General features: G+C 50.9%; 3 protein-coding genes and 1 pseudogene across 3 annotated transcripts; 2 read left to right on the top strand and 2 right to left on the bottom strand.

Annotated features, from left to right (window-relative positions):
* The first annotated feature begins 5,172 nt into the window (after positions 1–5,172).
* On the top strand, positions 5,173–17,388 carry UTP11 (UTP11, small subunit processome component). The gene is given in 9 exon segments (XM_027537768.1): positions 5,173–5,332; positions 9,480–9,541; positions 10,730–10,832; positions 12,087–12,200; positions 12,680–12,743; positions 12,746–12,772; positions 12,869–12,999; positions 15,285–15,395; positions 16,116–17,388. Coding segments are annotated over 9 exon segments (759 nt in total). The 5' UTR covers positions 5,173–5,269; the 3' UTR covers positions 16,200–17,388.
* On the bottom strand, positions 11,424–12,080 carry LOC113890109 (annotated as a pseudogene).
* Positions 17,389–34,846: 17,458 nt separating the features above from the next.
* On the bottom strand, positions 34,847–37,783 carry POU3F1 (POU class 3 homeobox 1). Its single transcript, XM_027537767.1, has one exon. The coding sequence runs from the start codon at positions 37,740–37,742 to the stop codon at positions 36,387–36,389; it is 1,356 nt and encodes a 451-aa protein (XP_027393568.1). The 5' UTR covers positions 37,743–37,783; the 3' UTR covers positions 34,847–36,386.
* A 216-nt stretch (positions 37,784–37,999) lies between these two features.
* LOC113890363 lies at positions 38,000–88,068 on the top strand. The gene is made up of 2 exons (XM_027538258.1): positions 38,000–38,612; positions 86,614–88,068. Exons 1-2 carry the CDS (start codon positions 38,000–38,002, stop codon positions 86,643–86,645), a joined length of 645 nt encoding a protein of 214 aa, XP_027394059.1. The 3' UTR covers positions 86,646–88,068.
* Positions 88,069–125,881: the final 37,813 nt, after the last annotated feature.

The raw sequence follows: 125,881 nt of genomic DNA, 5'->3' as shown, positions 1-125,881 counted from the left end.
AGGCTTGTCACTAGGAATAAATAGCCTCGATCTGAAGGGGAGGGGAGGGAGGAGGAGGCTGTGCCCCGCTGTTTGCAAAACAGGAGACAACAAACCAACCCTGGAAATAACCTCAGGGTCTAGAGTAGAAATTCAGGGCCCACAGAGGTGCTCCCATCCCCAGCCTGGGTCTGGCCAAACTCTCAGAGACTCATTCCCTCCCAAACTGGGGCTCCTGCATACTCTGCTTTGCCACTTCTGAATCACATACATATCTGCCTTCCTGGTCCCAAGTCACCCTTGAGGCCAGGTTTCCTTTCAAGACTAATTGCTTATTAATTATTGTTGTTCCTGACACCTACTCTGTGCACAGGGACTGAGTTATTCTGGTTCACCACAGCATTCCCAGTATCTACTCCAATGTCTGGCACTCAACAAATATCTGATGAATGAATGAATCACAGACACTGCTTCCATTTGGACTCCCAAGCTGAGATTGGTTCCACAGGCACGTACTACCTGGAGTCCAGGAGGGAGTAGCCAGTCCAGACTTTGGAATTTGCCTTGCAGGTATAGGAGACTCCCAGCCCTGGGGAGCAGAGGGAAGACTGCCTGGTTGGAGGAGATGGTAAGAAAGGGTTTGCTCTGGGTTGAGGGGACGGTAAAGGTGAGCAGCCTTCAGAAATGGAGTGGTTATGAGTGAGTAAGGAAGGTGCTGGATCAAAGGTACCATTGTGGGTCTTTTTTCTTTTTAGTTGAAGTTGGACCATAAAGAAGGCTGAGCGCCAAAGAATTGATGCTTTTGAACTGTGGTGTTGGAGAAGACTCTTGAGATTCACTTGGACTGCAGGGGGATCAAACCAGTCAATCCTAAAGGAAATCAGTCCTGAATATTCATTGGAAGGACTGATGCCGAAGCTCCAATACTTTGGCCACCTAATGCGAAGAACTGACTCATTAGAAAAGACCCTGATGCTGGGAAAGATTGAAGGCAGGAGGGGAAGGGGACGACAGAGGATGAGGTGGTTGGATGGCACCACTGACTCGATGGACATGAGTTTGAGCAAACTTCGGGGGATGGTGAAGGACAGGGAGGCCTGGCATGCTTCAGTCCATGGAATCGCAAAGAGTCGGACTTGACTGAGCTACTGAACAACAACAATAATTGATTTACAATGTTGCATTAATTTTTGCTGTACAGCAAAGTGATTTGGGGTCTCTGGTTTTACTCAGTTTGAATCTCTGATGAGCAGCCTGAATAAGAGTCAGTGTTTCCTGAGTTCTTACTTTGCACCAGTCCCCGCCTAAGCATTTTACATATATTAATGCACTTGATTATCCAACAGCTTTGTGAAATATGTAATTTTATCCTTAAGGATGAGAACATGGAGGCAGCAGAGAGAGTAAGTACCCTGCCAAGGGTTACACAGCTAGTAACAACAAAACCTGGATTCAAATCCAGACAATCAAATGTTAAAGCTCTTTAGGGCCCACCCCCTGCAAAAACAAACAAACAAACAAACAAACACAGCTAAACAAAGGGAGCTAGCTTAATCATTAGGCTCCATAGCCTCTGTAGTCATTTAACCTCTTGAACTCTCCAACTCTCGTCTGTTCAGAGTGGTGGACTCCCAGTCTCATTGCATAATTGTGAGGAATGGGTGAGAATACACAGTAGGTATTCAAAATGGGGGACACTCCCCCAACCCCCTGCCACCCCCAGCTACCGCCCAACTCCCCCAACACTCTCTTTCCTCGTCAAGTGGTAAGATTCTGCTTCTTGGAATCTGGAAGCCCTGGAAAGTTAGGAAATTTTTGACTTGGCCCAGCCTAAGGGAGGGAGACTGGTGTAGGGCAGGGCTGTATCCTTTCCTCTGTCCATTGCCAGCAGGCTCACATTTCCCTGCTTGCTCTAATTTCCCTTGACACAGGTGGACATGCCCCAGGGAGGTCTAGGGATCAGCCTCATGGACTCCCTGTTCCTGTTCCCCATCAGTCTTCTCCACCCCCCACCCCTCCTCTCGGGAACAGGTGTGTCTGAGCTGGGGCTGGAAGCACAGCCTGAATGCTGGCCAGGCCGACTGGCCTTGGGTGAGTAGGATCTGGTTGTCTCTCCCCTCAACCCTAGAGGTCCCCACCTTCCTTATCTTGGGGTGGAGAGAGGCTTATTCAGGGTCTCCCAGCTGTTCTCTCACCTTGAAAGTTTACAAAAGGAGGCCCTGGGTGCCTGGTGACTGGCAGGCCTCTCATGGTTTCCTCTGGCTGCTGAATCACTCTCTGATGCTTGTAACCACAAGCCCTCCTTCCCCCTAGTGAGAAAACTCCCTTCCTTCTCTGCTTTATTGCTCATTCTTGCCCGCTGGACTGCCTGCAGCCCCTGCAGGCCTCTTATCTGAGCAGACACCCTCTTTCAGATTGCCCAGAAACACCTTCCTCATGACTCCAAGCCTTGCAATGGGTCTGTGGGTGCAGAGGGTGAAATGACTGACTTCTACAGAGCACAGGGAGAACTAAACAATGCTTAAATGCCAATTATACGCAGGGTATCATGCTAAGTGCCAGTTGTTACTTCCTTTGGTTCTCACAAAAGCCATGCCAGCGTGCATGCCAAGTTGCTTAGATTGTGTCTGACTCTTCGCAGCCCTATGAACGGTAGCCCACCAGGCTCATCTGTCCATGGGATTCTCCAGGCAAGAATATTGGAGTGGATGGTCAAGCCCTCCAGGGGGTCTTCCCAACCCAGGGCTAGAACCCGTGACTCATGTCTCCTGCGTTGGCAGGCAGGTTCTTTACCACTAGCGCCACCTGGGAAGCCCCACCAAAGCCATATGAGGTGGTTATTACTGTTATCACTATTTTACTGAGTAGTACAGAGGGCTCAGAGAGTTTGACAAGGTGGCCCCAGATCACAAGCTGATAGGTTGTGGACGTGCAATTCAAATCGAGTGTGCAGAGCTGCCTTCTCCTGAACGTCTCTGCCACTAAATGCCTTCTTCAGGGAAAGTGGCAGGAGCTACTGGGGCTGCTACCTGGTCACTCTGCCTGATAGCTGGGCTTCTTAATTGAGGTGAAGCTTGATAGGGCCAGATCATGAAGGTCCTTGTCTTTTGATCGTCACCGATTAATAACAAGTGAGATTGAATTTTGTTAATGTGGGTGGTCTTAGTTGGGCAAGGCTCAGACTCAGAGGCAGGAAAAACTTTTCACACAGCAGATCTCAGCTACTTTCAGCTTTTACATGCCCACTGGCTTACTGGGTTCACACTTCTGGGGACTGAGTAGAGGTTTTCTGCAGAGCTCCACAGCTGGAGGGGTGAGCCTTGTGATGAAAATGGGTGCAATTACAGAACTCACTGAAGGTTAGCTCTATGTGGGGGAAAAGAAGCCAAATGCCTCTGGAATGTCCTGCTGTATTCAACATTTTCTCTATTCTTACAGGTAGGTTTAGTTATAATAACAATAATAGATCCAACTGTGAATTTGCCAATGAGTGAACACAATATTAAGGACTTTAAACATATTATTTCATTTAAACCTCATAACAATCCTGTAGGTATAATATTATTACCTCCATTTTACCGATGGAGGACCAAGGTTCAATGAAGCTAACTGTGTCTTGACTGGTAACACACCTCCGTGGTTTATGGTCCCAATCATTACATTGTACTGCCCCTGAGATTCTTTCAGCCACACCTTGAGGGTGTGACTTAGAGCTTTGTAACTAGTGCCATAATATGACTTCTCTGTTCAACTATGAGCCCTTTGACAGCCCTATGAGGCAAGCAGTGTATGCTATTATTATCCTTGGCTTATGCATGAGAAAAATGATGCCATTAAAGTCAAGTAACTGTGTGTGTGTGTGTGTGTGCGTGTGTGTAGTTAGGGCAAATTCTGGACCAAAAGATATAAAAAGACCAAAATATCCAACTATCCCTTCCTGGGTTGCAGCAGCAAAAATCAGGTGTTGAGAGCTAAGAAGGCAGGGTAGCCCCCTGCACTCAACACCATAAAGGGGTGGGCAGAACACACCTAAGCAACTCCTCTGGCCTGAACCCTGGACACACCCTTGCCCTCACCCCTAATAAGGCACCAGCCTCCCCTCCCAGCTCTTCCCTAGAAAAGGAAGCTGCTACTTTTTTTTTGCTCCCGCTTGGAGCTACAGGGGCCGCAGTCAAGTCCTGTCTGAATTTCTTGTCTAGCCTCTTGTTCAGTCGTTCTGACTCTTTGTGACCCCATGCACTGCAGCACACCAGGCTTCCCTGTCCTTCAACATCTCCCCGAGCTCGCTCAAACTCATGTTGAGTTGGTGATGCCATCCAACCATCTCGACTTCTGTCATTCTCTTCTCCTCCCGCCTTCAATCTTTCCCAGTATCAGGGTCTTTTCTAATGAGTCAGCTCTTCACATTAGGTGGCTAAAGTACTGGAGCTTCAGCTTCAGCATCAGTTCAACTCAGTTGCTCTGTAGTGTCTGACTTTGCAGCCCCATGGATTGCAGCACTCCAGGCTTCCCTGTTCATCACCAACTCCCCGGCATCAAGCCTTCCAATGAATATTAAGGATTGATTTCCTTTAGAATTGACTGGTTTGATCTCCTTGCAGTCCAAGGGACTCTCAAGAGTCTTCTCCAACACTACAGTTTAAAAGCATCAATTCTTCAGCGCTCAGCCTTCTTTATGATCCAACTTTCACATCCATATCTCTAGTCAGTTTCTGTTGATTGGGGAAGGCCAGGAACCCTTGTCAGTATCAGAGTAACCTGTCCAACGTTATGTAGACAAGTGGCAGAGCAACAGGTGGTTTTAAGGACTCTTGTCTCTCTTTAGAGCGGTCTTCCAGATACACCGGGAAATTCACAAGGCTCCTAGCTTTAAACGTACCGCTTAAATACAGCAAGTGGAACGGCGCTGTAGGAGACCGCGCATGCGCACACTCCAGGCCCAATTCGGTCCGAGGGCTGTGCCAGCCACGTGTTCCCAGGTGCCAACGCGGAGCCGAGCGCGAAGGCGAGGTTTCGGTACACGTGGACAAGCTCTGGCGAATAAGAACAGGAGGTTGTAGAGTCACGAGACTAGACCTAGAGAACTACACTTCCCAGAAGTAGCCTGTGGTGGACGCCTTCACTAGATGACGTATTTCCGGAAAGACAGCCGCTGGATAGGCTGCGGGGAGGAAGTGGGCGGTTCTAAGCCACTGGTGGCTTGGCTTATTTCCGGTAGGGTCCGTGGTCCGGCGGCTGAAGCGGTACGAAACCGGCATTGTGTACAGAGGTTTTCCAGAAGTGAGCAGACATGGCGGCGGCATTTCGGAAGGCGGCTAAGTCCCGGCAGCGGGAACACCGAGAGCGAAGCCAGGTAAGGTACCACAGGCCCCACTGAGCGCTTGCCGGTGGCCCCATGTGCTATTCCCGCCCCACAGCCCTCCCTACCCCACCACCTGCGGATCTTGGTCTTCTCCTTGCGGGCATGGTACAAGTAAATATATGTAAATATATGCTAGCGACGCCGGCGTGGCTGGGGCGGAGCCTCGCCGTTGGGGAGGAGAGCATGTTCGTTCTCGCTAGGAAAAGAACGGCTGTCCTTAATCCTGGGAGATAGGGCTATCTTGCAAGGTTTCGGTGAGGTGGTTAAATAAGATATTGTGTGAAAAGTGTTTGATTTTCTTACGGGAAGTTGAGGTCAAAGTTCACACAGCCATTAAGTGTCCCGACTGGAACCGGAGTCCGTATTTAAAGATGCTCAGCTCTGTCCACTGTGTCTGTGGGCTGAGCCCAAAGAGATCGGTGTTACTAATGCAGTATCATCATCATGCCTGGGTTTTGAGGTTCCCTGAAGATCTGCTGCATATGCTTTTTGTTATGTCTCCCCCCGTAATGTTCATGTTTTCCAAGCCCATTATATAGATGGGGAAAATGAGGTTCACAGAACAGAATTGGCTTGCTCGGTCATAAACACCAAATTCAGGTAAACAGTCGTAGGACTTTTGTGCGGGGTGTCCCTGTGTGGGGAACTTGAGTGGGAATTCGTTTAATGTAGGCAGAATCCATTATTCCACTACTCTCAGGAATCACACAATATCCTATCCAGAAAGGCCCGTAGGGATGTCTGGTCCAACTTCGTATTACAGATGGGAAAGGGAGAAGGATGTGTCTAAAGTTGTGTCACTGATGGGATGGGATGGAACTAAGGCCTCCAACCACAGTTTAGTCTTCTGGCTTAATGGCATTTATCAGACATTTATTGTGAACTTGCTGTGTGCTCAGTGGTGTGTTTGGAGTAGTGTAATTTGCCACCTTGTTTGGACCTATATATCAGATCAGATCAGTTGCTCAGTCGTGTCCGACTCTTTGCGACCCCATGAATCGCAGCACGCCAGGCCTCCCTGTCCATCACCAGCTCCTGGAGTTCACTCAGACTCATGTCCATCGAGTCAGTGATGCCATCCAGCCATCTCATCCTCTGTCGTCCCCTTCTCCTCCTGCCCCCAATCCCTCCCAGCATCAGAGTCTTTTCCAATGAGTCAACTCTTTGCATGAGGTGGCCAAAGTATTGGAGTTTCAGCTTTAGCATCATTCCTTCCAAAGAAATCCTAGGGCTGATCTCCTTCAGAATGGACTGGTTGGATCTCCTTGCACTCCAAGGGACTCTCAAGAGTCTTCTCCAACACCACAGTTCAAAAGCATCAATCCTTCGGTGCTCAGCCTTCTTCACAGTCCAACTCTCAAATCCATACATGACCACAGGAAAAACCATAGCCTTGACTAGACAGACCTTTGTTGGCAAAGTAATGTCTCTGCTTTTGAATATGCTATCTAGGTTGGTCATAACTTTCCTTCCAAGGAGTAAGCGTCTTTTAATTTCATGGCTGCAGTCACCTTCTGCAGTGATTTTGGAGCCCAGAAAAATAAAGTCTGACACTGTTTCCACTGTTTCCCCATCTATATATAGATACGTCTAAAAGTAATAACAGCTAGCAGTGCTTACTATGTGCCAGAGCCAGACAGTGCAGAATGCTTTACTCTATTATCTCATTTAGCTCTCAATAGTGTGTGAAAGTAGGCACCACTATTATGTTACATTTGCAGATGGAGAAGCTAAGGCTTAGGTAGGTTGAATAATTTGCCCAAAGACATACACCTATAGCTGGCAGTTGACAAAGTCAGGGATCAGATCTCTGAATCCAAAAGCCACCAAAGGTTGAACAAAGAAGCAGCTTTGTAAGAGATGTGTTAAAAATGCCCAATGAGAGGGGGAGAAAAAAAAGGAAAAAAAAAATTCTTAAAAAAAGGAAAAACAAGGAGAGATGATGAGAGAAAGCATCACTATGAGATCTGTTGGACTTGGAAGGCAACGATAATAGCTGTCCCTTTGAGCACTGACCACATGCTAGGTCCAGCCTAACGTGCTGTATAAGGATTATCTCGTAATCCTACAACATCCCTGTGAGGAGGATGTTATCCTCATTTTACAAATGAGGAATCTGATGCTTAAAGAGCCTGCCTAGTGTGACCAAAGGCACAATTTTGAGTAGTTGATTTAGATTCATAGAGAAGACAGAGGCCATGTGTGAGTGGGAGTAGAGGGTCTTTGTGGGAGAGGTGAGAAGGCCATACTGGAAAGGGTGGTAAACACATTGAAGAGAGCAGTCCCTATTTGGGTAAAGTTTGGACTCTTTCCTGTAGGTCCTCACTGCAGCAGTAGGGGAGCACTGGAAGATAGTTGGTATGGAAGGGGTAATTATGTGAACTATTTCAGATTCAGTGCCAGGCTTCCTTCTGTAATGCAGGTGTACATTCAAGTGGACATGACAGATTTCAAGATTTCTGCCTCACTTTGTTGCTCTTTTGACCCTTGGGTTTTCTCTCTCTACTGTCAGCCTCCCTTTGCTGTAATTAAAATAATGATCAGGAGAGGGCTTGGGTATTCTTTTAAATACTGAGTTATTTCTTGCATCACTTCAGGGGTGAGGATGAGAAAATAGACTTAAAAATCCCGTCCAAGTTATTATAGAAGTTTAAACAGTGAGTTTACGTACTTCATCAAAGATCAAGATCATTCAGAGTGGAAGAGGATGCAGTGTAGGAGAGTGGGGAAGAGCAGACTGTGGCCCCAGATAGAATGGGTCTAGTTCTAGCTTTGCCACTTACTAGTTCTGTCTGTGTTCTTGGGCAAGCTGTTCGTTAAACTGCCTTCCCTTTTTGGAAAAATGGGATAACAGTTGTGCCTGCTTTATCTGCTTTCCATGATTGTTTGGGGATAAATGAGATTGTGTTTAATGAGCCTAGCAGATTGCTTTGTAGTACTGATTTTTTTTTCCCACATTGATAAAAATTTTATTTACTCATGTTATATACTTATCCTTATAGGAGAATAGGCTTTTTTTTTTTAAAACCTTCTGGGAATGTCAAAGCTCCTAGATGTTACAAACTAAAGTAAAAGTACATGCAAATTCTTTATAATGATTTTTTCTTTCCTTTAATTTTATGTTTTCAAAATTGCCTAAGATGTAGTAGTAATTTTTAGCAAACGTGGCCTGTTATGTTGATGTAGGCAAAAGTTGGTAGCACTGACCTTGCCATAGGTTAAGTACTGAACAAGTGATAGCTTGTAGAAAGATAATACCAAGATTTAATCCTCGTACCTCCCATGCTATCCAAGTTCTCTATTAGAGAAAGTATTTTCTGTCATTCTTGGTTTTCTCTCATGCTTTGTACCAAAATTAGAATTCTGACAGGACACATATGCTGGGCAGCTGCTGTGTCCCGGAGGCTACCACTCGAAAGTCTCCTTTGATTCTCAGGCTGATCATGAGAAGGAGGTCCTGTTATTCTCACTTGATGGTTGCTGTTGTTCAGTTGCTTAATCATGTCCGACTCTTGGTGACTCCACGGACTGCAGCACGCCAGGCTTCCCTGTCCTCTACTATCTCCCAGAGTTTGCTCCAGTTCATGTCCATTGAGTCGGTGATATTATCTAACCATCTCATTCTCTGCCACCCTCTTTTCCTTTGTCTTCAATCTTTTGAAGCACTTTATAGTTACGAAACAGGAACTCGGAGAAGTGAAGTGACTTGTGCAAGGTCATAGATTGTTAAGAGGTACGGCTTGGATTTGAACCCAGTTCTTCAGACTCTAAATTTAGCTCTCTTAACCACAGTTGCTTCCCTGTTACTATGTTTTCCCTTCATAGTATTTTATAAACCCCTGGATTAAGTCCGTAGTAATTTTAGTACAGCTGGCAACTGCTCGTTTAGTGCCGAGTCATTGTTGCCTTTCTCTGTCCTTAATAGGCCAGGAAGCCTACTATGGCAGTGCTTGTGGCCTCTCAGCCCTGGGCAGAGCCCAGTCGGGGGAGGGAGGGAGCGGGGTAGCACATTGGCCGCCAGGACATGGATCTCCTGAGCGCTCCAGAGACTCTCCTTCCTGTCAGGTGTCATGTTGATTCGGATATGTGTTTGCTGAGGAAACTAAGCACTTTTTTTTTTTTTCCTTTTGTTTTCTAGCCCGGCTTTCGAAAACATCTGGGCCTGCTGGAGAAAAAGAAAGATTACAAGCTTCGTGCAGAGTGAGTGCAGTCCTTCTAGTAGAGGTGCTGCCAAAAAAGCTTACAACCTCCCTGTATTGCAGCTGAATTGCCTGAGTCCAACAAGGGACAGTTTCCTGCCATTGATAAAATGGCCAGAAGCTCTGGCGGCCCGTCAGATACTTTTCTGGGACCCTAACTTCTCTCTTTGTTTAGGTGGCGCGTTATTTATTTAACTGTCATTGCATTGTGAATTTTTTTATTATGTTGTTCCAGATCGTTTTCTCATGGTGGCTTTGATTTGCTTCTGCCTTGGTGTTTGAGCCAAAAGCTGAATCTTTTTTTCTCTCTCTTTTCTTGACGTTCAAGATAAAATCTAACATTCCAGTTGTTGAGTCTCTTACATCACCATGTGTGGTGTGGAATGAAGAGATGTGAAAGATGGATTCATGGGACTGAGCGTGGGTGATAATGAACTCTGAAAACATCTTATAAAACAATTATCCCCATTCTTCTTCTTCTTTAGCACTTTATTTGCAAAGTATTTTATAATTATTTGTTAGCCATGCATGTCAGCTGAGGTCCTTTTTTATGCTCCCAGAGCAGATGGTGATGAATTCAGTGGGTTGCTCTGGGTCCTAGAGTTTTTCAGGCAGATAATAATAATAACTGAGACAGTGCTCTATGAGAGTTACCATTTTTATACTTAGTTATTCCACCTAGCAACCTTGAGGGGATACTATTATCACGCCCATTCCCCAAATTAAATTGGGATGCAGAGTGGTTAACTAACGTATCCAAGATTACTCAGCCAGAAGTGGTGGAGTCAAGGTTTGAACACAGACTGTCTGGCTCCAGAGTCCACGATTTTAGTTGCAGTGCTGTACTACAACGTGTAGTTTAATTTGGTTACTTGGTGCTCAGACTTGCCTCAAAGCCTTGTCTGAGTAGTTCTAATTTGTGCTTTGTTGGGTCTCTCCCTGTAATGATGTAAATGGCACTAAAACTTACATGAAAAAATGACTGTTATTAGTTTCAGGTAAAACTGGGATAGGAGTGAAACCACAGAGAGGTGAACAAGGTCTGCAACAGTGGAGTGTGGATCGAATCTAGTTACCACTGCAGCTCTTTTGAGTTTCATTTTGTATATATCACCAGATGCCTGTAAAGTTTGCTTGTTGTGTTTTTTTTCTTCTTTTCTGCTGTGAACTTGTTTAACCTGCTTTTTAGTGACTACCGGAAAAAGCAAGAATACCTCAGAGCTCTCCGGAAAAAGGCTCTGGAAAAAAATCCAGATGAATTCTACTATAAAATGACCCGGGTTAAACTCCAGGTGAGTGCCTAATGGATCAGTTGGTATTTTGAGCTGCAGCTCAAAAAGGAAAATAGGGATGAGGGAGGAAATGGAGAGACAGGATCTTGGGCTTTTATTTAGCCCTTCTCCAGTTGGTCAGGTGCTCCTGGTCAGTATCCAAGGTGAAGCTGCCCTTTCACAAGCACCATGCGTTTCTGCCCGAGTCTCAGTCGTTTGATGCCTGGAACCGTTTCCGTTCTTCCTTTTCTTTTTATGTTAGAAAAGTAAAACCCGAACTTTATTGTTGCTTTTTGCGTTTGGAAGGATTTTACACACAGGCCTTGATCTTCAGAATACCCTGGATTCAGTAGAAAAACCATTTAAATGAAATTTTGTACAGTAGAAACTTTTCGGCAATCAAAATTTAGACTGTAAAAAAATATATGCAGAACATGCTTTTCTGAAAACATTGAACAAAGTGCTGAATGCAGAATGAAAGTAAGATTTTAATTCCACCAAAAGTAGTCATCATAGAAGGTGTAAAAGTCACTGTTCACTTTAAAAAATATATTATCCACAGACAATATCCTAACTCTAGGACGGGCTTTAGAAAGTCTTCAACTTCTTGCTTTAATAGCAGTGAGGTGAATATGATTGAGCTCTAGAGTGTGATCTGTATCCTCCACAACTACAGTAGGGAGAAGGTGACTGTCTTCTGCAGGTCTGATCCCTGTCTTGAGCAGTTCCCCATCCTCCTCCTTCACTTCCTTTGTAAGATCCACTATGACAGTCCTGAACATCATAGCCTCAATCATATCCTCTGTTGTAAAATCTTGACGGCATGAGCTGCTGTAGGTAGATCTCCCCTTGTAGATTCCTGGTGTAGGATTATGTGGTCTTTTTGCTATAGAGTAATCAACTCTGATCCTATGTTCATCAAGCTCCATTCCATTGGCACACTCTTTTGCTTCCTTGGCATCATCTACATTTTCAAAGTATACAAACCTGAACATCTAGACTGCTGGTCATAATGCAATAGACATGTCAGCCATTGGGCCATATTTAGAGAACACTTCCTTTAGACCTCTGTCTGTAGTGTGCAGGTTCAATCCAAATACTGCCGGAGCTGTTCTGAGTTGGTGACAGGAGGTGCTGAGTTGAACATGTGTCTTAGAGGCCTGGTGCATTGAGTGGCTGTTATAGGTAGCCTTTGGTCCAGCCATGAACTGTGCCTACAACTTGTTAATGATTTTACTGTAATAGGAACTGTATGTTCTCAATTTGGATTTTTAGGATGGAGTTCATGTTATTAAGGAGACGAAGGAAGAAGTAACTCCAGAACAGCTGAAGCTAATGAGAACTCAGGATATCAAATATATAGAAATGAAAAGGGTTGCAGAAGCAAAGGTAAACAACTAAAAATGTTTATTCTGATATGTATTTATTGGTTAAGAAGAGAAATAGAAATCCATTGATCTCAAGTTATAAGTTGATTCCTTCTGGCATTTCTAATCTTAAAGTACACTTAATTATGATAATGTTTTAAAGGTATAGTTAGCATGGTAGAGTAGAAAGAGGTCAAGTTTGAGAATGAGACAGATTTAGGTTTAAATTCTGGCCCTGCCTTTTATTAACCCCATGATTATGGACAAATGAACTTCCTGGGGCTGTTTCCTTATTTCTATCTCATAGAATTATTGTAAGGATTAAATGAGTTTTGTGCAATGCCTGGCTTGATACATTTTAGTGATCCTTTCTTTTGAAAGAATGAAGCAAATTCTTTGCTGGCTGGTGATAATGATGTGAAATGGTCTAAACTTTTGCAAATTCATTTCTGATATCCTAGAAGAACCCAACATAAAATGAGACCATATTCTGTGTTGCAGAAAATTGAAAGACTAAAAGCAGAGCTCCATCTGCTGGATTTCCAGGGGAAGCAACAGAATAAACATGTTTTTTTTTTGATACCAAAAAGGAAGGTATGAAATGTTTGAAGGTTTCTGGGACAGTCTAGCATGTTGGTCTGTGTTGTTTGGTGTTAGAGACAGCACCTTAAGGATTGTCTTGACTTTTAGTTGAACAGTTTGATATTGCCACTCACCTGCGAACAGCCCCAGAACTAGTTGACAGAGTCTTTAACAGACCCACGATAGAGACCTTGCAGAAGGAGAAAGTGAAAGGAGTTAACAATCAGACTCGACTTAAGGTAAGTTTCTCCATTTTTCTTCAGGTCTGAGTTTATGGGAATCTAGGTTCCTTTCCTCCTTTTCCCCCCGCTGTCTCCCCCACACTGTCTCACCTCTCCACCCCCCAACCCCCCGCACAGCATTCTATAAGATTATTTGTGGAAAAAGTACTAAGTTCTCTTTGGAGAAACAGAAGGAGAATTTGGTGATGGGAATGGAAGTGGAGGAAGGTTTCTTAGTTTCTAAGATTAGAGGATGTGTGGCATAGTGGTCAGGACCATAGGTTCTGGTCTTTAGGTCTGCCTCTGTTTTCTTCTCTTTTTTTTCTTTTTTGGCCATGCTGTGAAGTTTGTGAGATCTTGGTTCCCTGACCAGAAGTTGAATCTGGGCCCCAGCAAAGCACAGGGTCCTAACCATTGCACCACCAGGGAATTCCCTAGGTCTGCATTTGACTCCACTTCTGACCCTGGGCTTATGCTTTCAATGCTGTAACAGATGGTAACAGTTTTAAAATACACAGAGCGGGGGAGGGGGACACTGAAGATGAAGGGATTTGGTATACTTTGATATTAAACCTTTAACAGTGCCTATGCATATCCCAAGGTCTTTCATGTTCTGCATTTGTAGCCCAGATTTTGGATCGATTTGTCCTTATGGTGTTTTCCATTGCTGTAACTGGGTTCATGCAGAAGACATGCTTTTCCTCCAAGTCTTCTGGAGTTGAACTCTCACTTCTGACTGATTCATTTAAAAAACTGCTGTCAGTGTGTTTCAAGCAGACAGCTGTTCTGTTTTGATTTGAATCATTTACACCGCATCAGCTTTGCTTCCAATGTTTAATTTCACAGCAGCTTCTCTAGCTCAGAGGCAGCTAAACTTGCTTTAGTAATATAAATACCCGTAATTAGTTTGACTATATTGGGTAATCCCATAAATTTGACAGTCTGTGCAATGAAGTGAAAACAAAAGCTGTCTGAAACCACTGCTGTGAGACTATGCTAGAATTGGTGAATCGTTTACGTCTGAGGCCCAGTAATATTTGAAGATAACACTTCCAGCTGAAGAGCTGGCTGACTAGTGTTCTAGTGCTAACCTTGTTTGTCAGGGAGTTGTGTTTTCAATTAGCTGTGTTACTGACGCGTCTCAAGTATGCAGTGGTCCCTAAAGAGATTGGTCCTGTGTAGGACAGTTCACCAACATACCTTTGGAAAAGCTGGGAAAGTTTGAATCTTGCCCTTTTGTCTGGTGGTGGTGGTGGTTTTAAATCTCTTATTGAAAGCAAAATTATTTTGATTAATAAGAGACTGCTAGTGGTGGCTTACAAGGGAATTTTTAGTCTGTAACTTGGAGGGTTTGGGAAATCCATGAATGGCTTTAGGAAGTCTGTGAACACCTTCTTCCCACCTTAAAATTTTATGTGACTAGGTATGTATGTTTGTATGAATTTATACAAACATATATGTACATTTATGTGAAGAAAGACTCTCCAGAAAAAGAAAGAATCCAAAGCTTTCATCAGTTTCTCAGAGGTCATAATTCCCTAGTATTGAAGGGCCATTTCTTTCTTTTTTTTTTATTTTTGGTTGCTCTGGGTCTTTTTGCTGCACAGGGGTTTTCTCTGGTTGTGGCGAGCAGGGCTACTCTCTCGTTGCGGTGCAGCTCATCGTGGTGGTTTTTCTTGTTCCGGAGCATGGGCTCTAGGGCTCGCCGGCTCAACAGTTGTGACACATGGGCTTAGTTGCTCTGTGGCACGTGAGATCTTCCCGGACGAGGGTTCGAACCTGTGTCCCCTGCACTGGCAGGTGAGTTCCTATGCACTGTGTCACCAAGGAAGAGTTCAGGACCACTGGACTTTGAGGGGTCATCAGCAGTGAGAATTTTCAGGTCAGCTTTTACTGACAGAGAGTCCTTCTGCTCTCTTGAGTTCTGCGGTCACTGCCCAGGGACCCTTCTCTGCTTCTCTATATACTGTGTCACGTTAGGTGACTGGGATGCTCACACAAAGGGTGAAGCAGCTCTGAGTAGTAGTGGAAAGATTCCTGGGATCTGTGACTCTCGAGGCGCAGCCCTGCCTCTCTCCAGGTGAACCGTGTGTCCCTGGGTAAGTCACCAAGGTTCCATTGGCCTCTGGAATGCAGTGCTCTTAAAATGGACAACTTCAGAGTGTCTTGTTACATTGATTCTGGAGTAAGGAGGGAATTGACGAAACCATTTATGCATTTGGGCCTAAGTGGACTCAAAAACAGTTTCTTACTCGTTTTTATTGTATTAATTGTTTCACTGAAAAGGTGTGCTTCCTCTGCAGCGGATAGCGAAAGAGAGGCAGAAGCAGTATGACTGCCTGACACAGCGGATTGAGCGTGAGAGGAAATTGTTCGTTATTGCGCAGAAAATTCAGACTCGCAAAGACCTTCTGGTGAGGAGTGAGAGCCTTAGGCATTCATTTTATTTTTTTCCTTGTAAAGGTCTTAACTGAAACTGGATTTCAGCTTTGTGTAAATCAACCCCAGTGAAAATGTCTGCTCCTCAGGGGCAGTGGTTTGAGCCAGTGTCTGTTACTCTGACAGTGTTGAAATGTTCCTTGATTAAGAAGGTAATAAGGGGCTTATTAGTCAGTGCTTTGGAACAGCCAAGGGTAGGATTGGGTGGCATGTGAACTTTATAGCTTATGAACAGCTATCTGTAACATTTAAACAGGTTAACAAAACAGTGCGTGTCGTTCACTGGTATTTAAAAATAGACAACATTGTGTAGTTAAATAGCAGAGCTAAGGAATATAAGATGCCCCTTTCATATTATTATCATTCCTCTAAATGTCAAATTCTTTGGCTTTGCAGATCATTTTGGTCTGCCTTTCTCAACTGGGGTTCCATAAGAGAAGCCCTACCAAAAAAGAATTAATGATTTGAGTACCTTTCTTCTCAGTTTTCACAAGAACTTCTGCACAGCCAACCAGCATCATTATGGAAGCCTGGGGGAGGACTTGAGTCATCCAGTCAGGGATGCCTTAGGACGAAGGGCTTTGTCTCTTTTGAATGTTGAGATGGGCTGAATTAGGGGCTTTAGTTATTAAACTTTCTATTTTACACAGCCCTCTCTTGTTACAGCCTTTACTGGTAACTTTTTTGTTTTGTAGGATAAAACTCAGAAGGTAAAAGTGAAGAAAGAAACGGTGAACTCCCCAGCTATTTACAAATTTGAGAGTCGTCGGAAGCGTTGAAGTTTATAGATAAGCCTTCTCATTCCACATGGAGCAGAGTTTACATTTTCTTCTCCCAGTAACTTCAAATTCCATTGGTCGAAGTGACTTGGTTTTCCTGTTTGTAACCATAATTTTTTTGTAGATTTGACATTCGATACGAACAACATTAAAGCCCCTTCCCCCATCTGAATTGTGGGTTGTTGAATTCAGTCTGTTTTTGGGCTGAGCCGTGCAGCCTCTGAGATCCCAGCTCCCCTACCAGGGATCCAACCCAGGCCCGGGGCAATGAAAGTGCCAAAGTCCAGCCACTGAACCGCGTGGAACTGCCTGACCCCAGTCTTACTTTTCTATACTTTCATTTTTTTCATTTTATAAGGAGTATAATCTTTTATATAGCAAGTTTGGCAAACAGATGAGTTCATTCCTAACCCCAACACTTACTCAAGAACAGCAGGTAACTTTTGCGTATACTTACAGGCTAGGACGTCAGGGGAGCTGGGGCGAGCACTACCAAGAGCACCCTGGTTGGTCTCCGCCATCTGTGGGGGTTGGCACTGTTGGTGTTTGTGTTTTGGAGTTGTAATTAAATTCTTCTATGGCTGACTTTTTTCATTTACTATTAAATCGTTAGCTCTTTTCCATTTGGTTACACCATTAAAATTTTAATATATGCTCACAGTAAAAACTAAATATTTTTAATATTTGCATAATGTTTTATCTAGTGGATAAACTGATTTTACCCTCATTCATTCTTCATTTATTGGATATTCAGGTGGCTGAATAAGTTAGCCAGGAATGATTTTTTTTTTTTTTTCTTTCACACTTTACAGCTGAAGGTAGAAACCCTTGGAATCAGGAACTCACAGGGGCACTTCTTTATTGATGAAACTCAGACCAGGCTCTGTGTTCCTGCCCTCCTGGCCAGTTCTTGATGGCAAGGCTATAAATGGCTTGGTACAGGCCCTCACCCTGGAAATAGAGACCCCAGCCCCAGGGTGTGTGCAGCAGACACAGACTTCCCAGAGTCTCACCCTTCCCTTCCCTGCCCATATAGGGATGGTAGGCCGAGACCAGTCAGGACAGGGCTGAGCATGCTTAGAGCAAATGTGGGAGGAGCAGGATTCTGGGAGGCTTGCTTACACCTCATTCCCTAGAGGGGGAACTGCTCTGTGTGGATTTTAAAGATTAAAAAAAAGTTAAAACTTAATTTCCATGACTGTTATGTTCTGTACAAAGCTTAAAATGAAAGCCTGTTTCGTCAGGATGTACTCGGTGGGATATAGGTCTGGGGGCCCTGGAAAACAGGAAGAAGGGCCAAGGGATTAGAAGCCAGCAGCTTTTGCCTTCAGGAAGGAAGCGCTTCCCAGTCTGGAAAGGTGCTGAGCTAAGTGAATGTCGACAGTCTTATGACAAAGGCATTTAGAGAGGTGAGACCTGAGCCAGGAAAGGACTCATCACATGGGTGTTGGATAGAGGAGCAGGCCAATCCAGCAGCAGTCTGTTCCTGGGACAGCACAGCTTGATCCTGCTGCTCTGACTCCCTTGTCCCTGCTTGGGGGGAAGGTGGGAGGAAGGTGGGGAGTACACCTAAATGCTTTTGGTGGAGCACACTCCCACACAAAGCTGCCCACACTGTAGACTCAGGTTAATAGATGCACATGGTACCAACCACTCAGGCTGAAACACGGGTGTGTGCATATCTGCATACCCTCTGGTTCCCAAACAACACTAGGGTTTCATGGATGCAGGTTGCTGTGCTTAGTCATTCAGTCATGTCTGACTCCATGTATGTAGCCTGCCAGGCTCCTCTGTCCATGGGAATCCTCCAGACAAGAATACTGGAGTGGAATGCCATACCCTACTCCAGGGGATCTTCCCAACCCAGGGATCGAACCCAGGTCTCCCACATTGCAAGCAGATTCTTTACTGTCTGAGCCACCAGGGAAGCCTAGGAATACTGGAGTGGGTAGCCTATCCCTTCTCCAGGGAATCTTCCTGACCCAGGAATTGAACTGGGGTCTCCTGCATTGCAGGCAGAGTCTTTACCAACTGAGCTACCAGGGAAGCCCCTGGACACAGGTTAGCACCCACAAGTCCTCACATAGGTGCACAGGTCAAATGGAGCAGGAAGATCCATCCTCTCTGAGTAAGTTCCAGGGTAGAAGTCATCAGAGCACTAGCTCCGTAAGGGATAAAGCTAGGGATCCTGAAAGCTGCTCAGTTTGTCCGACTCTGTGACCCCATGGACTGTAGCCCACCAGGCTCCTCTGTCCATGGGTTTCCCAGGCAAGAATACTGGAGTGGGTTGCCATGTCCTTCTCCAGGGGATCTTCCCGACCCAAGGATTACACTTGTGTCCCTTACGTCTCCTGCTTCGGCAGGTGGGTTCCTTACCGCTAGCTAGTGCCACCTGGGAAGCCTAGGGGTCCGGAGCTGCTCTTAAACTGAAGGCTGTCTTTGAGGCCCGAGGATTCTAAGGGGTAAGATTGGCTGCCCCTCTGATGAACCCAAGAGGCTTCAGCTTCATGAGTCCCGAAAACAGGCCAAGGGCTTTGACGTTTTCTTGCCTGTTGGAACCTCAGACTCCTGGCTCCTTGCTTGGAAAAGAGAGATTATTGTTTCTTTAGGATCCATCCCATCCAGGTCCAGAGGGTGCTTGGGCTCTTGGTGGCATCTATTCTAGCTGTGCCAAGAAGAATGTGACAGCCTCCAGAGGTGGAGAGCATTTCTCTTGGCAGAACACATGTGAATCAGATCTCTTGTACAAACCCAGGTTTCCAAAGCAGCAGCTGCACGGGTGACATGGAAGCCCCAGGCCTCTCTAGCACAGAGAACCGGCTGACCCAGCTCCGTCTTAGTCCATTGCCACATCTGATTGAAGCATCTGATTGCCCTTCTGATTGAAGCAGGAGAATATCAAGCCCTGGCTATTCTGGTTTTATTTGAAGAAAACCTTGCTGCTGCTAAGTCGCTTCAGTCGTGTCCAACTCTGTGCAACCCCATGGACTGCAGCCTACTAGGCTCCTCCATCCATGGGATATTCCAGGCAACAGTAGAAGAAAACCCTTACACTGGACCAATTCCTGACAACAGAGTGGGGAAGGGCCCAGTAGGTGGAGCTCCTGCCCCTTTGCTGAGGTTAGCTCTCAGGGTGCTGGCGTTGAAAGCACCCAATACTCCATAGGTGCTTAGTAGGCATTTGGTAATTGGATTTAATGCCACGTAAGTGAGCTCCTGTGAAAAAAGATGTTCTGCACCCCAGTCCCCTTCCTATCCCCACCTCCCCACCCAGCTTGAGATTGGTGTGGCCCCCAAGGGACTGGAAAGAGCCCTCCCCTCACATTCTGGTGAGGGTCATGGAGGAAGCCTGTGCTGGTGTCCCAGGTTGTCCGATGATGGGTGGTTCCACTGAGACATGGTGGGTTCTGCCCATGTGCAGTTCTGTTTGCGAGCAGATGCAGACTCGCTCTGCCGACCTGTGGAGGCCAGCGAGGCCGGGCCTGCTGGGACTTGAGACAGAGAGGTGAGTGGGTGTCTGGTGCTGGCCTCCCTTCCTCCTTGAGCTCTCCCAGCGCCAGTTCACAGAGCCTCATGCACAGGGTGTCAGAGAAGGGCGGGGGAAGCCTGGGTGGGAGTCCTGGCTCGGAGGCCCAGGTGAGCGGAGTCAAAGGCGGACGTGAAAGACCGTCTTGGGGCTGAGCTGGCAGGTTTCTTGTGCAGCTGTCTCCTGGGGTCAGGGGGTGCGCTCTCTTGCCAGCCAGGTCACGGGGCCTCCCTGCTGGCAGGGCTCCCGCCGCCCATCTCCCTGGGTCTGTCTCAGCAGAACTGCGGGGAAGAGGCAGAGAGCAGCCTCGGAACTCCAAGAGGCAGTTTCCTTCCCCAAGCCCAGTGCGTAGACTTAGGAGGTTCGAGAGGCTGCCCAGTTCATGCTTCTGCTTGTTCTCCTTCCCTGACTTCTCTGGTCAGATGGAAAAAAACCTCTCCTGCTTCCTCAGACTCCCTATAAGGAATCTCCCTGTTCCTTATTTCCAGATGCATCGTCAGTACTTTTGGGAAAGTGCAGTCTAATCTGTATCTCTCCTAACTGAAGGGGCTACCTCGTTCTCCCTGCCCAGTTTTGTCTGCATCCCTTGATGGCCCTGGTAATGGCCATGGCCCTTTCCTCTCTTGTGCGAGGCGAGCTGACTGGGCGGGGCGGTGGTGCTGAGGGTAATGGTAGAGGCTGGTTCAAAGCAGAGCCAGGGACCTACTGTTTCTCACCAAGAGGAGTTTATCGGGGGGCTGCTCTTTGGGGTAAAGGGTGGAAAGGAAGCCCTTTCCTTTCCTCCTGTCGTCTGTCACCTGATGGCCAAGCCCAGATCATAAGTGTTAATGAATTGTGGTGCCCCGGAGGCAGCTGGGCAGCCCCCGCTGCCCTGAATCAGCCTGACTCATTTACAGCTCTCTCCAAGTTCCCCCAAAGGCTTCTTTCTGAGGTGACAAATGGGGGGGTGGTTTCAGGTTTCATGTGTTCACATTACTGGATGGAAAAAAAACAAAAAACCTTTCCAAACCAAAAAACCAGCTTCTACAGCAGAAACATGTCCCGAGAGCACTGAAAATTTCCCCATCTTCTCTTCTCAGCTGCTCAGTGACACTGAGGCCAGTGACAGAGGGGTTAAGAGGAGGGGGTTGGAGCCAGGCTGTGTAGAACGTTGGGGACAGTCCCTTTAAAGGTGGCAGCACCTGCTTTCCTGCATAAAGACAGGGGAGGACCTTTGCGGGGCCCTCTAGTTCTGGAGTCTGTGGCCAGCTGTGGATTGCCAGGGGACTGGCATGGGCAGGGGCTGGGGAAAGGGTGGACCTCTTGCATTTCGAGCTAATTTGATCCCAGGGGGTTGGAGGGCAAGTGTCCCTCCCTCAGAGAGAGCTCTTGAGGTGGAGTGGTATGTGGGGAGATTTAGGGTCCATCTGGCACGTGGAGATTACGGGGCACCACCCTGTCCTGCTACTGGCCGGTAGCGTTATAAACCACACCCACCTGCCCCCGAATGGGGCAGATGGCCTCCACGGCAGATGGAGACTAGGCCAGCAGTGACTGGACGAGCTTTGTAGTCTCAGTCTGGCCTCCCTAGTAAGACAATCCAGAGGGGCAGTGGCAGCTGTGTGTGTGCGTGTGTGTGTGTGTGTGTGTAGGGGCTGGGCCCTGGCCTTGTTGGGCCATTCTGGAGGAGAGGGAAAGAGGGAATCCCAGATGGAGCCAGTGGATCTTGGGGGCACACCTAAGTTTGCCGTGTAGGGGTGGCAAGTTCTCAGCGTGGCCCTGACCCAGCCCACCTGCCTGGCCTCCTGAAGCTGCTCAGGTTAGTTCTCGAGTGTTAGTTCTCAAGTGAAGGCGATGGTCCTCCGCAGCAGGAGTCTCTGCTGCAGCTGGAGCCTGGTGGGCTGGGGCAGACCCCCTGCCAGGTCCCCAGAGCCCAGGGTCTGGGCAGCAGCAGCTCCTCCCAGAGGACGCACCCGTTTATTATGCGCTTGGGCTCCCTCGCTGCGCAGGCAGGCAGCGGCCTTCATTAGCGCAGGAGCTGGGGTCTGTTTTGGCTGCCTCATCAGCATCAGTGAACTGCGTCCCTGCGAGATTTGATACAATTTAATTAACCTAATTAAAAGCTCTGATTGCAGAGATGATTGGGGTAGCGCCAGCAGCGACTGCATATTTATAATGAGCTGCAAGGTGTGGGACCGCAGCCAAACGCCACGCATCCTAATGAGCGGGAGCCGGGAGCCAGGGAGCGGGAGAGCGAACGTTTATTTTTGGCAACAATGCCCAGTTCCTCCCTGCTAGGGAGTCAGAGACCTAGGGAGCGGAGATGGACCTGCCCGCTGAGCTCTTCGGTGCAAGGTGGGAGCAGAGCCGTGCACCACACGTGTCCCGGATGCCCACAGGAGCACACAGTGCCCATGCTTTCTGCTGCAGACTGGGGGGCGGAGACCCCAGCAATGCACTTTTCCCGCTTCTCTCCATCTCTGGATCATGAGCCGTGGTGTGAAGAAATGGCCCAGCAGAACGACCTCGATGTCAAGTCTTCTGGATCCCTGGGCTGTTCTCTTCCAACTTGTCAAGGAAGATCAGAGGCTGAAAAGCTGGGTGGGGAATCAGAAAAAGGGGTCTGAAACTTCAAGAGACCCAGGTGAGGATCCTGGGCTTGGAACAGACAGGAGAAACAGGAGTGATGACTCTCCAGCTCATCCCGGATCCCTGTCTCCTGACTTTCTTCTGAGAACCCTGTGCCCGAGAGGGCCACCTCCCCTGGACTCTCCTCTCTCACTGCCTCTGCTGGGGAGTCTTGGTTTGTCTGACTCAGCATTTCCGCTGTAAATCACATCTAATAATAACGAGAGTGAGAGCTGTGGCCGAGATGCTGTGGGTGAAGGGGCACCGGTGAGAAGGGGTGCGCTGCCTAGGTACAGAGGGGTGTCGAGAGGGGAGGCAACTCTGGGCTGGTGGGAGTGGGCACTGGGTTCGGAAAGTCACCATCAGAGGCCTGGGGGGTGGGGAAAGGAGGTGTGAGCCTCCCTCACCCCCAGTCCTGGGGAGCTTGGGTATGTCATAAGCTCAGCCAGACTGCCCAGCACCCCCCCCCCCCAACCCCCACCAGAGTGCTCTGAGAGACGCCAGGACAAGATGAGATCTGTCCCCAGCCCACCTTGCAGAGCTGCAGCTGTTTAGCTCTCTTATCAATCTTCTCTGTGGGTTTAATCATCTCCTTGTCATCCTGCTGGGGCAGCCCTCCCCTTGCTGGAGCCTGGCTTTCCTCCCGTCCCCCTCCCCCAGATATAACCATCCTTTTCCACCTGACTTCCCTTGCAGGAGATAGAGCATGGGCCAGGGTGGCTTTGTCCCAGGCTTAGTCTTGGCGGCAGGGGCAGCAGTTCCCGTTTTTGCAAGGAGTCAGGAGGGAAGAGGGGTGGGTAGAGGAGGCCCTGGTGGAGAATCTATCCTAGTTGGGTACTTGAGATCTTTGACTCCACTCCTGGCGGGGTAGGGTGGGGCTCAGGGGTGGGCCACGAGGGCCTTTAGCCCAGATCGGGAAGATCCTGCGAAATGTCCCTCCCTTCCTTCTTCCTCTCTTCTGCTAGCTTCTTAGGAGATGCATCCACCCACGCCGTCCAGCGAGCCAGCTCTGGTCTCTTTTCCTGGGTGGGTCCTGTGGGGCCAGGCCCTGTGGAGCCTTGTGGGACTCCGGGACCCGTGGGCCGGAACCACGAGCCCACAGTTTTGTGTGCATCTTGGGAAAGAGGGTGCCCAGGAGTCAATGGAGCCTGTGTTGTGGTCCAGGCTGGGAGCCAGGGCACAAGGGGCTATGGGGCCCATCCCTGTGCTGACGTGCAAGATGACCTTCAGGGCAACTCTTGGGCCCTTCTCCACTTCACTCTTTCTCCTCTCCAGAATATGTAGGGTATAGGAGGGGATGGGGGTGGCTGGGGTGGTGTATGCACCCCTCAGAGGGCACAAGAGAAAGAGGTCCTTTCCTCCTCCGCCCGCTCACCACTCCCACCCCAGGCACTCTCAGTGCAAGTGGAAAGCTCATTTCTTCCCATGTCTCAGAAGTGGATGGGAGGTCCTGAAGAGGTTAAGATTAGTCTGAGCATCAGGCAGCTTGTCCTCAAGGTGGGGGCTGAGAGGGTCCCCTCAGGAGAGGACCACAGATTCCTGGACCACAGGGCCCTGAATGGGCTTGGGCTGGAGGGGACTTGCTCCCTCCAGCATGAGGCTGGGCTCTGGAGGACAATGGTGTGTTGATGAGGCTTTGGTCCTGGGCTCACATGACCCGACGGGGGTGGTTGGGCCGCACGTGGCTTAGCCGCCTGGGCTGACCTTTGGTCGCTGGCTGGGGAAGAGAGGAAGCCATGAAGCTGCCCTCCCACTCAGTGTGCCCTGGGCCCTCTGCTCCCCCACCGGGGAGCTGCCTTCTGGGCACACGTGATCTCTTCACCTACCTTCTTTTGGCCTCTCCCCTTCCCTCTGCTCTGTGTGTGCATAAATTGTGTGTAAACATGTATGTCCATGTGATTGTGAGGGAGGAGGCTCCCAGAGAATGAAGGACAGTGAGGGAAGAAATGCCCTTCATAGGGAGGAAGTTTCTTCCATCGTGGGGACGCCACCAGGGTAGGGCCAAAGTGTATGTGTGTGTGTATATTTACCCACATGTGTTCCTGGGCACAGGGGGTGCATGTGCATGCATGTAGAGGGCAAGGCCTCTACCCTGCCTTGTCCTGTGACCTCTGCCCTCCTCTAGTGAGAGTGGGGGAAGTCTAGGTCAGCACTTTCCAGCTGGGGCTGGAGCCACACTCCCCCACCCTCTGGCACTGGGCCAGAGTGTTACTTTCACAAGGAAAAATGAAGACTTTTGGGGGATTGTGTAATTATTGTAATCAATTGAATTAACCAAAAATTACCAGTCAGGAGGCAAGGCGTGTGCATGTGCACACACACACACACCCACACAATGAGTTACACACAGACATGTTTACACAGATGGAAAGTCAAGATATATAGAGAGGTAGATAGGGATATACGCACACTTAACAAATTTTTTTTTTTTTTTTTTTTTTGAGAAGCTAGGGAAAGGTCCTAAGCATTTTCTTTTTTATAAAAAAATTTTAAGGGACTTCCCTGGTGGTCCAGGGGTTGAGACTCCACCTTTCAGTGTGTGTGTGGGGGGTTGCTGGTTCTATCCCTGGTCAGGGAATTGGGATCCCACATGCTGTGAGGCAATTAAGCCTGCACACAGCAGCTGGAGAGAAGCCTGTGCGCCACAACCAAGACTTCATGCAGCCAAATAAATAAATGTTACAAAAATGAAAAAAAAATTTTTTATATCGGAATATAGTAGATTTACAATGCTGTGTTAGTTTCATGTGGACAGCAAAGTGATTTAGTTACACATATTGTTACATCTGTTCTTCTTCATATTCTTTTTCCTCGTAGGTTATTATAGAGTATTGAGTATAGTTCCTTGTGCTACACAGTAGGTCCTTGTAGATTATCTATGTTATATAGACAGTCTTTCATATGCTAATTCCAGCCTCCTAATTTATCTGTCTCTCACACCTATGATTCTTGAAGGGGGTTATCCATCCTGCCTCTTCTTCCTCACTAAGGCAGATACAGCCAAGCAGGTTATCTGAAGAGAAACTCGAAGTCCCCAGGGGGTTGAGAACAGGGGGCCTCTGAGACGGGGGAAGCCAGTACAAATGACATGCTGCAGAACTTGGAAAGGGAGTCCATGGTCTGACTTTGTCATGCAATTTATTACAAACATTACATGAAGATGTTTTAACATGTTCTCCTTCGTTGGGAGCCTCATCCAAGTCTGACTCTAGGGCTAGTCTACAGCAATAGCCCCTTGGTGGCCCTGAGGGGTATGTAGAGGGAAGTTAAATTCCAAGATCTGGGATGAGGTGGGGGTAGGGCACCCAGATACTGGCATGGGGAGGCCTGTGGGTGAGGAGGGACCAGGATGGGCACCCTCAACCTCAACCTCTCAAATGAACAGCTTTGAGTGATTTGATTGAGGGGTGTTTCTTACCTCTCCCCACTCTGTTTTCTTCTTTGCCTCCTCCATCCCACTCCCATATAGTTCTGCTGACCCCACTGGATGCTGGGGACACAGTATGGGAATGGTTCTCAGCACTGAAGCAGAAAGGAGAGGGCCTGGAGGGCAGGGTTGGAGGCCGGGACTGAGGCAGAGGCTGGAGCTGGGATCTGGACTGGGAGCCGAGCTCAGCGCAGACCCCAGTGGGGGTTGTTGGAGGCTGGGGTGCAGGGTGTCTGTCTTGGTCTTGACATGATTCTCAGGAGCCTTTTTTTGGAGTCCGAGGCAGGTGTTCTCCTCCAATGCAGAGCACGTTTGGCGTCCGCTCGCCCCTCGGAGGGGCGGGACAGGCCCCCTCCCGCTGCTCCCCTCGGCTGAGCAGAGTCATACATCACCAAGGGGCCGGGCTCCCTGGATGTATTGCCCTAATACGTCGCTATAGCAACCCCTCTCTAATCCTGCATTATTCTAATGTGGTCCCCCTCCCCACTGTGATGTATAGCTTGGGTCTTGGAGCCGTGAGGCACCTTCTCTGAGTCTGCTCCAAGTACCCCAGGGATGAGTGGGTCCGAGGCTGGCTTGGCCTCCCTGGGTCCGGTCTTGCTTCTCCTCACCCTGCGCATGTGACCCTTTGTGAGCTGGGGTGCGGAGGTGGGCTCTGGCCTGGTGGCCCACCCGTCCGCCTGCCCAGAGAGGGGAAGCGGCAGGCTGTGTGTCCTGGCCCTGGCACACGAGCGCTTGACGCACCGACCCACGCCAGCCTGCCCGGCCTGGGGACCTGAGGCCTTGGGGTTGGGGGCCAGGGCAGGACAATGGCCACATTCCGGCTGCCAGCCACAGGCCCCCATTGTTCCTGTGGACACTGCCTGCTTGAGGGCCTTAGTTCTGGCCCTCACCCCGCTTGGGGCGTAGGATGCTCCCTGGACCACTCCCCCGGGGACCATAGAGGGGTGATTCATGGGGTGACCAGGGCATAGCAAGCCCCAGCTGTGCCCGGATTCTGGGGGGTGGGAGGGGGAGGTGACTGAGGGTTGTTTGTGTCAGGAGAGGGCGGGGTTGAATAGCCAGAGGACTCAGGGCTGTGGACACCAACCACGTCATTTCATACTCCTCCTCGTGTGTGGGCTGCTCAGACAGGCTCCATTGTCAGAATGGCAGGCCCACCCAGGCCGGAAGGGAAGAGAGGATGGAGAGGGGTCACCTCAAAGTGGGGAGGACCCAGGACACACCCCCACCCCCACCCCAACTGCACTGAGATCCAGAGAACGGCAGGGGACTTACTCAAGATCACACAGCTTGGTGGGGACAGGCCTGGGTCTAGAACATTCCCCAGACCTTTTTGGTGCTGAGATGCTGCTGCTGTTTCTGGTAGTAAAACAGACCCAGTGGTGATCTTCAGCCTTGGCAGAAGTTATATTCACAAGCTCCTTCCTCTCCCTCACTTGCTTTGAAATTCCTCTAGTTCAGGTCAGTACCTGGCGTCCCTGGAATGAGAATTTGGAGCTAAGGGGAGTCCTAGGGCCATGCAGAGGCCATGCCGACTCCATCTTCTGTAAGGCCCTGAAGAAATGAGTAGGGCAAGGAGGTTGCCAGTGCTCTGACACACAAGATCCATGGATGTAACAATAGACTTCATTGTTTCCTCCCAGTTGGTGATCTCACTTGGGCTCTCACATGCCTACTCTATATGGCTGAGAGGTAGGGGAAGGGAAGAGGCTAGCTAGGAGCATTTTAAGAACAGGGGGACTGGTCTTATTTACCTCCATGTTCCTACTTCTCAACATGCTGCTGCTAAGTCGCTTCAGTCGTGTCCGACTCTGTGCGACCCCATCGACTGCAGCCTACCAGGCTTCTCCGTCCATGGGATTCTCCAGGCAAGAACACTGGAGTGGGTTGCCATTTCCTTCTCCAACTTCTCAACATGGGACCTGTTAAACTGGATGATTGGTTGAGAGGATGGATGGGGAGTGGTTGGGTAAGTGGATAGGTGGGTGGCTGAAGAGGTGATCAAGGGTTGCATGGATGAGTGGAGTATAGGTAGATGAATGGATGGTTGCCTGGGTGCACGGGTGGCTGGCAGGTGGATGAATGGATGGATGCAGGATGGATGGGTGGATAGGCAAGGGAATGATTCATTTTATGTACTGAGGTTCAGAGATGACAAATGACCCAGTTTGGGTCATCCTAAAGATAAACAGTGGAGTGAAGTCTGGAGCCAGCTACCTGGCCCCTGCCTTTGAGGCTGGGATGCGTGGGTCAGTCTCTGGGTAGGGCTGCAGTAGAAGCAGGAGTTGGGACCTAAAGGAATCTGTAGTCGTGTAAGTATCCTGAAAGGTGGCTTCCCAGAGTCTAGCAGCCTTGACCCTTCTGTGTTGGGATCATGTATGCGGAAGTGTTCTGAGCATGGCAGGAAGAGGCTTGAAGTTTCAGGAAGGCAGAACTAGTGGAGTCTGAGGGCACTGGGGCTGAGTCGTTTTACCTCTTAGGGATCAGGCCCTGAGTTAGAAGCCCCAGAGACAACTCCCAACTCATTCTTCATGACCTAGCTTAGTGGTACCAGTGTCTATGGGGCCTTCCCTGACCCTCTGGGTGCTCTCTCCCCGGAACCCAGCACAGTGCTACTAAAGAAGGGGCTCAGAGCACATCACCAGGGCCATGGGGTTGCCACAAAGAATCAGAAGCGGGGGAACAAACTAGGAGACTGCACCTGCCACTGATTTTCTGGGCCATTTTGGACAAGTGCCTCAACCTCTTTGGGCCTGCGTTTCCTCTTCTATGGTTGGGAAGTGGAAAGGTTGAACTTTTCTTCCCAGGATGGTTTTGAGAATGAAGAAAAATAATTCCGGGAAAGGGGGAGAAGGAGCACTAGGCATTATTTTTCTGCACTGCTTCAGCCCCAGCAATAACACGATAATATACATTGTACATATGAAATTGATTTTATAGCTAACATTTAATGAGCACTTACACTGTGCCGGGCTCTCATTCTAAGCGTTGATGTGTATCATCTCTCCTCTAGGTCTCACAACAGTCCTACCGGGCAGGTCCTGTCATCATCATCTTTTGACACGTGAGGAAACTAGCTTGCCCAAGGTCCCATGGGTAGCAGTTGGTGAGGCCAGGATGGAAGTCTGGACAGATGCCACGGCCCACATTCTTAGCCACCATATGTAGGTCACTTCTCAGTGCACAGTCCTCTGAATGGACACACAAGAAGGTTTCCTGACTTTCTTGCGGATTCTAGGTGACTCATCCAACTTTCCTGAGCCTTATGAGATTTGCCTGGTTGCACAGTGGTGAAGAAGGTGACAGATCCTAGCCAATTAACTCCAAAAACCCACGGTCCCCACTTCTCTCCCTGGTTCAGTCCTGAGTTCTGGAACTCCCTCTGCTTTGGGCACACCCCCCAAGCACTGGACAGTGCTGTTCACCTCAGCAGGGTGTCTAAAAATGACATACACCTATCATTGTTGTTCATGTTATCTGACCATCAGATTACATGGGTTTTCTTCTAGGCTTTACAACCAACTAGTCTTGCTGCCTTGGATAGGTCATTCAAACTCTCTGGGCAACACTTTTCTCATCTGCAAAATAGGAATAGTTAATGTGAGATAATGAAAACAAAGCACAAAGTCAGTGCTTGGGTAAGTATTATGTCAGGGTGCCTTAGACCGAGTGGGATGGTGGTAAAAGTTTATTTACATTTTGGTTGTCCTCCTCGCTCACTTGTTTTTGTATGATGTGCTGCCCAGGCTCCACATTACAACAGCTTTCACTCATCCATCACCTACTTAGGCTAAGCACTCTGTGTACATCATGCTCCTTAATCCTCGAAATAACTCTGTGAGGTAGGGACTGTCATTACCACCATATCAGGAAACTGAGGCACAGAAAGGATAAGGAGCTGGCCTAAAGTCACACAGCTGATAAGAAGGGGAGCCAGGATCTGTACCCAGATCCGTCTGGTCCCACAGCCCCCTACGCTTCACCATTCCACTCTCAGCCTCTCCTGAGACCTGGAGAGCATCCCCGGGGACTTGGATGACACTGGGGAAAGGCAGGTGACCTACAGTGGCAGGAGGGGGCTTTGCCAGAAGGCCAGGTCTGTCCATGAGCTGCAGGGGTCAACTCTAGCAGCTTCTGCGTGGAGGGGGCACTCCCTCCTCCCCGGGCTGCCCAGCCCCTGGGAGAGGCGGAGAATAGTGACAACTTCCCACCCTAAGCAGGGAGGGCAGCTGCAGCACAGGGTCCAGGTCTGCTCCTGCTCAGAGCTGAATAATCTGGAGCCTTTGAAGAAGGATTTCTGAAAAGCCATCAGGAGTGAATCATTGACTTAGGGAGGCGATGAATCAAAGGGGAGTTCATAAAACGGCAAATGAATCGGGTGTGTGAACGACGAGGCACTGCTAGTCCCCAGAACCCTCCGGGGACAAGAGAGCCGAGAGAAAAGAAATAAAAATAACACGGGGCTTTACGCCTGCTCCAAACCCGAGTCAGCCCCTCCTTTCATGTGGAAAGACAGAGGGGGACAGAGGGATGAGACCCACTGGTGGGTGAAGTGGGGCCAGAGGGAGGCTCTCCGGGCACGTTCGGCTCCCTGGTCCAGGCTGCGGGTGCAATCAGCAAACGCCTTTTCCCCTTCTTTCCAGGAGCCCTCACAAGAAAGAACACTGATTTTGACGAACACCCAAAATAATGTGAGATCAGGCACCATGCATTATGCATGAGGTCTGATTTAACATGAACATTATTTCTTGTGTACGAGACCATATGCCTCCGTGCTGTCTCTGCAGCCTAATAATACCCAGACCCACCCTGGTCAGGCTCAGCCAGAGACATGTCCACTGGGGGTGTGTGCGTGGGGGCGGGTAGCGCTGAAGCAGAGTCCTCCTGGTACTTGGCTCTTCTGAGCGGAGTCCATTCAGATGTCCTGGAGGTGGGTGGGAGGTAGGTCGTGCCCCTGGAGAAACACCAAGGAGCTGGGGGTGGGTGTGTGAAAGTGCCAGTGTGTATCTGTGTGTGTGTGTGAAAGAGAGAGAGAAAGAGAAAGATCAAGAGCCCATGACTACGAGATGCTGGGTTCATGGCGTGGCGATGGGGGACATGTGTTTAGCACAAGAGGGACGACGGCAGGAACGGATAGATCTAATTGCTGTGTGTGTTTGTATATATACACGCATATGTATGTGTGGGGGTGTGTGTTTAAAAAATAAGATCACACATACATACAAACACACAGCCTAACTTTAATTATCTGAAGGGAGCAGGCGAGATCTGGGAGGAGTTGGGAACAATGATGGGCAGGGATGTGTCTGGAAAGCAGCTTGTAGGGTGAGTGTTTGAAAATCCTGAGAGGAGGGGACCCTGCCAAGGGATGGAAAGGAGGCTGCGTGTGTTAAATCAAATAAGCACAGGCGCAGGTACCCAGCGACTCTGGAGAGCTCGATGCTAAAGGCCTTGAAGCTGGCATCGGACAGCCAGACGGTGGTACGGGTGTGCCTGCGAGTATCAGCATGTGCGTGAGTGAGCGAGCTAGCAGAATGTGCATTGGGGTTTTAGCTGGTTGAGAGGAGGAGTGGTGGTGATGGGTGTGAGTGGGGCAGAAGCAGAGGAGGCAGCCGTGATGGAGAATTTCTGAGGATGGCTGGGGCACAGGCTGGGTGGTAGATGGAGAAGGAAGGGTCACGGGCAAGTCTGTGTGTGTGTAAAGCCAGATCACTTCCTTTGAAGGCTAAGGTTGCCTCTGCTCTACCTGGCACCCCTCAGCGTGTAGCCAACTTAATGCTGATTTTGGGGTATGCTCAGCCGTGAGGTGGCCCTGGTGATGCCGCCACGTCCCAGCTCAGGGGCCAATAGAGGGCAGTCCTCCCACACGGAGGCCTCCCAAGTGGCAAGGGGAGCCTTGAAGGAGGGCAAATACTAACTCCAGGGCCTTCCCATATGCTCTGCAGGGACACGATCCATGGCTCCTCTGGTCACTATGCTCACTAAGCCAGAAAACCCGGATGAATCCCCTTTGCTAAGCCTAGGGGGAGCCTCCAGGCCAGGTAACTAACTTCCTCTTTCTCCTCTCCCTGCTCAGGTGGGTCTCCTTTCTGGAGCTCAAGCCCTGCTGGCAAAAGCCTGGGCCTGGAGATGTCACGGGAGGCTTGACCCTCCCCCATGTTGGCCCAGAGCCTCTTTGGAGGAGAATTGATTCTAAAGAGCCCTCAGCGGGCAGTTGCAGCTGGGGGTCAGCTAGTCCTGTGGACCCCTAGTGGAGTCCTGGGGTCAAAAGATGATGGCACAGGTTCTAAGCTATGCGACATAGAAGCCAGTGCAAACTCCTGGGGCAAGTGGTAGTGGGGAATACAGGCATCCTTGAAATTCAGGGGCGGGCACCTTCCAAATCTGCCTTGATGATCCCAGGCAACCACAATAGCCACCTTTCTTCTTTGCACGTTAGCCAACCCCCACCCTGCAAATATTCTCCCAGCTCAAAGCAGCAGCAGTGTAGCATGGACTTCCTTTCCCCGCTCCTATCTCTGGGAGCAGCTATGGATTTACAGGCACAGGAGCACACGTACACCTTCACACACCAACACCCATAGGTTCCTGCGGGGAGAGGGAGGCACTCTTTTAACTACCAGAATCAGTGGTTGTCTGATCTATGAAAAGAATTTTGTTCCAGTGAGAAGAGGAGGGAGATGGGATGAGAAAATCCCAAATCCACTGGGGAAAGCTTGGGAGGTCAATGCTAGGGACATCTGGCTCTCTTGAACAAAAGGAAGTTTGGAGCTCTCAGGAGTGAGCAGGTAGACCCCCATATATATGGGCTGGAAAAACCAAGGTCAAGCTCACAGCTGCCTGCCATTTCTAAACTCTATTCTACCTGGGGAGTAAGACTCCAGGGAAAAATATTGCCCCGTAGGTCCTATGGTTTCCTTCTTATAATGTCAGATATGTTGTGTTTCCTACCATCAACCCAGGCTGGAGACCAGGGGAAGGAGCCCCCTAGGGCCTTCTGCGACCAAGGGGTGGGTCAGCGGGTAGCTGTCCCAAGCTGGTGTCTCATTAAGCAAAACTGCAGCCAAATGGAAGATTTTCTTCCGTCCCCTTTCCCACTTTTTCCCCTCTTTTTGTTCTGCTCCTCAGCTGCTGTTGGATCTTGGGGGACTGCATTGTTTGGATGTTTTGGAGTTGACTTGCTTAAATAATAAATCCACCCCTTGGACCGGATTAAGCAGACAATTAGGAAATCAATCACTCAATTGGTGTCAGCTGCAGGCAGAGGCCAGGGAAGGGCCCCCCTCTTCCCGGACGCCCTTTCCAACCTCCAAACCTGCTGCACTCAGGCGGCAGGGAGCTCTGAGCTACGTTGGCTTCCATTTCAGGGCCTTGAGGCTGGGCCGAATCCAGGAAGGAAGGAACAGGGAGGGAGCGTGCGATTCCTTCAAAGTTGGAGATGAGAGGCTGAGCTGGGGTGGCCAGGGGCTCCTGGTTGTGCTGCCACCCAACCGGCAGGTAAAGTTTCTAACCTCCCTTGTAAAAAGCCTGGGGAGGCTCCCTGGCCTGCCGATTTGGGAAATGGGATGGCTAGGACACGGGTGCCAACTGCAGGGCTAATTGCTTACTAGGCTGGACCGAAGGTGTAAGGGGAAAAATAAACAAGCTGTGAGAGGCTAAGCCTGTGAAAACCATGATGGCCTCTGTACTTGGAGGGACAACTCTCTCCCGAGACTGAGTGGGGCAGAGCTCTGGGTGTCTCCAGGAACCTGCAGCATCGAAAAAGTCATCCCGAGGCCCAAACCTGCCAGAGACAGCCAACTTGGGGGCCTGGGAACCCCTCTCTGGGCACCCAAGATTCTGTCGGCTGGAGCCAAGGCCTCTCACAGACCTGGGCTTCGACAGCTTCCCCGGCAGGAGGGAGTCATACACATACCCTCGCTAGGGACACAACTTTCTCGCCGGGCAAGCAATTGTGCCTTCAAGCTTTGTCTCCACGAAGAGTAAGATAAACCTCATGTGGTTTCTCCTAAGATGGGAAAAGAACCGCATCTACGGAGGAAACAGGAAGAGCTGTTTTTATTAGTATTTTTAAGAGGAGTTGTTTTAAAGGACAAAGGATCTTCGCTGGGACACAGATAGTCAGGGGCTTTGGCTCTGGAACCCAGAGCTGCCTTCACCATCCTGACTCTGGGGAAGCGGGGGACGCTGTGCTGAAGGCTCGACAGGGGGATGTCTGAGCATGGCTGCTTCTCTTCCCCAGGTCATGAGTGCACGGCCCTGGAGTCTTCCATAGGCAGAGGCAACCACTCCCTGAGGAGTGTGGGGTTCCCTTGGTGACCCAGCCCTGGAGAGGAGATGCCAGGGCTTTCTGGTGGCACAGATGTTCTTGCCCTTGCTCCTCCCTGAGAGAAGTTGGGGCAGGTCGTTTGCCTGTAGAGAAGGAGTACTGGCTTTGCTCAAACACGTGGGAGTCCCTCCCCAGGCCATTTAACTCCTGCAGGACCCCGTCTGAGCTGCTAGGGCTCTTAGTGGATCCAGGCAGGTTCAGGTACCATTTGTTTGCAGGTGGAACGCCAGCTGGGGTGATCTGGTGGGACCTGACTCGCTTCCACCTGCCCCAAGACCTGGAATGATGAAGTTGGCCTGGGCTCCACCCAGGAAGTGCAAAGTGAAGCCAAAGTCAGGGGTGGGTGTGTGTGTTGGGGGGAATGTAAATACAGAGATACCTGGCTGGTGGGCCAGGTAGAGAGAGGCAGGCTTCTTCCTTGGCTCAGAAGAGCAGTTGAGTTGTGCCTGAGGAATGTTGATCCGAATTCGGTGCGGTGTCTGCAGTGTCTTATGCCCTGGTCAGATCCCAGGACAGTCTGTTTATGGGAGGGGGATATGAGGCGGCTTTATCTTCCCTAACTTCACTCATCTGAGGCAAGGGCCCAACTGGTACCCAAGTAACAAGCTGCCCCAATACTGGCCTAGAAGAAGGTCTGTGTGGTCACCTTCCTCCAAGATAGTGATGTCAGACTTTGGGGGAGGCAAGCCAGGGTATCCCATCACATCACCCATGAACCAACCCAGCCCTAGTAGTAAGGAGGACAGGACACAGCCCTGGGGTACATGTTTATGTGAGTAATAAAATATTTACTATAACATAAATATAAAGGGAACTTCCCAGTCTACATTATTATTACTTTTTTTTTTTTTTTTTGCAATAAGGATACAAAGAGAATGCACCAAAACATTGTTCCAAAAAATAATAAAAATAAAATAACAAAATTTAAATTCAAACGGTAACAGAACAAGAAATGGAGAAGGGGGAAGCTCCAAACACATCCAGAAAATAAATAGAGATGGATCAGAAATCTGGAAATCATATTAAAATATCTTTTTCGGATTAGTGAGTGTACAAAATCCTTCAGGATAGGGAGGGAGGGCAACCCGGAAAACCAAAAATAAAAACCAAGCACAAAATGTTTCTTTCTCCCCGCCAGTGTGTACATATCCTACATATTTACATGGTTCCCACCTCACCCCAAACTTGGGGAATTTCTCTCCAGGCCTCCCCCAGCATCCCGCGTCCTAGGGGGCTGGAAAGGGAGCGGATTCAGGCAGAAGGTTCTCAGGGAACGGCTTATTTCTACAGCTGGTTAAAAAATATCTCCAACTTTTCCAAGTTTCGTTTGTTTGTGGCCAGGAGGGCAGGGCCCCGCGGGGAGCCAGGGCCCTGCTTCTTGCTGGTCGGTCAACGGCGGGGCAGAAGCCCCTTCCCATCCGCGTGTGCGTGGGAGCGCAGATTCCTCCAGCGTGGCCGGGAACCGAGCAGAAGCTCGGGTAAAACGAAACGAAAAATGAACACTCGAATTTTTTTTTTGTTAGTTTTTTTTTTTGTTTGTTTTGCCTTTTTTTTTTTTTTTTTTTGAGGGGTAAGATAGGGAAGGTAAGGGGAAAAATAAATTAGGCTAGATTAAAGCTTTGGCTATTTCCTGCTTTTATACACAGACGCGGCTCTCGCGGCCTCCCCTCCGGGGCCCCGATAAATACAGTATACAGCGATTTAAATTAAGGGCGCGGGCGGAGTTAGAAGGACCCCAGGAGCCGAGAGGCTCCATGAATAAATAAAAACTGTAAAAAACCAAGCCCGGAAGAAGGGTAAGGGGGATGGGGCGCATCCTTATGGGAGAGAAGAGGCGTGGAGCGAATAAGGTGACAGTTCCCCACCCGCGACCCGCAGGCTCGGGGATCCGCGCGGGGAAGAGGGATGGGGAGTGCCTCTCTTCGTCCTCTCTCCCGGGGAATCCCTAACCCCGTACCGCGTTACCTGTCGCTGTGGGGAGGCCGCTGCCGGGATCCGGCCCCGAACAGCCCGAGGGGGCAGGGGCGGGGGTCGTCGAGGGGTTGGGGGCAGGGAGCAGGCGGCGGGCAGGATGCCCAGGGTGAGTTGGCGCGTTCCGGATCTTCGCTCCTCTCTCTCGGGGCTCGGGCGACGCAGCCTGTCGGCCGTCTTCGCCGCTCGCAGGAGAGGGTGGTCCGGGTGTTTGGTTTTATTCGAAAGTTTGGGCTTTTTGTAAAATCCAAAGCAACCGAACAAAAAAGAGTTCAGGCCGCGCGGCGCCTCGCCGCGCACCGGCGGGGGGCCCGGCCCGCGGGGTCACTGCACGGAGCCCGGCAGTGTGTGGTGGTGGTGGTGGTGCAGAGCGGCCGGCGGGGGCGGCGGGGGCGCCGAGGGCGGCGACGCGCTGCCCCCGCCGGGCCCCAGCTCGCCGGGGGCGTAAACGTCGTCCATGGGCGGGTGGCCGGCGCCGGCAGCCGGGGTCATGCGCTTCTCCTTCTGCCGCCGGTTGCAGAACCAGACCCGCACCACCTCCTTCTCCAGCTGCAGGCTGTCGGCCAAGCCTGTGATCTCGTGCGCCGAGGGCTTGGGGCACTTGAGAAAGTGGCTCTCGAGCGCGCCTTTGACCCCCACCTCGATGGACGTGCGCTTCTTGCGCTTGCGGCCCTGCGCCGCGATCTTGTCCAGGTTGGTGGGGCTGCCGCTGGACGAGTCGGTCTCCTCCAGCCACTTGTTGAGCAGCGGCTTGAGCTTGCACATGTTCTTGAAGCTCAGCTGCAGGGCCTCGAAGCGGCAGATGGTGGTCTGCGAGAACACGTTACCGTACAGCGTGCCCAGCGCCAGCCCCACGTCGGCCTGCGTGAAGCCCAGCTTGATGCGCCGCTGCTTGAACTGCTTGGCGAACTGCTCCAGGTCGTCCGAGCTGGGCGCGTCCTCGTCCGAGTGCTCGCCCACCGACGAGCCACCGCCGCCCGCCCCCGGGTGCAGGTGCGCCGCCGCCGCGTGCAGGCCGCCAGCGTGTGCATGTCCGTGTGCGTGTCCGTGGGCGCCCAGGTGCGGCGGAGGCGACGGCTCCAGCTGCGCCTCGTGGCCGTCCTCGTGCAGCGCGTGGTGCAGGCCCGGCCCCGCACCGCCACCGCCCGCCGCCAGCATCCCGGCCAGGCCGCCGCCGCCGCCCCCGGGGTAGGCCGCCTGCGCGTACAACCCCAGCGGTTGGGGCTGGTGGCCCCCGCCGGCCCCTGGCGACGGAGACATGGCGGGGCCCAAGTGATGTGCCGTGCCGCCCTGCGCCCATGCCGCGCCCGCGTGGGCCGCCCCCTGGTGCACCAGGCGCGCGTGGAAACCGCCGCCTCCGCCACCGTCGTCGGCTCGGCCGGTGCCGCCGCCTCCCGCCTTGCCGTGTTCCAGGTGCGGGCCGCCGGTCCAGTCGCCGCCGCCGCCTCCTCCCGTGGGTAACCACTGGGGGTGCGCTAGGCCCACTGGGTGGCCCGCGCCCGCGCCCAGCCACTCGTGGTGCATCAGCTTCTGCACTTCGCGGTACGCGGCCCCCGCGTGCAACCGCTCGGCGGCCGCAGCCGCTGCCGCTGCTGCCGCGGCATCCGGGTGCATAAGCGGTCCTGTGCCCCCGGCTCCGCCGCCGGGGCCCCGCGGCAAGTACTGCGCGGTGGTGGCCATGCCGCCCCGCGCCCCGCGCCGCGCCGCGCCGCCGCTCCTCTCCGTCTGCGGGCCCCGCCGCCGCGCTCCGCCGGCTTAAAGCCGGGACCCGCTCGGCGCTCCGGAGCCCCACCCCACCCGCCGCCCATTGGCTGCCCGCGGAGCCGCCTCCCGCCCCCCCGCGGCCCCGGCCCCCGCCCCCCGCGCCCGCCTGCCTCCCGGCCGGGCCGCCCAGAGCTCGCCATTGGGCCTCACTCCCGGGGTCCCGAGCGCCGGCCATGCTGATTGGCCGCTGGGGCTTCATTCACAGCCCCCCTACAGTCCGCATACACACTCACGCCCCGGGGGCGCGGCCGCCACGTGGGGAGTGGCGCGGGGGTGGTACTGGGACCGCACCCCCTCTCGTCCTGGCTGCGTGGGCCCGCTTTCCCCGGTCTCTGGAGACTCCGAGCCCGGCGGGTCCCACGCTCCACGCGAGCAGAATTCCCGCAGGTCTCCCGCCCGGGTGGCCAGAGGCGGTGGCGGGGATGGCGGGCTCCGGGAGGCGCTCCGGCTCCGAGAAGCCGCTTAGCCCCGCGCTCCTCCCTCCGCAGTGCCGCCGCCGGCGGGCCGGGATTCCCGCGGGTCTCGGCGGCCGCGAGCTGCAGGCGGCGCGGGTCCCCGGCTCGGTTGGTCACCTTGCCCGCCTCGCCTCCCACGGCTTCCAGCGGGCGCGGAGCTCTCCTCTGCGCGCCTCCCCGGCCCGTCTCGGTTTCCCTTCTTCGTCCTCTAGACCATCCAGCGCAACTCCGTCGACCTCCGCGGCCCTGAGAGAGCATCCGGCGCGGGCAGAGGCGTACCGGCCCGACCTCACGCCTCTCATGGACTCTTCTCCAGGGTACCATGGCCCAGGTGAGTACCGCGCGGGTGGCTCCGCGCCGAAACGGTCGGCGGCAGCGATGCTGTGGGGGAGACCGGAGTTCCAGTAACCAGGCCGATTCCGAGGTTCCTGAGTGAGAGGACCTCGAGGTGGAGACTGGCTCCGGGGAAATGCCGCTGACAGGGCTGGTGGACAAACAGGGCCCACGGATATCTGACCCACGCCACTGCCGCCTTCTCACTCCTTCTCCTTCCTGCCTGCATGGCTCATTGGCCTGGGTCATGGCAGGGTCACGCCTGGGGGGAAACTTGCTCTAGGTGAGGAGCCGCGTGGACTTGGGGAAGGGCACTGGCACCTCAGAAATCTGGAGTGCAGGCCGGGAGCTGTCCAGCTTTGCAGGGAACCCTGGGCTGGAGTTTAACCCACTTGCTTGGGGCTGCTGAAAAGGGCACTGGGATTGAAGAGGCCTTCCTTGTTGGCAAGGCTGGGGTATCTCCTCATCCCCCAGGTCTTTGAGGGCTCCCTGAAGGATCTTTAGTGGACTTAGGCCTCAGCATCAGCTCTTCCGTGACACGTTGGCTGGGGGTTGTGTGGAATGAGCTGAGCCTCCACTCTTCCCATGCTGAGGCTTGTCTCGGAGTCTTCCAGCTGCCAGTTCACCTCTATTCTGTCACTGACCTTGCCTCCAGTGGATTCATAGATTCCAGGGCCCCAGGGCCCCAGACTGCAGGACCAGGCTGGGGGCCCAGCTAGGGCCCTACTGGCGGGTCAGGACAGTGGAATAAAAGCTTCAGTGTGTGAAGGATGATGGGGGCTCAGGTGGCAGCTGCAGAGGGGGTGACTGGGACAGAGTCAACAGTGACAGGGGCACAGATGTGCTTATCCAGGCCTGGAATGCCCCAGGACTAGCCTCTGGCTAGCCTGCAAGGGAGAGTGGCCTTTGGCCACTGTCCTGAGCAAGCTGCTTAGGTCCCATCTCTATTGCAAGAGCTGTGATGGAGCTGTGTGTCTGAACCTGGCTAAAAATGCTGGGCTTTCCTGGACTCTGGCCCAGGAAGTTGTCGCCTTGCAGCATCCCAGGACTTCCTGACCTCTCTCCCAGGCCCAGGAGTTAGGACGACACCTGGGAATTCGTAGTGAAGTCCCCTTTCACTCCGGTGCTAACCAGGACGCTGTGACATTGAGGCTTAGGCTTCCAACCTGGACCTGCCACTATCTTCCTGGGCAAGAATAACTTCCTGGTTTGTTCTTTTACCTGTAGATTGGGACTATCAGTACCATAGGCAGCCCACCTGTCTCACTAAGGTAAGTCATAGAGTGGTACAAGACAGTGGGAGGGAGTAGGACTCAGAAAGGGCTTTTACTCTTGTTGTTTCTATTGTTAGCACCCAGTGAAGGAAGAGGTTACTCCCACTATCTAACTAAATCGCCATTCCCTCATCTGCAGAGTGGGGATGTGGAGGTTCGGATACTATGACCTCTTTGGTAACCTCCCTTCCAGCTCTGATGGTCTGAGTCTATGAACCTGTCTCAGTTTCTGTTGGAGGAAGGGAAATGTCTGGACAGTGGACAGATGTTGTTTGGAATGGTCACCATGAGCAATGGATGTTTTAACGAATAAATGCTTTTCATTCATGATGTTACCTGCTACTCTCAGCCCCAGGAGAGAGCACTAGAATTGTTCTCCCATTGCACAGATGAAGGAACTGAGGCCTGTTCAAGGGCTCAGAACAAGCCTCACCCTGTGGAGAATGATGGGGAAGTCCCACTCCCCATGGCTCCCCATCGTTCTCCCCAGGCTGCGGAAGGGGAAGTTTCCTGTGGAGGCAGTGACTTTGGCCTTCACAGCAGAGAAAGCTTACTGCCCTACCTCTGGCCAGCTGGTGCTCCTGAAGGCAAATTCCCAAGTCTGTGCTGAATTGAGGGGTGGCTGCAGCAAAACCAGACTCCTAAGCAAGTTACCAGCTTGTCGGCTAGCAAATCTAGTCGCAATCGCATTAATCCTTTTAACAGCCCTGCTCTTTGCTTTGCCTTTGGAGCCTCAGTTTCTTCGTATAAAAACAAGGACAGAAATGCCTACTTCTCAGGTTTGTTTTGGAGCTACAAGGATGAAACAAAGCATGTAATTTAGATGCCCTCTTAGTATGAGATGTTGTCCTGGGTTAACAGCAGTGTGAAGTAGGAAAGGATAACATTTCTTTCTCTGCTTTCAAAGTTTTAGATCCTCTACAATGATATGCGTTTGGTCTTGAGTCACAATTTTCTTGTATTTGAGAGTTAAGTTTTTCCTAGGAAGTCTCAGTATTCTGTTTGCTCTTTTTTTCTTTTTAAAGATATTTTTTGATGTGGACCACTTTTAACATCTGTATTGAATTTGTTACAATGTTGTTTCTGTTTTTTTTTGTTTTTGTTTTGGCCTCGAGGCATGTGTGATCTTAGCTCCCTAACCAGGGATCAAACCTGTACCCCCTGTATTGGAAGGTGAAGTCTTAACCACTGGATTGATAGGGAAGTCCCATGCCCTTTGCTCTTGCTCTTCGAGATTCTATGCAGGACACTGAGGGCGATGACATGGCTAGTGGCAGAGATACCCACTACAGAGCATCCCCTCTATCTAGGAGTCCTGCCCTCGTAGACCACAGAGAAAACCTGGAAGATGGAAGTCAGATACCCACCTGACCCGTGCAGACACAGAGTGGTTTAGGCATGTGAACAGATGTGCATTCACACACACAAAAATACACATAACATGCAGATACACACATGAAATTTAGCCTGAGGACAGACATACAGATTCATAATAGGAACACATGGACTCACATCATTAGGTCAGATATTCAAAGTCACACAAATCAACTGCTGCTGCTGCTAAGTCACTTTAGTCGTGTCCGACTCTGTGCGACCCCATAGACGGCAGCCCACCAGGCTCCCCCGTCCCTGGGATTCTCCAGGCAAGAACACTGGAGTGGGTTGCCATTTCCTTCTCCAATGCAGGAAAGTGAAAAGTGAAAGTGAAGTCACTCAGTCGTGTCCGACTCTTAGCGACCCCATGGACTGCAGCCTACTAGGCTCCTCCATCCATGGGATTTTCCAGGCAAGAGTACTGGAGTGGGGTGCCATTGCTTTCTCCAACACAAACCAACACACGATGATAAATACAGACATGTGTCTCAACATTTGCAGAGTCCACACCGAGGCTGAAGTCAGCTCAAGCAGGCATTCTCCTTCAGCCTACTAGACCCAGACCTATAGGAGACCTACAGGCCCCTGGGGTGACAAGCACGGAGGCTGTCAGCTGGCATGCCAGTTCACACAAATGGGCACACCCTCTTGTATTCACAAATGTGAGCATGCACTCTCCCACCCCATGCACAGATACAGAGAAGGCCCACCCCATGCATCACATAGACACCTACACCCTGTAGGAACTAACCCATCTACACAAGGGATCAGAAAGCCCAGGATGGGGCTGTGCCTAGCCCAGAGCTTAGCCCATGCAATTCAGCGGCCCCATTCATTTGAAGGAAGCAGGAAAGCCCTTTCTTTTCATATGTTTTTTTTTTCCCCCCACTCTCCTTGTCTGTGGAGGGCAGCTCCCAGCCAGGCCGCCGCCAGCCTCAGAGGCTCCCTGGCCTCCCTCCCCAGCGGGGGCCCCTGCCCAGCCTGCCCCCAGGCCAGGAGCTGCCTGGGCTTTCCCAGAATGGCGAGGCCTCCTCCAGGCCCTGGAGTGTGACCGAGCGCCTGCTCATTTGACACAGGTCAGCGAGCCTCCAGCAGATGGGGCCCTCGCTGTGGGGGGTCTCTGAGCCGGAGGGGCTGCAGTGGGGAGGCTCTGTGGGGATGAACTGCAGCTACACAAGCCCCCATATCCTCTCTCCGAAAAGTCTCAAGTCAGAGACACAAACCCCACAATCTACATTCACACTCCCGCCTGAGAGATTCAGAGGCGGCCTGTAGAATATGACCATACTCGCCATCAGCAAGCAGCAGGGCAGCCGCACACGCACTATAATATTCTAGATGCACATCCCAGACAGGCGAGCATGCACAATGGTGCACTGAATGAGGTTTGGGAGGGAGGAAGAGGGGGCAGCTGGGTCCAGCTGCTTTCCCGCTTTGGTCTCTGGGCTCCTGCCATTATGTCTTGTTGCAATGGGTCAGTGGGTCCTCGGAGTCCAGGGGAGCCCTGAGAGCAGATGCAGCCACAGACCTAAGGCCTTTTCTTCTTCTTCTTTTTAAAATATTTATTTATATTTATTTATTTGACCGTATTGGGTTTTGGCTGGGGCATGCAAACTCTTAGTTGTGGCATGTGGGATCTAGTTCCCCATCCAGGGATCAAAGCTGAGCCCCTTGTATTGGGAGTGTGGAGTCCTAGCCACTGGACCACCAGGGGAGTCCCCAAGGCCTTTTCAATATTGGAGGAAAAGGGGCTCCGGACACTCTACCTGGATCCCTCGCAAGTCAGGAATGCTGAGTGGAGGTAAAGAGAGGAGAGATTAGGCTTGTAGGGAGGGCTTCTGGGAGGAGCTCATGTCCTAGGATGCCCTCCTGTGTGCATGGGCTTGAAGTCTTTGTCCAAGGCAGGCTGAGTGGGAAGGGGGGCAAAACGGGGGAAGGCTGCTTCCGTTCCCTTCTCAGCCCACCAATCTTTCCCTTATGCTCCAGATCCTATGTTTTCAGTGTCAAGGAGCCCTAGGTTCCATCTTAACTCAGACCTGCCTGATGACACCAATCTCAGCTCTCCTGATCTCTGTGAACCTCAGTGTCCTCATCTGTAAGATGGGCAGGACAGTCTCCACTGGGTTCTTGTGGAGGCGGGATGAGATCACTGCCTGGATGGAAACTTGGAAAGGGAGAGCGTGGCTTGGTTTTCCTGCCTGGCTGCCAGGGGTGAGTAAGAGGCTGTGAGAGCAGGAGCAGAACCTGCCTGTTCCCTCAACCAGTTCTTGCTAAGGGGTGTCAGGAGCGACCACGCCCACACCCTGCTTGTTCTGGGCTGGAACGTGTTTCTGACTGGAAGCGTCTGGCAGGGTCCCGGCTGTCTCAGATTCCCGCCTGCCTGCGTGCTCAGTCGCTTCAGTCGTGTCTGACTCTTTGTGACCCCATGGACTGTAGCATACCAGGCTCCTCTGTCCATGGGATGTTCCAGGCAAGAATGATGGGAGTGTGTTGCCATACCCTCCTCCTGGGGAATCTTCCCGACCCAGGGATTGAACCTGAGTCTCTTATGTCTCCTGCGTTGGCAGGGGGGTTCTTTACCACTAGTGCCACCTAGGAAGCCCAGCCTGGGTAGGTACATCCACTTCCTCCCTGCAGGTTGGTGCCAGCTAGACGGATTCATAGCACTCCCCACTATCAAGAGATCCTTCCCACATGGGATGGGATCACTCTATTCTGAGCTCTCAAACCCCCTCCTCTCTCCCTCTGAACTCAGCCCCTCCAGGTGTCTTCTTCTTTTGTCCTTCCTGTGCTCCTGAGAGTCGCGTATAGGGGACCAGAATATAGGAGAGGCGCGGCTGCCTTTGGCAGAGGAGAATGAGGCATCCTTCATCTCACCTATTAAGTTTCCCTATTTCTCAGTCTTGGGGACGAGAAAGAAGGATGAAAGGTGAGATATCTTTTAGGAATGAACCTTTCCTTGTGTTTTTTCCCTTGCCTCAGCCTTCTAGGTCGATGGGTGGGGGTGAGGGTCCTCCCAGTGCATCAGTAGGATATTCAAATTAGGGGTGGTCAATTGCTCTTGAAATTTACTTTCGTTTTTAGCAGAATGGCAGCCTCTGAGCTGGTGTTAATGCCCACAATCCGGTTATGCAGAACACGCTCTCTGCAAATCGGTAAATCATTAGCAGGGATTAATCACTCTGAAAGGCTGGGGCTGGGTTTGAGTTTCTCTCTCTCTCACTTTTTTTTTTTTAACACACTTTTTATCTGGATGGCTGCAAAATTCACCACCACAGGGTGGGGTGGGAGCAACGAGTGATAATTTAAGTTCTTGTCATCATTGTTAGACAAGGGATGTGCCTTCCTGGGCTTGGTGTTGCCTCTGGCCGGCTGAGGGTGGGGGTGGGCAGCTCGAGTAGTCTGGAAGGGAGGGAGCTGGAAGGGAGTTCCTTGTGTCTGTGTGCCTTAGGGTGTTTACAGCAGTGAGCTGGGGGCTTGGTGTGCTTGTATAGGTTGGCAGCTGCAGGTTAGCATGCCTGCACGAATTCCTGTTTGTATTTTACAGATGTGCGTAAGTATTTCTGTGCTTGTGTTAGGGTGTTTGTGCTTGGTTTGTGTTAATATGTGTGCATTAGTGTTTGCGGTTGTTTCAGACAGTGCTTGCCATTGACAGTGCTTGCAAAGACCACACCTCACCTTCCTTAGTCTCCAGGAGGCTCTTGAGGGGGAGGAGGTAGAGCTGGAGGGAGGTCCTGACTTCACGGGGGGGCGTGGCTTATGCTTTATTTACATATGCATGAGCTGCTGCTTCTAGGAACTCCCCTTCAGAATAGACTGAGTCTAGTGGGGGAGCCCCTTATGGCAGATGGGGAGATGGGGAGGTCAGGGTCTCACTGTAACCCCTCTCATTTCTGTACCTCAAGTCTAGTGGCTTGGATTGGGAAAGCTGTAACTTCTGCAAAGCTGCAGTTAACAAAGCTCTGTCTCCTGATGGGAGCGGCATGGCAGTGATGGGATAGTTCTTTTCTCTTCCTAGTCTGCAATGCCCCTATGAGGGCTCTTGGGGAAAGAAGGGCATTCTTCCAGCCAGGACCAAGCTGATGAATGGGACTCACTCTCACTTAATGTCCACACTTCCAAATTTCTGTCTTCGTCTCTAGCTTAGTGCAACTTTGGAGCAGTAGTTACTTTCAAATGACTCAGAAATGGCATTTCTAGGGCGTTGGTCAGGGTACGAGTATGGAGATGAGGTCACAGGACTTCCCCCCTCCAGTCCCAGAGTGTGGGGTTTGAGGTAAGACTAAGTGGGCTTAGTCTTTACATCAGCTCTGATCCCCACCTAGTCCCCTTTGTACAGAGTCATCTCGGTGGCCCGGGTTCCATTGTCTACCATGCCACAGATGGCGCAGATGCTCTGTGCTCTTGTCCATGTGCCTCCTTCATTGCCCCACCGAATGTGCCTTCTTTCCCTCCGTGCAGCAGGCCAGCTTGGAGTCAGGGGGAAAGACAGAATAATACAGCTCTTTGGCTGTGCAAGTTGGGAGGGCCTGGAGAGAGCTGGCTGGGTTCAGTGCTGGCCTTCCTCAACTTTCTCAGGAGTAGCAGGTGGAGGGTGGCAGTGGCAAAGGAGAATTTAGGAATTATATTTTCCCAGGGACCTCTTAGCATCTTTATATATCTCTGGTGGCAGACATCTGTCTGAGCTTAGGGTAGCATCTGCCTGGGCTGGAGACAACATCTGTTTGAGGCTGGAACACCTGGCTGAGCCCAGAACATTATCTGGCCCCAGGAAAGCTTTCGTCTGGGCCCAGGACATGTATCTGAACCTGGCACAGCATCTGTCTGGGCCTGGTGCAACATCCTCCTGGCCTGGGGGCAATGTCTGTTTGAGTCCTGGACATCTGTCTGACTTGGGGATGTCTGCTAAGCCCAGAACAATACCTGTCTGAGCCTGGGGGTGGACTTGTCATTGCAGATAAAATCACCCTGGAGTCTCAACTTTGGTTTGTGGCTGAGAACAGAATATATGCCAGATTCATGTCCCTGCTCTCATTTCGGCCAGGAAAGGGCTCTTCTGTAGAGTGCCTCAGTTTACCTCCATCTGTAGGCCCATTGGCCTGCTAGCTCTGGGCACCTCAAGGGACAGCCATAGCCTACACCCCCGGAGCTCCAGGAAACCAAAGTTAAAAGAATAAGGGGGAGTGGATAGGTGATAAAATCTAGCTACTGTGCAAGTTGGGAGGGCCTGGGCTAGGACCATTCTTCCTTCCTCCAGTCCCTTTGTTGAATCAAACCTGAGAGCCCCCCCAAGACACACTCGGACATGTCACTTGCCTCCCGAGAAGCTGTTCCTTGCTCCCCATTGTGTATAGTATCCAACCCAAAGCCCCCTCTGGTCCTCTCCCTGCCTCTCCTCTGAACCAGCAGCATGGAGCTTCTTTCCCACAAACACATCAGGTCCTGATGGTTCCTTACCTGTGTGCACACAGCTCCCTCTCCTTGGAATGCCTTTCTCTCTGCCCCCTCCCCTGTCCTCCCATCACACCCTTCAGGTCCTAGTTCAAGGGGCGCCTGCTCTGGGGTTTCTTTTCACTCCCTCTCTAGACCAAGCCACAACTTCTGCCCTGCTTCCATGCTGTATTGTGAAGACTACCTCTGTGTTAGCATTTGTGGGCTGGCATGCCATTGCCATTGCCCTTTGTAGATCTGTCTCTCCTGGCAGTACTGTGAGCTCTGAGGAGCAGCTGGCTCTGGTTCGTGTCTGTCTCCCCAGCACCCAGCCCAATTCCTGGTCTCTGGCGGTGCCAGTAAGAAAGACCTGTCAGACGATGACATGGTTATGCTTCTGTCATCTCATTCCATTCTCTGTCTGTGACCTGGATGAAGATTCGAAGCTGACAGGAGCAGTGATGGCCAGGGAGCAGCAATGAATCGAGACCTATGACCTGTCTGAGGGCTCTGGGCATGGGACCCCATCTAAGTCAAGGCACACTTGGCCTAGCTTGTTGGAGAAGTTTCAGGTTTCCTGGGCTTACTGATCCTGCCAGAGAGGGGAAGTCACATAAAGTATTGTTACTATAAACACCATGTCCAGAGCAGACTGCTCTCCCTGACCATTTTTGGAGAAGAGTCTCTGAGGTCAGAGGCTGAGTAGGGAGGCATGCAGAACCATGAGGAGGTAGCTAGGAAATGGGTGCTCCCAGGACAGGGTCTCTGCCTTGGTGGCTTTTATTCCACCAAACAGAAGTAGCTTTCTTGTTTTTGCTGCTGGTGAAAGCCATGCAAACTCATTTGTCAAAATTCTTGGCCTCAGAAATATACGAAACAGAAAGTGGAGGGCCTCTGTTCATCCCTCTACCTCCCCTCTGTTAACTGCTCCTCAAGGCTATATCTTTCCAGAACTTGTTTGCATGGACACACAGTATTTAATAAAATTGCTGAGATTTATTGAGTGCTACCCTGTGCTGTGCTTCTGCCTGGGTTTCCACCTTGCATCCTCACCAAAGCACTCTGAATTAGGTGCAACTCTAATTCTCATTTTACAAACGAAGAAACTAAGAGATATTAACATTAATAGTAGCCCATGTACATTGGGTGCTTGCTAGGTAGGCGCCAGCTACCATTCTAAGTGCTGTGCATGCTATCTCGTTGAATGCCTATAGTATGTAGAATGCCTGGCATGTAGTAGGCAATCAATAAATGGGGGTTGATGCTTCTGACTTGAAAGTTCGAGAATCTCAGATGATACATCTAGAGTTGTTCAGTGGACCCCTAGATGGGAGGGCTCTTGTCCCAAACCTCTTGAGTTGCAGGCAGCCTCTGCTGTGTCTGGAGATGCTGACTCAGCAGTGAAAGATGTAAATTCCTACCTTGGTTTGCATTTGATTTACACATATTTATTTATGAGTGTCTTTGATTAATGTCAAAGTGCCTCGGAGACTTTTCTGCCAGGCTTCAGGGCCCTGCAGAGGGCATGGGTCAGTGTGGACCGGCTGCAGGTTCTGAACGTGCCTGTCTGGGGGGCTGTTGGATGGGGTGAAGGTGACACCTGGGGACAGGTGGATGGCAGCCTGGGGTCTGAGTAGGTAGGCTGGGGCTTAAGATTCTGGAATGGGTGGTTTGGGCAGCTGGTGTGAGTGGGGCTGTTTGTCAGCATAAGGCAGGATCCAGCTAAGGGGCTGGGGCAGAGTCAGAGTGCCAGGCACTGGGGTGGGTGACTGGTGGCCCTTTAGGTGGCCACGGTCCTAGATAAGCCAGGCAACCAGTCAGGCTTTCTGGGTAGGAACTCATATGCTAGGAGTCCTAGGAAATGGATGTGGGGCTCAGATTAGGACACCTGGTCTAACCTGGTGAGGCCTTCTAAAACAAAGCAGAAATCATTAAGAAGAATGAAATAATGCCATTTGCAGCAACCTGGATGGACCTAGAGATTGTCATACTGAGTGAAGTAAGTCAGACAGAGAAGGAGAAATATACTATGACATCCCTAATATGGGAATATAAAAGGAAATGTTACAAATGCTGTTACTTATAAGACAGAAAGAGACACACAGATTTAGAGAATGAGCTTACAGTGGCCCGGGGGAAGGATGGAGGGAAGGGATAGTTAGGGAGTTTGGGATGGACATGTACACACTGCTATATTTAAAATGCATAGCCGACAAGGACTATAGCACCGGGAATTCTGCTCCATGTTATGTGGCAGCCTGGATGGGAGGGGAGTTTGGGGGACAATGGATACTGTATATTTATGGCTGAGTCCCTTCACTGTTCACTCGAAACTATCACAACATTGTTTGTTAATGGGCTATACCCCAGTACAAAATAAAAAGTTAAAAAGAAAAAATAAAACAAGGCAGAAGCTTAGAGGCAGGAAGGAGCCTCCCTCCAGAGGTGTTCTGCCTGGTGCTGTCCAGGGCAGGGATCCCCTGCTTGGATGCTTTGGGACAGGGCGCACTTTTCACAATCAAGGCCTTGGGAAAATCTGCTCACTAGCAGGAATAGTCTGTGTGTGCCGGTGGTGCCCAGCCCTGTGCCTGGCACCATGGGGAAGGCCAGTCCCAGCCTGCAAACCTTGGCAGAGAAGCTGGTGAGATAAGGCGGGAAGGGCAGGGCCCTGGCCTTGATTGAAGGCTGCATGCACTTTTATCCATTATCTCCTTTGATCGTCAGCAGGATCAAAGGCAGTGACTGTCTTATCTCTACATTACTGAGGAGGAAGCAGAGACTCAGAGAGCTGCAGTGACTTGCCCAAGGTCACACCATGAGTGAAGGAGCTCAGATTTGAACCCAGTTCTGTTTCATTCTATAGTCTGGGCACGTAGTTTATTCTGCTTCAGCCATGTATACAATAAGGATCATACCCACCTTGCTTGATTGTTGTGAAGGTTAGATGAGCTCAAGTATGTAGGGAGCATAGCACAGTGGCTGGCAAACAGTAAGTGCTCAATAAAAGTTTTTTTCCTTAAGTAATAGAGCTAGGATTTTAAATTGTGGTCCAGTGGACTCTACTGTTTGCCTGGTACTATGGTTCTTGCCAAGGCTGGTTGGAAGGGGGCTGGTTGGGAACACAGCAGAACTCTGTTGTGGGTTGTGTGAGCTCTTATTGTGCGTGGACGCTGCTGGCCACCTGCATATGGGAGGGGCCACCTGCCAGCCAGAGCCCCTGCCAGCTCTAGTCCTAACCCTGGGTAGGGTGGGGTCTCTGAAGTTGTGTAGTTGGAATTGCCTGAATTTGTGTGTGTGTGTATGTGTGTGTATGTGTGTGTGTGTGTGTGTGTGTGTCTGTATTCTCGGTGAGGGTCCTTGACTGGGAAAGGAAAGACAACTTTGAGAGCTCTATTGGCAGGCAGAGGTCAGGGCCCTTTCTCATTTCCAGTGGCAGAGATGAATCAAGTGAGGGAGGGAACCCTCAGGTGAGGATATGAGGAAAGTCACTGACAGAGGAAATAGCAAGTGCAAAGGCTCTGGGGTTAGAATGGGCTTAATGTGTATCTTCCCCAGTAGTTATGGAGACAGTATTGACTTATATCTTCTCGTGTTTGGGGTGGAGGAGCTAGGTGGGAGCAGGGTTCCTTCATTCATTCGTATATTAATTCAGCAACTATTTAGCGCTCATTTTGTGCCAGGCACTATCCTACGTGCCGATGGCTAACATTTATTGAGCCCTTACTATATGTCTAAGCACTTTAGTATGTTATTTCATGTATTTTTTACGCAACACAAGGAATCCTGGGGAGATAGTTGGGTTTCCTTTGATTCCTTCAGACTCTTCCCACCTCCTAACCACCTCAGGCACCAGTGTCTGCCACTTAGACAGGGCAGGATCTGCACAATGGGTGAGGCAGGGTGGTCCTGAGAACGTCATGGCTCTGGAGTCTTACATGTCCTGGCTAGGCCCTGCCCAGGATCAGGCCCTGAGCCTCCTGGAAGCCACCCAGTAGAGGGTGGGGTGCCCACATTAATCCCATCCAACCAGGCCTGCCTCAGAACTTCCTCTCCCTGGGGCTCCCAGTCACATCTTCCCTGTATCCCCTCCATCGCTTAGATCCTGGCCCCCTGGTAGCTCCCTGCATAGCTAAGCCCTGTCTTCTGGGCTCTGCCCAGGGAGCCAAGTTATGGCTTGGCATATCGGCTCTTGGCAGGGAGAAAAGAAGGCTCTGTACTTGTTTTCTGGTGGGACTGTCCTGAGGCACTCCCTGTGCTTCACTAACACTGATGGAGGTCACAGGGATGGTGTTCACCTGGCCTGGCTCCCTCTGTCCCGTTCCCAGGTGGTGAGCACACAGGCCTCAGCCAGGGCGGGCTTCTCAGGTTCTGACCATCCATCTCTGTATGTGACCTGGGCTCTTCAACATCTCCTACAGGAAAAGGAACAGAGAAGAGGAAATGGAAAAGTTGCTCAAAATTCAGAGGCCAAGGAAGGAGTCTGGTGGATAAAGAAACCTGGGGAAGAAGGCTTTTTGGATAGCACAAAGGAAAAGGAAGATCTTGTTCTGATGGGCTATACTAACTTGGAAGTCATGACTCCATCTGTCTTCCCATCCACCCAACCATCTGTCTATCATCCATTCTTCCACTTGTCTATTCATTCACCCATCCATCCACCTGCTAGATCACCTGTCCATCCCCCAGTCCATCAATCCCTCCATCCCCCAACCTACCCACCCATCCATCCATTCATGCATGCCGCAGACCATCCATCCATCCCCCAACCCACCCATCCATCCATCCATCCATCCATCCCCTAGTCCATCCATCCATCCATCCATCTATCCATCCATCCATCTGTCCATCCCTCAGCCTACCCATGCATCCATGCATCCACTGACTGAATGCCTAACACAGCCACCGTTCAGTTATGTTTACTGAGTGTGTATGTTGGAGAGCTGGTCAGTGTTTGTACTTTTGTGACCCTTTTGTTTATGTAATTCCTTTCCCCACCTGGTTCTTACAGAAGTTCCTTGAGAACTCAGGGTCCCTATCCCTATAGAGCCAAGAGGAAGGGTTCTGTCTTGGCTGTGGGGTTGTCAGCAGCTGCCTGGCTTGGATACCCTGGGGGACTAGGGTCGTGGGGAATCTTGCATGCTGCTCCCACCCCTGCTGGGCTGGGCCTGTGACCCTCACTGTGACCCAGCTTGGAGGATGCCCTGCTGCTCCAGGGGCAGGGACTCACCGCCTGGCAGCCTGCCTGCACTGCTGCAGGGGCTGTTGGCCTCTTGCCAGCACCGACCTTTTGGAACGGTCAAGTTGTGTGGCTTCGGAGTCTCTCCACGCTTCTGTTGCTGCTGTAATAAACAAGCAGGCTGGGACTTAAGGCAGGAACTGGGTCGGGGATGGCTGCCCTGCTGGCAAGAGGTGGAGCCTCATGGGGCTCAGAGGAGTGGGTGGGCGAACATTGAACTGAGCTACTGCTGTGGGCTGGAGAGTTCAGGCTACTCTTCCCTGCCCTCCTCCCTGCCCAGACCAGACCTGTGGGGCAGCTCTGAGCAGCCCCGGTAGGAGGTGAAACTGAAGGAGGAGGGGCTTAGACAAAGACCCATATTCAAGACAAAGAGACATGGAGAGGCTGAGGGTTATAGAGATGAGGCTTCAGAGAGAGAGAGAGAGAGAGAGAGAGGGAGGGAGAGACTGAGACTCAGAAAGACTCAAAGGCCCTGACGAGGAGGGTTGGGGGAGGGAGTCCAAGGCAAGAGGAGAAAGCGGTGGGCCGAGGGGAATAGCTCTTCCAGAGGCAGGAAGTATGGAGCTTAATAACAGCCCCCCTCTATGTGGATAGCACCCCACAGTGAACAAAACTTTTCCACTTGCTTAAGCTCATTCAAGATTCACAATAGCCTGACTGAGATGGGCTTGGAGTCCTCCAAGGATGGGGGCAGGGATGTGCCCCGTTGTGGGAGCGGCAAGGGAAGAGGGAGCTGCAAAACTGGAACTGGAACCCGAGGACTGGCTGTGAGATGGGTCCTACAGAGTGGGCAGTGAGGGGTTTGGAGACAGAGTCCCCGGCTGGGCCTGGGTCCCTCCAGCAACTGAGTCTTTGTCAGCTGTGCTCAGAGGCCCTGGTTGGTGCTGCACCCTCCTGGTGCTGGGCATTGCTGCTCCTCTTCCCATGAGAAAGAAGTGTTGCTAGTCAGGAGGCCTCCCTCTTGGTCCCCTTTCTCCTGTCTCCCCTGGCTGCCTGGCTGTAGTGTAGGAGTGTGGGCTGTTGATGGCTTCCAGCTGAATCCAAGTCCGGGAATTGCCTTTGGTGGAAGAGGGGCACTTTGCCCCAAATTAGCCCCCTCCCTGGGGGCAGCCTGCCTCCAATGGCTGGTCTGTTGGCTGCGGGGTGTGCAAAGGCCCCTGATGTCCCTGTCGGGTTGGCTGTGATTGCACTGCGCTCAGTTTCTCCCTTTGTCCAGTGCTGCTTCCTTCTCTTGCAGTTGTCATAAGCGTCTTCTCCCATAAACATCCTTTATGCAAATCTCATAGTCTCAGAGCATTTCCAGGGAGTCTGACCCGTGACACGAACTCCAGCCATTGGGCACCACCTGGGCTCAGCTCAGCTCCCCTCCCAGGGATCCTTGTTTGCTTCCTAATCCGCATCTCCACCCAGCTCTCAGTCCCTCCTGCACCTGGCAATGCCTCCTACCTTGTCTTCTTGCTTTTGCTTCTGCTGCTCTAGAGCGGGGCTGCCCAGTACTGTAATCTCAGGCAGCTAGTTGGGCGCTTAAATTGTAACTCATCTGAATTGAGATGAGCTAGCTGCGAGTATAAAATACACACTGGATTTTGAAGACTTGGTATGAAAAAAAAAGAATGTAAACCATCTAATAATCTTTCAGTGTAGATGTCATATTGAGAGGATAATAATTGGATGAAATAAAATGTATTGTTAAAATTAATTTCACCTTCTTTACCTTTTAAAAATGTTTATTTTTATTTGTTTATTTGGCTGTGCTGGGTCTCAGTTGCAGCATGTGGGATATTTAGCTGTGCCATGTGGCATCTATTTCCCTGACCAGGGATGGAACCCAGGCCCCTGCATTGGGAGCCCAGAGTCTTAACTGTTGGATCACCAGGGGAGTCCCTGTTTCTTTACTTTTTGATGTGGCTATTAGAAACTTTTAAATCATATATGTGGCTTCCATTCTGCTGCATGGTCTGTTATTCCATGGCAGCCTGAAGGATCCTTTAAAATCTGGGTTGAACCATGTCCCCCCTCCATTCACAGCCCTTTAAATGCTCCCATCTTACACAGGCCAAAATCTGCCTGACTTACCCTCTTCTTCCTTGCAGATCTTCCCTCCTGCCATCCTCTCCCATATTCCCTTGCTCCAGCCACACTGCCTACACCAGCTACCCTTTTACTCCTTCAACTCATTTCAGGGCCTTTGCACTTCCTGTTCCCTCTGCCAGGAGTGATTTCCCACCTCTTCACGTGCTCAAACTCCTCCTCCCAAGGCGGTCTTTTCTGTCTACCCTGGCTAAAACAGCTGCCTCCCTCTCTAACGTCTGGGGCAGAGCATTTTCCCTTGTGCAGCATCACATTGTCTACTTGATTGTTTACATTGTGATTGTTCCCCAGTTTGAATGTAAGCTTCATAAAGCTTGGTTTGTCTTAGTCTGACAGACTTGGTTTGTCTTACTTACCAAAATATTCCTGTGTCTGGAACTGGGCCTGTGATAGACTAGACGGTCGATGAGTATTGGTCAAGTGATTGAAATTTACAAATGACAAAACTGATCCACGAAGATGAACTCGTGCCCAAAGCCACACAGCCAGGCAGGCACAGAGGAGGGAATAGCTCAAGGCTGAGGCCCAGGCTCTGTCCACTACAGGTACTGCCTGAAGCCTTTCCTTCCTCTTGGTCCCATCACATGGGAAGACAGGCACTGCCTGGGAGAGAGGGGATCTGGCTGCAGAGAGGCAGCAGACTCTATTTTTCTGGCATCTTTGATTTTCTGAGTCCTGGAGACTTCCAGGACTCAGACTTGCAGTGCCTGAGTGCACAGGCGCTCAGCTGCCAGTTTGTCCTTCCCGCCGCTGTGCACTCGGATTCCCCAGTTCAAGGAAGGCCCTTGGATCATGGTGGAGGGGAACAGGGAAACTATAGGGGAATAGGGGTATGGTCTTCCCAGGGGGCAGAAAGACTGTCTGCATGATGCTGAGTGTGGGGCATAGGGAGGAGGTCACGGCTGTGAGCAGAGACTCAGATGTGAGAAGATAGCAGCAGGGAGAGAGAGGAGCCCTGAAAACCGCAGGGCTCAGAGAAAGTGCAGGGGGACAGTCAGAGGACCAGATCTAGGGGGTGCACAGGCAAGGGGTAAGTTAGACTTGGGCCTGGTTGAGTTTGAGGTGCCTGTGAGGCGTCAGCATAGAGATGCCCTGGGGGCAATTGGATTCCCGGCTGTGGAGGGCAGTTTGCTCCAGGGAAGGAGGTTGGGGATTATTGGCAAAGAGAGAGGTAAATCTGTGGGAGTGGGAGAAGGCCCACGGGAGTGTGTGGCATGAGAGGAGGTGAGTATCGAGAACAGAACTGGGGACCCTTGCTTTAGAAGGCCATTTAGGGAAAACGAGCTGGAAAGGAACCTCAGAGGGACCAAAGGAGGCAGAAGGGGAATCAGACAACTGCTACCGAAACCTCAAGGGGGCTCCTTAAGTATTTACGGAATGAGTGAATGTGTGCATGAGTGTGGTGGGAAGGACTGGATGTTCCCCCGGCACTGGGCCCACTGATTCTCTGCTGAAGACCCACAGTCAAGGCTCCTTCTCCCTCCCAGGGACATTCTGGCTCTTACCTCTCTCCTGCCTTCTGGTCACCCCTTCCCCAGGGAGCCAGGATGGGATTACTGTCTCTGCATCAAACTAGGGAAACTGAGGCAGAGAGGACCAGAACCACAGAGGCATTCTGTGTCTCAGTGCACGTGTATGCTGGGGGCAGGACATTTCCAGACAGGGGACTCCCAGAGGAGTGGGGTGTTTTGGGGGTCTTCTGAAATTCACCTTTGGTCTGTGATTCCTTGCCCTGTAATTATGAAAACCCCACTGACACTTGGAAGGCTCTTGAGATCACCTGGTTCAACACTCTCATTTTATAGATGGAAAGACTGAAGCCCAGGAAAGGAAGAAGCCCGCCGAAGTTCAGAGTCACTGAAATAATAAGACCCAACTATCCTTTTTTTTTTTTTGGCTGAGCATGGGCTTTCTCTAGTTGCAGTGAGCACAGGCTACTCTTCACTGTGGGGCATGGGCTTCTCATTGCGGTGGCTTCGCTTGTTGCAGGGCACAGGCTCGAGGGTGCACGGGCCTTAGTTGCAGCACGCAGGCTCAGTAGTTGCGGTGCATGGGCTTAGTTGCCCTGCAGCATGTAGAATCTTCCTGGACCAGGAATCAAACCCATGTTCCCCGCATTGACAGGGGATTACTAACCACTGGATCCCCACTAGGGAAGTCCCCCCAACTACCATTTGTTGAACACCCACTATGTAAGCCAGGGGGTTCCCATCTATTTTTTTGTTGTTCCCTCTCTTTCCTTTGTAGTCTCTGATTTTGCAGGTGAAGTATCAGAAGTTCAGAGGGGTGAAGTGATTTGTCTGAAGTCACATAGTAGGTGGGCATAGGCCGGGATTTAGACTTGGATCTGTTTGGTCACCGGACCTTGGGTTGTTCCTCTACCCTCTGTAGTCTCCCAGATCCCAGGACCTGGGACTCCTGCATTCAGGCTAGAAGATTTTCTCTACTGGTTGCAGCTTTGCCAGACCCAGGCAGCAGCTCAGGGAAATGACGTTCAGCAGCACAGAGGGAGCACCAGCCTTGAGTGTCCACCATGCTCAAAGCAAATGGGAGAAGGAAGAGAGGGCCCCCCCAACCCACCCCTGCCCTGCCACTCAGCCAGGCAGCCTGGCTTTCTCCCTCCCTGGGGCTGGAGCTGCCTCTCCGCCTCTGCCTGCCTGATCGGGGCAGAGCAGCTTCATGTATTATTAATAGCACTGCCAGCCTTCCTGTTTTCACGCTGATAACCTGCTGGGGAGGCGGGTGGGAGGGAGGGAGCAAGGTGGCAAACCCTGGAGCTTCCAGGGCCCCTCCCCCCGCCGTGGAACTGCTCTGCGGGGGCTGGCCCAGCCCCAAGTCTCTGAAGTTGGTTTCTCGAACTTCCCCATCTGAGCCCACAGGAGGGGACCTGGGCCTCTGAAGGGAATTTACGTGGGAGGTTGGAACGCGTGCCTCTGGGCAGGGCCCTGTCCCTCATTTCCCCCAGGATATACCAAGGGCTCAAATCACCTTGGCCTCCCTAGAGGCACATGTGTCCATAGCCAAGTGGCCCTGGGACTCAGGGCTGAGGATTCAGGGGTGTGTTGAGTGTGTGAGTTTGTGAGCGTGAGAGTGTGTATGTGTGTGTGTGTGTGAGAGAGAGAGAGAGCGCAACATTGGCTCCCAAGATTCCTAGGAACACATGAACCTCAGGCCACATCTGAGCTGGTCTCTTCCTGCCCTCCATCCCTATGCCTAACCTTTTCCCTTCTAGGGCCCAATTTGAGGGCCAAGGGCAGGGAACAGATAGAGCCAGCCCTGTCAGGGGTCAGGGTGGGGTATGTCCTCTGAGCCAACCTGCAGGCTGGAGGTCACTCCTATGGGCCTGCTGGTGTTTCTCTTTCAATGTCTCATTCAGTGACATCACCTTGGTAGTTTAAAATGAGGTGGGAGTATCTACCCCACAGAAATCAGCAGATACTGCAGATCAGGGTCCCCCACCCCTAGAGCCAGTTGTTAGGCAGTTATTAAGCTCTGCTCCGAGATGGGTATGGAAGGCTCTGCTCTGAACTTGAATGCACCTGCACTCTGCCTTTAACCGCTGCCCAGCCTGCTCCTTGGAATTCTTTACTCTTCCCCTTTGTCTGTTAATTTTCAATAACAATAAATAAAAGCAGTAATAATAATGGCTAACCTTTGAAGTGAGTGAAGCATTAGTTGCTCAGCCCAACTCTTTGCGACCCCGTGGACTATACTTCCTGGGCTCCTCTGTGCATGGGATTCTTCAGGCAAGAATACTGGAGTGGGTTGCCATGCTCTCCTCCAGGGGATCTTCCTGACCCAGGGATGGAACCTACATCTCCTGCACTGCAGGCAGACTCTTTACCGTCTGAGCCGCCAGCTGCTGTGTGCTTATAACTGTTCGGTCAGTGTGAAGAGCTTTGCAAATTTAATTCATTTCATCTTCACAGCCATCCAATGAGTAGACATTGCATATATTTTTCCTTTATTTTTCACTTAAATATTTAGTTTTATTTATTTATTTGTTTGGCTGTGCCAGGTCTTAGTTTCATCATGAGGGATATCGTTCCCTGACTAGGGATGGAGCCTGGGCCCCCTGCACTGGGAGTGCAGTCTTAGTCACTGGACCGTCAGAGAAGCCCCTATATTTTTTCTTTTTTTAATTTATTGAATTATAGTTGATGTATAATATTATGTGAGTTATAGGTGTACAATATAGTGGTTCACAACTTTTGAAAGTTATGCTCCATTTATAGTTATATTAAAATACTGGTTATATTCCCTGTGTTGTATAATATATCCTCGTAGCTTATTTTATACATAACAGTTTGTTCCTTTTAATCCCCTACCCCTGCTGTGCCCCTTCCTCCTTCCCTCTCCCCACTGGTAACCACAAGTTTGTTCTCTATATCTAAGTCTGATTCTTTTTTGTTATATTCACTCGCTTGTTTTATATTTTAGACTCCCCATATAAGTGATGCCATCCAGTATTTGTTTCTCTGTCTGATTTATTTCGTTTAGCATAATGCCCTCCAAGTCCATCCATGTTTGCTGCAAATGGCAAAATTTCATTCTCTTTTATGGCTGAGTAGGGAGGGTGGGTATTCTGTATTTATATTCTGTAAATATATACACATATTTTTTGGCTGCTTTCGGGATCTTAGTTTCCTGGCCAGGGATGGAGCTGGGTTCCTCGGCAATGAAAGCATGGAGTCCTACCCACTGGAGCAACAGAGAATTCCCTATAAATCCCTCCATCCTGGGAGAGGGACGGCTGTGCAGGAGAAGCAGGGGAGGGTTCCACTTTCTACAGTGCAAAACAGTCTCACAGCCCTTGTCTGGGCCCTTGGCTTCTTGTGCAGCACGGAGTTGCCTCAGTTTCCCTTCCAGACTCCTACCAGACTCCTCTCCTATTCTGATCGTACATCCTGCCTGAGGGGCACTGCTGGCCTGGAATGGCACCCTCCTTCTCTTTGGGATTCTGCTGTCCTTTCTGCCTCAGGGAATACTTATTCCAAGGTCAGATTCATTAGATGCTAACCACTGGACCAGACATTCCTGAGGCTTCTGCTTTCCAGCCACTGCCCTTTGTGTTCCTGAAGTCCAGCCTCCAGGCAAAGCCTGCTCGAGAGCAATACAGCTGTCTCCCCAAAGAGAGTGAGAGTTTCAGGGTCTGGAGAGCCTGGTGGTACAGGAATGAGGTAGCAAAGGAAGGCACAGCATGGCAGGGGTGCGGTGTGTGTGAGTTCAGTGGGCCGGAGGGGTGCTGCAGGGGTCTCCTACCCATCTAGAGTCCAGGACCACTGAATGGGGGTGGTGCCAGGGCAGGTGATGTCTGGGTTGGGAGTGTGTGGACTGGATTTATTTGTCCAATGCCACACCCCACCCCAGAGCCCTAAGTGCTCAGCATCGTAAATAAAACCCACCTAATAAATCTCCCCTGTAAATTTTCTGCGTAGAATTTCATTACTCGTCTCGTTTCCAGTCATTAGGTTTTAGTCCAATTTGGAGTTGTCCCGATGGCTGTGTAAATCACGCCTGCACTCTGGGGAGTGCGAACTCCAGGGAAAAATCGTGCCTGGGCCTGTGGGGGTGACAGCTCGAGCCTGAAGACCTGGACTCTGAGTTGTCGCCTGTGGCGTATCAGCTGTTGGTGGCAAGTGCCTGTTCTTCCCCTTGCCCTGGAAAAGGGAAAGGTGCTAACATGAATTGAGCACTTTATGTATGCCAGGATCTTTATATATATCCCCCCTTTTTTTTATTATTTATTTATTTGACTGCGTTGGCTCTTAGTGGCATGTAGGATCTTTCCTTGCATGGCATGGGCTCTTTAGTTGAGGCACGTGGGCTTAGTAGTTGTGGTGTGTGGGCTTAGTTGCTTCGAGGCAGGTGGGATCTCAGTTCTCTGACCAGAGATTGAACCTGCATCCCTTGCATTGCAAGGTGGATTCTTAACCACTAGACCATCAGAGAAGCCCCTATACACATCATGTTAAATCCTCATATAAGCCCTGCAAAGTACGAATTACTGTCTCTATCTTAAAGAATGGGATGGAAGCTTGGAGAGGGTAAGTTGCTTGTACGAGGTACACAGCTCAGCTGGTGTGTACCTTGATAGTCTGGTTAGGGCCCAGGTTTATCCGACTCCTGGGATTTCTTTGGAGGGAATGATGCTGAAGCTGAAACTCCAGTACTTTGGCCACCTCATGTGAAGGGTTAACTCATTGGAAAAGACTCTGATGCTGGGAGGGATTGGGGGCAGGAGGAGAAGGGAACGACAGAGGATGAGATGGCTGGATGGCATCACTGACTCGATGGACGTGAGTCTGAGTGAACTCCGGGAGTTGGTGATGGACAGGGAGGCCTGGCGTGCTGTGATTCGTGGGGTCGCAAGGAGTCAGACATGACTGAGTGACCGAACTGAACTGAGAGCCATTGCACCTGCTGCCTCCCAGCTTCATGGATGGAGGGGCTTATGAAGAGTTTAGCACAATGCCACCACTTCCAGGAAGCGTTCCTCCGTTACTAGCAGGAGTCTGTCTTTCCGTCATCTGTTTCCCCCGTATGAACTCTGAACCACTTTGGGAGCTTTTGTCACCTCCAGTGGGCTTCCATGACCCTTCATCTGCTGTGCTGTCACATGGCTCCCTGGGCCTTTCATTCACAGTCTTTTGTACTCCTTTGCTTTCATTTCTGTGACTGCTGAGTTATTGTCTTTCCTCCTGTTAAAAATTATTGTATTTATTTATGGGCTTCCCAAGTGGCGCTAGGGGTAAAGAACCCACCTGCCAATGCAGAAGATGTAAGAGATATGGGTTCGAGATCCCTGGTTTGGGAAGACTTTCTGGAGGAGGAAATGGCAACCCACTCCAGTATACTTGCCTGGAAAATTCCATGGACAGAGGAGCCTGGTGGACTACAGTCCATGGGTTGCAAGGAGTCAGACACGACTGAGCACCATGCATTTATTTATGGTTGTGCTGGTTCTTGGCTGCTTCACGCAGGCTTTCTCTAGTTGTGGCGAGTGAGGGCTACTTTTCGTTGCGGTGGCTTCTCTTGTGGGGTGTAGGGCGTGTGGACTTCAGTAGTTGTGGCTCGAGGGCCGTAGAGCTCAGACTCGGTAGTTGGGGCACGGTTTTAGTTGTTCCACAGCATGTGAGATCTTCCCAGGCCAAGGACTGAACTGGTGTCCCTTGCATTGCAAGGCAAATTCTTAACCACTGGACCACCAGGGAAGCCCTTTCGTCCCTTTAAAAACACAAGTTCGATGGAGGTAGCAGCTGCATCTGCTTGGCTTACAGTGCATTTCCAACATCCGGTATAGTGTTCAGCATGTAATAGGTGAGCAGTATATTTTTAACTGAATGGTTCAGTGAAATAATAAATGAATGAATAAAGTAGTCAGCCCAGAGGGACAAAGGAAGAGATGTCACTATGTCAACACCTCTACAGGGTAGGTCAGTGAGACTCCCAAGGCCCTGTGGGGGTCTCTGCAGGCAGGGAGGATTCTGGAACCTCAAGCCCAAACCCCAACTCAGGGCAGACTCAGCTTCAGCCCGATTTCAGTCTTCAACCCCAGACCCCACTCAGACCTCAACCTTGACCTTAATCTCTAACCCATCTCCAATGCTGATTTCAGCCCCAGCCTCAACTCCCTCCTCAGCCCTAACCTTAACTTCAACTCCAGCCCACGAGCCTCAGCCCCCAGCCTAAATCTAACCCCAGCCCAAATTTCAATCACAGCCTCATTCCCAGTTTCAGCCAGGTTCCTGCTCCAACCTCAATGTCAATTTCACTTGGGATATTGATGTTCTTCAGAAAGCAGCGGCTCTTCCTTGTCTGTGGGGCAGGGAGCAGCCCTAGACATCAGATATTGGCTCTTCTGTAGGCCTGCTACCCTTTCCCCCACCGGCCTTGCAACTCGGAGGCAGGAACTCAGTAATAATTTCCCACCTTGGTGTCATGGTTGTAGTTTACAGACCACATCGCATCCCTTAGCCCACCAGATCCTCTAACAGCTTGGGAAGAAGAGTGAATTTCTTTATGTTATAAAGGAGGAAATAGAGGTTATTAAATGTTTTACCTGCTTTGTGGCAAAGGGGTGCTATAACCCACCAGAGTTATAAGCTGCCCTTAGTTCTCTCTGGCCTGTGAAGAAGATGAGAGGGTCTTTTGGCTCTCTCTGTCTGTAACAGGGACCCCTCCCCACCCCAGCATCCTGGAGGGGTCTCTCTACTAGGAGAAGTGACAGAAGCAGTCTCAGTGTTTCCCACCCTGGGTTCAGGAGAACTTGCAGGGGAGAGACACTGAGAGATACGGAGGACGGCAAAGAGCATCCTCTTTGGTCGAGTAGGTTGAGGAGTGTTCAGTAAGGGTCCTGGCAGGACACACTGTGTGTGTGTGTGTGTGTGTGTGTGTGTGTGCGTGCGCGCGTGTGCACATGTGCTTACTCGCTTAGTTGTGTTGGACTCTTTGTGACCCCCAATCCCACCAGCTTCCTCTGTCCGTGGAATTCTGGAATTCATGAATTCTGGAATCCAAGGCCAGAATACTGGAATGGGTTGCCATTTACTTCTCCAGGGGATCTTCCTGACCCAGGGATCAAACCCGAATCTCTTGCAGCTCCTGCACTGGTAGGCAGATTCTTTACCACACCTCAAATGCTTTACACATAGAGACTGCAATGGAATGGACAGGCTACTTGCAAGGCATGGCTGGAGTTTAGAAAGCCAGGACTGGTGCCAGGAAGGACCAGATGCCTCGTGCATGCGGTAGTCATGGAGAAACAGCCTTTTTGAAAGATGTGGCCCAGGAGAGGGGTCATGGGGAAAGAATCCCTGACTGCCCTCCCCTCCCACCCTGCTGTCTCTTCTCATGCCTCCTGCCGGCTGAACCCAACCAGGGGCGCCCCAGTTGTGCAGTCCTCAAGGGTCAGCCTCCCGAGGCACAGAGCAGGACTGAGAAGGGCAGCGATTGAATCCGAGGCAGGGGATCAGATGGAGACTCAACAGCCCGAGGAGACAGAGAGGTGGAGGACCAAGCCGTCCAGCAGAGACGGACAGACAAAGAAAAACCAAGTGAGGTGCAGAGTGTATGAGTGAGACAGTGAGAAAGGGCTCAGCCTGTTGGTCTGGGCAGGTCTGCTGAACCCAGATCTGGATTATCTGAGTCTCCTCAAATAACCAAGCAGTGAATGCAGGAAGCTGGCACGGTGCAGAGAAGTCAGCCAACGTGTGTGTAGTGAATCCCATGCTTTCTGTTCCCCGCCCCTGGGAAGGGCAGCCCAGCTTGGGTGTCCTTCCCTCTGATCCTTGGGAATGTTCTCCACTGTGGGCATAGGGAAACATGGAGAGAAACCTCTCACCAAGTAGGCCCAAGGTCCAGAGGGATGCAAGTCACACCAGAGAGAGACATTGGTCTCTGGGGTTGACACCAGCCTTCAGACGCATGATGTGACGGTGTCCACTGCCTCCAGAGGGCAGACTGGCTGGCCTCATTGTTCCATTTTACAGGTAAGGAAACTGAGGCTTCTAGGGAAGGGACTTTCACACAAGGCTGTGTTGTGAGTCAGTGGGAGAGCTTTGATTAGGTTCCGACTGAGCCTGGACTCTGACCTTACAGTGAGCCCCAGCCCAGGCCCAGACTGGCCCTGAACACGGCTTCAGATTGAGCCTCATTCTGTCTGGACAGACTTCTGGGATGCCCTTGAGGCTTGGAATTTTTCCAAAAGAAACTTTTACTAAAGGAAGACCGCTGCTATTTATGAAACAGGTTTTCTTTACCTGGCACCGTGTGAAGCGCTTGCATGAGCTGTCTCATTTAATCCTCTCAACTATTTATAAGTTCGGTACTATCATTATCCTCATTTTATAAATGAAGAAACTGGGGCTCTGAGAGGTTAAATAGCTCTTTCAGTATCTCACGGCTGGAACGTGGTGGAGGTGGGATTCAAAGCCACGTGTCTGTGACTGTAGGTTTTCACTGTCAAGCTACACCGCCTAACAGAGACCAGAGACTAGATTGTCCCTCTTCTTCCCAAAACAAACACCTTACAGATGTCTAATGAGGAAGGGACATAAGTCAGCTTGCTGGGCACAGCATCTGTTTTCAAGGTTGGTCTATGATAGAGGAGAGTTGCCTTCCTTCACCCCCAGGGAAGGGGAGTAGGGGAGGGGGTCATGGTCATGAAAACAACATCCTCAGTCTTGCACAGGACAAAATTCTGTAGTCACTGCACACCTGGGCAGTCCACAAGGTGTGGGTATATTTATTGGTCAGGGCTCTCAAGAGATACAGAACAACAGGGTGTATATATATGTATATGTGTGTGTGTATATACATATACACACACACGTATATATATATAGAGAGAGAGAGAGAGAGAAAGTGAGAGGTTTATTATTAGGGATTGGCTCACATGATTATCGGAGGAGGCAATGGCACCCCACTCCAGTACTCTTGCCTGGAAAATCTCATGGATGGAGGAGCCTGGTAGGCTGCAGTCCATGGGGTCGTTAACAGTCGGACATGACTGAGCGACTTCACTTTCACTTTTCACTTTCATGCATTGGAAAAGGAAATGCCAACCCACTCCAGTGTTCTTGCCTGGAGAATCCCAGGGACGGGGGAGCCTGGTGGGCTGCCGTCCATGGGGTTGCACAGAGTCAGACACGACTGAAGTGACTTAGCAGCGGCAGCAGCACATGATTATGGATGTTGAGAAGTTCCACCGTCTGCCATCTGTAAGCTGGAAGCCCAAGAAAACCAGCGGTATACTTGCAGTTCAAACCTGGAGGCCTGAGAACCGGGGGAACCATTGCTCTAAGTCCCAGTCTAAGTCTGAATGTGTGAGAAGCAGGAGAACTAAAGTCTGAAGGCAGAATATGGACATCTCAGCTCAAACAGGGAGAGAATTCACCATTCCTCTGCCCTTTCTGTTCTATTCAGGCCCTTGGTGGGCTGAGTGATGCCCACCTACATTGGTGAGGGTGATCCTCTTTACTCCATCTACTGACTCAAATGTGGATCTCTTCTGGAAATGCTCTTGGAGACATACTTAGAAATAATGTTTTTTTCCAGCTATCTAGGCACCCCTTAGCCCAGGCATGTTGACACAGAAAATGAGCCATCACAGCATGCTACACACTTGTGAGAGAGAGATGTCAGCTTGCCAAGAGAAGGTGCTGGATGTGTGTAGGGAGCCTCTTCCCACCCTGGTTATAGTGCTGTGCACCGTGCTAGGCATGTGAATGATCCATTATAGCCCCAACTCAGAACTGTGAGGAGGAGAGATGGGCAAAGGACCCTTTCCAAGAGTTCTGGTCTAGGGCTGAACCCCCAGGGAGAGCCTAGGCCTCCTGCAGCCGTCTGTTCCTCCAGGCAGCCCTTTCATGGGCTCTCCCTGTACACAAGTAACTCTTCTTTTGTGTCTCACACCCTAGGGAGTTCCTAGAAAACAGAAGGGACCCAGAATCCTGACCTCGCCTTCTGTGGGACAGCATGAGATGTGGAGATTGTGAGCTTGGAGATCCAGCATCTTTGTGATCCTGGGAAAGTCCTTTGCCCTCTCTGGCCTGTTTCCTCCTGTGCAAAGGAAAGCAGTGGGCTTCACTGGTCCCCAGGATTCCTTCACACTGATTTCCCCACTGCGCCCCCCCACCTCGTCCCCCAACTCTGAGCCTTGCAGCATCTTCTCATCTTGATCCTCTCCTGCCATTTTTAGCCTCTGGGCAGAGACTCTGGCCATGGTGCTGAAGAAGCCACAGCTTCTACAGCGGCTTGGAGACGAGCAAGGTAGCCATCTAAGGATTTGCGAGGGCAGAGGAAACTACCTGAATTGAGCACCTACTATGTGCCAGTCTCTTTGCCATTCCTGTCGCGTGCTTTGTCACCTTGACTGATGGAAGTATACCCTTGGAGGAAGAGATCTTCAGGGGGAAACAGTTTCAGGAGCTGTGGGTCCCATACCTTCCAGGGAGCAGAAAGCTATTCTCTTGACTTTGGATTTCAAGTAGCCATGGTTCCCAGAGATGGTCCTGGGACAATTAAGGGCAGCTGAGAAAACAGTGACATGCAGAAATGGTTGATAAAGCTGTGAAGGAACGTCTGTTGGCATTGGTTCTGAGCCTGCGGCCAGAGATGAATGATTGAAACGCCAGGCTTGTTAAAGCGAGAGCACGTTTGATTTCTCTGCCCTGCACTGCATGCGATTTCGCTGGAGGGAAGTTAGCAATCAGCTAATTGACATTGAATTAACCATGAAACTCAGCCTGTGCCTTCTCTCTGAATCGCTCTCCAGCAAGACTTTATCAAGGCTTTGAATTATTGATTATTACTTATAGCTCTGATGGGGTGATTTCCTTTTATTTGTTTTCACATTGGGTGTCCTTCATAAGGGTCCCTGAGAGTGGGAGGCACCCAGACAGCAGAGCTTCTTACTGGAGGAGCTCAGGAAGGAGGGTTCTGGACACTCTACCCTGCCCCAGAGAAACAAACGTGTGTTTGTTAAACTGTGAAGCTTTTGCTTTTTTGTTGTTGCTGCTGTTCGTGTCGCGAAGCTTAGCCTAACCTGACTAATAGGGGTTCTGAGGGCTGGTGTCCTTTCTGATGCCTTATGATGCCAAGCTTAGAGTGTGAATGAGCTGTGCTCCCTACCCTTGCTGTCTGAACTCTATCTGTAAGGCATACTATTGTATGTTTATTTCAACTTCTTCAGATACCTGAAGAATCGAAGCATCCAAATCAAGTGGCTTTCTGGACTCTGCTTGCATATTCCTACAACAGGGATTCACTCTTTCCTGTGGCAGCCTTTTCAAAAGTGCTCTGCTCTGACTGTGCCTCTGGGAATTGTCTGTGTAACTTCCCTCGGACTGAGCTCTGCACCAAGGAGACCCACAGAGTAGTTTTTGTCCCATGACAGTCCTTCAAGCATCTGAAATTCGAGATTGGAGGTTTATCCTCTTCCAGACCAAGAATCTTTTCAACTCTTCCTCAGAGTAGACTTCAAATCCTTTTTTCAACTTGGTCTCCTCTCTTTTTGGGAGTCCCCTCTGTCTGGGAGGTTCTGAAGATACAATGCCTAAAGTTGCAGAATAGCAGTCTAGATAAAGTTTGAAAGTGGCATTGCTAAATAGAACCATCAGCTTCTTCTGGTTGGATATTAGACCTTTAATGGTACAGCCCAGCTGGATGAATAATTTCATTCTATGGCTGAGACATTTGCTTCTTACTGAATTCATGTGCTGCCTGTATTTCTAACTTCCTGTGTCCATGCAAGGCCATGTGACCGATCTGGCCAGGGGTCCGTGAACTGAAGTTACATGTGACACTCTGGAGTGAAACATTTAAGAGCCAGTGAATGACATTTCTTTTTCCTGGCCACGGAGACTTGGAAGCCATGTGTTCCAGATGGCATTGCTATAGGACACAGGAAGCCTGGATCCCTGAGTCACTAGTGGAGAGGGAGTGGACATGAAGAGTTCCTGGGCCCATGGTGGACTTTGCGTAAGCCAAAATAAACTCGAATGTGTTAAGTTGCTGACATTTCTGCTGTCGTGGTTGCCGTTACTATAGCACAGCCTAGCAAACCCGACTAACAGGCCATCATGCTGCATGTTCACAGTGGGCTCCAAGCCCATTCCATCACCAATATAATGCCTCATGTCAAGCCCGTCCCTCCTCAGTCAGACCTGGTGGTGATTCTTATTATTAACTTTGAGCTCCTTAAGGTTACTGAGCATGTTTTATTGTTTATATCACCCCCAGGGCCCAGTCTACCACGCAGAGGGCATTAATCTTTGCAGAGTAAGGGAGTAAGAAAAGGAACTTCTGGGTCCATCAAGATAGAGACAGAAAATATCCCTTTTGGAATGAGGAATGTGGATTCAAATCTCTAGCTCCCTTACTGACCAGCTGTGTCTCCTTGGTTGGTTACATATCCTCTGTGGATTTTAGTCAGATCGAGACGGGAGTCCCAGTCTCTCAGAATCTGAGGATGTAATAGTGTATTTTATAAAAAGTCTGGCACCTGTTGAAAATAAATGCCAGATGTCATCATTTTCATCATTATCATCATCATCAGTGGGATCAAGGGATATTGTTGCCCTATCCCTCCAGATGGAGAGTTCAGAGGAGGATCATCCCGAAAGGGATTCAGCCCAAGGTGGTCATGGGGAGGATTTTGCTGATGTGGGATCAAGGAGGCCCTCCTGGGTTCAGGGCCAGACATCCCAGATCTAGCCATATTGTAGCATCCTTCCAAGGATGCTCACCCCACCCACCCCGGGCATCCCTCCCCTTCCTCACTGGTGTTCGCTCAACAGATATGTTTGGCCTGAGGTGCAGCTTGTCACATCTATCTGTATGGTTCCTCCCATAACTCTGCTTGGTTCCAGCAGACACCTGGGCAAGAAGGAGGGAGAGTGAGGAGCCGTGCCACTCTGCTGGCAGGTGTTCAGTGTGTAGGGGAGTCAGGGTGACCTCTGCACAGATCCACACTAGAGATGGACAGCACATGCGGGCAGATGTCCTCTAAACATGATCCCAGACAAATGTCACTGGGATGCACACCACTTTGTGTTTTTAAACAAAAATTGAAGAATTTTTACTGTAACTGATTTGTAATGCTGTGTTAACTTCTCTCTGTACAGCAAAGAGGTTCAGTTACGCACATATGTACATTTTAAAATATTCTTTCCCATGATGGTTTATCCCAGGATATGGAGTATAGGTCCCTGTGCTGTGCAGTAGGGCCTTGTTGTTTATTCATCCTCTGTGTAACAGTTTCCATCTGCTAACCCCAGTCTCTCAGTCCATTCCTCCCCCTTCCCCTTCCTCCTCGGCAACCGCAGGTCTGTTCTCCGTGCCTGTGAGTCTGCTTCTGCTTTGTAGGTAGGTTCATACGGGGCATGTTTGAGATTTCACGTATGAGCGACACGGGATTTGTCTTTCTCTTTCGGACTTGTTTAGGACGGTGATCTCTAGGTCCACCCGTGTCGCTGCAAATGGCGTGCGTTAGTTCTTTTCTATGGCTGAGTAGTATTCCATTGCACGTGTGTACCGTATCTCTATCCATTCAGCTGGTAGATGCACACCACTTTGAATGCCTCATGTCCCTGAGGAAGAAGAAAAGAGAGGAAGCTTACATTTTTTGAGCACCTACTTTGCACATTTAACCCTCATTTAACCCTCATGATTCTATGAGATAAGGATTGTTATTACCCTTTGACATACGAGGAAACTAGGCCTAGAAAGTGTTTGAACTGGGGACACGAGTCCAGGTTTACTTGACTTCAAAGCCCAACTTCTTTGAAATCATTGCCTGCCTCCCAAGCCTTGTCTTCTGCCTACTGCCCTCCACCTTGACAAATGTATAATTTATTTTCCTTCCTAAAATATTTCCTAAGTCACCAGGCACTGTCATATGTTCCAAGCCTGTTTCCTCTCCTGAAAATGCAATAATAATAGCAGCTACCTCTTAGGGTTGCCATGAGATTGAGTTCATATTCATAAAACATTTCATGCAGAGTTAACATTATTGAAGTATAGTCATTAATGTAATATAGCTAACATGTATGGAGTGCTGTTTACCATGTTCCAGGCATGGTGCTAAGTGCTTTATGTGGTTCATTTTATTTAACCCTCAAAACAACCCTTGGGGCAGGCATTAGTACCCTCATTTTCAGCTTAGGATTTTGAAGCATAAGGAAAGTTAAGTGAATTATTCCGGTTCACACCCTAAGGAAGAGGTAGTGCAGGAGTCTGAGTCCTGATCACCTGAGGCTGTGTTATATGAGGTCAGAATCAAGGAATAATAATAGTATAGGAATAACATGTATTAAGTGGTTATTAGGTATCAGGCACAATGCTAATATATGCACTACAGAATTTCAATTTTCAAAACTATCCTCTATGAGGCAAGTCCTGTAATGAGCTGATTTTTTTTTACACACGAGAGTAAACAAGATTAGATAACTTACTGAAGATCTCATGGCTAGATGTGGGGACCCGAACCCAGGCAGTTGATAGCCCTTGCACTTAACCACATAATCTCCTTAGCAGCAGTGATAATGTAGACGTTACATATCCTAAGAATGTGATGCGATGTGGACTGCAAACTGGTTTACAGAATACATCCTGTAAACAAAATGGTCCAGAAAGCTTGAAGAGGAAGAGATAATAAAGACTTCTCCAGCAAAGGCCAGCACAAAGGAAAGGCATTGACTGGTTGACCTCCCAGTGGCTCCAGGTGGGTTGAGCAGGTCACAACCAGTTTGATTCGGCTTTATCCAGTCCTGGCCAACTCCACACATTCTGTGCTGGCCCCACCAGGTCTGGTTTGATTCAAGCCAGCTTGAATCAGTTAGGTCGAGTTGCAGCCAGTTGGGACCAGTCTGAACTGGATTGACCTAGTCTCAGTCTGTCTCTTGAGGCTGACTTCCCTTTCAGCATTAGGGTTCTGACTCCCTGTGGACGTTCTTCTCGTGGACTCCCCGGATGGATGGCTTTGGTTGGGACACCAGTGAGAAAAAAAGTGTAGGTAAATTATTAACCTTGGAGAGGCTGCCCTGGGACTCTGGGGGGTCTCTAGCCGGAAGCCACAGCTGGCGAGCCCTGCCTTGGTCAGTTCTGCCAGGGATCCCCTCCTCAAACCCCTCCCCATCTATCCCTGTGGAATCCTCTCGCCACATGCTCCCTCCCACCCCCGTCCTTTTCTGTCCTACAAGTAGACTTTCCTTCAATTTTATTTATTTATTTTGGTTATGCTGAGTCTTCATTGCTTAGGATGGACTTTTCTCTGGTTGCAGTGAGCAGGGGCTACTCTCTAGCTGTGATGCACGGGCCTCTCATTGAGGTGGCTTCTCATGTTGCAGAGCACAGGCTCTAGGTGCATGGGCTTCAGGAGTTGCAGCTCACAGGCTCTAGAGTGCAGGCTCAGTATTTGTGAAGTACAGTTGTTTCGCGGCATGGGGAATCTTCCCCAGCCAGAGATTGAGCCCATGTCCCCTGCATTGGCAGGCAGATTCTTGTCCCTCCAGGGAAATCCCCATTTTTTTAAAACTTGTGAACCTGGGGGATTTGAATGTGCCAACCTAGAGCTGTGCCTGGGCAGTGGGGCTGGTCTGGGATGACAGGGTGCTTGTGTGGTGGGGCTCCCCCATCATGGGAGACTTGGTGGGCGTTGCTTACCTCATCCCCAGACCCTGAAACAGATGTGACTTGCACTCCGACACTGGAAATTCAATTAAACATTGATGTGTATGGGGGCTGGGGGAGGAAGGTGGGCAGTGAGGGCAGGTGCCGGCTAATGGGATGCCACATTGCATTACCATCCTGCAGAAACCATGCCCCCTTTGGAGAATAACGCAGGCCGAAAGGGATGAGCACCAAGCAGGCCTAGGGAAGAGGGCCTCCGTGTGGGCTGGACCCCTACCCTGGGCTTGCTGCTCCATTCCTAGCTGCACCGGGTGATGATGGAGCTGTGGGACTGACCAGACCCAGGAAGCATCAGAAATCCAGCACCAGCCGTGTCCTGGAGCTGATGGTTCCCTGGGATGGGCCACCTTCTCCTTCCCTGTTAGAGCCACACCTAAGGCTGTGAGTATTTGTTAGAGAGCAGGACTGCCACCTGGTAGGGAATTTATATTCTTAGAACTAGAAGAAACTTGTTGCGGTCACTTACCCACCGTCATGTGGAGGTTCGGTAGCAGCCCTGCATGCTTCTTCTGGAGACCTGTGATCCATTCAGTACAGGGCAGGGGAGCAGGGTAATGAGAAGCGGGGACTCCTGCCTCCAGGCCGGCCTATGTCCACCGTAACGTGCACCCCTCTGCCTGTGCGGAAGGCCAGCTCTGCTCTGGAGCACTGCTTCCACATTCTCCCAGGCCTAGCTCTCCCCCAACTCTTCTCTGACCCTGCCGCCTCCACCTGCCAAGAAGCAGGCCTTGCAGGGGCTCTGGGGACCGCAGAGGGTACTTCCAGTTCCTTCTGCGGGCCCCAGTTCTCCAGGTTCTTTGAGGAGGGACTGGGGCCATAAGAGAGGGGGATGATGCATCTATGAATGTTAATCAAGGGTGGGGGACTCAGTGGACTGTGTCAGGGGTCTACTCTGTCCTAAGGTTGACTGTGCCCAAGGGACCTAGTGTAGTGCCTGGCTGCTGACCATGTCTCGGGATGGACAGTGTCCTGGTCGGCCAACGATGCCCGGGAACCGGCTCTGTCCAGGGACCGGTGGTGACCATGGAGTAACTGAGCCCAAACGACTGCTCTCAGAGACCCTTTGAGGACCCCCTGTGTCTGGGGCTCATCCATGCCCAGCACTCTGCCTACCATGGCTGCCCGAGAGCTGACTGGACCTGGGGCTACCCTGCTCAGGGGCTGGTTATGCCAGACACTGGGTATACAGAGCCTGACTGTGCCAGAGACTAGAGTGGCCCAGTGGCCAGTTCTACTCAGGACAGCTCCACCTGGCAAAGCAGCTGAGCCCAGGGCTGGAGGAGGCCCAAGAATGGGCTGTGCCTGGACCACTAAGACCAAGGTAGGAGCCCAGCTGTGTTCAGAGACTGTGTTGGGGGCAGAGACTCTTCTACCTGGAAATGGAATCTTGTGCCCAGCACACAGGCCGCCCAGCTACATGGCACCATGCCTGGGGTGAAGGTGTCTGGCAGCAGCTCTTCTTTTGGAGCAGGGTGAGGAGGAAGCCCCCACCCTCAATGTAGGCATCCTCAGGGGCCCTGTTTAGAGCCTGGTGAACAGAGAAGGAGAAAGAGTACTGAGCACCTCTGTGTGTCAGCACATGCACGGTTTTGGCAGTTTGGCATTTTGTCACTAGGACAACCCCAGGAAGCAGTAGCTATCATCCCTGTTTACAGATGGAAAAACTGAGGTGCATGAAGGTGAACATTCTTTCTGGTCTTTCTTCTCTTCTGCCCATAAGGCTCTGAGCTTCCCTTGCTCCTCATTGTGCGGAGAGACTGGGGCCTCTCTCCATCTTACAGAAGAGGCGACTGAGGACGGATCAGAACCCAGACATCCAGTCTGCTGCTGGCAAGTTGAACCTGCTCTTGCCAGCGGCCCGGATCCTCGAGCGGGAGCAGGGCACTTGGCAGGCCTGGTAGGAAGGGCTTCCTGCGGGTTGCATTCCTGGTTGCTGTCCTGGAGGCAGGCGGGCCCGGGTGCGGAGGCTGTCTGCCTCCTTACAAGCCCCCTTTCATGATGCTCAACAAGGCTCCCTCAGAGCCCGGACTCGGCTGTGCAAACACGCACATCTGGGCCGCTGGCTGCAGCGGGGCAGCGGAACTCTCCTGCAGCTGGCCAGCTGCTCCTGACCTTCTGGACAAAAGGAGCTTTGGCCCTGTGGGGGCTCCCTGGGGAACTTGGGGCTCTGGAGGGGACCGTCCCCACCCGGCCCTCTGCGGGGAGCAGTCGTCTCTGGCTGCTGCCTGTCATCTTCATCAGGCCTGGGACGCTGATGCTGACAGCATTTCCTGCCGGGGGCATGCCCTCCTCCTCTTTCCCGGGCCAACACCCAGCCAGAACAGGGGAAAGCAGAACAAAGACCGCAGGCAGAGAGGGACGCGAGCGGGCCAAGAAGTGTCCGAGTGGTCATCCCAGCCAAGACCCCCTCTTCCTAGAATTTATAATGTCGTGAAGGAAAAAGCCACAAATCAAGCAATCACACACACACAAATTGTGAAGAACAGCACACTCTTACCTAGTGCTTTTCAGATGCCAGGCACTATTTTTGGTGCTTTGCATATTTTAACTCGTTTCATCCTTATAATGACCCTAGGAGGGGGGATACTATTATTATTCCCACTTTACAGATTAGGTGGTTGAAGCACAGAGAGGTTAGGTGATTTGTCCAAGGCCACTCAGCTAGTAAGTGGCAGAGTCAGGATTTGAACTCGGGAGTGTGGGTTAACATTGATGCACCTTTACGAACACCATCAGGGTGGTACAGGGGGATTTGGTGGTACAGTGGGGAGAGGAGAAGTCATTGGGAAGGGAAATATGATTTCAACTTAGGGAGGATCACTTTGACTGCTGGGTGGAGGGCAGATGTGAACATCCAGACTAAAGGCTGTCTTAAGAGTATAGGTGAGAGATGATGGTGATACAGCCTGGATGAGGGCAGGGCAGGGGGTCTGGGGGGAAGAGCAGGGGGCCTGGGTTTGGGAGAGATGCAGCATCTAGAATGGTGAGAGCTGGCAGCTGGGTGGGGATGGGGGTGGATGGAGGACTCTACTCTGTGTTTAGGGAGTGGGCCAGCTGGGTCCCGGGTTCCCTTTTCACCTGCCTGGCAGGACCACTTTGGCTTTCCTGCCTCCCGGGAGGATGAGGCCTATTGTTGCTATGCTCCAGAGGCCAGAAGCACCCCTGAGGGTCTGGAGGGGAGAGCAGGTTCGTGGTCCAGCAGAAGAAGCCTCGATTTGGCAGCAAACATGGATTTGAATCCTGACTCCTCCTCTGACAACCTGAGAGATGTTGGGTGCTTGACCTATATCTCAGCACCTTAATTTCTTCTGAAATTGGGGAAAGGATGCTTCCCTTGCAAGGCCTGTGTAAGACCGGATGTGAAAGTGAGGGGCAAGGGAAAGGGCTGAGTTGCCACTCTTTGCTGCTGTTTAAGTAGCATCCTTTGAGGCTCATTCTGCGAGATGCCTGGAGGACTCTGGAGGCCTAAATACTTGTCTCTAAGATGCTGCGTGATGCTGGACGTGTCTTCTGCCCTGGGCTTCGGCGTCCTGCTCTGGACCATGCACCACCCTGTGGGAGACAGAGAAGCCAGGACTGCCCTCAGTTTAGTACTCGGAATGGAGCTGGGCAGACAGGACATCTCTCGTTCACCCCAGGTTGTGCTCTTGTTTAACAGACATTTTGGGGGGTGCTTATTTATTCATCTATGACTTACGAGATCTTAGTTCCCCAACCAGAGATTAAACCTGGGCCTGTGTCAGTGAAAACCCATGTCTTAACCACTGGACCGCATGGAATTCCCTCATTTAACAAACTTTTAGCTGAGCCTCTCCTAAGTACCAGACCCTGTCCAAGGAGGGGAGATATTGTGATGAAACTAGATCTGCAAAATCCTGGCTTTCCAAAACTCCTTTATAGTAGGGGACGTAAATAGTATCAAGTCAAAAAAAATCAAAAAAGAAGTTTACATTAATGAGATGAGCTACACAGAGGGGATAAAGGATAGGGAGAGGGGTTCCTTTAAATGGGGTGGCCAGGGGCAGTCAGGGGAGAGGCCCTGAAGAGGTTCTGGGGGAGCAGAGGCCTGGTGGATGAGGAGCAACCTGCCTGGAGATGTGAGGATGAGCTGGCTGTGTGACTAGCAGAGGCCTGGGGAAGTAAGAGAGAACCAGCTCACATCGGGCTTTACAGGCTCTTAAGGAGTGTGAACTTTCCTCCAAGAGCCATGGGAAGCCTTTGAAAGGATTAAAGCCAGGGCATGACATAATCTGATGCACTGGTTTAAAAGGTTACTCGGGTTCCCTTGCAGAGAATGGATTGCATGGAGGAAAGGATCCTGCCGGCCTGTCCATCTCGGCTCTGAATCCTGCCCCGGCGCTGCCCCCTCCTTAAGGGGTCCTCCCCGACTCTCCCTACCCCTCCTCCACCCCACGGCTCCAGACGTGCCGTGGTCCTGGGGGTGGGGTGGGGGCGGGGAGCACCAGGGCCCCCAAGGCTGAGTCCTGGCTGCCTGACCCCTGGGGCAGGCTGGGCTGGAGGCTGCAGGCGGGGACCCATGTGTAGGGACAGTGGGCCTGGGCACGGCTACCCTGCCTGCTTCCACCCACTGCATGGGGCAGGCCCCCTACCCCCACCCCGCATGGGGCTTTTGAATTAAAAAGTCTTAAGTTTTTCTTTTAAATGGCAGCTCTGTGTACTGTACATGGTAATTAATACATTAGCATTTATGCAAAATACCATCACAGCCGGGCTGGTATGTCAGCTGCCTTCCTGAGCTGCAAAAATGTGAGCGCCCCGAGGTACCTCAGACAGGCCCCCGCCCCTAGCAGACAGCTCCCTTGACCTGGCGTTCACTAAGCGTGTCTGCCTGTGTGTTTCTGTGGGTGCTGGCTCATGTGTGTGTGCGCTGCTTCCTGTGAAGGTCTATAGGTTTGCATGTATCCTCGTGTGTGTGTGCACACACACGTGCTTCTGTGTTGACATGAAGGCACCTGAGTGGTACATGAGGGCACCCCTGTGTCTGTGTGTGCCCGTGATGACTTGGGAGTGAGTGACTAAGAGTGAGATTTTATATGCATGCCTCTCTGAATATGTGTGTGTACGTCTTTGTGTGCCCAGGGACATATCTGCTGGTCTGTGTATTTGTGACTAGGTATGTGTGAATGAAAGTGTGTGTCTGCGCATGTCTGTGTGTGCACCTGGATATACTCAGTGTGTGTCTGTGCGTCTGCGTGGGTTATGTGCACAAATGCATGTGTGCATGGATGTGTATGTTTGTGTTCATCTGTGTATATTAGTTGGCACACGTGTATGAGTATTCGTGTGTATCAGGCACGCCTTTGGAGTCTGCTGTTTGTGTCTGTTCATCTGTGTGTCAGTAGGGCTGTGTGTGTCTCTGTTTGGATATACCCATGTGCATTTCTATACATGTTGAAGTCTGTGTGTGTATATGTGTATATGAGATGCTTGCTAGAGTGGTTCCTAATTGAAGTTGTGATGCAGTGGAAAGAACAGCGCCCTGGGAATAGTGGCATCTGAGTTCAAGCCCTGGCTGCACCGCTTGCCTGTTCTGTGACCTTGGGAGAGTCGCTTGGCCTTTCCACGCCTCATTTTCCTCACCTATAAACCGGGGCTGATGGTCTGACCCTGCGCAGAATGACAGTAACGGACATGCACTGGGCACTGCATGCCCTCCGTCAAGGAGCCCACGGTGCAGTGGGGAGATGAGCCCATACCTGGGCGGTGACACTGAGGCCATGAGGGTAATGGCACAGAGTGCTGGGCCGAAACTCATCTAGCCCTGAGCAGGAGATGGGGTGGGCTGGGGGCAGGGAAGGCTTCTGGGAGGAGGCCGTTGTTGAGCAGGGTCTTAGAGGATGAGAAGGGATGAGTCAGATGAAGAAGCAGAGAAGAGCAAGCCAGGCTGAGGGAGCTCAGGCATGGACTTGTCTGGCCCCTTTGGGGTGGCTTGAGACAGGGAGAAAGTTGCAGGAGTGGGGGATGTGTAGCTGGTGGAGACCACCCAGTGCATGGGGGAGCCTGTGAAGAAGACCTTTAGGAATCAGAGTCTGGGTCTAGCTTCTGCGGGGAGGCGGTGACGGCAGGTGAGGGGTAATCCGGAGACAGTGACCCTGAGCGAGGCAATGGGGAGGAAGGGGAGAGAAGGGGACACAAGGCGTTGCTGAGTCAAAATCAATACCACGCAGAAGTTGATTAGATAAGAACAGAGACTGTCGTAGGCAGAGCTAAAGAGCAGGTGCAAACGCCCAGCAGCAAGAGAGAAAGTGGTGTCTGGGAAGAATTATAAAAGGCTTAGGGAGGTGGGAGAATGCAGGAGAGAGAGAGAAAGAGCGCAGGCCCCCTGCAGGGGCCTGGAGGTGGGTTAGTAGGCGGAATGTTTAGGGGAGACAGTTGGGAGGAGGCACTGACCATAGGGGATTGCCAGGTCAGTTTGGTGTTTTAGGAAACGTTTCCTTTCCCCTTCTTGCCCTTGTCCAAAGCTTGCCCAGGCGGTCCTCGGTTCTCTGATCTACAGATCAGATGGGGCTGATGATCTGGGCCATTGCCATACAGTTGTGAAGTCGATTAAAGCTGGCCCTGGTGATATATCCCTGCCCTCTAGGAACGTCTGACAGCACATCATAGGGGCTGATTAAGTATTTGGTGAATAAGTGGTCTGTACTCTTGCCTGGAAAATCCCATGGACGGAGGAGCCTGGTAGGCTGCAGTCCATGGGGTCGCTAAGAGTTGGACATGACTTCATTTTCACTTTTCACTTTCATGCATTGGAGAAGGAAATGGAAGCCCACTCCAGTGTTCTTGCCTAAAGAATCCCAGGGACGGGGGAGCCTGGTGGGCTGCCGTCTATGGGGTCTCACAGAGTTGGACATGACTGAAGCGACTTGGAGGAGGAGGAGGGGTAATCTGGGAAGACTTCCCAGATGAGGTGACCACCAAGCTGGATCCTAGAGCTGGAGTGGAAATTAGCCAGGTGAGAGGGGAGGGAGATGCATGGTCCAGGCAGGGGTGGGAGGGGGGAACGTGTGACAGCGCAGAGGGCTGGGATGATTGTAAGTCATTCAGTGAAGCCTGGAGACGGGTGTGGTTGGAGTGGGATAGAGACCTGCATTATCAGCCTAAGGAGCAGAGATTCCACCTGACCCGCACCCCACCCCCTGCCCCGCACTCTACCCCCTGCCCCGCCCCTGGCAATGTGAAGTTTTGTAAATTTTATAAATGTGGTTCTGGGTATGGGGTATTGGATCCTGACTGAGGGAAGGCAGAGTTAAGGACACAGAGGCAAGCGAAGGGGTCTTCTGTGTCTTAGTTTGGGGTAATGACCATGCTGCTAGACCTCTTGGATTTCTTTTAAAGAATGGGGCACCAAGCTGTTTTGTTTGATTTTGGTTTTTGGGGGGCTGCCCCCCATGGCTTGTGGGATCTCAGATCCCCTGACCAAGGATTGAATCCAGGGCCACGATAGTGAAAGCGCCAAGTACTAACCACTGGACCAGCAGGAAATTCCTACCAAGCTTTTTTCAATGAAGGCATGCATAGGACAACAGCAGGAGACCCCACCCCACACCCTCCCACTGTCCAGCCCTGTGACCTTGGCTTGGCCAAGTCAGTTAGCTTCTCAGGGTTTTAGGTGGTTCTTGGGAAACGAGACCGTAGGAGGTGAAGCAGTAGAAAGGGAGGGATGTGGGGAAGGGCTTGGTTTCCCTCATCTCTCGCTAGGAGGGTCCCATCAGGGCACAGGAGGGCCGGGAGACGGGAAGAGCTCTCTCCTTCCCCCTGCCCCCACTGGACTGGAGCAAGGTGAGGACGAGGACAAGGCGAGCTCATGTATTTTCATGCCATAGCCTCGACACTCAGCCCCACAGTCCCAGCTCATGGGCTGGGAGGCTGCTCTGGGGTGGGCCGACCCGACCCGCAAGCAGACACTCCGCTATTGTTCAAAATGGAATTGGTCCCAGGAAGCTTGGAGCCTGCGAAAACCGCTATGAATTTTGCAAAACAGCTCTGAGGCGGTAAAGCATGTCAGAAGAATCAAATGCGGAAATCCCTATTTAGAAACTCCACTCTGGACAGGCATGACGTGCCCTGAGAAGATGGGGTGCAGGGGCTCCAGGGCTCCAAATCTCCCCTGTAGCCTTGGAGGGTGCCTAGCCCACAGCAGAGGGGAGACAGCCCCGCCGCCCCCGCCCCTGCCCCGACCCCAGCTTCTTCTGGGTTTGCCTGGCTTGGGGTTGAGCCCTTCATAAGGCACTTCCCTCTCCCATTCTTTCTTAATGTACCTATACTTTTTTTTTTCTTTTGAAGCCAGCTTTATCATTTTGTAAAAAAGGATACATATGCTCATTGCAAAAAATTCAGACAATATGGAAAAGTTCAAAGAAAAATGTAAAAATCACCTCAGATTTCACCATCCAGAGATAACCACATAACATTTTGGTGAGCGTCCTTCCAGACTTCTCTCTGTGCATAAATATACACAAATAGACTCCACGTATGCGATTCTACCCTGAGCGAGATCAGACGACACATGCTGTTCCGTCACCTGTTTCTTTTTTTCCTCCACTCAGCAATATGTCATGGACATCCTCATGTCAATACATATAGATCCACCTCAAGTTCTGAATGCTTGTATTATACGTTTGAATATACCTCACTTACCCAGTCCCCAGCTGATGGCGATAGATGTTTTTCCAATTGTTTTGCTCTTGTAAACATCCCTGCAATGATGGTCTGCGTGCCTATCTTTGTGCATTCATTCATTCATGCCACAGATGTTAATCAAGGGTGTTCTACATGCCAGGCCAGTGCCGGGCTGGGAATAGGAATGGGGACTAAAACTACATGGTTGGTCCTTGTTTTTGCAGAGTTTATGATGTAGTGAGGAGACAGGACAACCAGCCCCTGCCAGCAGGGAAGACAGCGATTTTTTGCGATGAGCTTATGTCTTAAGCATTTACAGAAATAACTATCCAATTAGCACATGATATGCAGTACAGAGTACACAGAGTACGAAGGAAAAGAGAGAGAGTCAGACAGGAGAAGGTAACTTAGACTCGGGAGTCAGGGAGGGCTTCTCTGAGGAGGTGACTCTCAGGTTGAAAGATGAGTGGACAGGGGACAGAGGAAGAGAAAATGATGGGTGGGTGTGCAGGGGAACAGCAAGAGGACTTCACTTAAAGGGAGCTGTATTTTCAATGAGTAACACACGGAAAATTCCCAAAAATGGGATTGCTGGGTCAAAGGGTAAGTGGAGCTTGCATTTCATCACATATTGTAAATTGCTTTCCGCAAAGGTGTTGCTTTTTACAGTCTCATAAAGGGTACGTGGAAGGGGTTGTCGGGAGAGTCCGTGAAAGTCAGTGCAAGAAGGCAGCGAGGGCTAAGTGGGTGCATACAGGAAGCGAGCTGGTTGCTGCTGTTGCCATTATTTTTATAATGATCTTTGCCAATCTAATCGGTGAAAAATGATATCTCATCTTTGTTTTTAACCAACGTGTCTTTTTTTTCCTGATTCTGCAGGAAATTGAGTCCCTGGGGGGAAATGAACTATCTTTCTTTCTTAGCCACCTTTGTCAGAACCTTCCTGTGCCCTGGGAGAGGCAGGAAATGTTCAGGGTCCTTGGCCTGCGGTCCCATCCTCCCAGTAATGCCCCCGGGACTTAGAAATGATTCCAAATCCCTCGTGGCTCTGGGTCTCCTGAGGCAGGTGGAGGGCGGTTTGACACCCGGGCAGGATGGGAGTGATGCCCTTGGGGAGGGTCAGGCAGAGAGGTAGGGGCGCTGCAGCCAGAGTCCACATGCCATTAGGAGTGCTTGGAGATCCCAGGTGTTGCTGGAGGATATTAATGCAGCTAGATGAATATTAACAGAGTGGCTATTAATATTAATGACAATAATAAACAAGTGTGAGGATTATTTTTAAAGAGGGCTGCTGCTCCAGCTGTTGCCTCCGTTCATTAAGAAGCTTCTGAGGTCCTCAGCCCTCCTCTCCCCAGGCCTCATGCAGGACTCAATGGATCCTAGTGACCTTTTCCCTGGGCTGGGACTGAGCCAGAAGGGCCTTTCCAACACTTTGGACTGAACGAGAATCAATGCAGGAAACTCCGAGTTTCCGTCCAAGGCGCTCTGGGCCAGTGAGCGGATGGGGGCCAAGGAAGGGACGAATTGGCTCGTGTGCGGGCAGTTAGCTGCCAAGATGCCGCTTCTGACCCTCTCAGGCGTAAGGCCCCGGTGTCTTCATCCCCAGAGGAGCATGGGCAGGGGGCTTGCAAGGGGCCCATTTCTTGCAGAGGTGGCTGGAGGAATTACCCTGCTAAAGTGGTCATGAATTATAGAAGAAGAAGGGGGAGGAAGGCCCAGAATATCATATGTGTAAATAAACCGGAGTGGCTGCCAGACATAAAAGCCAGCCACCAAGCTCTTGGACCCACAGCGCCCCTTCTCCCACGACCCGCTCGTGCCAAGTACCACAGTGAGTCGCTTACCACCTCCTTCTTCAAAGGATTTGTTAATAAGTCAATGACGGAACATCTAAAGGGGAAAAATATTTCTCTTTATAGTTGCAGATAATTGTCCCAGGAAAAAAAAAAACAACAAACCTTTAATTACAACTCACATGGAGAAAGCTTGATTTGTGGGCAGAGCCCAAATGCTGAGGAGCTGGATGTAAAATATTTGTAATATTTAGGGAACCTAGAGTTTTACATAAAAGTAAACAGCATTGCCTGAAGGCACAATTTCCAGCAACACAATAAAATGTGCAGTGAATTTATGGCGGCCATCCATTAGCTCTTACCAAGGCAACGTCGCCCCTATCTGTCGTCCATCATTATAATAGAGGGTTAATGCACCGAATTTACATAAAAAAGTCATATTGTCTGCATGAATTATTTACACTCGAAGCTGTTTTTACAGCTTGGTTTCAAGCTGGATTCTGGGAGAGATTCTGCCAGTAAATTACTCTGTGGAGACCTGGTTCTATAACTACACACGGAGCCGGCAATGAAAAGAAAGGAAAATGGGCCGGCCCTGGCGGGTCGTTGGCGCTGACGCCTCCCTGGTGGGGGCTGGAGGCAGCGGTGTGGGCTTGGGAGGCTGTGGGACTTTGCTGCTGCAGATGAACCTCTGTGTCTGGGCCCGTGGCTTCGTGGTTGCTGCTTATGCATGTGGTCAAGAGTAGTTTGGGTCCGTTGGAAAAGCAGTGATCCTCCAGAGGTGTCCAAGGGCTCTTGGTGGCTGAAGTTAGGTTTCTTTTAGAGATCAGGGTCCCGGAGAGGGAGAGGAGCTGCTGTGTTGGTTGGAGCGGCGGCCTACCTCCGCAGTGTGAGGGAGACCCAACGTCCCCATTGTACAGATGGGAAGACTGAGCTCCCAAGAGGCACCTACTTGAGAAGCAGGAAGCCTATTCATCCCAGGTGGGCCTGGGGAATGTGGGATGTGCACACACTTCAGATATGGGGGGAGAGTGGGGCTGGCATTGGGCATCCTTGGAGGACATACACAGAGTCCCCAAAATGCCATCTCAGCCCTGTTTTCTAGGAAGTTTAGTGAATCAAAGGCAGTTTTTGTGGTTGGGCCAGGGATGAGCCGTTGTGTGGCACTGGGTCCTTAAACTCTCTTCACTTTAGGGTTTGGGGGACTGGGGGGAGCTGCTCATGCTTCCAGGTGATGTGGAGGTTGGGGAGCTGGTCACACAGTGGAAGCACACCTGGATTGTAAATTCAAAGCCAGCTGTGTGGCCTTGGGCAAGGCTTTTAGCTTCTGGGAGCTCAGTTTCCTCATCTGTAAAATGGGGTTTTTAACTCCAGCTCTCCCAGCCTGTACCACATGCCCCCTCACGGGCAAATGGCAAGAGGCTCAAATGGAATAATGCGCCGCCCTGGGAGGTGTGTGACGTGTCACCAGCAAGGCCACCGCAGACAGAGGTCAGCAGAGGGAAACCTTGAGGTTAGGGGGACTGATAAAGGGACTTGGAGAGTGAAAGACAGACAGATGGAGAGAGGCGGCCAGACAGCCAGACACAGATAAAAAACAAATCCCAGAGACAGAGAGACAGGTAGAGGCAAAGAACAAACACACAGAAACAAAGAGAAAGGGATGGAGCAGAGGGAAGAGTCGAAGGTCCCAGGGAGAAGGAATCAGGCAAACTCAGGCTAAGACTCGGACATCCTAGAACCCTGAGGGTGTTACTATGGCTGGTGAAGAGGATGGCAGGGTGGGGTCTGCACTGGGGCCACTTCTTGCCTGGACCCCCTTTCTCCCTCCAGCCCAAGTGGCTGGGCTTCTCTGGCCTGCAGACTCCTGCCCCGCCTCTCTCTGCTTTTCTTTAGCACCAGGAAGCCTGGGCCGGATGCGGCCCCTTCCTCCCCCATCCCCCACACCTGGGACAGGCATGTGCTTGTCGCTGCTGCTCTCTGGGTCTCCCGCCCTCACGGAGCAGGCACAGCGGGTCCCAGGGGCCTGGAGACAACAAATGACTCCCTGCTGACGGGTTGCTGGCTGCCTCCTGCCTGCCAGCCCTTTCCGCTGCACACGGCAGATAATCATGTAAGGCAAGGGAACCCCTCCTGCCCGTGGTCGTGTGATTTAAACCTGAACTTTGCTTTGCTTTCATCCTCCGGAGAAGCGAGATTTAGATTATAAATTTCTCTGTCTTCTTGGGAGCGTGTACACACATGTGCGTACATACACACATACACACATGCCACAGACTCCCTATGTGTGAATTCTTACACACAAACGTGTCCTCCTCAGTTGCAAACCACATGTCTACACATTCACGTAGGATGCATCTGTGTGCACACACCTGCCATCCAGGGAACTTGCGGCTGCTGGTCAGGGCAGGAAGAAGATGCTGAAACAGCTGGGAAGGGTAGGGTGGGTGGGGGAGGGCGAAGTGAACAAGCAACACGGAAATTGTCAGAAGCTCTCCAAACCTCACCCCACCGGGTTGCCTATAAGAAGGGAATGGGGGTTTGCATTTTTGTGTGAATATGTGTGTACAAGTCTGTGTGCTTATGTGTGGGTGTTCCCAAGTGTGGGTACCTTTGTGGGTGCCACTGGCCTCAGGCAAGCTGGTGCCTCCCAGCATCACTTCCCTCTGGCCACTGAGGGTTCTGCCAGTTCTGACTTTTGCCTCCCTGGGTGACCTCGAGGGTGCGTGACCCTGAGGCTTGAGTAAACCGGGCGCGTGCGTGCGTGCGTGTGTGTGTGTGACAGTGTGTTTGGGGAAAGATCTGAGAGTGTGTTTTGCTTAATAGAAGAATTAGTGAGGGTGAGGACCTGATCACTTAAAACTGTGCCCTTCCTGTTTCCTGCTCCTTCTCTGCTTTAAAATTCTCCATCGCAGCCATCACTATTTTTTAAAAAAAATTTATATATTTATTTGGCTCCACTGGATCTTAGTTGTGGTATGTGGGGTCTAGTTCTGTGACCAGGGGTCAAAGCTGGGCCTCCTGCATTGGGAATGCGGAATCCTAGCCACTGGACCACCAGGGAAGTCTCAACACCCATCACTATTGAACACATTATATTTATTTAGTTTCTAATTTCTCTCTCCCCTGCCAGAATATAAACTCTAAGAGGGTAAGAAATTTTAGCTCTTTTGTTCACGTTAGTATCCCCACTATTAGGACCATCTCTGTCTCACTGTGTATTCAATAAATATTTGTTGAATGAATGAACCCATGAATAACCTCATCATCTCTTTCCAAGAGTTCTCTTAAGTGTCACTTTCTTTCCCCCTCTATGTTAATCATAGAGCACCATCTGTGGCCCAGTAAGAGCTGACATCACCAAGGTGCAGATAAAGGATGGCAAGGGAGGAGAGAGGGGAAGTTCCTTTTTAAAGGAAAGTTGCTTATCTTTCCAGGAGCGGTTTTGACAGGGTTCTGAGAATGAATAATAGATTTCAGGGTATCAAAAAGGGAGGTGGAGCAGACCAGGTAAAGACAGTTGTTTTGGAGAAGAGTTGGAGGGGGGCGGGAAAAACATATTAGCTGGAAGAGGCATTGGTGTCCCTAAATCATTCTCAGTGACATGATGACATTCATCAACCTTCCTGTCAAGTGACCCAGGCCCATGGTATGTGGTAACTTAAGTAGGTTTTCAGGTATTTGTAACAGGGAGTATCTCACTAAATGAGGGAATTAATGGAGAACTGTCTAGGTCTGAGCTTTCCAACACAGGAGGCATTGGCCAAGCACGTGTGGCTATTGAGCATGTAAGTGTGACTTTCTTTTTTTAAATTGTATTGAAGTATAGTTGATTTACAATATTGTGTTAATTTCTACTGTCCAACAAAGTGATTCATATATATATGTATATACTTTTCCATTCTGGTTATCACAGGATATTGAACATAGTTCCCCGTGCTCTACAGCGGAACCTTGCTGTGTGTTCATCCTCTATGTAACAGTTTATATCTGCTAATCGCAAACTCCCAGTCCATCCCACCTCACCGCCCTCGACACCACAAGTCTGTTCTGTTTGTGAGTCTGCTTCTGTTCTGTAGATAAGTTCACTTGTGACATGTTTATATTTTTGATGTGGACCATTTAAAAAATCTTTATTGATTTTGTTACAATATTGCTTCTGTTGTTTTATGTTTTGGTTTTTTGCCTGCAAGGCATGTTGGATCTCAGCTTCCCTGACCAGGCATCCAACCCGCACCCCGTGCGTTAGAAGATGAAGTCAGTCTCCTCATAGGCAAAATAGAGATACTTTAAATTTCATTCCAGGATTGAAAGGATTAGGCTGCTATTATCACTGTTATTATTTTAGGTGTATAAGCAAAACTGCACAGATCCAGGAAGGGAAGAATGTCCTAACAGAAATTCACATGAAAAAGAGCCAGAGTTTTGGCTGATCTCACATTAGCGTGAGGGCCAAGCAGGGGTGGTAAAATCTGTGACACTCAGGAAACAAGGCAGTGACCCTTGGAGCCAACGTGGGTTCAGCAGACCAGGCACGTCTTTCAGATTCTCGCCAGCTTACTGACTGGAGGCTGAAGGAAGTGAGCTAGCATGTGGTGGACTGGGATCTATTTACCGAGCACCTACTTCTACTGGATGTCTCACATGGTCTTCTTTTTTTTTTTAATCTTATTTATTTTTGGCTGCCCCGAGTCTTCATTGCTGTGCACAGGCTTTTTCAAGTTGTGGCGAGCAGGGGCTCCTCTCTAGTTGTGGTGCTCAGGCTTCTCACTGTTGTGGTGTGCGGGCTTCAGTAGTCATGGTGTTACTTGCGGCATGTGGAATCTTCCCAGATCAGGGATCAAACTCACGCCCCCTGCATTGGCAGGCGGATTCTTAACCACTGGACCACCAGGGAAGTCCCATCACATGCATCATGTTGATCTTCAGAAGCTTGTGCACTAGATGTGACCATTCTTTATTTTGCAGATGAGAAACTGAGTCTCCAGGGAGTTAAGTGACTCACCCAAGACCCTCGGAGCTGGGATTCACGCCTGGATCTGCTTGGCCCTTTCTGCTGTATCACGTGGCTCTCCCAGACACTGGACAGGATCTTTTATGACTCTTGACGACACAATGGATGGTATGAGGGCACAGAAGGGGCGCCCATCTGAAGGACAACCATGGGATGTTCTTATAAGTGGGAACAGGTCAGTCTGTAAAGGTCTTTAGAGGCTGCTGTGGGGCTCTGCCTGCTCCCCAGTTCTGACCAGTATATGCCAAGGACCAGAAGAAGATGCAGAGCGTGCAGGCCTTTAACAGTAGGAGGTAGGGAGGACAGAGAAAAAGGACAGAGAAAAGCTCAGATAGCAGGATCAGGGTCTAGAGAGATGTCAACAGACTGGGGTGAAGAGGTGAACTTAGCAGGATGAAATGTCATGGGGATAAATGCTGGGGCCCATCTTGCCGACAGGAAAAAAAATTGTAGAGAGGAATAGCAGTTTATGAGAAAGGGATTTAGGAGTTCAGGGGTCAGTAGGTTCCGTATGAGTCAGTGGGCTACATTAATAGAGGTATGGGGTTTGAGTCAGGGGAGGTGACCACCAGTCTGATCCAGCCTGCTCTTTGTCTTGGGGCAGTCTCTCTTGGGTATATCTGAAGGTCATGTGCTGGTATCTGCTTTTTCAGTTCTTCTCCTTTTTTTGAGGGGGTAGGGATAGAACCCTTCTGGAGTTCAATCCTTGGAATCCAGAGCAGCCCTCTAGAACGACACCTTTGAAAGTGGAAAAGAAGCTGCAGATTTTCTGAACACTTTATGAACAGCAAGTCCTGGGTCTGATCTTTATGCCAAACCTCCCTCGTTTGGCGAGAGGAAAGTTCTAGTCCCTGAATATTGTGGAACAGGGAGGGGTCCAGGTTTCCTTGGCTACTGGCCAGGTGTGTCCACTGCTTTTCCAGCTGCCTGCCTTCCTCCGTTCTTGGAGCCCTGAGCCCAGTGGTCAGCGGTTTGCCGGAGCCTGATGGGGCTGGTTCCTCCCATGCTGGAGGCGGGCAGGAACGAGAACCTTGTGGTTGCTCATGTCAGGGCTGGATCCCTGCTCAAGCTGGAGTGTCACCTGCCAAGCTGAATTCGGCACAGGAAGCGCCTGGCGGGGAGATGTACTGTTTAGAGGTTCTGTTCCACTCTGAAATGCACTTCTTCTGGCAGCTGCAGTGAAGTGAAGCTGTTGCACTTCCTTCTCTCTTGCCAGAATCACAGCCACTTTTTCCTGAGAAAGAAACAGGGCTGCAGACAGTTTGACTCATTAAATACTTCTTTTCCTCTTAAATCTGATTTTGTAATTTTCTTTTTTTTTGCATGAATGGAAAATCCAAACGAATGATATTGAAATAAACAAGGCATTTGTGATGGGAGGGTTAAAGCAGATTGTTGGGGGTGGGGAAAGGGGGTTGGAGATGCCTCACGTTTCTGCACACAGGCTGCTCATAGCCTGTTGAGGAGGGGAGTGAGAGAGTGTTCATGTTCTGCCCTCCTCCCAGCCCAGAGGAGCCTTTTTCTCCTAGTGTCTTGGGGATTCGCTGAGAAAGGCCGTGGGGAAGGGAACTCTCATTTATCAAGAACCTACTAAGTGCTAGGCCTGTAATATGGGTAATGTCATTCAATCCTCATAGTAACCTTAGGGGATACGGGGACCCATTCTGTAGATAAGGAAAGTTGAGGCTCAGAGGGATTAAGGTGAACCAGCCAGGGATACACAGGGATTTGAACCTCCATCTGTCTGACGTCAAATGCCATGCTCTTCTTGCTCCTCCTTGTTACTCTGAGCAGTTGTATATTGAGCTGGGGGATATAAAAGGAAGAAGAGGAGGAGAAGAAGAAAGGTGAGGAGTCATCGACCACTGAGGAATGGGCATCCTACCTGGCGAGACAGAACAAGATGCTGACTGATGAGAGTGAGCCAAGCCCTAGTTGCTGGGTTCTGGCAAATATGGGTGGTTTAGGGAAGGGTGTGGAGTGTGAATGGGTTTGGGTTTGGCTTGAAAACCAAGATGGGCTTCCTGGAGATGGAGGGCCTGGAAGTTGAATGGAGGTGAGGGAATGACCTTGCTGCGTAAGCAAAGGTAGAAAGAAAGGGCTGAGTCTGGCTTGGGTGTGGGGACGTAAGTCCGGGTGGGGTAGTGATGACTGTGTGAAGAATCTAAGTGTTGGAGACTTCCCTGGTGGTGGTCCAGTGCCCAAGACTTCATGCTCCCAATGCGGAAGGCCTGGGTTTGATCCCTGGTCAGGGTATTAGATCCCACCTGTTACTGCTAAAATGATCCTACAAGCTGCAAATAAGACTTGGCACAGTCAAATGAATAAATAAAATATTTTTAAAAAAAGGAATGTCTGTGTTGGAGTTGGGGTAGAGGGGTGATCAGGTTGAAGAGTGTATTGCAAAGAAACAGCCCTGGGCTGGGAGGCAGGTGCCCACTTCTTGTCCTGGCTCTGCTACTGGTTTGCTGTGTGGTCTTAGGCAAATCCCCTTCTCTTTCTGGGCCTTAGATTTTCTGTCTGAAAAATGGTGAAATTGGACTGGAGGATCCCCAAAGACCCTTGCAGGGTCCCATAAAGAGAGAAGCTGACTGTAGAATCCAGAAAGCCTTGACTATCAAGACTTGGCATTAGAATTATGAAATGTTAGTGTTTACAAGAGCCCCCTGCTGCTGCTGCTGAGTCCCTCAGTCGTGCCCAACTCTTTGTGACCCTGTGGACTGTAGCCCACCAGGCTCCTCTGTCCATGGGGATTCTGCAGTCAAGAATACTGCAGTGGGTTGCCATAGCCTTCTCCAGGGGATCTTCCCAAACCAGGGATCAAACCCAGGTCTCCCACATTGCAGGCGGATTCTTTTACTGTCTGAGCCACCAGGGGAGCAAAAGGGCCCCTGGGAATCATCAACCAAACCATGTTACTTTATGTCTTAGAGGGTGAGAAGGAGTTCATGAGGTAAAGGAAGGTAAAATGGGGGAAATGAGGGCGTTCCAGGCGGGGGAGGAGGTGGGTAGAGGATGAGCGAAGGCGGGGATGGAAGCTAGAGACAGGTGTGCAGGGGGCACCACGCTCTTTGGTGCTGTCAGAATAAAGGCCAACTTGGGGTGGAGGTAGCGGTCTGAGGTCAAATAGGAGAAGGAAATGCAGCTAGACCTGGGAGAATCAAGGGACTTTGGTCCCATCCTCCGGGTAATGGGGAGCCACTGAAGAGATGGGAGGGACATGCTCAGATGGGCAATTTTGAAACATCACTTTGGCATCTGTCAATGATGGATTTGGCCAGGGCTGGGAGTGGGTCCAGGCCAGGGGGTAAGGGTGAAAGACCAGTGAGGAGACTGGTGTGTCAGCTCAGGGATATGGTGTTGGTCTGAGCCAGGAGAGCGGAGTGGGTGTGATATGTAAGTGTCTGTTTCACACGAGCTGGGGAGTGGAGTGGAGAGGACTTGCTGATTGACTGAATGCAGGGACTGAGAAAGAGGGAGAGTCAGAGACTCCAGGTTTCCAGCTTGGTGATATTCATCGGGACAGGAAACACTGGAGGAGGGATAGCCTTTTGGGAAAGGTGATGGGTTCAGTTTGGGATTTGGTGAGTCTGAGGCATCAGTGGAACAGACGTGGAATGAAGTTTTGATTGATTCATTCATTGCTCGGCATTGCCTATGTGCCAGGCACAGCTGGATGCAGCCTTCCTGCTGCTGTCAGTCGAGCGGGGCATTCAGAAAGTCCCTCCTTATGCTCAACCACGATCTGCTGAGCTTTTACCAGCTGGTCTTCTTCTGTCCTTCAGGACCTCTCAGGAGTCTACCCTCCTTTAGAGATTCGAGATCAGTGACCTTGGCTCCCTGCATTGCTTCTGGTTCAGGGAACATGGAGCTGCTGCGAGAATGTGGACTTTAGAAAATTGGGAAGAAACGGATTTTAGCCTGAGTACTTTTTATAGAGTCTCATCTGTTAAGTGGGTTTCATAAAACCTCTCTTCCGGGTGGAGGTGTGCTAGGATATATTTCTATTGTCTTTTTTTAAACAAATTTCTTGATTGGAGTGTAGTTGCTTTACAATGTTGCGTTAGTTTCTACTGATACAGAAAAGTGAATAAGTTGTATGTACACTTATATACTGTCTTGGATTTCCTTCCCACTTAGGTCACCATGGTCTTCCCTGGTGGCTCAAACAGTAAAGAATCTGTCTGCAATGCAGGAGACCTGGGTTTGACCCCTGGGTTGGGAAGACCCCTGGAGAAGAAAGTGGCACCCCACCTGAGTACTCTTGCCTGGAGCCTTCCATGGACAGAGGAGTCTCGCAGGGCCCGGTTCACGGGGTTGCAAAGAGTCAGACACAATTAAGTGACTAACACTTTGACTTTGGGTCACCATAGGAGAAGGCAATGGCACCCCACTCCAGTACTCTTGCCTGGAAAATCCCATGGGCAGTGGAGCCTGGTAGGCTGCAGTCCATGGGGTTGCTAAGAGTCGGACATGACTGAGTGACTTCACTTTCACTTTTCCCTTTCATGCATTGGAGAAGGAAATGGCAACCCACTCCAGTGTTCTTGCCTGGAGAATCCCAGGGGTGGGGGAGCCTGGTGGGCTGCCGTCTATGGGGTTGCACAGGGTCGGACACGACTGAAGTGACTTAGCAGCAGAGCCTTAGTAGAGTTTCCTGTGCTATCCAGTAGGTTCTCATTAATTACCTATTGTGTACATAGTATCAATAATGTGTATATGTCAATCCCACCTATTGGCTTATAGAACCAGTTGAGGACATCTCTTCCCAATTCTGTGTTCAGTTCCACTGGGAGCTCAATGTTGACCATGGTGGGAATATTTACACCACAGAAATTGGCAGATACTATTCAATGCAAGTCAGTATCATTATCAGTTCAGTTGCTCAGTTGTGTCCGACTCTGAGACCCCATGGACTGCAGCACGCCAGGCTTCCCTGAGCTTGCTCAAACTCCTGGAGCTTGCTCAAACTCATGTCCATCGAGTCGGTGATCCCATCCAACCATCTCATCCTCTATCGTCCCCTCCTCCTGCCTTCAATCTTTCCCAGCATCATGGTCTTTTCCAGTGAGTCAGTTCTTTGCATCAAGTAGCCAAAGTATTGGAGCTTCAGCTTCAGCATCAGTCCTTCCAATGAATATTCAGGACTGATTTCCTTTAGGATTGACTGGTTAGATCTCCTTGCAGTCCAAGGGACTCTCAAGAGTCTTCTCCAACACCACAGTTCAAAAGCATCAATTCTTCTGTGTTCAGCTTTCTTTATGGTGTCAATGCAAGTCAGGGCTCTTTTATTCTTCCAGATTGCTAGTTGGTAAATATTTAACCAGCATACCACTGCTCACAGAGTTACATTAGGATGATGGATGTTGAGCCCCTGATACACAGCCCCGACGTGTGCATACATGCTCAGCACACAGTAGGTGTCATAAGTGTGACTATCTTCTCCTTTGACATTTCCCTTGCTTGGGAAAGACTATTGTTTCCTTTGCTCAGAATAGCAACTCCCCTTCAGCCGGGGCCTTCTCCCCTTTTCAGACAAGATGGTTCTGATGGAAGCTGCCATCTTCTCTTGCTCCCTGGGACTTCACAGAAGGGTGGAGTCCAAAGGATGAGGAGTTTAGAGTCTTATGAATCTAGGTTTGGATCTTGGCTCTGCCTCCTGCTAGCTGTATAATAACCCTGAGCAAGTTATTTAATTGCCCTGAGCCTCAATTAAGTCACCTGTAAACTGAGGATGGACATGCCTCCCTCATTAAGTTGTTGTGAGGATGAAATGAGGTAATGAGTGTGTGGGTGTGCAAGGACCTGGCACAGAGGCAGCAGTTTCAGTGGGAGCTTGACCGATGCTCGTCTCCTTCCCCGAAGAGTCCAGTGTGGATATGGGCTCCCCCTCTGACCATGGGAGGCGAGGGAAGGGAGGAATGGGGTCGCATCCTTGGGAAAGGTGTTTTCTGGTGGAACATGTAGGCCGGGAGAGGCTGTGGGCTGTAGGACCTTCCAAATGTATTCCGAGTGCAGTGGAGGGGAACTCCCCGGGGCCGTAGTTCACGCTTCCAGGGCCCTCACCTGCAGATCTGCAGATAAACTCCTATCATCAGCTCGGCTCGTGGGTTTCTGGGGCGGCTGTGGCAGCCTGGGCTGCCCTGATTTACCACCCTGGCCCCAAGCAGATTAAATCACCCAGAGTCATTTGAATTTTACCCGGTCTTGTCACACAAATCTTGGAAACTGCTGTCTGGCAAGAAACTTTCTCTGTACTTCTGGGAGGAAGTCTAAGAGCTCTAGAAATTGAGGTGAATGGGAAAAGGGAGGTGGTGCCAGGGGATTTCTGCATCTTCAGGTCAGATTTGAATTGGGGAGTGGAGGAGGGAATGTGGAGAGTGTGTGTGTGTGCATATGTGTGTTTATATGTGAAAGAGAGTGAGAGTGAGAGCAAGAGAGAACTTGCTCTAGAAACCTCTGGAGGCAAGTCACTTAACCTGTCTGAGTGTCAGAGGATTGTTGTGAGGGTCAAAAGGGTTCGTGTTTATAAAATGTTTTGTAGGCTTTAATGAGTTCTATCATTACTAACTGGGAAAATGGACAAATGACTGTATAAATTACATATGGCTTGGTTACCAGGTATTGAGCAGAGAGTAAGAGCCCTGGAAGCTAAAAGGAAGGAGCCCATGATCAGAGTTCTGGGGCTTGACCTGGGTCTTAAAGGAGGCTTAAGTCCCAGGAAAGTGAAATGGAAGGAGTTGTAGCACTAAGATTGTCAGCATCCCATCCATCTTCACAGTGTATGTGACTCTGGAGAAGTGTCTTGGTTGGTTTAGCCAGTCAAGATAATCCACTCTCTTCCCAACCTTGGCACACTGGTTGATTGTAAAGCAATTAATACACATATCCCTCTGGTCATAGTGATTGGTTTAGAGTGGCCCAATGAGACAGAAGCTCAGAACATTTGTTAGATGGCTAGGAAAATACACCTGATCTCTGGATTCAAATGAGGAAGAATAAAATCCTAGTTCCTGGTAGGCATGTGGTGACTAGGAACATGATGTGAGATTCCTGTCAACATACAGAGGTGGGAAGAGCCTGGAAAATCACAGAAAAGTGGCATTCCAGCCTTGATCAAACTGTACCTGAAGCCTGTTCAGTTAGGTTGCTAAATAAATTTGCCTTTAAAACCAGTTTGGATTTCATTTTTGTATTTCTTGCAAATAAAAGATAGAGAGGCTGTTCGGGGGATCTGAGCTGGGAGTGAGAACCTGCTTGGTATTAGGGAGCTGTTAATGAGGAGAACATTTCAGCTGAAGTAGAGGGTGGGTAGTGGGTGTGTGATGGGCAGGGGCAGCAGGAATCTATAGGAAATAAGGCTGGAAAGAAGTTTGGGGTTGCTTAAAAGAAGGACTTAGATGCAAACATAAGAACTTGGACTTGAGTCTGTTGGGGGGTGTGTGTGTGTGTGCTGAGTTGCTTCAGTCATGTCCAACTCCTTGTGACCCAATGCACCATAGCCTGCAAGGCTCCTCTGTCTATGGGATTCTCCAGGTGAGAAGACTGAAGTGGGTTGCCATGCTCTCCTCCAGGGGATCTTCCTGACTCAGGGATCAAACCTGTATCTCTTACATCTACCTGTATAGGCAGGTGGGTTCTTTACCACTAGCATCACTGGGAAGCCTGATTCTGTCGGCAGTGGGGAATAATTGCAGATTTGCAAGCAGTGGGGGGAAGGGGGCAAGTGGTAGAATGGCGTGATCACAATGGTATTTTGAGAAGGTCAGCATATGATTGGGTTATAGGTTGGATGGAAAGAGAATTTGGAGACTGAGACTTGAAAAAATATTATCATTTGTTGATATTGCACGTAGTGTATATATTAGCTCACTTCATCCTTATAAAAACCATCTTAATTTCAAAGATCTTGAGTAGTAACATGACCAGGTCATATGCTCATAAATGATAGTCAGGACTTGAACACGGGTCATCTGACTTCAAACCCTGAATCCCTATTCTTGGCGTTTGTGATGCCACAGGTGAAAAGTTAATATGGGCCAGGCCAGGGTAGAGGTCACAGGGCTGAAAAGGATGGAACAAGAGATGCTAGGCTGCTGAAACCTTAGGTATATTTTTGTTAGAGACAGGAACTGAATCAGGATAGCTCTTGTTATCAATATTTTTAAAAATATTTTTCCTAAAGTGCTAGACATTGGAACTAGACAAGAAGATAAAAGTTTAAATATTGAGGGAGGAGAGAAAAAATAGTCATAGTTTGCAGATAAGAGATTATTTGTCTGGAAAATCTAAGACAATTTCCTGAAAGCAGTTAGAAAAAATAAAGAATTTAGTAAAAGGACCTGTAAGAAAACAATATATACAGGAATTATTAATAGCTTTTCTGTTTATAAAATGAAAGGCCTCATCCACAGTGTTGAGAAGAAAACAGCAACGCAAACTAGCTGGAAATGAGCTTTACAAGAAACATATAGAGTTTACATGAAGAAAATCAGAAAACTTTTCTAAGGGTTACAAAAGGGGCTTTAATAAATATGACATACACCTACTTCTTGTGTGAAAAGATTTAATTCTTTAGATATGTCAGTTCTCCTTAAGTGGCGATACAATCTTAAGATAATCCAAACAAGACTCCAACAGAATTCTTTTCTTTTTCAGTTTGACAAAAATAATTATAAAACTAATGTGGAAGAATAAAAGCTGAAAATTGTCAGGAAAGTTCTGAAAAAGAATGATGAATACTTAGCCTATCAGGTATTAAAATATTTTTGTAAAGGACAATAATGAAAATTCTTACATGAGAACAGACAGATCAGTGGGACAGAATAGAGATCCAACAGGATCCAGAAATGATCCAAATTTTTAAGGGAATTTTTTATCTGCTAAAATGGCATTTCAATTGAGTTGGGGAAATATGGGCTATTTTATAAATGGAGTTGGAATAATGGCCTAGTAATTTGAAACAAAATCTAGTTTTCTACCTATGCAAATAAGATCAAGCCATGAAGACCATGAAGACGTAAATATAAATGCATATTTTGGTCATTAAGGTGGGGAAGGTCATCTAAGCATGACATGATATCCAGAAAACAGAAAGAAAAGATTGATAAATTTGGATATATGAAAATTTAACTTTAATTGCCTGAGAGATGATTAAAAGGAAAGTGGGAGAAGAAAAGGCAGGGGGAAACATATATATTAGGCAAAAGTTTAATCTGATCTCAAATGTACAAAGAACTCTTACAACTCACTAAGAGATAACTATCTTATTAGAAAAATGGGCAAAGGACAGGAACAGGCAATTCACAAAGAAAATACTTGTAAATGATGGAAAACCATAAAAGATACTCATTTACTCCCACTAGTAATGGAAGCAATGCCAAGAAAGATGAATGTCATTTTCCTTTTGATTTGGCCAAACATTAAAACCCAGGGCTGCAAGGGTGTGGGCAGACAGATGCTTGGGTACTATTGTTGGGAAGTCACTGTCCTGAGTTTTCTGAAGGGCAGAGTGGCAAACGTAGAAATAGCCTACCCTTATCGCAGTCATCTCATCTGCAGGATTTTATTCTAAGGAAAGCATCGCAAAAAGGAGTGAAAAGACAGGCACACAGCGTTGTTTTGTGAGAGTAAAATCTTGATAACATTCTAAACCATCAATAGAGACCCAGCTCAAGAAAGTATGATACATACATGCAATGGAATACTATGAAGTAATTAAAATAATTTTGCAAAGCTCTATTTATTGACATAGAAAGATGTCTATGACATATTGTTGAGAGAGAAAAGCAGGTGTCAGCGAGAACAGTATGTATAATACAATTCCTCGTCTATAAAATTATATACATAGATCTCTGTGCGTATATATGCATAGAGATATGTCTGAAAGCCTGTTCACCAAAATGCTAGCGGTAGTTATATCTGGGAGGTAGGACTTTGAGTGGTTTTTTAACTTTCTTTTTCATACTTTAAAGTATTGGTTTGATTTTTTTTTTTTTAATAATGAGGCTATAACATGCTTTTCAATCAGAATAAATAATCAAGCTATTTTCATTTTGAAAATTAGGTAAGTATTAAACAGGAAGAATCAGCATGTGGTGATTTCATGACTGTGGGTAGGGAGTCAAGATAGAAACCAAAAATCTGGGGAGGACTAACGGGGTGGAAAGCCCAAGGCAGAAGCTGATTCTAGAGGAAGGAGGAGGAGCTGGGTTTGCAGAAATGTGGCTTGTGGCAGTGATTGGCAGGGAGCAGGGCTGCCTCTTAGGACACTCATCACAGAGGCACAGATGGGGGGTGGGTCTCTTCCCCAAGGACAAAGTCACGGACGAGGTCTCTCAGGGAAGGGGTGCATCAGCAGGAGAGGGCCAAACACTGGGCCCTGGAACCTGGCCACAGTGATGAGATGGGGAGAAGAAACAGGATGAGTCAGGAGGGCGAGGGGCTACCAGGGGCGTAGAGTGCCTCAGAATTCCATGGGGATGGGGGTGACTTTCCAGAGAAAGGTCAACCATATCTAATGCTGCAAAAGCACTGACATCAAAGAGAGGCCACAGGGCTTGACAGATAGGAGTTCGTTGGTGCCCTTGGAGAGAGCTGTTTGATGGGGTTGAGGCTGCATGTGGTGTGTGTGGAGTGGGAGACAGTTTGTGATGGGAGAAAGGAGGGTGATAGCTTGGGGGAGCAGATTTGAGCCAAGGGACGGGGCCTTGGTCAGGGATGGCAATCACGTGTCCTACCCTGCTGGATCCCCAGCACTGGCAGGCATCTCTGATCAGTCTGTCGAGCCCAGGTTAAGCCTCAGCATCTTTGTCCCTAGCGGCCAGGGAGCCACTAGAAATCAACTGACTTGGCTGGTGGGATGAACCTATTTTCCATGCCTGGGCTTGAACACATACTTGAAAGATGATGAGAAGGAAGGCCTGGAGAGGGGGGTGATTAAAGGTGCTGGGAGAGAGGAGGCCTGGGGCAGCCAGGGCCTCCAGTGCAGGTGTGGACTGTGGCCTCAGCCTGGGAATATTTCTGGGTCTGAAGCCCAGGAAGGTGGGTGTGCTCTGTCTGTGAGGCTGAGGTGAGGAGATGCCAGAACAAATCCATGCGTTGGATGATGCTGTGAAAAAGCCCAACAGTGTATGGATTACTGATTGGTGTGCAGATATCTGGGAGCCCACCGTGGCTCACCACCTGCCTGCCCAGGGAAGGCATAGTAGGGACCCCACTGTCTGCTGTCTGGAAGTGGAAGGAGGAAATGGAAGGTCTGCCTATGTGTCCCCATGTTGGGGCCTGGGAGCAGAATGAGGAGCTGAGGTTCCACTGTGGCTTGTTGGGAGGACTTTCACAGAAGACACAAAGACACTCAGCGTGATTCAGCGGCCGTGCCTCCACTGGCATTTTGATGGTGTTGGTGGAAGCACATGGACCTGGGTTCAGGAGATATAGGCTCTTGTGGACTCTGAGTGGCCAGAGGTTGTCTGGAGCAGTGGAGGAATGCAGACGCATGCGCAGAGCTCACCTGCAGGAAATGAGCAGGATGGGGAGGTGGGGAGGCCCAGGCATGGTGCCCAATCTAGGAGAAACACAATGCTTGAAGGAACCCAGGCCATGCTCCTAACCTGAGGAAGCACTGTTTCCTAAAACATGCTTGGAACCCTAATTTCTTAGGGTTGTTCCATGGAAAAGAGTTCAGTGAGCAAATACGTTCAGTGTATCTGCTGAACAGCACAGTGCATGGAACCACAGTCAAGGCTCAGAGAAATCCTGCAGCGAAGAAACTTCGACGTCAAGTTGTCCGAGTTTATTCAACCACAGAAACATCTTCCCCTTAACACCAGTCTACCTCCTGCAGGACTAGCGGCTGTCCTGTGTGGCCCCTGGGATAGTGTTTGGGCCAATGTGAGGACATTGCAAAGAGGCTGGTTTGGGCTCAGTTCTTAAGGGAGAAGTTTGCAACTATTGCAGATGTTTTAGCTGTGAAAGAGGCATTAAGGGAATCCAGTCTCTGAGGCCTGGAGCAGGGTATGGACCTGTTAAGGATGCCACAGAAGGGAGCAGGGCTCCAGCGGGCATCAGCGTTGATTCTGGGGTTCTGTGAGCCCTGGGAGAGGGCTTTTTGGCTCCCCAGGGGTGGTCCTGCTCCCTTGGAGCCTGTTTTCTGGCTTGTATTGCCGCGTACTCAGCTCAAGAATACTTGGGACGCTTGAAATGAACAGTCTGTGAAGGTAAGACATGAACACATAAATATCCTCATTAAGTCCCAAATACACATCCCAAACTTTACATAACAGGAGCAGCAGCTGGAGACGCCCACAGTCCTAATTGCTTTTCTCTACGAAGAGAACGTCCTCTCTCCAGCTTTGCTTCTTCCATTCATTTAGGTAATTACTGGAGGGAGCCAGCTGCGGCTGACTGGCGGGTAGGCAGGCAGGTTAGTAACACCCCTTAGTGGGCGCCCCCACCGATGGGATGCTGTGGGAAGCTGGAACCTCTCTGCTGTCTTCACAGGAAGGCGGGGCCTGAGAATGGAAGGTCTTCTGCTCAGGACCTGTCTTGATCCCCATGGGCCCAGATTGAGTTGCTGGGACTGGATGCGTCACCTCCCAGGGACCTGACAAGCAAGATTCAGAGCAGCAGGAAGGACCGAGGGCCAGGTACAGGCGTGGGGATGGGAACGGTTGGCAGAAAATGACTCCGCTCAACAAACTGCGCCAGTGCTTCTCTGAATCTCGTGCAGGGATGGGACACTGAGGTGGATGGGTCAGCCTCCGCCTCTGCCCTCTCGGGGAGAAAATAGCCATGGACAGGAAAGGGCTGGTGCCAAGGTGAGCTTTCAGGATCGGGGGCACCGAGGATGGAGAGGTTGGCTGTCTTGGAGGAAAAGATCAGAGTAGACTTCTCAGAATAAGAGACAGCAGTTTTGAGCCTTAGAAGTGGGTGTGGCCCAGGGAGGGAAGAGCCACCCGCAGGCGGGTTGCCCCATCTGCAAAATGGGGCCAAGCTCACTGAGGACCTCTTGGTTCCACAGATACCTAGTTGGTCCTCTTGCCTCCTGATCTCTAGTAACTATATCCAGGACTCATGAGGACCCTCTTGAGATTTCTTTAAGGGAGTCCCAAGCCTGGAGCTCTCCTGGAGGTTGCCACTGGGACCCGGGCCCTGGGTGGTCATGCAGAGTGGACTCCTGGGATCAGTAGGGTTCAAGCCTCTCCTTGGAGGGGCCCTGGGGAGGGCTGTGGCCTAGGTGCTCTGCCCACCAGGCTTCCTGTGGGCGGCAAGTGAAACTTTTCTTCCTGGTTTTCTCCTAGCAGCCAGCTCCATTCCCCCAGCCCCAAGTGGCGGCTCCTTGGGCCGGAAACAATGTGCTTTCTCCACGCCTGGGAGTGGAAGTCAGCAGTTTGGCACCGTCTGGCTGGCAGCCTCCACCGGCTTCCTTTGGCACTTTATTGGCAAAGGCGGTGACATTTCTTTCAGTTGGGTGGGTGGAGCTGTTATGCAAACTCCCGCTCTCCTCATTCGCCAGATGAATATTCATGACTCAGGCAATCTGTACCAGCCAGACTTCCCTGAGGGCGGCAGCTTTTCTTCTCTTCCCCTCTCTCTTTTTCTTTCTCCTTCTCTCCTTCCCAGCTCCTCGGAAAGCTGGAGTGCAGCTATATTTAATTTACAAATACGGAGCTCTTTAGCTTGCCTTTTGAGGTGCAGGCTTTGGGGAGGAGGTGCTGGCAGTGGGAACAGTGATTGAGGCATGGGGTCCCTGACCTTGGGCCTTCAGGGTCCAGCACCTGAGTCCCAGCTCCTGGGAAGCTCCTGGGTCTGGGGCTCCCTCTGGGTTTGGCATCTTGGTCCCCACATGCCTGAGGAGGCAGCAGCCTGTGTCACCCCATTCCACACTGGCCCCCAAGATCGACATGGACACTCCGAGGCACTGATACTTTTCTGCTCAATGCATGGGCCAGGCCCCACCAATATATTCTTGTGCCCCAGTCCTCTGCCTCCTGTGTTCCCCTGCTTGTCAAGGCACACCCAGATTCTGCTTCAAGCCCCACACCAAAGCTGGGAAGGCAGTGGGGGGCATATGCCCATCACTGCTCTCCTAGAGAAGGAACAGGTGCCTACTCAGGGTCCAATTCCCCTGGGACACCCCTGCTCCCCTTCTGGGAAGGACAGCTACCTGGCTTCCTTTGTCTCTTCCCAGAGAGGCTCCAGAAACTCTGGCAGAGGGGTCAGAGTTTCCAGAATTTGCTGGGGAATTTGGTCTCAGTGAGGATGTGCTCGTGTAGGGCTTGTGTGTGTGTGTGAGTGTAAATATTTACGCACAGCTTAAGTGCGTCTGTATGCCTACATCTATGATCGAGTGTCTGAGTGTGTGTCTGTATGTGTAAGGGCGTGAATGTGTGTGTGGCGGGAAGTCTGGGAATGTCTACATGTGTGAATGTGCCTCTCCAGTTAGAGCTGCGTGTGTATCTCTGTGGGTCTGGGAGAGCTGTGGGTAAAGGTCCTCCTGGAGGGGGTGGTGAGGGGGGTGAGGCTTGCGTTTGTGAGTGTATACGTGTGTGTGTAAGTGAATTGTAGGTGTGCATGAGTGTGTATGTGGGCCTCTGAGAGCCTCAGGGAGAGAAAGAGGGTGTGTGTGTTAGGGGGCCATTTCCCCTGACCTGCCCTCCCCTCTCCTCTGCACCCTTCCCTCCCAACCTTTTCTCTCCAGGGAGGTGGAGGGGGATGTCCCCCCCTCTCCCCCTTTGCAAGTGTTACAGATTCTATCCAAGGACGAGAACAGAAGGCTTCCCAGCACAGAGCGTCCTGAAATTACTTTATATTCCCCCCCTCCTTGTCTCATCTAATCAAAATAGCAGCATTAGGCTCACCCATTCTCCCTGCCCACCACTCAGCCCTGGAGGAGGGAGTGAGGTGGGCCGTCCTGTCTGACCCCCTCCGAGAGCACCTTGGAGCCCCGAGCCAAGGAGCTGTCTTCCAGATCTCCGCGTTCCGCGGCCCAGGCTTCACTGGCAAGAGCCAGCTGCCTCTCTGCCTGCCAGCAACTGCCAAGCTCTTCCAGACCCACATCCAGGCCCGGCCTCATTTACAAATATGCAAATTTGCATCTTTTCTGGTATGCAAATGGAGACATGACAAATAGCTAATTAGGGTCAAAAGAAGCACTCTGAACCAATTAGCTGTAGGGTCGATTCCTTTCTGCTGGGGTTGGGGGGGAATGGAGACTGGGCCCTCCTGCTGCCCTCCCTGCCCTGGCTCCCCCAGGCCCCCACACTCTGCCTTGTCCTGTCTGGCTGGGGCTGTGGATATTCAAAGAGAACCAGTCCCACCTCTGACTCGGAGCTCTGTGCCCCTGGACTCACTTGCCTGAGCCTCAGTCCCTTTCTCTGTGAGATGGAGCCAAGACAGTGGCAGTCTTCTCTCTAATCCTCTACCCCAGAAGGGTGATCTTGGGGGATATTGGATGTAAACAGGCTTTGGAAACAGTAGTAAAATTTCTCTGAGAGACACATCATTGTGCTCCTCCAAAGCACTTTCTGCCCTTGATTTCCTTTTCTCTTTACATCCACCCTCTGAATTAGAAGAATCTGATATAGGGACGGTGGCCATAGTTTTCGCCGTGGGTGCCAACTCTGGCTGAATCCAAATGGCTGCCTGGACTGATGTGTAAAGGAGGATTCCAAGTCCAAGTCTGGAGTCACTGAAAGGAAGATTATGATCAATTAGGGATGTCTGCTGTGGGCAAGTCATTGGACGCTGGCAGCTTCCGGGCTGCATATTTGTTGGCCACGAAAGAAGTGGAATTTGGAGCAGGAACCTGGATGCCAGGAACCTGCCTGCTCTCTTGAGTAAAACTGAGCTCAGCTTTAAAACAGGGGGGAAAAACACCTATATAGTCTTAGGGTTGTTGTAAAGATGAAACAAAGGAAGGTTAAGCAAAATTCCATCATCTGGAGGTGAAGTGTCCATTTAATGGAGGTGTCAGAGGGACAGACATATTGTCCCATTTCAGAGGTGGGCTGCCTGAGGCCCGCAGAGGGTGGGTGACTCGGAGAAGAGGAAGCCGGCAGCCTTGCAGGACAGGCCTGCGTGGCTCGGGCTGTTCCTCTCTCTACTAGCGCAGGATTCTGGCTCCCTCCTGCCACCCCCATGCTGATGCCCCAAGCGGGCTGTAACAGGCCCTGCTGGCCTGGCTCCACTTTGGGGTGTGAAACTTGGCTGAGTCGGCACCTGGGAGAATGGGGCAATTGCCATCCTGGAGCCTGGGGCCGGGGCTGGGGCCAGTGGGGCAGATGAAAGGGTGATGGGAGAGCCTGGGTGCCAGGAGCTAGCCGAAGCTGTGCAGCTGGCAGGGGGCAGACAGCAGAGGACCTGGCTTGAGGATACTCCCGAGCTGAGACCCTGGTCCTGTCTGTGTGCATGCATGCGTGTGTCTGCCTGGCTGCTGGCGATGCCTGAGCATGTAGGCTGGTGTCTGAGTGTGCTTTTGTGCATGTACATGTGTCTGAGGATGCGTCTGGGAGCACGTGTCCTTTTAAATATGTGTGTATATGCATCGTCTATCAGTACAAGAGTTAATCAAATGCATGTGTGTAATTGTACACATCTGTGTGTCAACATGTGTGTGTGTGTCAGTGTGCCCGAATGATGTGTGCCCATATATGTGTATAAGTGAACTTCTTGCACAAACACACCTGTTGGTATTCCTGTACGTGTGTCTGTACATTTCTGCCTGTATCTCTGAATGTCCACGTGTCTGTAGGTTTAATGCAGTGCCACAGGCGTGTCCACACTGGCACATGTCTGGCCGTGAGTTCATGCCTTTCTGGTGGCATCCACCACACATCCCTGTGCAGCATGTGTGTTCTTCCCGATGCCCTGTGCCTCTCTGTATGTTGCACACATCTGTAGATGTGCCCATGTATGGGCACCTACGGCTGTGCCAGTACTGTTGGTGCATTTCTGGGCGTGCACATCTACCCGTGAGGGTACGTTGGGATCTACTTCAGGATGCAAGCCCAGTGTATCCAGGTGAGCTGGCGGAATCTTCCATGTGGCTTCAGCAGCTCCAGGTCATCACTTCGGTCTTTGTCCTGTCACTGGAGCCTCCTGGGCATTCACGTGCCTGTGCTGTGTTTGAAAGAAAGCTTTTCTGTTTCCTAGGTTGCTGCCCTGACTCTTGGAGTACTCCTGGAGCCGGACCCACCTGCCCTTTGCTGCTTGTCTATTTCTCCCTTCTCCTTTTCCTTGTCTCATCTTCATTTCTTTTTCTATTTCTCCTCCCCATTCCCCTTCCTTTCTCCTCTTTTCTCTCTCCTTTTCTTCCCTTTTCACAGCTCACTTGAGAAGACCTGGCCTTGGGCTCTGGAGGTGACAGATGAACCCTAGAAGCCCTCCAGAGAGGGGCTCCCCACTCCCATCCCCTCTGAGGACTCAGCCCCGGAACCACACACGCTTCTGGGACTCTGTGGCCCTTTAAAGTCATTGTGGACTTCCCTGCTGGTCCAGTGGTTAAGGTTCTGCCTGCCGATGCAGGGGACATGGGCTCAGTCCCCCGGGACTAGGAAGGTTCCACATACTTGGAGCAACTGAGCCCATGCGCCATGACTGCTGAAGCCCTTGAGCCCTAGAGCCCACGCTCTGCAATAGGAGAAGCCACTGCAGTGAGAAACCCACACACCACAACCAGAGAGCAGCCCCCACGCCCCACGACTAGAGAAAGCCCACGGGCAGCAAACAAGACCCAGCAAAGCCAAAATAAAGGTGTTAAAACCTTAAAAAGTAAAGTCTCTGCCTCCCCACTGCATTTTAATAATCACTCCAAGAGTAGCTCTGAGTCAGAACTCATGCCCTTTCCTCCTTCTCTCTGGAGACGAAACATCCCAGCCTTCCTGCAGTGCTGCTAAAGGGTGGCCCCCCTACCTGCTGGAAGACCTGCTGGCTCGGACTTCGGAGCGCCTCTGCCCCAGCTTCACTGTATGAGGATGGTCCCTTCTGCACCGGTTGACCTTTTCTGGGATTGAACTTGGAGCTGTTCTTCCTCCTGACTGTGCTCAGATTACAGCCTGCCCTGGCTGGACCTCCATGTTCAGTTACCTGGGTCATTCCTAGGCAGCCTCAGCCTGATAGGGTTCCTCTCGTGTGTTGACCGTCTCTTCTGCTCTGTCCTGCAGGGACCAGGTCAGACTCAACCCCCTCTGCAGTACTGTTCCCTGCCTCTCGGCACTGCTTGGAACATAAATGCAAATGGATGATTCTGGTAAAAAACAAAACGTCCCAGCTCATGTCTTTTTTTCTTTTTTTTTGCTCAGATTTGATATATGTTTATTTAATGTGATTTCAAGCAAAAAGAAGAGACAATAAAGTGGACAATTCTGTTCTGAGTCCCTTTGGAAGCCAGGCATTCATAAAATATCATTTCTACACTTAGGAAAAGACCAGCTCGTATCTTGTAATTACCAAATGCCTTCCCCCTTCCAATGATCTTCTCCCTACACTGATGATTTTGGATGGAGTTTACAGTAAAAAAGACTGATTAAAAATTGGAAGCTCTATAAATGAAAATAAAAATGCTTAACACTGGTAAGTATTGTTTGAACTTTAATGTAAAGAGAAAGCGTGTTAAGATGACCATTTTCTGGACAACTTCAAATTCTTATGAAGTTCTGAGTTTCGTTCCTGTCTGTTGGGGTTCCTGGCTAGGTGCTTCTCCTTTTGGAATCCTGACCAAGCGGGCACTGAAGTGGGGTGTGAAGAATTTGGGCTCAGGTTGCATAAGCCTGGGTTGAAATTTCTCATTCACTGGCTTTGTGACCTTTCTGAACCTCATTTTCTTATCTGTACAGTGGGGATGAAGGAGCTACTACATAGAGTGGATGTGAGGGTGAGAGAAGATGTGTGCAGGACCAGGGGCAATGCCTGGCGCATCATTCTGCCTTGAGAACACACCCAGAATTTACCTCTGCTGCTCTGGTGGCGGGCTGAGCACCATCCCCCACCTCAGTCCCCCAGGGGTCTGTTCTCTACACTGCTGCCACAGTGATCCTGTTAACATTTAAGTCACATCACATCACTCCTCTGCTCAAAACATTCAGTCGCTTCCATCTCACTTGGAGCAAAAGCGAAGATCATCACAGTAGCCGCAAGGTCCCACAGGCTCAGCCTCTCCATTTGTCACTGTCTCTACTCTTCTCCCCCATTTCACTTCCTTCCAACCACACCCCTCTCCTGGCTGTTCCCCAAACATCTCAGCCACATTCCTGCCTCAGGACCTTTGCACGTTCTGTGCCGGTTGCTGGAATGCTCTTCCCCCAGATATCCTCATGGCTCCCTCTGTTGTCCGCTTCAGGTCGTTACTCAGATGTCACCTTTTCCATGAGAACTAGCCTGCTCTTCTCTCCAATTTATTTTTGTCTATGACATTTATCACCCTCTAGTATATCATGCCATACTTTTAATTTATTTCCTATGGTTGCTTGTCTCTCTCCAGTATGGTTCTTACAAGAGAATTCTTGTAAGAGCTTCTTACAAGAGAATGTAAGCTCCTTGAGAGCAGGGATTTTTGTCTTTGTTTTCACCATCTGCAATGGTGTTCAATAAATTTTTGTTGAATGGATGAACTGCTTGTTATTTTGGAGAGTTCCAAAGCATAGGAAAGTTATGACCAACGTAGACAGGATATTAAAAAGCAGAGACATTACTTTGTCAACAAAGGTCCGTCTAGTCAAGGCTATGGTTTTTCCAGTGGTCATGTATGGATGTGAGAATTAGACTATAAAGAAAGCTGAGCGCTGAAAAATTGATGCTTTTGAACTGTGGTGTTGGAGAAGACTCTTGAGAGTCCCTTGGACTGCAGGGAGATCGAACCAGTCCATCCTAAAGGAGATCAGTCCTGAGTGTTCATTGGAAGGACTGATGTTGAAGCTGAAACTCCAATAGTTTGGCCACCTCATGAGAAGAGCTGACTCATCTGAAAAGACCGTGATGCTGGGAAAGACTGAAGGCAGGAGGAGAAGGGGACGACAGAGGATGAGATGGTTGGATGGCATCACGACTCAATGGAGATGAGTATGAGTAAACTCCGGGAGTTGGTGATGGACAGGGAGGCCTGGTGTGCTGTGGTCCATGGAGTCATGAAGAGTCGGACACAACTGAGCAACTGAACTGAACTGAAAGCATAGGAGTGGCTGTCCACCAACTCAGGCAATCAAAGATTACCATGCTCCTGTAGCTCTGGACAGAGGTCACTTCAGCATCATCTCATTAGTGAAGTGGTGGGGATGCTCAGGTGGAAACTTGCCCTATGGTCCTCCTACTGGTGCGGCTAAGTCACTTCAGTCGTGTCCGACTCTGTGTGACCCCACAGACGGCAGCCCACCAGGCTCCCCCGTCCCTGGGATTCTCTAGGCAAGAATACTGGAGTGGGTTGCTATTTCCTTCTCCAATGCATGAAAGTGAAAAGTGAAAGTGAAGTCGCTCAGTTGTGTCCAACTCTTCACGACCCCATGGACTGCAGCCTACCACGCTCCTCCGTCCATGAGATTTTCCAGATGAGTACTGGAGTGGGGTGCCATTTCCTTCTCCAGTGGTCCTCCTACTAAGGGCAGCCAATCCAGGAGGAAGCACCTGTGAGCTGATTCCTGATCCAACCTGTGAGCCATTCGAGTGGCTTCATGGACCAGCCAGAGGCTGGGGCTTCCTGCTCCCTGGCATTCTCCATCTTTTATCTCTGTGTGCCATGGCTGCAGTGTGTCCAAGGCTAGGGTGGTCTTTCCTGGAGGCTCATATTCCACTGGGACTCTCCATGGGAGTCAGGGCATTCAGACTAAGGGAGGGAGTTCAACTGGGCACTGGGAGGTTGAGGGAGGGTCAGCTATGGGAAGGGCACGGGTCAGGCATTAGGCCCAGGGATCAGCATGGAAAAGCCAAGCATGCAGGAATTCCTTGGTGTGCTGGGGAAGGGTGGGCAGCAGGATGTGGCTGGAGTGCATCTACCTTACCTGGTGAGAACTTCCAGAAGCCTGAATTGAGTCCCAACCATCTTTGCCTGCCCCTCTAGAACAGTGCTCCAGCCTCAAGAGTGCTGTTGGAGTCTGCTGGGTGGCCTTGTTGCCTCAGGAAACAGACGAAGTAGGATGGTGAAGGTCCGAGCTGGGAGCCAGTCTTGGTCTTCCCATCTTTGCTTTAAAGTAGTTACTTCACCTTGTACGCTGATGGTAGGAATCTGGAAAACAGTTTGGAGGCTCCTCAAAAAAATAAAAATGGAACTACCATATGACCCTGCAATCTCACTCCTGGGTATATATCCCCCCAAAATAAAAACACTAATTCAAAAAGATACATACACCCCAGTGTTCATAGCAATATTATTTATAGTTGGCAAGATATGGAAGCGACATAAGTGTCCATCAACAGATGACTGGATAAAGAAACTGTGGTGTATATATGTATATATACACATACAATGAAGTATTACTCAGCCATAAAAAGAACAAAGATGGACTTGGAAGGCATGATGCCAAGTGACGTAAGTCAGACAGAGAAAGACAAATACTATATTATATGAGGAATCTAAAAAATACAGTAAACTACTGATTATAGCAAAAAAGAACTAGACTCACAGTTACAGAGAACAGACTACTGGTTACCAGTGGGGTGGGGGGCAATATAGGGATGGGGGAGTAAGAGGTGTAAAGTGCTGGGTGTAAGATAGACTCAAGGGTGTACTGAACAACATGGGAAATATGGACAGTATTTTGTAATAACTATAAATGGAAAATAATCTTTAAAAATTGTACAAAGAATTAAAAAAAAAAGGAGTTCCTTTAAAGGTGGAGGGAATGGCTACCCACTCCACTATTCTTGCCTGGAGAATTCCAAAGGACAGAGGAGACTGGTGAACTACAGTCCATGGGGTCACAAAGAGTTGGATACAACTGAGCGGTTAACAATTTCACTTTTAAAGGTGGGGAGGAGGGTTCTCCAGAGCTGTGAGATATGCCCAGACCGGAATGACCTCCCCAAATCTGCCACTGTGGTGGTTTAGTTGCTAAGTTGTGTCTGACTCTTGTGACCCCATGGACTGTAGCCAGCCAGGCTCCTCTGTCCATGGGATTCTTCAGGCAAGAATACTGGAGTGGGTTGCCATGCCCTCCTCCAGGGGATCTTCCCGACCCAGGGACTGAACCTAGGTCTCCTGCATTGCAGGCAGATTCTTTACTGACTGAGCTACAAGGGAAGCCCAAACCTGCCACATTCATGGCTAACTGAAGCCTATGGACCCACCTCAAATAGTGCTTTTAAATGCATAAAATAAGATACATAGGATTACAAAGGAAACTCATTCTATTGAACTATAGTTCTTACCACGGACCCCAGGTTCAAATGGCCAGTTATACTCTTGGCAGGCAACTATTTGGCTCTCTGAGCACAGAGCACCACCCTGGCTTCACCCCCTGCACACCCAGAGGGTGGTATCTGTGTTTGCAGGACTGTCCTGGGATGGTGGGAGCAGCCCAAGCCTGTCCTGCCCAGGAGTTGGAGCCTGGAACCCTTGGAAGACGGCACAAGGAGGGCCAGGCTGCCTGGGGGCTGGAGTGGGCTCCCCATTTCTGGAGGTGGTGAGCTGGAGGCCCATCTGCCAGGGGTTCTGGGGTCAGGGTGGAGTGGGTGATTGTGGCCTGTTGGGGAGAGGATTGTGATTTATTTAAAATCACTCTCTTGGGACTTCCCTGGCAGTCCGGTGGTTAAGAGTCCATGCTTCCAGTGCAGGGGATGCAGGTTCAATCCCTGGTTGGGGAAGTAAGATCCACATGTCTTGCAGTGCAATGAACCTCCCCCGTCTCCCGCCCCACCTCCCCCCTCCAAAAGAAACTAGTCTAGGAGGTACTGGTGGCAGTCAGAGCTTTCTCCTTCACTGAGCCCTGAGCCAGCCAAGCCACCGTGGGAGTGAGAGAAGGGCCATTTCTGCCAGCTTCTGCTCACCAGGCCCCTTCTAGGGATACACACCAGCATCACCTCAGTGTTGTTTCAGAACCAGTCACTGATCTTGGTCTTTCAAAGATGCTGGGCTTCAGGCTGGGAAAACCTTCTGCTGTTCTGAGTCTGCACCTCAGACCACTTCCGGCCACAAGGATTGCAAACCATACACCCAGCCTCCCCTAGCTGTCTAGGGTTTCAGTTCTGAACATAGGAAGGGGTCCCTCCTTTTAACCTCTGTGGCATGGTCACCCTCCCCTGCTGCTTCAAAGCCCTCAACAGTCTTTGAAATTGTCTGGGCCAAGATTCCCCGCTCCCCTTACCCCACGCCCCCAACCCGTGCCATGGGTGGGGCAATTGAGGCCCCTGGGTGGCAGAGCTGGTTCCAGAAGCTCAGAGGCAGTCCAAGGTGGGAGAGACAGTGGCGGGGAGTCCTTCTTGGGTCCCTTTGACAAACACATCATGCTTCCCATCTACCTCACCTCCGTGGGTGGGGAGCCCGACACTGGTCTATTAGCTCTCTCCCGCTGTCCCCCGAGGATGCATTTGTCTGTTTTGCATTTTTTCCAGGCTGTAGTTAGACTACTCCCGGTCCTGGGGGGAGCGCCGCAAAGAGAAAATGTCAGGGCGACACGCCGCCAAGATAACATTAGCGAAATATCAAGTCCTTTATGATGTCAGGAGGGATTCCTTGCCGCTGCTGAAGCTGCCTAATGACATCATAAAATAGGCCTGCGGCAGCCGCAGCCCCCTGAGCCATCAATCAGGCCTGTCTGCACGCAGGGTGTGGGCTGGGGGTTGGGATTTTCAACTTGGAGGGGCCCCATCGTAGCCGATCTGTGGCTCTGGTTGAGGACACCCAGAGCCTCGAGAAAGGGTGAGCCCTGTGGTTTGGTGCCCCTTCTTGGCTGGTCTGGGCACAGGGGCAGGTATGGCTCCCAAGGCCGCTTGGAGATCCGGAGACTGAGTTGGCTGCCACCTGGCCCGAATGGCTCCCAAGGAGGCCTGCATCCTGCCCAGAGCACCTCAGTGGTGCTGAGCAAGAGGAGGGGCCTAAACCCAGCCTTCCTCTTTGCTGATCTCGTCAGGGACAGACTGAAGCCCGACGTCTGGGTCAGCAGGACCAAGAGTTGCATCGAGGGATTCAGGTCCAGGAGGCCTTTGACTCCACTGCGGCTAGCGTGTGCTCTCACAGATCAGATCCTGGGGTTAGCTCATGTGTCCATCTGTCTATTCATCTGAGGTGTTTGCAGCCCATGGACAAATGGGGTGCCCACCTCTGGTTTGTGGGGTGTGCATGTTTGTGCCCGCAGCCTCCTGCCGGCCTGCCCTGCACCTCTCTGTATGTCCCGGGCTTGTGCTTATGTGTGCAAATGTCTGCAGATGGGACGAGGAGATGTGGAAAGGGATGGAGGACCAAACGGGAAAAGGGAGATGGGGGTGAGCAGGGGCATGGGGTGTACGTGTATCAAGCACTTCCCACCAACCTTGGCTGAGAACTTTGGATGTGTGCTAGAATCACCAGGGAGATTTAAAAACTTACCCATGCCCTAGTCTTCACCTCAGATCAATTACATCACAGTCTGGAGCCAGGGCCCAGATATTGGTATTTTTAAAGGCTCCCCAGGCGATTCTAAGGGCAGCCAGGGTTGAGAAACAGGGTGTCCAGAGGTTTGTGACTCCGAGTGTCGACTAGCACCATCGGCCTTACCTGGAAGCTTCTAAGAGAGGAGGAGTATCAGGCCCTCCCAGATTCTCAAATCATCATCTGCATCCTCTCTCCCCTAGTCTGTATTTTAATAAGATCCCCAGGTGATCTGTACAGCATTAAAGTCTAAGGAGTAGAGCAGGGCTCTCAGTGACTTCAGATCTGAGAGTTTCTGAGTCAGTAGATAGGGGGTGGGGCCTGAGAATGTGCTTAACTAACGAGTTCCCAGGTGATGTTAATGTTGCAGATGGGGGGACCACACTCTGGGGATCCCTGGATTAGCGGCAGTGTGTGAGGGAGGCAGACAGAAGGAGAGGAAGAGGAGTGTGTATGTTGTGGGTAGAGAGGTGGACGGAAGTAGGGGGGGGTATGTCTCATATCTCAGTCCCCCAGGAAGATCATGTTTCTACAAAAAACATGGCCTGTCATCCTCTTAGGGCCTGGATTTCTCCAATTCAGGGACCAGTCCAGGGATGAGGATTGTAAAGAGAACAGGAAACAGAAGCAAGTCTCCTGAGAGCTGCTGGCATGTGACCACCCACTTGCCCCCTAATCTATCAAGAAGAAGATTCCAGGCTGGACAGTTCCCTGGCACCCTAAAACCTCTGGAGAATAATCAAGTTTTCTCAGAGCCTGAGTGCATCAAAATATCCATGTGCTCTCTTGGGGGTCCTGCACATAGTGGGGGCTCATATATTTGGTTAGCTGGGACCCATCTTGGTATAGGATTCTCATCTTTTCATTCTCAAAAGTTGCCCAATAAATCATACGATTGGATAATGGTGACTGGAATCGTCACCCAGGTGGAGGTGGGGGTGGGAGATGACTAAGGGTGTTCCCAAGGGGAAAGCCCTCTGGGAACCCACCTCCAGGCTCCCTCCTTCTGTAAGGGAGGAGGGGTGAGAAGGTCCTTTGCAGGAAGCCTGCCCGATCTGGGTCAGGGTTTAGCCTGATGATAGAGGTAGTGTTGTGGGGAGCAGGCTTCCTTCCCAGGGGCCGTCGGTCCTTCCCTCTGGTGATGGTGGGGAGTGGTAGGCAGGCGGGCCAGGCTGGCAGCAGCCCCGTCTTGCCTCGGGCCTGATCTGCGGTACCAGCACCTCTTTTGCCTGCATCTTCATGGAGTTACCTGCGGGCTGGGGGAGGAGATAGCGATCAGCCGGAATACCAGAGGTGTGAGGCATGCATGACCTCACCCTGGGCGTGCCGGCTCTCTGAGCCCTGTCAGGCCACCCTCCCCAACACTCCCAGGCACCTCCAGGCTGATTGAAACAACAAGCCTCAGTCAGCAGCGGCAGGGGCGTCCCTATGCTCTGGGGCTGGGTCTCAGCCAGGGTCTCAGGCCACCTCTTCTGGGAGTAGCCTATAGGTCTCTAAGGAGACTCCAGCTCCTTGGGGGTTGGGGTGTTTGGGGTGTTTGCAGCGAGGGAGGGCTGGGGCTGGAGGGAGCCATTCAGGATTGAAATTGAGAGCTAGACCAGGGGTCAAGGAAGAAGGGAAGTTGGTACTCCCCAGTGACCTAGGAGCTTAGAGACCTGTCCCAGCTTGGGTTTGGGTGAGAACAAGGAAGACATCCAACAGTGAGCATCCACTATGTGCCAGGCAGTGTGCTAGCCAGAGCTGATGTGAAAACCAAAGCCAGAGGAGCCGGGGACTTCCCTGGCAGTCCAGTGGTTAAGAATCTGATCTTCTACTGCAGGGGGCATGGTTCCATACCTAGTAGGGAGCTTAGATCTCACATGCCATGCTGCATGGCCGGAAAAAAAAAAAAAAAAAAAAAACCCAAAGCAAAAACCCAGAAGAGCCCAGAGGAGACTGTGGAAAGTATTCACCAAGCCAAACATATTAAAACCCCTCTTGGTAACTTTAGATGGACCCAGAGATTCACACCGTGGTAAGACAGGCTGTCAGTGTTAAGTGGTTGACTGTCAACTCAGTGGTTGACTAGGGGCGGGGTGGCCCCGCAGGAGCTGTCGGGTCCTGGAAATCCATAGGCAAGGTCTCTAGGGGAAATGCCCTCCCCCAACCCCTGAGTGACTGGGGCAGTAAGAGAGCACAGCAGCACGGGCACTAGGTCTGCAGCCTCTGGCTGGGACCCCTCCCACTGTCCCGGCTCTATCCCACTGCTCAGAAGCTCCCTTGTGGATCTGCAGGCTCACTCAGACTCACTCCTGCTCATCTCACCCCCACCCTCGATGATCTACCCACCTGTGTGTCCACTGCCTCCTGGCATCTCCCACACCCACACTCATGGGGAGGCAATGGGCCTCAAGAGTGTCGCACAGTCACTCGAGACACTTTTGCATAACGAATGAATGGACCCACCTGGGAGCCACTGGCTTCTGCCGGCTGTGCTCGTGTCTGTGGGCACACCGTCCCAAACCCAGCATTCACCCTGGTGCCAAGAGCCGCAACCCCAATCTCCAGGGTACTCCCCCTACCCACCTCCCCGCCACCATGGCCACCTTTCCAGTCCTCGTGTATCAGTGTCTGTTCAGCCCCTTTCCTCTTTGTGCTTTTGAGGGACACGGCTGCATCTTAGCGTGTGTTGTCTGACTTAATTATTCAACTCAGCAAATGTTCCCTGGGTTTTCCATGTGCCTGGGCCTCTCCTGAGCTCTGGGGCCCAGAGGCAAGGAGAATAACAGTGCTTCCACAGCACATCTGGGCTTAGCAGGAGCCCCAGGCTGGCTCCCACTCTGTCCTGGGGGTCTGCCCCCTCCTCACCTGTTCCTCCTGCCCCCTTCCCCACCCCCACCCCAGCTGGCACCTCCGCACACAATTTTCTCTGCCACATGACAGCCAGCCTCCTCCTCCGCATCATTCTCTTCCACCCCCTGGTTTCCTCCTTCATCCTGGCTTTGGACGGATGACATTACTGGTCTTGTCCTGTTTCTGGGACAGCATTAGGACAGCTGTGGGGATGCTCAGATGCTCCCTGCACCTCCCACTTCCTCCCTTTCGGGCTTTGGCTCTGGGGGATGTAGGACCACATGAAACCTGAAGGTAGGGTGGAGCTTTGTCCCTGCTGGGTTCTGAGTGAGGGTCCTGGGCTTCATGATGGCCTCTGCAGGCTGGAAGAGGACACTGGGAAGATAGAGGGATTGCTGGAGCGGGGAGGGAGGGAAAGAAGGCTGGAGGGAGGGATGTGGACATTGGTGGGAGAGAGGGAAGAGGGCAGGAGAGGTGAGAAGTGAGGGGAAGAGAAGGGAAGAGAAGAAGAGAGGAGGGAGACAGAGGGAAAGAGACAAGAGTTAAAGTCAGAGTCTGAGTGAAGTCATTCAGTCGTGTCCGACTCTTTGTGACCCCATGGATGGTAGCCTACCAGGCTCCTCTGTCCATAGGATTTTCCAGGCATGAGTACTGGAGTGGGTTGCCATTTCCTTCTCCAGGAGATCTTCCCAACCCAGGGATCGAACCCAGGTCTCCCACATTGTAGGCAGATGCTTTACCGTCTAAGCCATCAGGGAAGACCCTACGGGCCTCAGACTGTGAGACAAGGATCTCAGAGTCTGAGACAAGTATATAATAGAGACAAACAGACCAACAGAAAGAGATTCTGACCCAATTGCTGGGCAACTTCTAAAAAAAAAAACCATGCTCTTTTCTTAAGGCGAGACTTGAGTCTCTCGGTACATGGTTGCACAGCCTTGTAATGAGACTTGGAAGGGGTCTGAGCCCTTCTCCAGCCTTGGCTCCCACCCTGCTGTGCCGGGTTGAAAAGCGCCCTGGGTGAGACGTGACTGTGGACAGTGGCAGTGAGGTTCCTTGGCAGGTGCCCCAGCCCAGGGATTCTCCAGTCTCTACTCCCTGGGCTCCTGCCTCACTGTGGTCTCGACACCCTCAGCTCTAGCCTTGAGGGAGCTTCGTCAGCTTTGTGGGGAAATTTCGTAAATTCCCAGCAGCCTCTGGCCCCACCTTGTGTAGGCGGTCTTCAGCCTTTTCTCAGATGCCGAATTCCCTGGCCTTCCTCCTTTTACCCCCTGGTGCCCGCCAGGACCCTCTGAGCCCCCTTCCTCTTGTCTTGCGAGGTTGCCTTGGGAGGGAGTGGGAATGGGGGCTGGGGGTTAAGAGCCTGACCTCTCCTCCTTCCCAACCCAATCGTCAAAGAAGCTCTTAGACAGGTTCTGACCCGCCCTGTAGGCCTTCCTGGGCGCCTCCCCTTTGCCCTTGGCCTGCGGGAGCCCTCCCGAACCCCAGCCAGGGCCGAGGAACCCTGCCGAAAGCCACGAGCAGTCTCAGGATCTCAAGGAAGGATTGTGATAGGAATCCCCAAAGCACGCACCCGCCCCAGGACAGAGGGGCCTTGGCAGCTTCCAGCTTGGTTATCTGATTTGGGGGCTGATGGGGTTTCTAATGGAAAACAATATGGTAATTTCAGAATGTTCCTGATTAGATGAAAATGATATTGCATCAAAGTTACTTCCTTAATTTATTCAGAAAATAACAAGAGAGAATTCTCTCCTAAGATCCTTAATTAAACCAGAGCTTCCACTGCGCAGGCAAAGCAGGCACTGAGCTCCAGGTATGGGGGACAAAGGCCATACTCCTGGCCTACTCTTGCAGGAGCTGACCTGGGGCTGCAGGCCTGGGTGGGTCTCCACCTGGACACGATGCCTGCTCGGCCTGGGGGCGCTGCTGGCAGCAAGAGGGCACGGGATGAAGGTCCTTCTGCTGCAGGGGCCAAGGGGGTGGTCATCCTAGCATCATTCCAGTTCCTGGTTGTCTCTTACAACATCATCCTGCAAGTGACCAAAAGTCACTGAGGCTCAGCGAGTAGGGGTGGCAGAGCTGGGTGCCCAGGGTGTCTTTCAGGTGCAGAACAGCAGAGTGAACAAGGAAGATGCTGGTAGGTCCAGTGAAGATCTGCACTGCCATCAGCTTGGGAAAGTTGTCACAGCGCAAAAGGCTTAACTGAGGATAGTTTGGCTTGAGAGGGAGAGGCAGGTGTAAGAGAAAGAGCAAAGGGTGGTGAAGCCTCTGGACATCAGTAACAGGATGAGGAAGCTGTGGCTTCTCTTAGGCTGGAAGACGCAAGAGAAGGGAGGATAGAGACAGGGACAGACACTTAAAGCTGCGGCCGGTTGGTGCTGGAATGCAGTGAATCCAGGGAGGACTGGATGCGTTCCCAACCGCTTTCTTCTCCTGGCCTCCAGCTCCTGCTGGTGCTGCTGGGCTGGACAGGAAGCCAGTGGTGGGGCCCCTGGGTGACACACTTCATATTGGTGAGGCTGCTGAAGAAATGGATCTGGGGGAGGATGAATGGAGAATGGCTAGCACAGACCTAGGAGTGATGCTAAACGACCTTTCATGGTCTGATGCTTCAGAATTTCTCTAGCACATTCTTATTCCTTTTCCTGGCCATGCTCCACAATGAGCCTAAGTACAGATTCTTATCTCCAGGAAGAAACAGGCTCAGAGAGGTCAAGTAATGTGCTGGAAGTCACACAGTAGGGAGGATTTGAACTCATTTCTGCTTCACTCCAAATCCTCTCTTTCCCCCTGAAACAGAGGCTTTTATGCATCCAAGTGATAGCCTGAGCTGGGTGTTAGGAAAGTTTCCTGGTGTGAAAGGGTGCTATCTGGAAGCTTCTGCAAGGTCATGAGGAAAGTCCTGCATGTCACTCATGAACAAAGATCTGGAGGGCCCTTGGTACCCTGTAAAGCAGACTGCAACAAATTACTGGTAGAAACAAACATTTATAATTATGGTAGGACCTCCTGCCTTCAGGGCCAGTGTGGTGGGCTGGTTGGGCTCTACTGGAGCAGGAACTGAAAAAGGAGACTTCACACCTGAGTTGGGATCATTTTAGAAGGAACTTCTGTCCTCCCAGGGAATGGCCCCATTTGCCCACATTCCTACTGGGTACACACACTACATCAGCTTTACTCCCTTTTCCACCAGGCACCAGCCCCCCGGCCATTGAGCGTGTAGGGGCCAGGTCCTGGCTGGCGGCGCAGTGGGGGCCTCCTGACTTTGGATTCTGATGTAGTGAAGACATAGAGACCAGACACTGTGGCTGCAGAGGACCACACGGTGCAAAGGGTTCTGAGGATGGGGAGGCTGCTGTGCGAGCACGTGGGCATCTGTATGCATGTGTGTATGTGTGTGCACGTGGCTGTGTGTGCCCATGTGCATCTGCATATGTGAAGGTGGCATATATATGTGTGAAGATATGGGAAAAGGGAAGAAGAAGAAGGGGAAGGAGAAGAAGGAAGAGGAGGAGCAGGGGTGCCTCTACCTCTCTATCCCTTTGTCACATCAGAAGCCGAAGTCAGGAGTTTTGGAGGAGGAGAAGGAAGGGAAGAAGAAAAAAAAGAAACGGAAGGAAGAAGAGAAAGAGGAAGAAGAGGAAGGAGAAGAAGGGGGAGACGGATGGGGAGGGGGAGAGAAAGGAAGAGGAGAGGAGGGAGGGAGGGAGAATTTGTTGCGGTCCAGAGACTGAAGGGGTTAAAGTCAAAGGAAGTGGGACTTAGATGTGCCATGTGAGATGATGATAGTAATAATAATAACAGCTAACATTTACGTAACACTATTTGCCAAGCCTGTTCCAAGCCTTATATACATATAATATTTTACTCTTCACAACCAATTTAGGTGGTGGGTACTATGATCACCCCATTTTACAGATGGGGAAACTGAGGCACAGGGAGGTTTAATGCTATGCTCAAATACTAGAGCCAGGAGTCGAGCCAGGTCTGAATCTTAACCACCAAGAGATACTGCCTGTCAGCTTGCAGGTGTGGCCTTGGACTCTGCTTCATGTATGCAGTCTGGACTTTGATGCTCTGTCTCTCTGTCATGCTCTTTAGTCTCAGCTGGAGTTTTTTTTGGGGGGAGGATATAAAGTTGATCCTATGAAGTTTGAGTATCAGGTGGTTCTAATGGAGAAACTAAAGCAGGGAGGTGTCAAAGGAACTTGGGTTTGGGAGGGCCCTTCATTCTGAGTGTTGGTACACAGGGCTGGCTTGTGAAGGGTCTTTGCAGGCCAGGAAGTTGTGTCCCTCTCTCTTTCAGCATAGGTGGTGGGAGCCCCTGAGAAGGTTTTATGTAGGAGAATGGCAGGGTCACTGTAGAAGCTTCTCTCTGGCTGCAGCGTGGATTGGAGAGAGTCTGGAGGCAGGGAGGCCAGTGAGCTGAGTGATACAACAGTCCAAGTAAAAGAGTGATGAGGCCTGGGCTGGGGTAGGTAATGTGAAGACGGAAGAGGACGCAACTGTGGAGCTAGAAGCCTCAGCATCTGGTGGTGGACTGGATGTGGAGGGATGTGAGGGAGTTGTTGAGGCTAGCTTCTAGGTTTCTGGGTGGATGCAGACCATGGAGGAGAGCAGCATCTGCCACACCTGTGGGAACCTCAAGGGGACAGGGAAGCCTGCAGCCCTGGTGACTAAGATTTAAGGTGCCCACAAGAAGCGGCCAGGGCATCACCTGGCTCTGGAGAGATTTGGACTAGTCCGGGTTCTCTCCTGATGGACAGCAGAGGCTGGGGAGGTAGAAGGTCAGAGGCATGGCCAATGGACACACCAGAAAATGGGGAGGGGTACTGATGTCTTCTCAAATGTTTTTCATTTTCATAGGTGTCTCCAATTCTAAAACACTCACACAGAGGACTGTAAGAGAAATGGAACTGTCATTCCTCAATCGCAAACCCCAATGAGGCCCTGTGATGCAGTGGTCAGGACTCTCATTATGTGGTCATTTTGGGTTCAAATCCCAGCGTCACCAATCTATAGCTGTGTGTTCTTGGGCAGATCACTCCACGTCTCTGAGCCGTAGTTAGGGCTCATTATAGCACGGGCCTCATAAGCCTGTTGTGAAGATGACACAGCATATGCCATTACACGCAGCTCTAGTTACAGTTATTCAGATCTGGGCAGGATGACATGGAACAGGGGCAGGGTGGGCATTTATTCTTGCCCAGGTCTCAAAGGAGCCCTTTCCTCCTTGCCTCCATCTTCCTCACACTTAGGAGACACCTCTGTTCTTTTGGGACTGGAAGCTGGGACCATCTGCTAGACTAGAAGGAGGAGGACTTTCTGGCCAGGATGGGGTGCTGAGGAGCCCTTCCTCTGTCAGACCCCTTCCCATCCCAATACCCCAGTCCTGGAACCAGGAGATGTGGCCCAGGACTTTGCCTCCCGCACAGGGTCTGGACTTCACGTGGGGTCTGAGTGATACAACAGTCCAGGGAAAAGGGTGGGCAAACCCAGACAGAAGCTGAAATTCAGATGCCCATCACCCCTGCCGAGACAGAGCCTTCCCAGATAGGATCTGGACGGGCCATTTCTCAGCCTTCCCCTGGCTGCAGGCAGTGCCCCCTTCTCCCAGCCTCAGGGCAGCCCCTCAGCCCCCCGTGGCTCCTATGCCTACAGGGCCCCATCCCCGAGCTTTCCCAGACGTGGGGGGTGGGGCGGGGATCTAGGGTCAGGGAGAGGCCCAGTGCGGAGGAAGAACCTTCAGTCCGGTTCCCCCAGAGCCATCAGGAGAACATGGCTGCCTGCTTTCTTCCCCGGCTTGCCCTGTTCTCCCTAGGGTCGGGGGCCTGAGCCCTGGCTCAGCTCAGCTCTTACCCCAACCCCAGCTCAGAGAGTTTGCTGGCAGCAGCGTAGATGACTTTGGTGTAGTTTCTGTGGTTTAATAAGCTACAAAAACGACATTATTTTAAGCCAATCTGGATATAGCACAAAAACTCTCACCCCGTCTGTTCTGTGAAACTCAGATACCCTGACGAGAACACAGCTCACAACCAACTAATACAATATTCTACTGGGCTCGCTGTCAGCGGGCCCCACGCGGGCGCCGGCTCCCCGGAGGACTGCCCAGGCGCGCTCGCCGCGGGCCGGGGAGGGAGGCGGGCGGCCTGGGGACCGGTGAGGAGGCGGATGGGGATGGGGCCGGAGTGGGAGCCACGCCGTGGGGGGCTGCCTCTCCTCTCCCCAAGGAGCTGGGGCCGTCCGCAGCCCCTCTGGGCTCCCCGCCCCCTTCCACGGGGACTCGGGGAGGAGAGGAGTGTTTCTGGCCTGCTGACAGCAGTTTCACTCCCACAACTTGCATATGTCTGATTCCGAAGCAGGGAAGTGTGTCCAACACACCCAATGCAAAGACAGGTTGTTGAATATTTTTTCTCTCATCACTAAAAAGGATTCCCTGCTGGGTGCAATCAAGATCCATAAACTCGCGGCTCGAGTCGGTGTGAAGGCAGCACTCCAGCCCAGACTCCCTCGCTGGCGCTAAATGCAGGCTCCGGGCGGAGATGCAGACATCCGCTAGCAGTCTGGCCTTGCGACCGGCAGTTCCCGGCACATTAGGCATCGCGCTTATTTTGGGCTACGCTTCAGTGGATTAACTTTCCGTGTAAAGTTTCCGAGCTCGAGCCTCGTCCCTGCGGCTCCGCCCCCTCCCCCTCCTCCTTCGGTGGGTACCATGCTCTACAGAGCCAGAGGCAAGGGAAACTGGCTGACAGGCTTTCTCAGCAGCCGCAGGGTTCAGCCCTGGAAAACGGAAGCAGGGCAGGCAGGGGTCCCTCTGGGACCCCTGGTAACCTGGAGAACTCAGCCTTTGACTGGCGCGCCTCAGGGTCGACCAGATGCCCACCTCCGGCAGACACGAATTTGCATGTTTGGGAGATCTTGAAAAGTTCCCTTGGGTGGGGGCTGGTCCTAGAAGAGAGGCCCCTCCCTCTTCTGTAGGTGGTGATGAGTCTGGCATCCATCTATCCCTTCCCAGCTGGGCTCCTGGTTCCCTCTTCTCCTCGAGATCCCAGGACCTTTGCTGGAGGTTGGAATCTGCTGTGCATGTAAGGGCAAGTTTGCCTTCTTTTCTTTCTGAGCTGCCCTTCTCCATCTCTCAAGGAGACTGAAGCAGAAAGGGAAGAGGCAGGGGTCTTTAAGAGCTGTGGGAAAGCCCTTGGGGACTTGAGGAGGGTGGAGAGAGGACGTGAGGGAGAGGAGGAAAGGGAACATGACCAACCTCTTCCTTAAGGAAGAGCTCAGGTTCTTGCAGAAATGGAGAGACCCCTGCCTCCCACCCCTCATATCGATCCACTGGGAGGTGCTTTCAGATCCAGTGATTTAAAACACTAGTTCTCATGAATTCTTAAGAAGCAACTAAAGATGTAGCCTCCAAAAAGCCCCCTTTCTTCCCTGGCATCCTGTTTGTTTGGGGGCATAGGATGTATCATTAAAAAACCAGAATGAGCTTCAGAAATAGCATGAAGGGTAAAGGGCAGTCTAGATAGAGGGCTGAAGCCCTGTAGGGTGTGAAATCTATTTGATATTATTCACTCATTCATTTATCCAAAACACAAAATCGGTGCTGACTTTTGTACAGGTTGCTGTACTGGGGCTGCGGGAGGCACAGGGGGCCCCTGCTGGGGTGTGAGAAGAACACCCATTCTTCCGTTTGTTCATTTATAGCATGACTGTGGGGCAGGCACTGTGTTGGGTGCCGAGCACAAGCAGATACAGCTTGAGTACAAAGCAGAATGTGAGAAGGGCTTGAAGGAGAGAAGGGGGCCTTCGGAAGAGGCAGCACTTCTCAGGCCCCCTCGCCCCCAGCTCTGAGCAGATCCTCAGGTCCACATGGTTCTAAGCCTTCCGCCTTCCGCTGGCTTGGCGGGGGCCCATGAGGATGGGATCATTTGGCCTTAAAGTTACACTGAGGCAAAAATAAATGATGAGAAAGAGGAAATGTTGAGGCATTTTCGGGGAGCCCTGGATTAAAGAAAAAAACCTTTATTGTAAATCACTCTCTCAAACCCCTCCCCCACTCCCTCCTGCTCTCCCTCTCTCCAAGAGATCAGCACATTGCAAAGACAGGTTGTTGAATATTTTCTCTCTCATCACTAAGAAGGCCTCCCTGCTGGGTGTAATCAAGAACCATAAACTCGCCTTGCGGCTGAGTCGGTGTGAATCCAGCCCTGCTCCACTCGCCACAATTCAGACGATTCAGATGTGATTGGGCTGGCTGACAGCGGCAGTCAGGCTGCTCTCCCAGACCAGACGCAGCCCATCCTGGAGGGGCTGCAGCCAGGGGGGCTGGCCTCTTAGAGTCTCTGGGCTCTGTAATGACCTGGCATGGAATTCAGGGCGCCTCTCCTGAAAGGTCAGGAAGGAGAGGAATCGATGCCTGCAGACAGGTGGTCAGGGTGTTGACAAGTGCTGGGGGGCACTGCTTGACCTTCACCCTAGGTCCCCATGTCTCCCGGGAGAGGAGACAGGAGGTAGGATGGCCTCTCAAGCCTGGCAGTGATTTCCAGTGGGCTGCCCGAGAGGATGGAGTGGCTTCTGTTTGGTTTTCAGAACTGTCCCTTTCACGGTGGAAGACAGCATGGACCTGGTGTTGCTCTAGAGGGCTGTGAACAAATTGGGGGCTGGGATGAGGGGAGAAAATGAAGGAGAAACACCAGGGAGGCCGGGGTGCTGACTGCTCAGCTGCTCAGTGTGTCATCCCGCTCTTTGTCTGAAAATCCATTAGCTGGATTGGGAACAGTTTGCAGATGCAAAGCTGGGGAGGAGCCCTTCCCACCTTCTCTTGACTTTCTATCTTTGTTGTGACTCTCTTCAATGTCACTGCCATGGCCTGAATCCCTGGGCCAGTCACCCTCCCTGATCTATGTCCAGAGTGAGCTTTCATGGATCTGACTATAATCTCCCCTTCCTCAAGTGGTTGCAGGCTGCCCCATTGCCTGCAGGAACTGAATCATGGTGAATATTCAAGATCTGCCACCAATATTCCTTTCTGACTCCCTCCTGCCCCTGACCTCCAGGTTCCCAGTGAGCAATCCTTCTGGATACCCTGCAGTTTCCCAGACACATTTGTGTATTTTCTTTTTAACCTCTAAGCCTTTGCATTCCCCATCCCCCCTGCCAGGCATGCCCCTTCCTCCTCATCTTTAATGAATATCTCTCTGTCAGGAAGATCCCCTGGAGAAGGGAACGCCTACCCACTCCAGTATTCTTGCCTGGAGAATTCCATGGACAGAGGAGCCTGGTGGGCCACAATCCATAGGGTCACAAAGAGTTGGACACAACTGAGTGACTAACACACTGTCTTTCAAGTCTCAGCAGAAATGTGTCCTCTTCTGAGAAGACTTCCCTGATCCCCCAGGCAAAGGTAATCCACACTTCCGGGGAAATTTACACAGTTCAGCTCTTAACCTCTGTACCATGATTGTCCATGTCCCTCTCCCCACTGGACATGAACTTCTCCTCGAGGGCTGGGACTGAGTCTGGTTTAGCTCTGTGTGTCCAGGTCCCAGCACCTAGTTTGCTAGGATGAATAAAGCCAAGCATCTAATACCAGGTTTCAACATGGCTCTGTCTGTACCTGCATACCTGTGTACCTGCACACACCTATGTACCTGCACACCTGTGTAGCTATGCAGGTATCTACATACTTCCTGTCCAAACTCCTTCTCTCCATCCTCCTAACCAGATGGGGAGCTCCTTGAGGGCAGGATGGAGTCTTGTTCCTCTGTAAAGGTACGCACCCAAAGTGGTCATTGGTAAAGGTTGAAGGAACTGGATTTGCTGATATAGACATGTTCAGGCCCCACCTGGGAGATCCAGGGCTCTCTCTGCAGGTCTGTTGTAGGTGGTGAGGATGTGCTTTCCAGGAACAGTCTGGAGGAGTCACTGTACAGGGCTTGGATGCCCAGCCTTCACTGGGGTTGGATTTCCTTCCAAGCTTGGAGGGGTGCTGACCCTGAATCTGCGGGCTTAGTCCCCATGCGGGGTTTACAGACACACACTAACTAGTGAACAGCCAGCCTTGGGGCTCTTCTCCCAGGGCTGCCAAATATTATTGCTCTCCAGGACAGGAAAGGTAGCATGGGCCCTGGAGCAGCCTCCTCTGCCTCTCTCCTGGGAGGCCAGGTCCAGAACTCAGATAGAGCAACAGTTTCCTCCCAGGCAGACAGCAGGCCCACCCTCCCGCCTTCACAGAGGCCATGGAGATATTGCCCACCAGCTTCGGGGCTCTCATAACTCTTTCAAGACAATCACTTTATTTATATGAGTTTATTTTAAAAAACCCGCAGACGATCCACCGTGGGGACTGCTCCTACTGCCTCGGCTTGATTCTTTCCTATCCTCCGAGTCCATAACTCTTAGTCTTTTGATTCTCCCAGTCCACAAACTATAAAAATCTTATTTCTATAAGGTCTTTTATGGTTACCAAGATAGTCAATAGTGTCATTTTCATTCATATCATTCTGCAGGGAAGTTAGAGGAAACGAACCAGACAGAGGAGAGCTATAAATAAGGCTCAGCTACACAGGCCCCAAGCGGATTCCTCTGTGTTCTTTTAAAACGATGCATGCACAACACACACACACACACATTATACACACATGCATGCAACTATGCACTTTGTGCCCACTTGTGCGTGGATAGGAGTACACAAGCTCATCTGTGCACACAGCAGTATGCACCATGCTTGTGCACACACACATGCACACGAGTGCACTCATGTGCTTACACAATTTGTCAGGCTTAGAAAAAAAGCTGTTTGTGGAATTTCCTCGGCTTTGAAGAGACAGGAGCAGACAGCAGCACTTGCTTTGGAGAGATGGGTGGGGGGTGGGTGGGTCTGATGCATGCTAGCCTGAAGAATACATTCCAAAGCCATGAACCATGGGGTTGGGCACCCAGCCACCCATGAGCTCATGGGAGGGCGCTTTGGATTTCCCGCCAACACAGGAGTCTGTGGGGTGGCCACTCAGGCAGCACTGGGAATGGTCAGGCAGACTGCAAGGCTCCCTCTGACTGTCTGTGTCATGTGAGGTCCCAAACTCTCATTCCTGGAGGGTAGCCAGCCAGCTTCATGATTTGATTTGCACCTAGCAGCCACCCACCTGAACACCTGTCCACAGTCTGCTGCCAATGGCTTTGTCCTTGGACCCCAGAGGGAGAGCCCCAGGCGTGACATGAGAGCAGAGAGCAGGAAGTCTCCAGCAGAGGGAGAGCTGGCACATTTGTGTGCTGGAGTGAAGGTGGGCAGCACAGATAGACCGGGCAGACCCGGGCGTGGGTTCGGGCTGCCAACCTTCCCCAGGTAGGCACAGCCGGGCCTCAGTCCCCACCCCAGGGAGCAGATTGGAGAAGGAAGGGGCTATGTGGCTGGTACCAGAGAACCATGCTCTCCTCAGAGAACTCTGGGCGCATTGGCCAGTGGCGCCAAAGAGGGAATGACCACTAGAGTCAGGGGGCATGGGTTCGGAGGCTAACTCCATCAGATCGTTGCCGTGTGTGGTGTTTTCCAAGTACCTTCCAATCTCTGAACCTCTGTGCCCTGGTGAACCATAAGGGAGGATGCTCTCTCAGCCCTCTTCTCGTGTTGCAGATACAGATGAACTAGCTGCACTCCAGAGCCTTGGGGCAGGTGTATCTCCTTCATTTCCTGTCTGCAAAATGGGCACCATAATTGTTGCTATTAGCAACAGTTGAGGGAGGCCATGAGGGGCTGGGCAAAGGTCCAGAAGTGCAATTAAACTTGTTTGGGAACTGGTCCGATTGGGACATGTAAGGGATGCTACCCAGCAGGGGGC

This window comes from Bos indicus x Bos taurus, chromosome 3 (assembly GCF_003369695.1).
Source record: "Bos indicus x Bos taurus breed Angus x Brahman F1 hybrid chromosome 3, Bos_hybrid_MaternalHap_v2.0, whole genome shotgun sequence".
NCBI lineage: Eukaryota > Metazoa > Chordata > Mammalia > Artiodactyla > Bovidae > Bos > Bos indicus x Bos taurus.
The sequence above is the reverse complement of the archived record's forward strand: the minus strand, read 5'-3'. Positions and strand labels throughout refer to the sequence as shown.

Bases quoted from the DNA above. Each gene is read 5' to 3' on its own strand.
- POU3F1 (XM_027537767.1), bottom strand. From the start codon at position 37,742: ATGGCCACCACCGCGCAGTACTTGCCGCGGGGCCCCGGCGGCGGAGCC.
- LOC113890363 (XM_027538258.1), top strand. From the start codon at position 38,000: ATGCTGATTGGCCGCTGGGGCTTCATTCACAGCCCCCCTACAGTCCGC. The intron at 38,613-86,613 runs GTGAGTACCGCG...TTTATTTTGCAG, and splicing joins TCCAGGGTACCATGGCCCAG to ATGAGAAACTGAGTCTCCAG.